Source organism: Onychomys torridus, chromosome 6, assembly GCF_903995425.1.
Source record: "Onychomys torridus chromosome 6, mOncTor1.1, whole genome shotgun sequence".
Lineage (NCBI taxonomy): Eukaryota > Metazoa > Chordata > Mammalia > Rodentia > Cricetidae > Onychomys > Onychomys torridus.
The window spans coordinates 129,469,261-129,613,439 of NC_050448.1; the positions used below are offsets into that span (position 1 = coordinate 129,469,261).

The window sequence follows — 144,179 nt, forward strand, 5'->3', positions numbered from 1 at the left end:
GTTTCCCAGTATTCATCTGTATTCATGACATTGTAATTCTTCATTTCACTTGCTTTGTGGTATGTTTCTGCTACATGCAAAATAGCTTAAGAGAAAGTAATTTTAAGAAATAATAAAACATTTTTTTTTTTTAAAAAACAGGGTTTCTCTGTGTAGTTTTGGTACCTGTCCTGGATCTCGCTTTTTAGACCAGGCTGGCCTCAAACTCACAGGCTGGCCTCAAACTCACAGAGATCTGCCTGGCTCTGGCTCTGCCTCCCGAGTGCTGGGATTAAAGGCATGCATCACTACCATCACCCAGAAATAATAAAACTTTTTATTTCAATATCTAAATAACAATAAAATGAATTGATTAGTTTGCTGAAGGTTTTGCAGCAAAAGCTTTAAATGATGAAAAATTCCTAGAGGTCTAGGGGGTGACTTGTATCTGAGGAATGGCCTTGAGTATATCTGCTGTTTCACCTTACTGCTGGACCACTTTCCTCTCTACTGCCCATTCCCATTCTGCCTCTCATGTCTCCTCCTTTTTGATTCATGTTCTCCCAATCTGCTCACTTACAGAGCTGCCACAAACCCAAATAATCTGGTTTTAGAAATTTGTACATAAAATAATGCATTGCAAATGTTAATTAAAATGCAATTAATGGTAAAGTTCAAACATACTGATACTCTCTTTCAAAGACAGAGAAATAGGGAATATATAAGTAATCAAATAAGATAGTATATATAATACAAAATAGTGCAAATTTGCTTCTTAAAAAATCTGTATATCATTTGAATTATGGCTTCTTTAATATAGTTGGCTATTAATGTTGGAACACCAAACCAAGCTTAATGAAGTCAATATATATATTACCAATAAATACTGTAAAATATCCACATATTAAAAAACCATGGGAACACTGGAAAGATGCTAAGCTGTTAAGAGTGCTTCTTGCAGGGGCTGGAGAGATGGTTAAGAGGTTAAGAGCACTGACTGCTCTTCCAGAGGTCCTGAGTTCAATTCCCAGCAACCACATGTTGGCTCACAACCACCTATAATGAGAACTCATGCCCTCTTCTGGCATGCAGGGACACATGCAAGCAGAGACTGTGTACATAATAAATAAAACTTTTTTTTTTTAAAGAGTGCTTCTTGCTATTCCAGAGGACCTGTGTTAGATTCTTAGCACCTACAACACCTACTAACTCCAGTTCAAAGGGAACCCATTCCCTCTTTTGGCCTCTGCAGAGGCCAAATACATGTGGCACATACTCATACAGAAACAAGCACATACACATAAACAAAGAACTACAGCATAAACAGTCTGTGAATATTTTAACTACTAAATAAATGGTTTGGTTCAGTGTGCACCAGAGTTCCAGGCACTTAGCTGTTCAAGGAAACAAAAGTCTACAGGGCTGATCTGTAAATTATGACGTTATGAGCAAGTCACCCACTGAGGTGGAACTGTAAAATGAGATGTTGAGGAAGAGAGAAACTCTTTCCAGTGAAGAAATAAATGACTGTTTTCTTTTGCTCTTTTACAAAACAATGACCTTTGGGTAAATTCTGATGTGTTGGTGAAAGCCACATGCCTGTGAGGACACTGTTATATAAAGGATGTCATTTGAGTGTGTACATTCTTCTTGTCGTTTCCTCAGTATTGTACTCATATATCATGTGGTTGTATTAATATTAAAATAATAATAATTCTTTACATTTGTTGTGTGTATATGCACACAGGCATGTAAACCATTGTGTGTATGTGGATGTCAGAGGACAACTGGAGGGAATTGATTCTCTCATTCACCACATGGGTTCCAGGAACTGAACTCAGGTTGTCAGGGTTGGCAGCAAGTGCCTTTACCTAATGAACCATCTTGATGGTTCCCTGGGAATACACAAGGGAGGCAGATCAGTGCTGTCTCTCTGTTGCCTTTATGTAAAAGGGGCAGCCATAATGAAAAGCAGAAAGAGGAACAAGCCAGAAAACAGAACACAGACTCCTGAGCATGAGAAGCAGTCTGTCAACAACCCTTTCCAGTATCACTCACAGCGTTATAAGGTGTTTATTTTCACCTTTAGGACTATACAGACTGTCTAGTGACTGTCAAAGACTTGTTTTTAGTTCCCAGCATTGGTTTAATGGACTTCAGAATCTTTAGTGTTAGAATTTGGAGATACCTGGCTAAGATGTGATTGAGTCATAGAGCATTATGTTAGAATAGAATGTAAATGTTTAAAAGTAGCTTTTCAGACCTAAAAAGGTTATTTTTAAAGCTAAAATATTTCTGTCAATATTCTGAACTGTAATTTGTAATGTGGAGAAGTACAAACTTAACCTGACTTCACAATGAAGACTATTGTACAAAACTTTTCTTTCTCCTGGTGTTGGTGGCATACACCTTTAATCCCAGCACTCAAGAGGCATAGGCAGGAGGATCTCTGAGTCCAAGGTCAGTGCATTCCAGAAGTGCATTCCAGGACAGCCAGGACTACATAGAGAAGCACTGTCTTGAAAAACAAAACAAGACAAAAAAAAAAAAAAGTAAATAAAATAAAAACCAAAAATCTTTTCTTTCAAGGGTTGTCACTTTTAAAGTTATTCTAATGACTATTCTCCATCTCGAATGCAAAGGTAAAAATTCTGAAGTTAATGTCCTGTAATTTTCAATTAAAATCTAAAACTAAGCTACTGAGCTGCAGTTAGTGTATAAGCTGTGAGCTCTTATTCCTCGGTCCTCTCTGGAAGGTCTGCAGCCCTGGGGAAGTCCTCTTCGTACTTCTTCTTGAGATTACTCAGATATGTCCGTAGTCTGTCTGGTTCTAGCTGAGAGTTTCGGGCGGCCTGGACAAGCCTTGTGGCAAGATGGTACACAACTCTCCACCTATCCATCTCAGGGGAACTCCTTTGACTTTGCTGTTATTCAAACATACGGAATTAAACCATAAATGTGCATTTAATTCATATTTTGGTACTATCCTGTCTCCTTTCATAGAAATAGGAACTCAAGGTCTCTCTCTCTCTCTTACACACACACACACACACACACACATACACACACACACACACACACACACACTCTTAAGTGCTATCCTGGAGAATTAAGTTTCTCATGAACGTTTACTACTTTATGAAAGACTCGTCTCTTTGCAAATAATATTTAAAGAAAAAAAATCTTGTTAAATCAGTCAAATTCATAAACAAAATACTGAATAACAGAAAGTCCAGCAAGGAGACAGGTGTGCAAACACACTTTATGTTCCAAGGCACTGGGACAGCAGCACTGCTCACCACTGTGCAGCAGCCTTGACTTTAAATGTTACCCAGGGAGAAGGAGTCATCAGAAAACCACCTGCCCAAATGATACAAAAACTGTTGCAGCCTAACAGAAAATATTGCCAGAGAAGTAAAATACATTTAAAAATGAACATAAATTGAGATATGAAATTATGACTGATTTTAACAAATGATACTTAGGGATATCCAAAAGTAATACTTAAAATGTATCATCTTCCAACAGGACTAGAAGACGGACTTGGGAATGGAGGTAGAATTTATTACACTTCTAATTTACATATTTGACCCAGGTACATAAATCAACATTTTCAACACTAACTACTTGGGAAATCCTAGTAACTTTCCCAAAAGTAGTATCTCCTCAACTCTTTTTCCATGGCAGACTCTATTTTCCCCTCTTTCACTACAGTAAAGTGAGTATGATTCTATAAGATAGAATAAGATTATCATATGTTTAATCATCTATTTGGTATCTAATTAATTACTCTCATTTATATAAAAGTTACTGGGCAGGGTTGGGGATTTAGCTCAGTGGTAGAGCGCTTGCCTAGCAAGCGCAAGGCCCTGGGTTCAATCCTCAGCTCCACATTAAAAAAAATAAAAAATAAATAAAAAAGTTACTGGGCATTTGTTCCAGGCTACAAAGCTTGTGTGTGGGTGTCTACTAGGCCTACAACCATGTCCACACTTGATGTGATAATGGGACTCCAGCAGCTTACAGTCTTCCAGGCCTGTCTACAGCAATTGATTGTGGCAGTTATGGAAAGTTGTTTTAAACAAAATCTCAATCATTCGATTTTATCAATGAACACTCAGGAGCCAGATGCTGGGGTGAAAGCCTACTAGCTCAGAGAGGCACAGAGAAGCACCCAGCTGACTTTCCTCCTCCACTGTCATCCCAGAAGCCTCTCCTCTCTCCTACCATCTCAAACAAGTCTCCCCCAACTCAATGTCCCTCCCTTCTCCTTCCTGTATCTGCCCTCCTGACTCCCTCTTACTCTCTCTGTTTTTTTCTTAATAAACTTACATTCACATTCTCTTCACCTAATGTTGTCCCTCCTTCTGCATGCTAAACTATGCTCACACATACACATCTGCTTACATGCACAACATGCAGAGGCTGGAGTCAGAGTATGTGAAAACACTGAGATTGAAAATGTAGCACTCATGGCATCACTACAGTACAAGAAGAGGGTCACGGGGGTGTATCCAGACCTTGGGTCTGGGCAAGGGCTTACTTGAGTGGCTACGTCTACAACAAAGTATGCCATACAGTAAGAAAATGTAGATTTAACTGTCTTGTCTTTTTTTTTTTTTTTTTTTTTTACCAGAATTTGCCTTGTGATTTGTGTTGTGATCTCTCTGGCATCCAAGACAATCGATGGTGGAAGTGAGGAGGCCTCTGCAGCTTTTAAACCTAAAATTACAGAAAACAGACTTTAAATCATTTCTATCTAGTCTCAGCTGTGTGCTCCTCCATCTAGCAGACCAAAATTCCTCCATGACTGCCTTACACAAATCCCAAGTGCCAACTATACTCTCTCCTCTCCCCTGGGCCCGCTTCATGCGGATACCATTCCATAGGCTTCCTGTTTGCCAATGGTTTACTGTCTCTATGGTTTTAAAAGCAACGGGAGCAGCCCACATGCTCACTGAGAAATTACTGATTGCTAGGCTTACAAAAACAGCGACTGACCTATGACAATTCACTGAATCCTGATGACTACATATACATGACAAATTATCCCTATTTTGCCCAATTTCCTAGATAATGGAATTGAGACTAATAAGGATTAGAAGCTAGGAAGTTGTCTAGTTCATTTCCCACTTTAAAAAGTAAAGCCGTTTTTGTTTTTCCTCACAGGGGTCATACCTATAGAGAAAAGCCATTTTTGGAGATTTCAGTACACGGGTAAGTTGAAAACCTCCAGGACCTGAAAATGTGCATGCTACACAATGATTTACCTGGAAAGTAGTTGACAAGGGTTTGAGAATACCATGGTTTGGCATATTCCATTTTAAGATTTTTAGAATGAATTATAAAATACCCTGAAACTGAAAACAAAACGACTGTGGCAATGAGTGTGTAGGAAGTACAATATTTTCAGTTATATAATTTGTAAATATAAACTGTTATACTGGTGCTGAAGAGATGGCTCACTGGCTAAGAACACTGGCTGTTCTTCCAGAGGACTGCAGTTCAATTCCTAGTACCAACATCATGGTTTACAACCACCTATATCTCCAGTTCCAGAGGATCCAACACTCTCTTCTGTCGCCCTTGTGCACCAGCCACATGGTGGTGCTCACACATACATGCAGGCAAAACACTCATATACATAAAATAAAAATAAACTAATCTTTTAAAAAAATTATACTTTCTAACAAGCTAATACTTATAGGCCTTTCAGGTATTATTGTTGATATAAATACAAATCAAGGAACTTAAACTTACATAATCTGAGCTTGACAAAGACACTGGAGTCTTAGAAATCATATAAACACTGGGAAGAATGAGCGACAGCCAAATAAAGGGGAGAGAAGGTTTGTCTTAAGAGACATGGACTGTTTTGATGTCTACATGTAAATTCTATATGCAGTACCATAGTTTTTTTCTTCTGTGAGGCCCCTGGAAAGTTTGTAAGTATACAAAATTGCATCTTTATTTCTTGAGGTATTCTTTACATGCTGAACTTCAAAATGCATGTTTTCTACATTAAGATACAGGGCATCTATGGAGCATAGTTCCAGGAAATGGGTTGTGAAGAGTGTAAATGCCTAGAACATATAACAGACAGTAAGAATTAGTACTTCTAAATTATCTAGAAAATTCAATTTTAACTATTTAAACATAACACATTAGCTTACCTTTCCAACTAGCTTTGCAAAGACACAGGAATGAAACCAGCATCTTGGAGGCAAACATGATTAGTTCATGGGTTTGAAGTTTATATCCAATCAAAGGTCAACTTTGTACATGCACAGTATATTGTGTGAAAGAGAACAAGTTCCAAAGTAAAGAGATGAAGTTTACCAGAGATAAAGCTACTAAGGCAGGTGGTCACTTACTAGGGAGGTACCACAGCTCTCCTGCCCACATACTTATCATTTTACAACTGAGTCCCCTTCTATAGGGAGTATTAGGATATGGTATTGATCAGTCATAGGAAGTATTTGAATTCTCAAAGATTTTTACTTTCTGTTTGTTTTTTCTTGTTTTCTTTCTTGGTGCCAGGGATTAAATCCAAGGAGAAACTCCTTGAAGCTTTCAGTTTTAATAAAGAAAAGAGAGATCTGAATAACTGGTTATGTTTTAAGATATCACACATGAGAAACTGATAGAGGATTGGTTAAAATTTAAATATTAACATTCCCAAAATTCCAGCACTTGAGAAGCTGAAGCAGGAGGGCTGCTGGGAGTTTGGGTCACAAAGAGAATAACAGGCCATGTAGTAGGGTTGCATAACAAGATTCTGTCTCAAAAGAAAGAAAATTAAATATTTGGCTGGCAAAATTTCTCAACCAAAGATAATAGCAAAGAATGAAAAGATTTGATGTGTGATTAAACATGGAAATCCTCCACAATCTATGACCAATGTGGTGTGGATACTGCTGGGGTGTGTCCTGCACAGGTTAACTGCTGGCATCTGAGCCTCCATGTGGCAATACAGAGAGATAGGGAACTTTTAAGAGGAGGGATCAGTGAGAGGAGGAGTTATTCTGGTCTTGTGGAGCAAGTCTCAGGGGAGGGCACCGATATAAAAGAGCAAGACTGTCGGCTAATTGGCCTCTGCATGGCTTGGAGGTTAACGGCTGTGTTTGAAAACAACGTGCTTAGAAATATGAATCAAGGGATGCAGATGTCACTCTGTGGTATAGTATTCAGGTACTATGTGCCAGGTCCTGGGTTAGATATCACACACACACACACACACACACACACACACACACACACACACTCTCTCTCTCTCTCTCTCTCACACACACACACACACACACACACACACACACACACACACACACACACACACACCAGACCATCACCACCACCAAGAACAAACTCTATTTATAAACTCTATTAGGTAATTCAACATAAAAATGGGTTTTTCAGGGCCTATAGACTGCAAACATTCTGCTAGACATCAAGAATTGGTTCTAGGTGAAATACTAAACTGTAAGCACCTTAAAAATAAGAAGGAATACAAGCTTCTAAGTTTCTACTAGAAAGGGTATTTTAAAGTGTCATTGGAGATAACTGTTGTTTTAAACAAAATCTCAATCATTCGATTTTATCAATAAACACTCAGGAGCCAGATGCTGGGGTTAAAACCTACTAGCTCAGAGAGGCACAGAGAAGCACCCAGCTGACCTTCCTCCTCCACTGTCATCCCAGAAGCCTCTCCTCTCTCCTACCATCTCAAACAAGTCTCCCTCAACTCAATGTCCCTCCCTTCTCCTTCCTGTATCTGCCCTCCTGACTCCCTCTTACTCTCTCTGTTTTTTCCTTAATAATCTTATGTTCCTTCATATCAACTGGTTGCTTGCTCTGCCTTTTGACCTATGATTGACTTTATTTAATCCTGTTTACAATATTCAAGCAGAAAACTCTTGGATTAAAGGTGTAATCTAGGCCTGAGCCACACCATAACTAGAAACAAGTTTTTCCAATAAATAATGAGATCTTAGTGTTCATGGTGTAAGCAAATATCCTGTAACAGACAACTACTCTTAGATATTAATATCACAGAAATGGGTACTGTATCTGTCACTGGAGAGCTTCTCTCCAGGTTCCACCAAGCCCCCACGGTCCCACAACCCACATATAAAATAATCATACAGACACTTATATTATTTAAACTGCTTGGCCATTAGCTCAGGCCTACAATTGGCTAGCTCTTACTCTTAAATTAACCCATTTCTGTTAGTCTATACTTTGCCATGTGGCTTGTGGCTTACCGTTGTCTTTACATGTTGCTTCTCCTGGCAGCGGCTGGCAGTGTCTCTTCAGCCTCCCTGTTCCCAGCCTTCTCCTCCTTCCTTGTCCGCCTACCCTATCCTTCTTGCCAGGCTACTGGCCAATCAGTACTTTATTTTAACCAATCAGAGCAACACATTTGACATACAGAACATCCCACAGCATGTATCAGTTAGGGGTCTTGAAAGAATAAGACCCACAGGGTCCATGTATGTGTGTGTGCTTATGCACATGTACTCATTACAAAGACTTGGTTCATGATCACAGAAGCTAACAAGTTCTGTAACCAACAGTTGGTAAGCTAAAGACTCAGGGGGGCTATGAGGCAATTCTAGCTAAATGTCATCAGGCTTCAATTCAGAAATGGCATGCTAGAGTCTGAGGACGGCAAGAAACATATCTTATAGACTAACAGCAGCTGGAAGAGAGTTAGTTCCTCTAATGCTTGGGGGAGTCAGCCTCTGTGATCTGTTCAGGCCCTAACCTTACTGGAGTATCATGTGTATCATGTGTATCATGTATACACAACAGTAATTATTTCTACTTTTAGTATAAATAAAAATGCAGTGTGCATTTTCTATCCAAAATTGTTTAAAAAGCTATTTGTGGGTGCTGATAAGATCCAGTCATATTACATATATGGGACACACCATTTGGAATGAACAGGGAAGTATACCTTTATGCTCAGCAGATGCTCACAGACAGCGTAAGAAATTCCAATGCCTTCTTCTGTATTAGTGCCTCTACCAAGCTCATCAATTAATATGAGTGACTTGTCATTAGCATTATGCAGAATATATGCTATCTGGAAGACATAATTTTAATACTATTCATTGTAACCAAGCCGATGCCAATCTCGTAGAAAGCAAGTGAAATTGGACTTTTTATTAAGAGTCCAATGTATTTTAATAGAGAAATCCTGCTGAAGAGAAAATAACACATTGCTTTTCTTTCAGAAAAATCTCATGACTAGTAATTCCACCCAAATAACTCATACATAAAGACAGACATCTACATATGTATGAGACAACAACAGTATTATCTACAATACAGAGAAGCAAAGCAGTGAACTAAATGCTGAAATAAAACATAAAGATGGCCATTTCCTTCTCCACAAATGACCAACCACCATCATAAAATGTTGAAAACCAATTCAAAACTTATTTACTTCAAAACTTACTTGTATTTGCTAAAAACAGAACAAGATATTGAGAACAATACACTGATTTAACAACAAACAAGACTTAAATTGATAGAAATCTTCCTCCCTGGAGAATATCAATCTCTTTCTAAAAATACAGAATTCCACCTAATCATATTATAGCATAATAGCTTTTTATGGAACAAGGGTTCCATTCAAAAGACATACTTCCTGGTGGATAGTGGTGCACAGATGTAATGCTAGTACTTGGAAAGACAGAGTCAGGTGGATCTCTGTGAATTGGTGGCCAGCCTGGGAGGGTTATATATAGTAAAACCCTTTCTCAAATAATAAATTAAAAATAAAATAAAAGACAGACCTTCATGTATGTAGAATATTGCTAGAATCCCCACAAGTATCATATACACACTAAGCAATTGTATGTTTATTTGCCCCATTTTATATACACATGCAGAAAGGAAATCTAATTGCATATTGACCCATACATCCTGCCTAAATGCAGATGTCCTCAGAATTCTGTTTATTTCTCTTAGTCTCAAACAGAGCTGGTGTTTGCCAGACCAGAAACAGAAAAGTGCACACTGGTGATAAATGAGCACTCTCATTCTCCTTGTTTATAAAGACAAAGACAATGCATTTTAAAGCCTTCTAACACAATTATCTCTAATTTTAAATTTCAGCCAAAGTAGAACAACCAGTTCTATGTAAAGCAGCCACTACTTTCTGAAAAGTCAGATATTCCACACAGAAACATTTAAGGCCATGTTAGCCTTCCAAAGCTGCACTTCCTGTGAAACACTGGCTTCCATTCCACAAAGACACACTAGGAAGCTGTCTTTGACTGCCCTCTGGCTCTCAGGAACTAAAGTGCACCAGCAACTCTGGATGCCAGGACACTTAATATGCTTTCAACACAAGGGGAGTTTTGTTTGTTACCTCTTTCATTTCTTTCATAAATGTTGATGAATTTGTTTCAATATCATCATCAGTACTGATTCTTGTGAAAATCTGCTCAGCAATCCTAAAGGAGGCATATTCTGCTGGAACATAAGAACCTGTGAAATAAAAAGAGTACTGAAGTATTTTAGAAAACCAGATCCTAACAACAACATGCTTCTCAGCTCTAGGGTGGGACTGTGTGGTGCACAGAGTGACGAGGAGGTGGAGTTACAGAGCATGGCATTGGCTCTCCTGCTTTCTGCATAAGGTAGCGCTTAAACTACCCCTTCTCATAGGGGAGATGGGCCTGCCATACAAAGTTATTTGCAAACCCAAATAAGATAGATAGTGTTTGATCTGATACTTAACTCCATTGGAAAGAGATCACTTTAAACTTCTTAAATGACTAGGTTATATAGTTAACTGATAACATTCAAAAGAGAAACCTCGAAGGCATGCATGTGAAGCTCATAAATGAAATCTGAAGGACATGTGGATGAGGGTCAAATTGATGAAAATCACTGAAAATACAAATAATGTCTGTCTCTACAAACATGAAGAAATGTGTGCAAAGCAGGACAATAAAACATAACCAAAAAGTGAGTTATGTCACCCATCTTTCTGCATTATGAGACATGAAAGTCATTCTAACATCTTAAGATAAAATAAGAATGTAGAATAGGAAACGTATCTCACAGAGCCCCGTGTAGATAAAAATGATGTAATGGAAGGAAGGAAAGCAAGTGAGATCACCACGGGATCTGGGTAAGAGAAGGGTGGAGAGCAGGGCCTGGCTGAGGAATGAGACCACAGGGGAAAGGAGCAATCGTCAGGTGACTGGTCCACACTACAAGTGCTAACAGCACCAGCAGCCCACTCTCTTCACACTAGGCATCTTCTATGCTTACCACTGACTGGCCAAGTGGCCCACTGAGATAGGTGTGGCTTTCCTCATTTTAGCAAAGAGAACATGGGAGTCAGGGTCACAAAGCTCTGACAATGTAGCTCTTCCATACTGCCATATTTTAAAATTAGCTTAAAAGCAGAGACTAGGAGCTGGAGAGAGAGATCAGTAGGAGCACGTGTATGGAAACCTGGGTTTATATGCCTTGACCCACGTGACAAGCTGGGAAACCTAGTGCCTGTAACTCCAACACTAGGGAGCAAAGACAAGTAGATCCTGGAAGCTCACTGGCTGGCCAGCCAAGTCCAAACAGAGAATTTCTGGTTCAGTGAGAGGCCTTATTTCGAGACAAAAAAGGTTGAGCATGATAGAGGATGACATCCAACATCCATCCTCTAGCTTTCCTATGTGGTTGTGTGCACCTACACACACACATGCATGGAACACACACACACACACACACACACACACACACACACACACACATGCATAGAGCACACACACACACACAAACATACACACATGCACAGAATACACACAAACACACACATGCATGGAGCACACACACATACATGCATGGAATATACACACAAACACACACACATGCATGGAGCCCACACATACACACACAGAGCAGGGACTATAAAACTAGAGCAGGCTCTAACAGTTTATACTCATATAATAAATAGTGCTGAAAGTAAATAATGAGGTGACAGAGCTAGAACGTGACTCAGAAGTATGTGGCACAAAACAAAATACAAACTATTCCTCCAAGATGTAGGCGCAACTTGCTATGTTTCTGTTGTCTATAAAAGGTACTAGCTTAGGGAAGGACCTGGGTGTGAATCAGGACACTGTCTCTCAGAGGCCAAGACCCTAGACAAATAACCCTCAGTGTTTTATTTATTCACCTACAATATGGAGGCAACAATAATACTTGTTAGACTTTGATGAGTATCAATCAGATAAGGAAGCTATACTTTATAATAAACACAGGGCAGAAGAAAGTGCCCAGCATAGTGAACTCAAGATTAACCACTGGGATAAGTTTGGTAGCCTACAGCCAAGAACTGATCCTGGATGACTGTAGCCAACATTTGCATCCTGACCTTCATTATTCAGACAATGAGCAAATATTCATTAAAGACCTACTCTGTGTCCAACTTCCACTGCTTGGGTGCAGGCCACACCAGACAGAAGAACAGGTGAGTGACCTGCCTGCCAGCTGAACTGCCTAACCCCTAGATTCTGTTCCCAAAAGATCCATTGCCCATGCCTTCCCACCTCATCACCCTCTCCAATGCCAGCGCCCCCTCCAACTCTGGAGGACTTCCACTGCACAGGTGCAGGCCACATCAGTCAGAAGAACAGAGACCCCCTGCTGCAGCAACAGTCAAGCCAACCACCAGAAGGTCAGTCCCCAACTTGGAGAGAGAGTCCCTACTAGATCAGAGGCCATGCCATTGGCCAGAAATCCAGGCTACAAAGACCAGAAGACCAAAGAGCAAACACCAAGAAACAAAACACCTATCCAACAAAGATGAACTTAGAAATCAGCACCTAGACCTATAATAATCTCAAACCCAGATGCCTAAATGGCAGTGTAAGAATATAATCAACAACAGCCAGGGCAATATGACAACACCAGAGCCCAGCTATCCTCCAACAGCAAGACCTGAATATTCCAACGCAGCTGAAGCACAAGAAAATGACCTTAAAAACAAATCAAATTAAATGGAGAGAAACTTAAAACAATTTCACTAAAATCAAGACAAGACAAGGTTGTTCACTCTTCCCATATCTATCCAATATTGTATTTAAAGTTCTAGCTCAAGCTATAACACAACTAAAGAAGATCAAGGAGATACAAATGGGAAAGGAAGAAGTCAAAGAATCACTATTTGCATATGATATCATAGTATATATAAAAGACCCCAAATTTCTCCCAGAGAACTCCTACTGCTGATAAACACTCTCAGCAAAGTGGCTAGATACAAAATTAACTAAAAAAAAATCAGCAGCTCTCTTATATAGAAATGACAAATGGTCTGAAAAAGAAATCAGGGAAACACTACCCTTTACAATAGCCACAAATAATATAAAATATCTTGGGGTAACTCTAACTAAGCAAGTAAAAGACCTGTATGATAAAAACTTCAAGTCTTTGAAAAAGAAAATTGAAGAAGATATCAGAACATGGAAAGATCTCCCATGCTCATGGATCAGTTGGATTAAAATAGAAAAAATGGCCACCCTACCAAAAGTAATCTACAGATTCAACACAATCTCCAATAAAATTCCAGCACAATTATTTACAGACCTTGAAAGAACAATGCTAAACTTCATATAAAAAAAAAAAGCTCCCCAAAAAACCCAAGAACCCAGAATAGCTAAAATAATCTTATACAACCAAAGAACTTCTGGGGATATCACCATCCATGATTTCAAGCTGTACTACAGAGCAGTAGTAATAAAGACCAGCTGGTATTGACATAAAAATAGTCACAATGATCAGTAGAATTGAATCAATGACCAAGACATAAATCCACACACCTATGGACACTTGATTTTTGATAAGGAAGCCAGAAATATACAATGGAGAAAAGAAAGCAAATCAACAAATGGTACTACTGATCTCACTGCATGTCAGCATGTAGAAGACTACAAGTTGATCCATATGTGTCACCATGCACAAAACTTAAGTCCAAATGGATCAAAGACCTCAATATAAAACCAGATACACTGAACCTGACAGAAAAGAGGAATATCCTCAATGCAGTGGCACAGGAGACAGAATAGAACACCAGTAATGCACATACTAAGATCAACAGTTAATAAATGGAACCTCAGAGGCAGGCAGGCAGAGCAGGCTGGGGCCACAGAGGCAGGCAGGCCAAGTGGCAGGGTGGCGGCCACAGTTGTAATAAAAACCAGAAACTGAGCTACCACCCGCTGAGGAGTACATGAAAGCAAGCTCCTAATCAAGAGCTTGGAACAGGGATGCCTTTAATCCCAACACCCAGGGAAGGAGCCATCTCTGTGGGATGAGACCAGAACGGATCTACACACTGTCTGAGGCCAACCCAGGGGCCCAGCTGCCGATCCTGTGAAACCCAACCACTTGGAGGTGTTGCTGAGACTACCCTACTCAGCTGAAATCCATCCGGGAGAGGAATCAGAAACCTACAGTTTGCAGCCTGAGGAAACAAGAACAGTTTAGAAGTTGACAAATGAGCAAAATGTGACCTGATAGCACAAAAGAAGGCACTGCCCAGCCAACGAACCAGATTACCAGAATCGTAAGTATATATTTCACTCACTGAGAACAGGTAAGCTCCCATCACCAGACCGGCAGATCAGATCTCTAACTCCTAGGCCCTACCCATTGGAGTCCCAGGGACCAGACAGCTACCTTCCCCTACTCTCCACCCCCCAAAAAACAAACAAACAAACAAACAAACCAACCAAACAAACAAACAAAACTAACAACCCCTATGAACCTAACAACCACTGAAACCATAAGCACACCCTACACCAACTGGGAACAACTGCCCCCAGAGACAGAATCCACTAACACTGATTTGACTAAGCTGATCCAGAAGAAACAGAGCCCAACAGCACCAATTTAACAAAGAAATCCTAGTGAACCAAGACTAACAATTAGAACAAGAGAGGCACCTTCAGACACAGACACTTCCTGCACCGAACAGAGGAAGAGATGAGTAGATGCCAGTGCAAAAACACAGGCAACAACATGAAGACCTATATGACAACATCACAACCTAGTGATTATACACCTACAAGACCTGAACATACCAAGGCAGAAGAAACAGAAGAAATCAACCCTAAAAATGACTTTAAGAAGATGATAGAGGCCCTTAAAGAGGAAATGAAAAACTCCCTTAAAGAGGAAATAAAAAATTCTCTTAAAGAGAAAATGAAAAACTCCATTAAAGACGAAATAAAAAATTGCCTTAAAGAGGAAATGAAAAACTCCATTAAAGAGGAAGTGAAAAATTCCCTTAGAGAGGAAATAAAAAATTCCCTTAAAGAGGAAATGAAAAACTCCATTAAAGAGGAAATGAAAAACTCCCTTAGAGAGGAAATAAAAAATTCTATTAAAGAGGAGATAAAAAACTCTATTAAAGAGGAAGTGAGAAACTCCATTAGAGAGGAAGTGAAAAATTCCATTAGAAAGGAAATAAAAAATTCCCTTAAAGAAATGGAAGGAAAAAACAAACAAAAAATTGGAAGAAATCAAAGAAAGCCAAGAAAAAGTAATCAAAGAGATGAAGGAAACAATCAAGATCTGAAAAATGAAATTAAGACAATAAAGAAAACATAAACTGAGGGAATGCTGGAAATAGAAATCTTGACTAAGCAAACAGGAACTACAGAAACAAGCATAACCAACCGAATGCAAGAGATGGGATAGAGAATCTCGGACAATGCAGACACAATAGAGAAAATAGATGTATCAGTCAAAGAAAACACTAAAGACAAAAAAGTCGTAACACCAAACATCCAAGAACTTTGGGACACCATGAGAAGACCAAACCTAAGAATAATAGGGATAGAAGAAGGGGAAGAATACCAACTCAAAGGCACAGAAAACATATTCAACAAAATCATAGAAGAAAACTTTCCTAACCTAAAGAAAGAAATACCAATGGAGATACAAGAAGCTTACAGAACACCAAATAAGCTGGATCAAAAAAGTCCCTGCCAGCGGGTGGTGGCACACACCTTTAATCCCAGCTTCGGGAGGCAGAGGCAGGTGGATCTCTGTGAGTTCAAGGCCAGCCTGGACTACCAAGTGAGTTCCAGGAAAGGCGCAAAACTACACAGAGAAACCCTGTCTCGAAAAACCAAAAAAAAAAAAAAAAAAAAAAAAAGGTCCCCTCGCCACATAATAATCAAAACACTAAACATACAGAACAAAGAAAAAATATTAAGAGCCACAAAGGAAAAAGACCAAGTAACATATAAAGGTAAACCCATCAGAATAACACCAGACTTCTCAATAGAGACTGTGAAAGCTAGAAGGTCCTGGACAAATGTTATGCAGACACTAAGAGACCACAGATGCCAACCCAGACAATTATACCCAGCAAAACTCTCAATCACCATAGATGGAGTAAATTATTCCTAAATATTCCATGATAAATCCAGATTTAAACAATACATGTCTACAAACCCAGCTCTACAGAAAGCACTAGAAGGAAAAATCCAACCTAAAGAAGCTAAACATACCTATGAAAACACAGGCAATAGATAATACCACACCAACAAACACCAAAGAAGGACAACACAACACAACCACAAAAATAACAGGAACTAACAATCACTGGTCATTAATATTCATCAATATCAATGGTCTCAACTCACCTATAAAAAGACACAGACTAACAGAATGGATAAGAAAACAGGATCCATCCTTCTGCTGCATACAAGAAACACACATTAACTTCAAAGACAGACACTACCTCAGAGTAAAGGGCAGGGAAAAGGCTTTCCAAGCAAATGGACCTAAGAAACAAGCTGGTGTAGCTATCCTAATATCTAATAAAATAGACTTCAAACTAAAATCAATCGAAAGAGATCAGGATGGACATTACATATTTATCACAGGAAAAATACACCAAGATGAAGTCTCGATCCTGAACATTTATGCCCCAAATACAAAGGCACCCACATTCATAAAAGAAACATTACTAAAGCTTAAAATGCACATCAAACCCCACACATTAGTAGTGGGAGATTTCAACACACAACTCTCACCAAAAGACAGATCTACCAGACTGAAACTCAACAAAGAAATAAAGGACCTAACAGATGTTATGAATCAAATGGACTTAATAGATATCTACAGAACATTCCATCCTAACAAAAAGAATATACCTTCTTCTCAGCAACCCATGAAACCATCTCAAAAATTGACCACATGCTTGGTCACAAAACAAATCTCAACAGATGCAAAAACATTGGAATAACCTCCTGTATCTTTTTTTTTTTTTTTTTTTTTTTTTCCGGAGCTTAGGACCGATCCCAGGGCCTTGTGCTTGCTAGGCAAGTGCTCTACCACTGAGCTAAATTCCCAACCGCCCTCCTGTATCTTATTGGACCACCATGCCTTAAAGTTAGACTTCAACAACAACAAAAATTACAGAAAGCCTACAATCTCATGGAAACTGAAACATCAATGGGTCAAGGAAGAAATAAAGAAAGAAACTAAAGATTTCCTAGAATTCAATGAAAATGAAAGTACAACATACCCAAACTTATGGGACACTATGAAAGCAGTACTAAGAGGAAAATTCATGGCTCTGAATGCACACATAAAGAAGATAGAGAAATCTCATACCAATGAATTAATAGCACAACTGAAAGTGCTAGAATAAAAAGAAACAAACTCATCCAGGAGAAATAGATGCCAGGAAATAATCAAATTGAGGACTGAAATCAACGAAATAGAAACCAAGAGAATAATACAAAAGAAAAAATCAATGAAACAAAGAGTTGGTTCTTTGAAAAAAATGAACAAGATAGACAAATTCCTAGCCAAATTAACCAAAAGGCAAAGAGAGAGCACCCAAATTAACAAAATCAGAAATGAAAAGGGAGACATAACAACAGACAACGAGGAAATCCAGAGTCATTAGGTCATACTTCAAAAACCTGTACTCCACAAAATTGGAAAATCTGGAAGAAATGGACAATTTTCTGGATAGATACCACATACCAAAGTTAAATCAAGACCAGAGTAACCATTTAAACAGACCAATAACTAAAGAAATAGAAACAGTCATAAAAAGTCTCCCAACCAAAAAAAGCCCAGGACCAGATGGTTTCAGTGCAGAATTCTACCAGACTTTTAAAGAAGTACTAATACCAATATTCTTCAAATTGTTCCACACAATAAAAACAGAAGGAACACTACCAAACTCTTTCTATGAAGCTACAATTACCCTGATACCCAAACCAAACAAAGATGCAACAAAGAATTACAGACCAATCTCCCTCATGAACATTGATGCAAAAATACTCAACAAAATATTGGCAAACCAAATCCAAAAATACATAAAAAATATTATCCAACATGACCAAGTAGGTTTCATCCCAGGGATGCAAGGAAGATTCAACATACAAAAATCTGTCAATGTAATACACCATATAAACAAACTCAAAGGAAAAAGCCACATGATCATCTCATTAGGTGCTGAAAAAGCCTTTGACAAAATCCAACACCCTTTCATGACAAAGGTCTTGAAGTGATCAGGAATACAAGGAACATTCCTAAACATAATAAAGGCAATTTACAGCAAGCCAACAGCCACTATCAAATTAAACGGAGAGAAATTCAAACCAATACTACTAAAATCAGGAACAAGACAAGGCTGTCCACTCTCCCCATATTTATTCAATATAGTACTAGAAGTCCTAGCTAGAGCAATAAGACAACAAAAAGAGATCAAAGGGATACAAATTGGAAAGGAAGAAGTCAAACTTTCACTATTTGCAGATGATATGATAGTATACATAAGTGACCCCAAAAATTCTACCAGGGAACTCCTACAGCTGATAAACTCCTTCAGTAAAGTGGCAGGATACAAGATCAACTCAAAAAATCAGTAGCCCTCCTATACACAAATGATAAAAGGGCTGAGAAAGAAATCAGAGAAACATCACCCTTTACAATAGCCACAAATAATATAAAATACCTTGGGATAACACTAACTAAACAAGTGAAGGACCATTTTGATAAGAACTTTAAATCTCTAAAGAAAGAAATTGAAGAAGATATCAGAAAATGGAAGGATATCCCATGCTCATGGATAGGTAAGATTAACATAGTAAAAATGGCAATTTTACCAAAAGCAATCTACTGATTCAGTGCAATCCCCATCAAAATCCCAACACAATTCTTTACAGACTTGGAAAGAAAAATACTCAACTTCATATGGAAAAACAAAAGACCCAGGAAAGCTAAAAGAATCCTGTATGATAAAGCAACCTCTGGAGGCATCATCATCCCTGACCTCAAGCTCTACTATAGAGCTATAGTAATAAAAACAGCCTGGTACTAGTATAAAAACTGACATACGGACCAGTGGAATTGAACTGAAGACCCTGACATTAATCCACACACATATGAACACCTGATTTTTGACAAAGAAGCCAAAACTATACAATGGAAAAAAGAAAGTATCTTCAACAAATGGTGCTGGCAGAACTGGATGTCAATATGTAAAAGATTACAAATAGATCCCTATCTGTCACCTGTGGTGATATTTTATTTGTACTGAAATGTGATTTTATTTGTATACTAATAAAGTTGCCTTGGGGTCAGAGCAAGCCATAGCAGAAGCTGGGCGGTGGTGGTGCACGCCTTTAATCCCAGCACTTGGGAGGCAGAGCTAGGTAGGATCTGTGTTCAAGGATACAGCCAGCATGGCGACACATGCCTTTAATCTCAATACCAACCATAGAAGACCTGGAAGTCTGTACAGACAGGCAGTGACAGAGGAGGTCATGTGGCTGGGTTTACAACCAATGAGAAGGCAGAACAGAAAGTCTATATAAAAGACAGGACACAGAAGTAGGCCTCTTGCAGAGAGGAAAGACAGAGCAGCAGTGAAGGGTAAGGTTTTCAGCTCTCAGCTATTGCTCTGACCTCTTGGCTTTTAACTCTGCAAATGGCTCTGTGTTTCTTATTTAACAAGGTGGTTACACCTATAGTCACCATGCACAAAACTCAAGTCCAAGTGGATCAAAGACCTCAACATAAATCCTGTTACACTAAACTTAATAGAAGAGAAAGTAGGAAGTACTCTTGAACGCACTGGCACCAGAGATCACTTCCTAAATATAACACCAACAGCACAAACACTGAGCACAACAATTAATAAATGGGACCTCTTGAAACTGAGAAGCTTTTGCAGGGCAAAAGATATGGTCAATAAGACAAAAAGACAGCCTACAGAATGGGAAAAGATCTTCACCAACCCCACATCTGACACAGGACTGATCTCTACAGTATATAAAGAACTCAAGAAATTAGACAACAAAATACTGAACAATCCAATTATAAAATGGGCTAAAGAGCTAAACAGAGAATTCACAAAACAAGAATCACAAATGGCTGAAAGACATTTAAAGAAATGCTCACCATCCTTAATCATCAGAGAAATGCAAATCAAAATGACTCTGAGATACCACCTTATACCTGTCAGAATGGCTATGTTCAAAAACACTAATGACAGCCAATGTTGGAGAGGATGTGGAGCAAAGGGAACACTCCTCCAGTGTTGGTGGGAATGCAAACTTGTACAACCACTGTGGAAATCAGTATGGAGTTTCTCAGAAAATTGGGAATCGAACTACCTCAAGACCCAGCCATACCACTCTTGGGCATATGCCCAAGGAATGCTCAACCATACCACAAAGATACATGCTCAACTATGTTCATAGCAGCATTATTTGTAATAGCCAGAACCTGGAAACAACCTGTATGCCCATCAACTGAAGAATGTATTAAGAAAATGTGGTACATATACACAATGGAGTTCTACTCAGCAGAGAAAAACAATGACAGCATGAAATTTGCAGGCAAATGGATAGAACTAGAAAAAAATCATCCTGAGTGAGGTAACCCAAACCCAGAAGGACAAACATGGTATGTACTCACTCATAAGTGGGTTCTAGATAGAAAGCAAAGAACAATCAGACTGCAACCCACAGAACCATAAAGCTATATATGGAGGACCCTAGGATGACTATTGCTTATAATAAGATTTGGTTTTACTCAATTACTGAGCAACCCTCAATGAGACATTACACTATTAAGGTAAGACTTTATACTGTATCAAGCTGATAATAGAAAAATTAATTAATTAATTAATCTAAAAAAATAAAGAAAAGAAAAATTTGAATTATTAAAAAACAAACAAACAAACATATTTTGCTAAAGCAAAAAGGGGAAACCAGGGGTTCATCATTCCTCTCCACATTCTATTCTTTCCCTTGTATTATATATTTTAAATTTTTTATCGGTGGATTCTGCTGGAGTATCCACTACAGACAAGCACTGGAGGGTTCCTGTTGCAAATCACCCTCTGGAGTGATGGAAGGATCTTTCTACTAACACTTGGAGGGGAACCAATCTGGTGTTGGTGTTGGCCAGGAGTTCTGCTTATGTCTTTCCTTAGGACAATGAAATCCCTCATTGGGTTTCTGAGCACTGAGTGCGCCCAGTGGCTACAGCTGAAGCCCAACATGGCAGAAACCTATTGGGCCTTCGTGAAAAACTCTCCCCTTCCACTGCCAATGGGGATTGAAAGCCCAATAGGGCCAGCTTTGGCAAGCATTAACATAAGCCTAGGAACTGCAGCCATGCGCCTGGATTCTCCAGCAGGTAATGTATGGTAACTGCTTTTTCAAGTATGTTTGAGAACATGTCACCCAGACACCTTGGAGATTAAGGATAACACTGAAGATCATTGACCTCCATTTATTAACAGTAGCATGCCGGCTAAGCATTTTCATTCTCACAATCCTATTCAAACTGAAGTAGTACCTACTTCTCAGGAGTGGCTCTGTGCAACAGTTTTTGGCCTCCTGAAATTCACTTAGCCCCCTTTGAAGATACCTTAAAATTTGTGAGTCTGAATGTAGCCATTATGAGACCATTAGTTCTGCTCCTTGTGAGCTGCCTGTTTTTCCTTTATGGTTCTTAGTCGTTCTTTTGCAGAGCTGCCAGCTTAAGTCATGCTGGGATCAAGAATAATGGGCCTCAGCAGTTCATGTTCCTGGAGTTGTGTCCATGCCAATGGATACCCACACACTCCAGAAGAGAATTTGACATCACTGCTGCCGTTGTTGCTGTTATAACAGTGATGACCACCGCTACTACTGTTTCTGGGATTGCCATTTCATAATTGGTTACTACAGCTAGCACAGTGGAGACTCTGGCAGCAAAAATAGCTACCACAGTTAATTAATTTTTCATTCTATTGGGCATGACAAATTTAAATCAATAGTTATATACATTTCGATTGGCTTTCAAAGTTATAAACTTACAAACTCAAGTTCCATTTGCTCTCGGGATACCATCTTACAAGGACTCCAATTTGCAGTAAGGCTCGTTAAGGAAGGGAATGGCTCAGTTGCCTTTAGCCTACTGGCTATGGGTGGGTTAAGACTTCTGTTGGTCTTTTCTGTGTCGAACACACAGATTGCAAGCCCAGCGCCACCTAGAGATTTTTGGCAACAGTTAACTCTGCAGCTCTCACACAATTGAGCCTATATGATAATGAGTATTCAGAGAAGGGTAATGCCTGGGGGGTGCTCAACAACCTAAGACAGACGCCTATGTGGCCTAGACAGGTGTCTCCATGACGGGTAAGGTGACCTGCTGACGTCCCACGCAACCTAAGTCAGAAGCTCATTTTTTCATTTTTTAGTAAAAGAGGGGCCTGTAGGTCCCTGCCCCCCCCCCCCCCCCCCGTCTTGGGTAACTGTCACATTGCTTGCAGATCTTGACCTTTATATCCTCCCTATGCTAATTCCCTGCGAGATTCCACCCTCCTGAATGCTTAAGGGAAGCTCCTTGTCTGTGTATCCAGCATATTGGGCGTTAACAGCTTAGATGCAAGATTGTAAAACATCAGAAGTGGGGTTGGGGATTTAGCTCAGTGGTAGACCAAGCGCAAGGCCCGAGGTTTGATCCTCAGCTCAAAAAAAAAAAAAAAATCAGAAGCAGCAAACTTCTTTCCTCTGGGGTTCTCCCATTGTGCTTTAAAAGCCTGTATTTAAGACCTCCTCCCTCCTTGAATAAACGGCACTTGGCATTCAAAAAAAAAAAAAAAAGAAGAGGAGGGGGCGGGTCAAGATCATGATGGGGAAACTCACAGAGACAGCTGACCAGTGCTAGCTGGAGCTCACTGACTCTGGACTGACAGCTCAGGAACCTGCATGGGACAGAACTAGGCCCGCTGAATGTGGGTGACAGTTGTGTGGCTTGATCTATTTGTGGGGTCCCTAGCAGCAGGACCAGGACTTATCCCACGTGCATGAACTGACTTTTTGGAGCCCATTCCCTGTGGTGGGATACCTTGCTCAGCCTTGATACAATGGGGAGGGGCTAGGCTCTCCTTCAACTTGGTATGCCAGACTTTGTTGACTACCATGGGAGGCCTTACCCACTCTGAGGAGTGGATGGGGAGAGAGTGGGAGGGAGGTGAGGAGGCAGGAGAAGGGGAGGGAGGGGGAACTGGGGTTGGTATGTAAAATGAAAATAAATAAATAAATAAATAAATATATTAAAAAAATAATAAATGGAACCTCATGAAACTGAAAAGATTCTGCAAGGCAAAAACAAAACAAAACAAAACAAAACCCACTATCAATAGGACAAAATGGCAGTCTATAGAATGGGAAAAGATTTTTACCAACCGCCTATCTGACAGAGGGCTAATATCAAAAATATATAAAGAACTCAAGAAACTAGACATCAACAAATTAAATAATCCAATTAAAAATGGAGTACATGGGTTAGAGAGATAACTCAGAGGTTAAGAGCACTGGCTGTTATTCCATAGGTCCTGAGTTCAATTCCCAACAACCACATGGTGGCTCACAACCATCTACAATGAAATATTGTGCCCTCTTCTGGTGCAGGCAGAACAGTGTATACATAATAGATAAATAAATCTTTAAAAATAAAACAAAAACGAAAAGACAAAAAACTATTGTTAAAAAAATGGGGATACAGATATAAACGCAATTACCAACAGAGGAAACTCAAATGGCCAAGAAGTACTTAAAGCAATATTCAACATCCTTAGTCATCAGGGAAATGGAAATCAAAATGACTCTGAGATTCTATCTTATACCTGTCAGAATGGCTAAGATCAAAACACAAGTGACAGTTCATGCTGGTGAGGGTGTGGAGCAAGGGGAACACTCCTCCACTGTTGGTGGGAGTGAAAACTTATACAGCCACTGTGGAAATCACTATGGCAGTTCCTCAGAATATTGGGAATCAATCTACCTCAAGACCCAGCTATACCACTCTTGGGCATATACCCAAAGGAAGCTCTATCCTGTCACAAGGACACTTGCTCAACTATGTTCACAGAAGCTTTATTTATAATAGTCAGAAACTGGAAACAACCTAAATGCCCCTCAACTGAAGAATGGACAAAGATACTATAGTACATTTACACAATGGAGTATTACTCAACTGTTAAAAACAAAGACATCATGAAATTTCAGGCAAATGAATGGAACTTGAAAAAAGTCATCCTGAATGAGATAACCCAGACCCAGAAAGACAAACATGGTGTGTACTCACTTATAAGTGGATACTAGATGTAAAGTAAAAGATAGTCATGCTACAGTCCACAGACCCAGAGAGGCTAAGTAACAAGAAGGGCTTACGGAGGAACGCAAGGTTCTCCCTGATAAGGGAAAATAGAATAGATTTCATGAGTGGACTGGGGTTGGGAAGGGTTGGAAACAGGAGGGACTAAGTGGTAGGGGAGAAAATACTGGGAGAAACAACTGGAATTGGGGGATGTTTTGGGGGTGAGGTGGAAACCTAGTGCAATGGAAACTCCATGAACTCTATGAGAGTATCCCTAGCAAAGACTCCTAGTAATGGGTGACGTGGAGCCTGAACTGGCCATCTTCTGCAACCAGGCAAGGCCTCAAGTGGAGGAAATGGGATACCAATCCAGCCACAAAACCTAGACCTAAAGTTTGTTCTGTCTGCAGAGTGTTCTGGGACTGGAGCCTAGCAGAATCCTAAAACCAGAGAGATTTCACCCAGCAGATGGAAGCAGATGTAGAGTCCCACAGCCAAGCATTAGCGGTGCTCAGGGAGTCCTGCAGAGGAGGGGGAAGAAGGATCAGAGGAACTAGAGGGGTCAGAGACACCATGAAAACATGGCCCACAGAATCAACTGACCGGAACTCGTCGGGACTCACAGAGGTCAGGGAGCCTATAGGGGTCTGACCTAGGTCCTCTGTATATATGTTATATATATGTTACAGTTGAGTAGCTTGGTGTTCTTGAGGGACTCCTAACAGTGGGAATCACTGACCCTTTCCCTCCTACTAGGTTGCCTCATCCAGCTTTGATGTGAAGGTATGTAACTGGTCTTACTGTAGCATGTTGTGCTGTTTGGTTGGTGTCCCTGGGAGGCCTGCTCTTTTCTGAGAAGGACAGTGGCTTTGGGATGGAGAGGGGCGGGCTGGGGGGAGGGAAAAGAGGAAAAACTGCAGTTGGGATGTAATATGTGAGAGAAGAATAAAAATACCTACTATGTGTTCAGGTGGAAAAAACAAATATAGGAGAAATGGGCCTTTCTCAGACAAAAACAAAAAACAAAACAAAACCTCACTTATCTATTAAAAACAACTCTTATGAAGGAGTAAAGTTCCATTTAAGCCAAAGGGCCATGTAGAGAATACAGCACACACTATTAGCTAGCATATATTTATATTATCCATTCTCTCAACCTCTACTATAAGGGTTCTCACAATCTCCCACCGACATGGCTACTGGAGCTCCTGGCCAACACCCTGCCTCTGCTCTGGCTCTCAACTATAGCTAATAAGGTGGCATTCTTAATCCAGGTCTACCCATTGTGTCTCTGCCTCAATGTCTCCAACAGCTCCTAATGTGCTGGGTAAGCAAGGCAAAGGGCTAGGAAGCCTCTGCTGTCTGCAGTTCTTAGGGCGCACCATACTGCTTCCCATCTGTGCTTTTGTACAGGCACTGACCTCTGCCTGGAGAGTCTTCTTTCTCATCTGTAGCATTATCTCAGTCTTTACAACACTTCTCAGGAGTAACTACCATTAATATAACCATTTGCAAATGAGAAAAAGAAGACTTAAGAGTGACATAATTTGTGTGAGATTTCATTGTCTCCACACTAGCTCACATGCCTTTAAGCTTCAGTTTACTTTGCACTCAGGCCTAATGAAACACACACATATATATACTTAGACATATCTCAAGTTCAAGATGGACAGTGATGAAAAATAAAATAATTGCCCTCAGACAGTTGAACAATTAGTGTTAAGAAGACAACATCATTCTGTGATACATACAAGAACCAAATCAGGACTAGTGCATACAAATCATGCAAAGCCATGTTTAAATTCAGTGCAGTGAATCTTCTCTCTCTCTCTCTCTCTCTCTCTCTCTCTCTCTCTCTCTCTCTCTCTCTCTCTTTTAAGACAGGGTCTCTTATAGCCCCAGTGGGATTCAAGCTAAATCTGTAGGTGAGGGTGCCATGACCTTCTTATTCCCCTGCCTCTCACCTCCCCAGTGTTGGCTTCTGATGTCTGGAGGTCAGTTCTCAGGAAAGCCAGTTACCAGACATAGGAGTTATGCTAGGCCTGCACATGAAGACATATGTAACAGTGCTGGAGCAGTGGCAGATATTTATACACATGGACAGACAGAAAGATAGACTCTACCTACATATCTCTATCTATCTATCTATCTATCTATCTATCTATCTATCTATTCACCCTAATTGTTGTGGGTACCACTCAAGTTAAGGGTAAAGTTTCTATGCCCAATGCTGTTAATGTTTGGAAAATGTCCCTTGGTCACTGAAGACATCAGCTTATCCTAGTCAGGATTTGGTGTCTTGGTTACCAGTTTATAGAAGAAAGAGTTTATAGTTCCAGAGGGTGAGTCTATGACCATCATGGTGCTGGAGTAGGAGCTGATACCTTATGTCAAACCCTTAAGTTGGTGGCAAAGAGAGAACTAACTGAAAGGCATAGGCTTCTGAAACCTCAAAGTCCACCCACAGTGAGACACCTCCTGCAACAAAGTCACATTTCCTAATTCTTCCTAAATGGCTCCACCAACTGGAGACCACACATTCAAATATACATATGAGCCTAGGGCTGGAGAGATGGCTCAGCTGCTAAAGGATAGCTTCTGCAACCAAACAGATGAACCTATGGGGTTCATTCTTGCTCAAACCACCATAATCGGCAACTGTAACGTAAAAGTAACTTACCAATCTGGGCCATGATCTGACAAAGTGCAATCTGTTTTAAATACGTGGATTTTCCACTCATATTAGGTCCAGTTATGATCAGAACATTACTCCCTTCTGTAATATATGTATTGTTTGCAACAGGTTTCTCTGCAGATATTTTTTCAAGAATGGGATGCCATCCTTGTTTGATTGCTAAAGTGTCAGTAAACTCTGGTCGAACTGAAGAAAAAAATAAGTGTTTTAAAAGCTGAGTATATTTACATTTACATATCTTATGGTACGTACATATGGGCTGACCTTAGTAATTTCATGAAGCCAATTTGAGACAATAAGTTACTATATTACCCCAAACACACTCTTAAATCTTTCATTGTAATGGGTATTCTCATTATTTCAATTTGCACCCAGAGAACTCTAGAATGTAGTTCCTTTTCACTACCCTGGGTTCCTAAACAGCTATAAAAGTTTCACATTTGTAAAGATAAAAAGAACCACGTGGCCATTGGTAATATCTTCAAAATAACCAGTGACTCCTACAGTGAAAGGTTACCTAGTACACCCTACACAGTGCTTCTCTAGCAGACTTAATGTCCAGTCTGAAGTTAACTAAATGGAAAAGCCAAACACAAGGAATTTTCTTTCCTACACCCTTTGAAAAATATGCCTAAAAATCAATTTTTGGAAATGGAGAAAACCAAGTACTAAGTATCTGTTGGTTCACAGAAAGATCTCTACAGACACCATCTCAAGGGGGAACTAAAATACTGCACACTGAGAAATGGTCTGCATGGATAAACTTCAAAACATTCATCACAAATTAAGGTTGGTCCAGAAAAGTTAAAGGTATTTAAAAAACTACTACAATTTTGGAATTTAGATATGATATTTCTCAAACTAAAATAGAGCAAAACATTGCTTAATAATTAATAAAACTACTATTAGAATAGCAAATCCTCGGCTGGGGACATGGCTCAGTTGGTAGAGTGCTTGCTTACCATGCACCACATCTAGCATTCCATGCCAGCACGGCATAAATTGGACATTGTGTTGTGTTTGTAAGGCAGAGCAGATCTGAGGGTAAAGGTCATCTGTACTTAGTAACTCAAGTTTGTGATCAGTCTGGAATACATGAGATATGGTTCCCACAAGGACCATCCCCCCCACAAAAAAATAACACAATAGTGGATTCTAAGGTAAAGTTTTGATCCTAAAGAAGATCTGAAAGAGTAAATATTTCAGTCTATAAGACAGCAGTGAAAAGTTCACATTGATTATTGTTACAGTCATTTGTTATTGTTATCATCTAGTATTATTTATTAATATTTAAGTTTAGAAACTTAGAAATATAAAACAATTTTTATAAAATACTTCCCACAAAAACTAATGTAATGGTGCTGAAGAGATGGCTCAGTGACTAAGTATTATTTTTACATGAGATTAGGTTCAGTTCTCAGCACCCACATGGTGGCTCACAACCATCTGAAACTCCAGTTGCAGGGGATCTGATCCTCTCTTCTTGGCTCCAAAGACATTGCACAGAAGTGGTGCCTACACATACATTCAGGCACTTACATATACACATAAAACAAAAATTATCTTTAAAAATTAATTAATCAATCAATGTAACAAATCAGAAATGTTGTTGCTAATTTTAATTACAAATGTTAATTTTAATGTTATTATATCTGTAGTTATTCAACCATAATTACCACACACTAGTCCTAGATATTTACATGCTGGTGTGATACTGACTGACAGATTGTGTAAGGAACTTCAGGGGCTAGCTCTCCTGAAGTGGTGGTGTGACACTGGAAAGGACTACATTTGTGTGGAGACCTCTGTACAGACTTGGGATATGAACGTTCGCAGCACAGGTCCTGTCTTATAGTGCACATGTGAGCCCCACAGCCGAGAGAACTCACAGCACGGAGATGCTCTGTCTGTTAGTATCCAGTGCACCGCTTCTAATGAGTATTCAGATTAGAACTTTTGGATCATGGCCATTTCACCAAGGAGACAGCTTGGCAGTCTTTCTTATTTGGGAAATCTTTAAAAATTCCTTCAGTTTTGTTCTTTTTGACTTGACAATTTTTAATGAATATTATTTGAACTTAACTTTGTAAAAAATGTTTTGAAGATTTTTATTGTAATTATGTGTTTGTGTGTTTGTGTGTCTGTGTCTGGGTGTGTGCACGTGATCACAGTACCTGAGGTGGCCAGAAGGTGTCAGCCATGGAGGTAGAGTTAGAAGTGGTGGTTGGTGCTGGGAATCAAGCTCAGGTGCTCTGTAACAGCAGTACACACTCAGTCACTGAGCCATCTATCCAGCCCCTAGAAAGTTTTAAGGTTCATTTCACTATCTCCATTCTGTGTGTTAGTTAGGGTCATAGACAAGAAACTATTTCAAGTAAAAAGAGTAAAATATTCACAACTCTTATATGAAATTGAGTAAGATACAAGTTTCAGTATGCCACATGTTCTTCTTTCCAAAGGAAGTGACTCACCATAGTCAGAAAGGGTACAGGCATGAGCAAAAGACAGCAGCATATCCAGCATCGACACAGTGTCAGAGAGCTTGTACAAGCAGTGAATGTACTCATAAATCTCACTCAGCAGCTTGCACACTATCCTGAAAGCACATGTTGGACAAGACATGATGATGCTTTTCAAAAGAAGATACACAGGTTTTAATTGCATGAGAAAAATAATATTCACAGTTGAGTTGTACACTACACAGAAAGTCTATTGTTTGGTTGGCTCATTTTAGAAAAAAATGAGGCTATTGATGCCTCAGCTTAAGGTCACATCTACCAGGTGAAAAATAATCATCTTCTTCTATAGTTTATGTTCATTGTTGAATTGATAGCCTCATTGAATATAAGCAAAATAGACATTTTCAATAAAATGTTACATTAGAGAAAGCATAAAATATTGTATATAGATCTAATCAAGCGCTCATATACAAAAACATAGACATACATATAGACATATACACAGAGACATAAAAAAGAAACACACAGAAAGACACAAACACATGGGGGGCAGAAACCCAGATACACAAAGAAACATAAATACATACACACAAATACAAACATATATACAGATGCATAAATCATGTTCAAATCATGTCAGTATTTAGGTTTTCATGAGCAGGGTTATAATGTAACACATTCCAGGGATTTTTTTCCCCTTTCGAGGATGAATGTGTACCCAAAATTTACATTATATTAATAGTATCTGAGGTCCAGGACTTGAAACTGTTTTTGAAAGCTTACCCTTTCCCCTCTGTCTCAGCCTTCCAACTCCAAATGCCCTGTCTCTCCCAACTCCAAGGCCACTGTTCCACAAGAAACTGAAAAGAGCTGGCCCCATTATGATACTGTCTTAGAAATACCAGAGTGTGAGAAGCCAAGGCTCTCAGACCACAGGAAAGGAATAAGCTAACTTAAGCCCAAGCAAAGCCCATAGTTGGTGAGCTCTCCACCATGGTGCCGTGCATAGGCAGAAGCACTGGGAGTACAGCTAAGTCTTCCATCAGATGTCCCTTCACCTCTCCATGAGGCTCATTCTCAACATGCGGCAGACTTTCTTTTCTATCATTTAAAACTGAACTGTCTGTAATCAGTCAAAGGGTCAATTAATTAAATCTACTATAGTTCCTCAAATTAAACCAATTTAATTCAGTATTAAAATACTTCAAATGCTCTTACATGTAAGTCATGTGATAGATTTCTCGCAAAGACTCCTGGCATCTTTCATTCATTTTAATTAAATCTGCTGATGTAAAGCTATATGAGTTTTTCACTTTAGAAATCTGCAGGAAGTTAAAAGCAAATGTCAAGATATGTGAGATAAAACATACAGTTCATAGGACAGAAAGATAGGTTTTTGGGTTAAGCACTTTAATTTCTCAGATAAAATATCACAAAGAAAGTTCTAAATAATATCTGTGAAAAATAAAAGCAAGATTACATCAAGGATAAAGCAAGGTATTTTTACGCAATCTCTCCAGCATAACTGGTTGTTAAGTTCTGCAATGGCCCTGCAGAAAGGTCAGAAGACTCCATCTCAGCAGCAGGTAACATGCATGAGAGACTCTGTGGCCCTCCTTCTGTCTCTGACTCCCCTTAGTCCTTGTCCTCTACCCGAACGTCAGTCTCTAGTTCCAACAACCACCTTATCTAGTCCTCACTGCCATAAGACGGAGTTCATATGGACTGTTTGTGTACACATATATCTGTCTATGAACATAAACACAATGTTGTGGAAGGCAAGATAAACCAAGGACTCCGAGGAAGAAGGGCAGAGTTGAGGCAGAAGTCAGCCAGACACCCAAGGACCAAGATGCCAGAGAACTGGTAAGCCACAGGCCATGTGGCGATACACAGAATAATAGAAATGGGTTCATTTAAATGCAAGAGCTAGCTAGTAATAAGCCTGAGCCATTGGCCAAACATTTATAATTAATACAAGTCTTTGTGTGGTAATTTAGGAAGCAACATCCAGGTATAATCGGGTAGATAGGACAGAAAGCTCCACCTCCGCCTACAGACATATGTACATATAAACACATCTGAACACTAAATTGTTTGTTTTTTTACTCCTGGGAAGCATAAAAAACCAAAACATTAAAAAAGATGATACTTCTCCAAAATGGCTATAGTAGAGGAGTGGATATGTGCACAGGAAAGGGTACTACACAGTTCACAGGACTAAAACACTACATTAAACAAACATATTTCCTTCTGCAGAAATTCTCAGATCTCTAGTAGGAAAATGCACCTGGAAAACTATGTGAAATAAAGGTAGGTGAAGTGGTTCAGCAGGTGAAGAGCTATGGCCAAGCCTGGAGACCTGAGTTCAATCCCTGGGACCTTCATGGTGGAAGGAGAGGACTGATTCCCCCAAGATGTCCTCTGACCTCCAAGTGTACACACACAAAAAACAATGAAGTTGCCGGGCAGTGGTAGCGCACGCCTGTAATCCCAGCACTCAGGAGGCAGGGGCAGGCGGATCTCTGTGAGTTGGAGGCCAGCCTGAGCTACAAAGAGAGTTCCAGGAAAGGCGCAAAGCTACACAGAGAAACCCTGTCTCAAACAAACAAACAAACAAACAAACAATGAAGTTTTAAAAAGTCAAACAAAAGGTAGTATTTTTCTAAATTCTTTTGTCAAAAACACCTTTTAGACTTTGTTTCTTAATTTGCCTTTCGCCTCCTTTGGCTGTCCCTTCACGCCTGTCTACTGTGCTTGGTGAGGCTGGTCATCAAGCACTATAGAGAAGCCATGCACCCAAGCAGAAACTCAAGAGTGCTGCAAAGTCTACCCATGCAGTCCCATAAAACCAGGAACCTTGATAAACTCTGGGGGAAGCTGGTCACTCGAGAGCGCGGCACAGTCTGTAGTCATCTGGATGAAAAAGCCCCGAGAAGAGCTGAAGCTGGTCCGTAATGGAAGACTGTACTTCTCCGCTAGCTGTGATATCATTCCTAGGGACCAGGAACAGGAAAAACAACAAGCATTTCCTGGTGGAAATTTCTATGTAGTTGTAGGCTTTTTACTTATTATTTTGTACGCAAACAAGCAGCTCTTTTTAGGTTTTGTAAACAGTTAAAAAAAAAATTAGCCAGGCAGTGGTGGCACATGCCTTTAATCCCAGCACTCAGGAGGCAGAGCCAGGCCGATCTCTGTGAGTTCGAGGCCATCCTGGTCTACAGATCGAGATCCAGGATGGGCACCAAAACTACACAGAGAAATTCTGTCTTACAAAACAAAACAAAATTTAATGTCCAAAAGATATGGCTAAGTATCCTTTAAAAAGATATTCTCTGGCTGGGCATGGTGGCACACACCTTTACCCCAGTACCTGGGAGGCACAGCCAGGCAGATATCTGTGAGTTCCAGACCAGCCAGGGCTGTTACACAGAGAAACTTTGTCTTAAAACCCACCTGCCCCTAAAAGAAGATAGTCTCTGGTGTGTATTTTAAAGTAAAATATATTTTAAAATTTAAAACAAGAACAAGAATTGCATTTTTCTCTGAAAATTAGGAACATTAGAGTTCTGATGTGTTATTCATTCAACTTTTTAGTAAAACAGAAGTTACATAAATTGCTGCAACTTCAATTTTACCTGGGTATCCCCAGAAGGAAAGAGAGCAGATAATTTGAAAAGATTCTAATCTCTCTGTCAGCCCCACAAACTACAGAGTCCTAAGTCTGTCTCCATTTGAGCACTTGATCTTGAACATTCCTGTAAAACACCAACACATGTTCCTAGACTAGGTCCTCCTGGCTTTCCTGCTTTCTCAGTGGTCTCACCATTTGGGGCTGGAAATTTCACTTAGCACTTGAGGCTACATTTACATTTACTGTGCCATGTCTGCTTACTAATTAGTAACTTTGTTAATTAGTAACAATTCTTCCTTTAACTTTGAATCTTAGTTAGGATTCCTTTTGCAATGATAAAACACCATGACCAAAATCAAGGTCACAGCCCATTACTGAGGGAAGTCAGGGCAGGAACCTAGAGGTGGGAACTGTGCAGAGCCCATGGAGGTCTTGCTGGCTTGCTCAGTTTGTTTTCTTAGAGCACCTGGGCCGCCTGCTATCCACAGCAAGCTGGACCCTCCCACGTCAATCACCAGCCGAGACAAGGGGTAAGGACATTTTGTTCAGTTCATGTCCCCCTTCCCAGTGGCTCTGGCCTGTGTGGAGCTGACATAAACCAGCCAGCACACTTGGTTCTTGTCTCACACTGGCTTCTACCGTCTCTCTCTATCATTTCCAGATACAGGTCAATGCTCACAGGCTATAGGAGCCCAGTGAGCACGGCGAATGATCGGTAGCCCTCTCAGACCCTAAACCTCTGATGACATGGGTGCCACTCCCTGATGAGGCATTTCCGTGTTAACACTCTCCATCCTTCAGAGAACTGCCCGTGTGCATGGGTCACTCTGACACTTCAACATCATTCTTCTTCTTCTGCTTTCTTTTGAGACGGGGTCTTATTATGTAGACGACCAGGCTGGCCTCCAACTCTTAAAGATCTGTTTCCTCTGCCTCTTGAGCTCTGGGATTAAAGGTGTGCACACCAAGCCTGGTGACATCATTGTTTTTTAAAGGAAGGCTTCTTAAAGAGCTGTGTGTGTGTGTGTGTGTGTGTGTGTGTGTGTATACATACATACATACATATATATATATATATATATATATATATATATATAGAGAGAGAGAGAGAGAGAGAGATTTTATATAGAGAGATCACAGAGAAAGACAGAGCTAGTTTCTACCACCCATAAAAAAGCACAAGATAAAATATTATATTAGTGAAAGCCATGTAAACATGCTGGAATAATTACCTGCTATGTCATCCACTATCTCTGTATAAGTCCTCCTAGCTATGTCTAGGAATTCACTGATGTTCGAGCGCACTGCATAGCACTTCTGAGTCCGCATGTTCAGGCAGCCTTTCATGTACCTTGCATCATCGTTTATCACAGTTTTAATCTTTTCAAGTATTAGTCCAAACCTAGCATTAGAACAAAACAAAAGCAAGTAATAAACAAACAGCTACTTCCACAGTAGCTATTTAAAGAGAGCAAACCTTTTTTAAGGGTTATTTTACAATAATTAATGTTTATATTTATGTAGGTTAGGGCTATCACTGACTCGACTTAAAACCATTTTGCAGTCAAGATTATTGAAAAATAGTATGAGACCAACAAATAAAACTCTAAAATTTGCTGATGGGAACATCTCCCAGATCACACACCAGCACTATGGCTGGGAGTACAACCTGACCCCCAAAGAAATGACATAAATTCAGACTGCATGTTCCTTCATTCTGTATGCATGTAGGCCACATAGCAAGAGCTGCATGAGGCACAGGGATTGAATAAACATGGCCCCCTCAGGAAGGGAGATGTGACTGAGCATTTGATGTGGGACACCGGAACAGAAGCCTGTCACCACTAATTACCAAGCACAGTAATTACTACACAAGATGTAGTCTTGGTGATATTAATTTTCCTAACTTTCCAGCTATTCTGTTCTTGAATGTCATATTTAACTAAGCTGCTTTGATTATCAAGTTCAGCTTGTGGCACTACATAGGATGCAAATCCTTACCCAACAAGGCAACTATTGAGCCTGATAACTGTTTGGTCAAGAACCAAGGTGCTATTACTAATAATTTAACAATATTAATTGGTTTTTAGAATTTGTTCTACATGCCTATCTGTTGAGATTCTTTTTTCCTTTATTAGGCCTTCCATGATTTAACAAAAAAGGATGTTTTTTTGATACTGGCAAGTGTCCCCATGGAGAATGGCCAAAAAGTAAACACTGGCCTACAAATAGCCACTGTGTTGTTAACCTATTATTGTACTTGCAGGATTAATATGTAATTGATACTTAATGGATACTTTGAAGAAACCTGAGTAATTATTTTTGAGACAGGGTCTCACTATGCAGCCCCAGTCTGCCTGGAACTTGTGATGTAGACGAGGCTGGCCTGGAACTCACAGAGATCTGCCTGCCTTTGCTTCCTGAGTGCTGGGATTAAACTCATGTACCACCACACCCAAATCAAGTAATTTTTCTATAGAAGACATAATTGTTAAAATCAGTTATGAGCTGGAAGAAAAGTATAATCTCTCAACAGGAGACAGAACCTCTTGTCTTCCAAGGAGCCGTAGTAAGCTCTTAGCAAAGGTGTGCTACAGTTCTTCAAGGAGCCCTGTTAAAACAAAGTCAGCAGTTAGCAAGCTGTGGCACTATTCAACACATTCCATCTAACACTTGATCAGACCTCATCTTTACTCTCATGAGAAGATCTCAGGCATGTATGAAGTTGCAACCAGACTGCATCTTTCCAGGTGAAAAGCACCATTTCAAGGTGATGGCTTCTTGATTTTGTCTCCTAAATAACACCTACCTTCTTATAGCAGCAGGCATTTAAACAGCCACTGCTATACAACTGAAGTTACCCCACAGATAACTTCAATATTGGATTTATATATTTATAAATAAAGCAATTTCTCCTTTCCCATACAGCAAGAATGGGATTAAGAATTTTCTTTTGCTTAACGGGAACTGTAAATGGTCACCAACTGAACAGGGGAAACAGGAAGAATAAACCAGTTACTTTCACTGGCCATTTCAATTTGGGGAGAGATGATGGCTATAATTTGAGTTACTTCTGAATGAAGAAATAGTATGTTATGCTAGTAAAACTAAAGAGTCCACAGGAGCATTAAAACATTCAGTCACTCATAATTCAATTTCCTTTCCAAAGATTATATACTCTAAATATTGTACATTTGCTGTCTTCATCTGAAATTTAAAAATTATATAATTGTATGTTCCCTTTGCCCCCAGTACAACATCATGAACATCAGAAACTTTTCATAGCAATGTTTATTTAGATTTGTGTGTATGTGTGTGGACATGTGCACATGACAGCACATGTATGGAGGTCAGAAGACAACACACAGGAGTTAGTTCTTGCCTTCCACCATGTGAGTCTTAGGAACCAAAGTAGGTTGTCAGCCCTAGTAGCAAGTATTTAACTCACTGAGCCATCTTGCCAGCCCAATAGAAATTTCTTAAATTTCCAATATTCCACCTTTGAATTCTAATTACTAGAGTTCCTTTAATTACTGTAGCTCTTTTTCAAACACTTTCTCACTAATGTGAATGCGCTACAATGGACAATGTCTTTTCAACAGATTCCTAGGACTAGCATTATAATATCAAAAGGTGAATGCTACAGCACCACCTCCCACCCCCGTGGGTAGTTCAGTGTGCTTAGCGTGTGCAAGTCAAGTCCCCTGTTTCAATCCCTAGCACATCCTCCCAAAATAAAATGCACACTATTAGTGTCTCCTTTAAAATAAGTGTAGTTTGCCTTCTAACTAGCTGTTTGAGAAGTTGTCTGTCTCACTAATTTCTCCTTTCTACAAAATTATATCATAAAGCTGAGAAACTTTTCCACTTTAAACAAATAGTACTTGTCAAACTGGACAGCTGCATGTAGAAGAATACAAATTGATGCATATTCATTACCTAGCGCAAAACTAAACTCCAAATGGATCAAGGACTTCAACATAAGGCCAAATAAACTGAATCTGTTAGAAGAAAAAGTAAGGAATAGTCTTAAACTTGAACTCACTGGCACAGGACAGGACTTTCTGAACAAAACACAAATAGCACAATCACTAAGACCAACAATTAATATTAATTAATTAGCTAGTTAATTAATGGGACCTCATGAAACCGAAAAGCTTCTGTACATCAAAGAACACCATGATTTGAACAAAATGGCAGCCTACAGAACTGGAAAAGATTTTTGCAACTACACATTTGATAGAATATCCAAAATATATAAAAAACTCAAAAAACCTGGGCATCAAAAAACAAATAACCTGGGGCTGGAGAGATGACTCAGGGGTTAAGAGCACTGACTTCTCTTCCAGAGGTCCTGAGTTCAATTCCCAGCCCCCCCATGGTGGCTCACAACCATCTGTAATGAGATCTGGCACCCTCTTCTGTGCACATAATAAATAAATCTTTAAAAAAAATAACCTAACTAAAAAATGAGGTACAGAACTAAACAGAGAGTTCTCAAAAGATGAATCACAAATGGCTTAGATACATTTAAAGAAACATTCACTATCCTTAGTCATCAGGGAAACTCAAAACTACTTTGAGATTTCATCTTACAGCAGTCAGAATGGCCAAGATCAATAAAACAAATGGCAGCGCATGCTAGTAAAGATGTGGAATAAGGGGAACACATATCCATTACACAACCACTGTGGAAATCAATTCCATGAAGTTCCTCCAGAAGCTGGGACTAGATCTCCCTCAAAATCCAGCTGTATCGCTCTTGGGCATACAACTAAAAGACTCTACATCCTACTCAGAGATACCTGTTCATCCATTTTCTTTACTGTTCTATTCATAGTAGCTAAAAATTGGAAACAGCCTAGATGTCCATCAAATGATGGATGGATAATAAAAATGTGGTGTATTTACACATGGAATATTACTCAGCTATTAAGGAAAATGAAATAGGCAGGCAAATGGATGAATCTGGGAAAAAATTATCCTGAGTGAGGTAACTGAGACTCAGAAAGACAAATATTGTATGTTTTCTCTTCTATGTGGATGTTAGCTTTCAAGCTATCAATATGTACACAACAATCCAAATAGCCACAGAAGTTAGGTACTTAGGCACCTAGGAAGAGGTAGGTAGGAGGAGAGGCTTTCCCAAGGAAAGGGAAATAAAATGTACTACTAGAGAGAGAAAGGGAACTAGAATAGGAGGGTTAGCTAGGAAGGGATAGTAAAGAAAGGAAAAGGAGGGACAACTGACACTAGAGGCCATCTGAAGAGCCACATAGAAATTTACTACTGTAGACACTTCCCAAAACATATGCATACATGAAAGGAAACTAAAGGGAGTCACTCAATTAGGGAAAGTGCCCCAACTAGATATCTTATAGATATCTTATGCCACGAAGTAAAACTTCCAGTGTCAGGAATGTGTTAAATCTTGTTGAGCTGTTGGCCAATCTCCATGGAAACCCCCAAACATTACAGCCTGTTTCCAAGGCTATTGGTTGCTCTCCACAACCTGATGGTATGCCCTACTACTGAAGACAACACTTACATTTGTCATTGAACATGGAGAAGTTGAGCTGGTGCCTAACTAGAGGTTTGACCCCTACTGAGTAACATTCATGGTACTGGAAGGTACTCTACCTGCTACCAGGGAAGAAAGGTAGTCATCTGTATCTCCCACCTACAATCCCTGTGACCTATAACAGTGACCTGACTACAAGATATACTGGTGCAATGGTACCTCAAATGTTGTGGGAGTAACCAAGCACTTCTGACTGTATGTAAGGTCTACTCGATGAGATGAAACCCATACCTGACACTGATAAAGTGGACAAGAACCTGCCCTAGAGAGGTCACAGGCCTAGGAGGAGACATAATGCTATTGTTCTGCTGAAGGAACAGCAATAAAATGATTTGTAATGACATACTGTTTTACCCATAGATCAGTGTCTCACTTAGCTCTCATCAGAGAAACTTCCTTTTGCAGATGAGAACTGACACAAAGGCCCACAACTGGACAATGTGCAGAGTGGGAAGAGCCTTCGAGGTACTCAGTCCTAAATGGGTGTCTTCATCAAAGCCCTCCCTTCAAGGCTCATGAATCTTTGCAGAAGAGGAGATAAAAAGATTGTAAGAGCCAGAGGTGATGGATGCCTCAAAGAAACAGGGTCTTCCAGACACAACAGGACTGATGCACATATGAACTCACAGACTATGGTAACATGCACAAGGACTGCACATGTTCAAGCTAGATGGGTGCTAGCATTGAGAAGAGAAAGTGGGCATGAGCCATCTACAATGGATACCCATGAGCAAAGGGAAAATCAGTTTTCTCCACTCGAGTGTCACTGGGTGTATTAACCTCAGGGTAGGCGCCGTACACACTCATGAGAAGTTGGCCAACAGAAAACTAACTCAGTATTTTATAGACTTTTTGTCACACTTGCTTTGTTTGGGCATCTTTTTGTCTTAGCTGGTCTTTTGCTTGTTTGTTTTGATTTTCATTTTTGCGGGGATTTTATATGTGTTTCTTATTTGTTGTTCCTGTTTTGTTTTTTATCTGCTTGCTTTTTGTTTTTTGTTTTTTGGTTTTTTTGTTTTTTGGTTTTTTTTGGTTTTTCAAGATGGTTTCTCTGGCTATCTTTTTTTGGTTTTGGGGTTTTGGGTTTTGGGTTTTTTTGTTGTTGTTCTTGTTTTTTGTTTGTTTGTTTGTTTTTCGAGGGTTTCTCTGTAGCTTTGGAGGCCGTCCTGGAACTCACTTTGTAGACCAGGCTGGCCTCGAACTCACAGAGATCCATCCACCTGCCTCTGCCTCACAAGTGCTAGGATTACAGGCATGCGCCACCACCGCCCAGCTGTTTTTTAATTTTATAATTAATTTAATTTTACATATCAGCCACAGACTCCCCTGTCCTCCCTCCTCCTGCCTCCCCTGCACTCCCCCCATTCCCACCTCTTCCAAGGCAAGGACTCCCCTGGGGATTCAGCTCAGCCTGGTAGATTCAGTCCAGGCAGGTCAGTCTCCTCTTTCCTTCACCTAGGCTGAGCAAAGTGTCCCAGCATAAGCCCTAGGTTCCAAAAAGCCAGCTTGTGCACTAAGAACAGGTCCCAGTCCTATTGCCTGAGGGCCTCCCAAACAGTTCAAGCTAATCAACTGTCTCACTTATCCAGAGGGCCTAGTCCAGTTCCATGGAGGCTCCTTAGCTATTGGTGAACAGTTCATGTTTCCACTAGTTTGGCTATTTATCCCTGTGCTTTTTCCACTCATGGTCTCAATATCTCTTGCTCATATAATCCCTCCTCTCTCTTGCCATTTGGACTCCAGGAGCTCCACCTGGGGCCTGGCCGTGGATCTCTGCATCTGCTTCCATCAGTCCTTGGATGAGAGTTCTCTGGCTTTCTTTGGCTGCCCTGGAACTCACTCTGTAGCCCAGGCTGGCCTCAAACTCAGAGATTGCCTGCCTCTGCCTTCCCAGTGCTGGGATTAAAGGCGTGCACCACCATGCCTGGCTCTGCTTGGGTTTTTTGTTTGTTTGTTTGTTTTTTTAAAGAGAGAAAAAGAACATAAAGTTAGGTGTGGGGGAGGATGGGGAGACCTGGGAAGAACTAAAAAAGGGGAAAACTTGATCAAAATATATTGTATGAATTTTTTTTCAATAAATAAAAAAATTTTAAAAAAGAGTTTAAAGACATTGATGAATCGTTATGGGCAGAACCCTTTTAGAAAACTATAAATAAAATTATTAATATTAAAACAACTGAAAAATGAATATGGGATATATGTATATATAGTATTATACAAATGTTAAGTATTCTGAATTTGGTAAATATATTGTGATTATGCAAGAGAACACCCTTGCTCATAGGAAAGACATGATTTAGTACTTAGATACTATAACATTTCAAATGGATCAGTAAGAGTGTGGGCAATAATGTGTATTTATGTTTATATGTTCTACATATGTAAAGAGAAAAAATACACTGTTCTCACAACTTCTAAGTTTACTTTTTTCTAGAGAAAATGTCTAAAAATAATGCACAAAACATATAAAGTTATATGAATTACCTTTAAAGGATCCACAAGTTCCAAAGTATGCTTCAGGTAGATCAAATTTGTTATTTTTGATTCAGCTGCATTAACCTATCAAGATAAAAGACAAATGGGAACAGCCTACATTTCAATACAGTGATGGGTTTTCCTCGTGAACAGTCAACTCCTATGAATAATATACCATTGCAATGGGTTTACAGTGTGGTCAGTAACTTCTAACCACCCTGCCAGCTTGGCTGATCTACACAGCTATGGGATATTATTGGTAGGAGTTGACAGAAACAGCCAGATGCCTGGACAGTCACCCAAGGTTTCTCTGCAACGCTGGGGCATCATCTTCAGCCTATAGGCTTAGCGTATCTGACAGACTCATTTGTAAAGTAGGTGTACACAAGGCCTACAGCTTGACCTCACATTTGGTGCAAGTATTCCATGTACCAGACAAACTTGAATTCCACCAGTGTCCTTTCATGATTCAGGATTTTAAATTTTGGAAATTGTTGGTGTTTTTGGAATTCGGCTGCCTATTTTTTTCAGCTTGTGGATGGCTTCATCTCAATGTCCCATTTTTTTTTTCCACATCCCATTCTTCTTGGTTTGTGGGTGGTTTCATCTTGGCACCTCATTCTTTTTTGTATCCCATTCTTCTCGGCTTGTGGGTGGCTTCATCTCCTTTATTAAATGCCAGTCTACCATTGAGAGGTTAGACTTCATCAGTCTAGTTACTCTTTCAAGAATAACTGTTCTAGCTACTGTTCCACTGCATACCAGAAGCCATAGGTCCATTGCCTTCAGCTGCCTTTGAAGAAAGGGGCACAGTACCTTTTCTGGATTGCAAAGCCACTTCAGCAATCACGCCATACTGTCCTGGCCTCAGAGGACACCTGTTGCCAAAGCTGCAACCACACTTGTCTTGGCAAGGATCAGTAGTCCTTTGTTTGTGTCCTCTTTGTCCATTATGGATAGCATACTGTCAGCAGTCAATGCGAGGGCACTTTGTTGCCCAGTGGCTAACTTTTGCCACAATGGAAGTTAACTCCATATGAATTTTCTTCAGTGTCCATATCTTTTCCGAAGTAGATTGGTACTGCCAGGAGCTGACATGTCTCATAATCATAAAAAAAGAAAAAATTCTAAGTTATTAAAACATTTTAAATGTCATATTCTGTAGATCTCTGAAGTGTTTGAAGATGACCTGTCTATCTAAAATATATATCTGCTTGACCTTTAAACATGCTTAACATGACCACAAGTTCGATTATAATGTCTAACTACTAACTATCATTTCTTTATATCCTAATAGTTGGTAATAATAACATTGAAAGATTAGCAAATTGCATTATATTGTTAAATGAATTGCAGAGGTACAATATCCTGAACAAGATTATAAATATACATACAGCATTTTCTAACAATATCAATCTCAATATATATAATTTGTATACAATATATAGGAATCCAGTCCAATGTAAAGTATTTTAAACTAGTAATTGTCTTTTAAAAGTAGATTCAATAATCTACCTTTTTATCTATATCATACCTATATCCTCTCTTTTATCTTTTTAGAGTAAATTCAATAATCTACCCTTTATTTTATCATTTTTTATTTTTTAGAGTAGATTCAATAATCTACCTCTTATCTATATCCTCTTTTTTTTCAAACAAGAACCTTAAATCTAATTTCCTTTGCTTAGCCCTTTTCCTGACCATTAACAACAACAACTTGTAACCAACCCTCCTAAACAATGACAACTATTCCAAACCCGAAACCCAATAAAAGACCAAAAACCACCCGCCCCACCCCATCTCTTGGGAATATGGATGTCGTGTTCTTAAAATTGTTTTCTGTTGTTTGTGTGTGAAGGCATCTTTAGGGGATCCTGAAAAGAAACATTTGGGGTTAATTGTCAAGTTCCGGGAGAGGTAGCTGTATCATTTGTTGTCTAGTCTCTGCATAATGCCAAAGTGCAGGGCTTATCTCAAGTCCTTGTTCGAGTAGGCAGTGAAGCTGGATCATCTCGACTAGCTGTATCAAAATTGTTCTGAGCAGTTTGTGGTCCAAAGCTGATTTTTAGGTGATGTTTGTCAGCTTAGTGGTATTATTATTGTCCATGTGGAATCATTGTTATGGGGCCCCATCAATCAGGTTATCTGGAACATGGAATACTCACACTGAATGTGAGGTCGAGCTGTATGCCTTGTGTACATCCTACTTCACAAATGAGTCTGTCAGATACACTAAGCCTGTAGGCCGAAGATGATGCCCCAATGTACAGAGGAACCTCGAGTGACTGTCCAAGCAGCTGGTTGTTTCTGTCAACTCACATTTTTTTGGAAGCCACTTGTTTGCACTTCCTGTTTTACTAGGTAATATTATTTCCTTCTTGGGTCTCTGAGGGAGCTGATTAGATTAGATAGTTATAATAACAATTTTCCTTGTTAAGAAATTCAAAAAAGAGCTAGGTGATGGTTGCACATGCCTTTAATCCCAGCACTAGGAAGGCAGAGGCAGATGGATCTCTGTGAGTTCGAGCCCAGCCTGGACTACAGAGTGAGTTCCAGGGAAGGCACAAAGCTACACAGAGAAACCTTGTCTTGAAAAAAACCAAAAAAAAAAAAAAAAAAGAAATCCTAAACAGAAACTCACCAAGAGGTGTTAAGTGTATAAATTTGAAAGATATCATAAGCTAGTTTTCTGTTGGTAATACAAGTTAGAATAGAAAGTTAATTAGGTACATTTTGGACTCATCAAAATAAAATAGATAATAAAATATTTTCTCTAAATTTGTCAATGCAAATGGACTAGACATTGTTGATGTATTTATTTACTGCTTATATATATTGTATATAGTTACTGTACTTATTGTATATAGTTTTTCTTATATTAGTTATAGCTTTTTTATTATTTTTTATTTTTATTAGACAAAAAAGGGGAATTGTGTTGATATTTTATTTGTATGTTAATAAATAAAGTTTACCTGGAAATCTGAGGAAATAGCAAGCCATTAATACAAAAGTCAGGCAGTGGTAGCACACGCCCTTAATCCAATCACTTTGCAGGCAGGGTCTCTGTGTCTTCAAGGACACACTAGGGAACAGCCAAGTGTGGTGACATATGCCTTTAATCCTAGTACCAACCATACAGACCTGGAGGCCTGTACAGACAGGCAGTGACAAGGAAGTGAGGTAGCTGGGTTAAGAGCCAATGAGAGGACAGAACAAGGCAATAAAGGCGCAGGTAAACAGGAAGTGGCTCACTTTTTTGGAGGCTACAGAGCTGGTGAGGTAAGATGGTTGGTGGCTATCACTATTTCCCTGATCACTAAGGCTTTCACCCCTATATTTGGCTCCACGTTCTTTATTTTAATAAGACTGCTTAGAAATTCATCCACATTTTGCTGTGGATATCGCTCTGTGTAAATAAAGTTCTGATTGGCCAGTGGCCAGGCAGGAAGTATAGGTGGGACAAGAGAGAAGAGAATTCTGGGAAGTAGAAGGTTGGAGGGAGAGACCCCACCAGCCGCCACCATGAGAAGCAGCATGTAAAGACACTGGTAAGCCACAAGCCACGTGGCAAAGTATAGACTAACAAAAATGGGTTAATTTAAGATAGAAAAAGTAGATAACAAGAAGCCTGCCACAGCCATACAGTTTGTAAACAATGTAAGTTTCTGTGTGCTTTCTTGGTTGGGTCTGAGCAACTGTGGGACTGGCGGGTAAGAGAGATTTGTCCTGACTGGGCCAGGCAGGAAAACTCTTAACTACAACATTTTATATTACTCAGACAGATATAGGTTCTCAATTGCAAAGGCAGCCTTTTACACAGACAGCTAAATCTGGGCTTCAGAGCAGATTCAAAGCAGGCTGGTTGCCCCTAGAGACAAATATACAAAGTCATTTTTCCAGGTGTTGTTTTGCTTATTCAAGGTCAGAGCTTATAGCAACTTCAGACATAACTTTCTCAGTAATTGACTTGTTGCATGTAGTCCTAGCCTAAGTAGATGCCATACAGGATCAGGGTTCAACCAACTGTTTACTTACTGTCTGGGATCCCTTCATCAACTTAGAGCCATGTGCATGAGTCAATGTGACATTACTAGCTTAAGAGAAACTACGTGATTTATCTTGTGTTATGGGAATGGGTAGAGCCCTGAAAATGTAACTTTTAATTGTCCAGAGTTTGGCCATGAGAGAGCAGCAGCAGCAGTATGGAGAGAGACAGCTGTGTAAAGCTATATGAGAGCTGCTGAAGAATGTGAATAAAGCGTGTGTGTGTGTGTGTGTGTGTGTGTGTGTGTGTGTGTGTGTGTGTGATGCTAAATGAGGGATATAGCTGGATGGGTGAAGAGAAAATGTAACACAGAATTGTGCAAAGTTGGGCAGTGAAGAAATGTGAGAGTAAGATGAGAGGGTGAATGAATGAAAGAGTAAAGAGTGAATAAATTATGTAATAATATGTGAAGGAATATAACAGAGTAGAGAGAAAAAATGTGTAGATGTAACTGTACCAAAGAGATTTGTAACTGTGTGGAGACAAGGAAGATGAAGCTGTATAGAAAACAGATATAGAAAAGAAATGTATATAAAAGATAGATGTATAGACATGTAAAAACAGATGTAACTGTGTATAGAGATGAATGACCATATGTATGTATGTATAGAATATAGCAGTGTGGAGATATGTAGCAATATGGAGACAGAAAGAGTCAGAGACCATTTTTAAGATGAAGTAAAAGGGAAAGCTAACATCAGAAAGCATGTGTGTTTTCTTATTTTACTAGTCAGATATATAGAAACTTACTTCTAAATACCCTCAGATAGAAAAAGTCTAGCCCTTGCTGCCTTCGAGGATTTTCTCGCATTACCTTGGAGGTGGCCTTGGAGCAGAACACTAGTTAAAAACATGAAATAAAGCAGCTAGTATCCCAAGAAGAGCTATGGAGGTGATAATCCCTTGCAGAACAGGGAAGAGAGGATTCAAGTCACCATTTCAGGTCTGAGAGCATATCACTAAAGATGCCACAGGAACAGGATAATAAGGGGGACAGAGTGAACAACTCTATGCCAATAAGTTTATAAAGTCCTTGAGATACACAAAAGTTCATTCAATTTGAATTACACCACATCTATTTAAGGAAATTTTAAAGTTTCCTAAAGAGTATAGGTTCTGATGGCCATTACTGTGAGAGCTCCCAAATACATAAGGTAGGAAGACTAAGGCACCACACAAATGCTACCAGACACCGAGGAGGGACAGTTCCAGGGCCAAACTCCAGAACCAGCCAGACTGGATTACAAAGGTTTCCCTCATTTGAGGACCCCAGCTATGTCATACATGCCTGTCAGCAGCAGACATTCCCATCTCCTGTGCTTCCACTACAAAAGCACTCTGCTCTCTAGGACACTGCATTAAGCTCCAAGGAATTTACACAAGTCATCACACTCATTTAATTAAATATTCTTCAGTTTACCCTGAATTATATTTGTAGAAAGAAATATAAGTATATATTTATATATACAAAGACAATTATATATATAAAGAATATAGATATTCTTTAGAACTAACATAATTTTGTTTTTGTTATATTGTAGGTAAATAGGATAGGTTATAATTTTGTTGAAAAGTATATAAATGATATATTTAAGTAAATATTTGATTAAATATGGTAATTCTTCAACTACCTAAGATGCTTTTTTACTGCACTGTAATATAAAGCAAAATATTTTAAAATTGCCCCCTAAGGCATAAAAGTATTCTGTGTATCAGTGAGGATTACTTACCCAGAACATTTCTTTATTTTCCAATCACTATCCATCAAGACAAGCTGTATCTCACAACAATAACATAGAACATGGTACTCAGTAACACATACCGTGTCTTGCTTTGGGATTTGAACTAAAACAGAAAGCAGCTGCTCCGTATCCAGGAATCTTGATATGACTGAAACAGAAAGTGCGCATTTGAACTTCATGGAGTAATCAAGGAAAGGATGTTCTGGGGTTATTCACAGGAGCACAGACAATATAAGACAACAGGGAAGTCTGTGGTGACTTAAGCACGGCCAAACACCAGTCAATTGTTTATATACTATATAATCATGGGGCAAGGAAAAGAACCATGATCTTGTGATGGCCACCTCCCCTGACAAGACAGTGTTAACTCATGTGTCTGATCAGAGCTAGCCTGCTTCAGGCCCAAGATGGATCATGAGCTAGCTGATTATGGCCATGTGTTATCTGAGTAGCACATGTAACCCCCTATCCCAAATGAACAAATAATTCCCCATTTGGCAAATGGGGCATGCACTAAGGCCTCTGGATGCATAACTTGTTCAGCTCTCAATATGAAAAAAAAAATGAACAGTCCCAATTGTTGTGTGATATTTTGTTTGTGTTCTGACAAATAAGCTTGCTTGGAATCAGCGGGCAGAACTAGCCACTAATTATAAATAGCCCTTTTGGTCAGAGGAACTGGAGAAGTAGGGACTTGTGGCTGCTCCTTGCTTCTCTGATCTTTCAGGATTTTGCCCCTGATATCTGACTCCTGATTTTTTATTGATAAAATTAATTAGATTTACGAATCATCCAGTAGAAATTACCTCAGTCAGGCTTCCTACAATCCCTGCCACATGCTCCACAAAACCCACTGGTCAGCAAGCACAGCAGTACTCCTCCCCAAGAGATCCTCTGACTCTTGAAAGTTCCTACTTTTTCTTAGTAAACAGAGTTTTCTACTTCCTCCCTGTCTGTGTTTCCTTATTCTTGAGAGAGAGGCAATAAATTCTGAAGTCAATGGCTCACAGTGTTTTTAGAAGCTGTTAAATTTCTGGGACCCCAGTTCTTTGGTTAAACCTGCTAAGGGCCTAGAAGGGATTTGTTCCTCTCCAAGAACCCACTGCTCTGCCTCAATACATAAGGCTGAGAACAATTGAGAAAACTCCCTGATGTCAATCTCTGGCTTTCACACACATGCATACATTATATGAGCACACATGTGACATGCATTTACACAAACATGCATACCATACACATACACAAACACACAAAAGTAAATAACTTCAAGTTCTGGGCTGGGAATATATATTTAATTCACTGCTCACCCAGCTCACAAAGCACTGGATTCAACCCTTAGCTTTGTAATATTTTTTTAAGACTCAATAGAGGCTGGTTGGTGGTGGCACGCACCTTTAATCCCAGCACTCAGGAGGCAGAACCAGGTGGATCTCTGTGAGTTCGAGACCAGCCTGGTCTACAGAGCCAGATCCAGGATAGGCACCAAAACTACACAGAGAAACCCTGTCTTGGGGGGGGGGGGGGGGGGGGGGAAGACTCAATATGCATTAGAAAGATGTTCACTATCAAACTGTGATCTAATTTGAACCCATTAAATTTAACAATAAGTTTGTTAGTGATAATGTTAGCATATAAAGATTTATATGCAAGTGACTTTATGTGCAAGGATGTGCATCAAAGAGAAACCAAGAAGAATGAGACAAGGAAAAGAAAGCAGCAAAAGTATACCTTCAGCTGAATATGGTAGCACATGCTTGCCCATAACACAGGCACTCTGCAGACTTGCAAATCTGAAACCAGTCTGAATTACAGAGCAGATCTTGTCTCAAAGAGAAAGAAGGGGCTGTAACTCCAGTTCCAAGGACTTCAATACCTCTGAGGGGAACTACATGTATGTGGTGCACATAAATTCATGCTGGTACACACACACACACACACACACACACACACACACACACACACACACTAAAAATACATCTTTAAGAAAGGAGAGAAGGGAAGAGAAAAGGGAAAGGAAAAGGGAGGAAGAGAAGAAGAAGGGAAGGGGAGGAAGAGCGGGATAGAGGAACACAGGAGGGAGAGAAACAATATCAGGAAAAAGCCTGGAGGAGGTTCAAGTGATCCTGCAAAGGAGTGCTGGAGTTCATTTACACTACATCAGTGTGGGAGAGCTGGGCGATCACAGCATCCAGCCATTAAAGGGCTCTGCTCGCCAAGGGCAGCCTCCAGAAGAGCCTAGAGCTAACACCAGAAGCCAAAGCATGCAGCAATGTAAAAGGATCCAAGAGGCTCAAAGAGCAACTCACACCTGCAAGGCTGCCTGAGACACAAGCGTCTCAGGTGGGAAACGATGAGGACAGGACACTGAGTTTTCCACGAAGTTTGTTAAGACCAAAAGGAAAAACATGGTGAGAGCCAGAGAAGGTGAAGCCCAAGGAGAGTTCAAGTCCCCACAGAAGTTCATAAACACAGAAAGAAAAACTCAGGAGACAAGCCAGTTGGACTGATGTGTAGCCAGATGAAGGGTTTAGAGATAGACAGAAGCAGCTTAAATAAACTGACTGTACCTTAATTTATAAAATTAATGAAGCTAGACATAGTGATGTATGCCTATAATCCTAACATTTGGGAGACTGAGGCAGGAAGGTTTTAAGACGAACCTGGGTTACACTTCAATAAATAAATAGTAATAAACTGTTTACCCGACTGGAGTCCAAAGAAGAGCTCCTCGTCCTGAAGCAACTCCTGGACACAGTCCAGCCTCATGTTGATAGTTTCCACATCAACCAGGGGCTCCAGTATGTTAGAGCGCAGCCTTCTGCTCCCTCCCGCAGTCTTAGTATAATTTAAAACACCAAAGAGAGTGTGATTATTCCTTCCAAAAGACAAATTGTAAATATCATTAAGGAGAAAAAGAAAAATCCAAGAAAATTTCCTTTTAACTTTGTTATTAAATAATCCTATAATCTATATCAGTAGTTCACAAACTTTATTATACCGACAAATTACATGGGAATCCTAATTCAATAAATCTGAGTTAAGGCCTAAAACGTACATTCTGTTTTATGCTTGTTTATTCATTAGACAGGGTCTCCAGTAACACAGGCTGTCCTTCAACTTGTTACATACCACAACATGACCCTGAACTCAAGATCCTCCTAATTCTATCTCCTAAGTGGTGGTATTAGAGATAAAGTGTGCAACCATGCCTGGTTTCAAAGTCGACTTGCTAGATCCCAAATACGACATCACTGAACCACATTTTGATTAATAAGGATCAACAGTATCTCCTATGCCAAGCCTGAACACACAAGGCAGACATGGTTCCTAACTCCATGGCTTTGCTGGAGGAAGTATGTCACTGTAGGGGTGGGCTTTGAGGTCTCCTATGCTTGAGCTATACCCAGTGTCACAGTTTACTTCCTGTTACCTACAGATCAAGATGTAAGGTTCTAAGCTCCTTCTCCAGCACCATGTCTGCCTGCATGCCACCATGTCCTACCATGATAATGGACTGAACCTCTGAAACTAAGCCACCCCAATTAAATGTTTCCTGTATAAGAATTGCTGTTTGAAAAACAAAACAAAACAAAACAAAACAAACAAACAAAAAAGCCCTATTAGCCGGGCGGTGGTAGCACATGCCCTTAATCCCAGCACTCTGGAAGCCGAGGCAGATCTTTGTGAGTTCAAGCCCAATCTGGTCTACAGAGCAAGATCTAGGAAAGGCACAAAGATACACAGAGAAACCCTGTCTTAAAAAACCAAGAGTTGCTATTGTCATGGTGTCTCTTCACAGCAATAAAAACCCCAACCAAGATAGTGATTGATGGCCAATAATTTTATCAACCTACTTATATGACGAAGGACAAAACAAAGAGTGGAGAGAGATAGACAATAATCTTAATCATATAAAAAATGATCTTGGTCTGGCATGATGACTCAGTGGGTACCTGCCACCAAGACTGATGACCTGAGTTTGATCCCTGGAGCCCACATGGAACAAGGAGAAAACCAACTCTTACAAGTTGTCCTCTGACTTCTACACACATGTTAAAGAATGTAAGTTTGTGTGTGTGTGTGTGTGTGTGTGTGTGTGTGTGTGTGTGTAAAACAAAACATTTAAATAATTACCAGAGTTGGTCATTGACTTTCTTTGATAACGTAAGAAGGAGTAATAGAAAAGTAACTGCAGAGCAATTTCAGTGGACATGCTAGTGGTGTCAAGTGGCAGCTAAATGTAAACATACCTGTATCTCCTCCAGACTAGTGACCATGAGCATCTATCCATGTACTTACTGGTGTCCACACAAAAACACAACTCTTACCTCATGGGGGAGAAGAGATGGTTTATTCTGGAGCCAAATGGGAGTGACCATGGCCCAGGAATGCAGATTTAGGTTACCCTAAATTCTATGTTCCAACATGGATGCAGTTTTATAAATTTTTTATTGTAACAGAACAAAGGTCCTAAATTGAGGCACTTTGTAACACACTGGTGATACACAGTAGGGGAAAGAGCAAAGCAGAGATATCTCAGCTACAGGCCTGAGATGCTATCTGATGACTCTTGGCCTTCTGGTTGATAGAAAATAGTTTTGATAATACATTTCACAATGTTTTTATCTGTTCATCACAGGGTGCTAAGAACGGTAGAGGTGAGTAAGGCATGCCTGTTAAAGGCTAAAGGTAGTTCAAAATAAACTGTAATCAGGCTCTGCACAGGCAATAGTCCAGCTTCTTCACTACTACTGTAGCCTAATCAGTTATTCAGCCTTGCGGAAGTCACAGTGGAAGGCACAGCGTCATCCCAGGAACTCTGCTCACACTGAGCATCTGTTTATCTACTTTGTTTACGGTCCTTCACCAATCTTGGCAACTGAAGGGTTGTTTTTTATTGTTTAGTTCACTCAATTCTTTTGAAAACATGATTTTGTGATTAATCTGGGTTCAGCAACAATAGGGCAATGATTTAAAATGTTTATTTACTATTTCTCCACCAATAACTTAATTAAAGCTTTCAAGCAGCCATTCACAGAAATCGCTGACATTTTATAAGAACCACTCAGATTGCCTTACCTGTAGTCCTGGTTATTGATGAGCAACTCAAGGTTCTGGGCTGACGATGAATCTATCATGGCTGTCTGTTCACTACCTTGGAAATAAATCTTCAGCGATTTTGCTGCATAAACTGAATTTTGAATGAATTCAACATATTTTAACAAGGCTGCAGCAGCTGCAAGGCAGTAATACCTGTGAGTGACCACAGTACAGAAGTGTAAACTCAGGGTAAATAAACACCTGCTGCTGCAGAAAGAGACATTTAATTCACCTTGATATTAGGATAATTAAAAACATTTAGACATCATTTCTTAAATCCAGAGAATAAGATATTGAGAATGCTAATTTTGGAAACCAAGTAAATAATATTATAAAACTGACTGAACACTGGACACTGGACAAACACTGTTTGTTTTTGAAATGGTCTTTCCCTAGCTTAGGACTGCCTGGAATCCACTGGAGTCCACTACAGTCTCTGAGCACCATCCTTCCAAGCGCTGACACTTGAACCACCACACTCAGCTATGAAAAGCAGTTTTTCAAGTCTGTCACTTACAGGATAGTATACTTCATCAAACTGTATATTAGAAGACAACATGCAGCTGGGCAGAGTGGTGCATGTCTTTACCCCAGCATTCAAGAGGCAGAGGCCAATGTGGTCTACACAGCAAGCTCCAGGCCAGCCAGGGACACACAGTGAGATGGGGGGAGGGGAAGAAAAGGAGTGAGAGGGAGGGAGAATAATAGTAGTTTGTTTCTTTTCTTTCTTGCTTTTTTTTTTTTTTTTTTCCAAGACAAGGTTTCTCTTTGCAGCCCTGGCTGTCCTAGAACTCACTCTGTAGACCAGGCTGGTCTTGAACTCAGAGATTCCCCTGCCTCTGCCTCTCGAGTGCTGGGATGAAAGGAGCGTGCCACCACTGTCACTTTGTAGTTTGTTTCTTAAGACAGTCTCACTTTGTAGGGCTGACTAGCCAGGAACTTACTAGGTAGCTCTAACTGGCCTTGAACTTGCAGCAATCCTCCTGACTCAGCCCCCTAGAATGCTAAGGTCACAAACATGGGCCACCATGCCTGGTTAACTCAAATTTCTAGCATCCTATAGCTAATCAAGATTTTCACAGGCTGGGGATTTAGCTCAGTGGTAGAGCATTTGCCTAGCAAGCACAAGGCCCTGGGTTCAATCCTCAGCTCCAAAAGAAAAAAAGAAAAGATTTTCACTATGAGGTTAATGAACAGCTACTATCAGAACAATAAATGACAATTCAATTCATTTGGAGAAAATCTAAATTAAATAATAAATATACAGCTTGTACAAAAGTTTATTTCATTAATAACTGGATGTGTATTGTGGGCCAGGTCCTTTTCTAGGTGGTAGATAGTAATACAGCCAGAACAGGACAGAGAAGAGATCTCCCATGTGAGGAACCAGCACTCAGAGAGCTGCTGTAACTCACCTGGATTGAACTTCCATTAGGACAGAGCTGAACTCGGCTATGCATAACTGTTCAATGTACTCTAAGCCCTTTGTTTCATTGAAGTATTTCCTTTGGACTGTAGTGAAATTAACGTTCTGAAAAGAGATTTTAATTTTCAAATAAATCATTAAATGTTATGCTGTTGTTCAATATTGATCTCTTACCTAAAGCTAGTGGATCATATCTATAATCCCAAAACTGGAGAAGCTGAGGCAGGAGGATTTTCATGAGTTCAAAGTAGAGTAACATCTTGTCTTAAAAACAAAACAACCTCCACAAAAATAATTCTGATTTCTTAAACACTTTATAGTATATAAATAGGTATCTTAATATTGTAGAAAGTTATTTTTATTGTTTCCAGTATTTAAATAAATTTTTCTCATATATAAAATGAAAATAGAAGCCGAGAGTAATGGCACCCATCTTTAATCCCAGTACTTGGGAGGCAGAGGCAGGTGGATCTCCATAAAGTGGAGGCCAGCCTGGTCTACAGAGTAAATTCCAGGACAGCTAGAACTATATAGTGAGATGCTATCTTGAAGGGGGGGGGGCGGAGGGAGGGAGGAAGGGAGGGAAGAAGGGAGGAAGAAAGAAAAGAAGAAAGGAAGAAGAGAAAAAGAAAATGGCTGTCCATCTTTCTATGTGAATGACAGTACAACATGTAATTCTCAATTAGAAATTACTTTCATCAACTTAACCGAATATATTAAGGAAAATAATAAAACAATAAACATGAGAGTCTCTGGCACCTAGGACTTGTATTCCACAAAAACATCACACAATTTTTTTAGGTCCTCTGTAAGTTAAAATAACTGAAAAAAGGCACACCCTTAGATCTAGGTGGTGCAATGATGGAAATATGTCCATTCCACCATCAAATTTACATGGGGAAAATTATTCAAAAGTGAGATAGTAGCTCCTGGGTATCTTATTGTTTATTTTTGTTTCTTGAGACTAGATGTCCTTGTTCAGTTTGAAGGGAGCAGCCAAAAGCAGCTTGACCTAAGAACTACCATTTTGACTTCATACTCCATTTTACCTGTAAGGTGAAATAAAAGCTCAGGTTCCCGAGCCCCAGGGGAGCTGAGAACTTTCCAATGGCTGAGTCAACCTCCTCCCTAAACCATAGAAATAGTCCTTATGCATCTTTAGTTCTCTAGAAATAGTATCTCTAACAAAGAACAAACGAATCTGGTTGGCTGGATTGGAAAGGCTTGCATTGTATATTGGTTGACAATGATGGAACACCCAAGGAAGCCCCTAATCTCTAAATCCTGATTGGTGAAAATCATAACTGTAACTTGTCAACAAATGTTTGTGATTTTTGTGCTTATAACCCCACTTCTGCCCCTGCTCAGGGCTGTCAGGAGAAACAATGCTCCTGGGTCTCTGTCTTGCAGCCCTGCCCGATTACCCATTCATATGGTGAATTATTAAAGTCTTCAGAACCCTTAAGTGTTGTCTCTCTCTTTCCTCATGGTGCATACCAAGCTAGGTGTAACATGAGGGTGGCCTGGGTACCATGTCCAGTGATAGTGGCTCTTTTTATTTAATGAAACGGAGAGGAAAGTGAAAATAAAGTTGTGAACTAAGAGTTTACCTACTTTGAAAAAAATGATAAAGCCAGGCGATCCCAGCACTGAGGTGAAGGCAGAGGATCAAGAGTTCAAGGTCAGCCTTGACTACACAGAAAGTTCAAGGCCAGCCTGCAGTAGTACATGAGATCCTAGCTCAAAGAAGCTCCTCTCCCCAGAAAGTAATGAACAAGAAAGAATGGACTAATGGACTCTGGAGTATGTTTTGTTAAGGCTACAGGAACCTTCAGCAGGCAGAAACACACACGCTGGGACTTTTCTAAGTATCTATTTAATCTTCATAACAACTCTACAACACAAGTCTTTTTATTCCAATTTCTGTAAGTAAAATTCTGAAAAGTCAAGTCACTGTTCACATATCATCCAGTTTAGAGCTAGACTTTTTGCATTTTGAGGCTCATGCTCCCTCCACTTCATACTGCTTCTGACTTAAGAAGCTTTCTGTATGGTCAGTGGGTTATAATAGGAACAATAACACAATGATTTTTCTCTCTTGTAATACTTCTGATAGAAAATTACAACATGTCCACACGGTTGGGCTTGCCCTGCGGACCGCCTAATTATTTCCGGTTCAAAATAGCCATTTCCAGGTCAGAACATCTTGTGTGGCTAGGACTCCGTGGCTTTACATGGTTGTGTAAAGCGCACACGGCAATGTAATCTACACGCATGCGTGGAGTAGCCACATGCGGTCCTGTACGCATGCGCGGCCCACTCTTTAAAAAGCTGGCGCCATTTTGCACAGGTCTCTCTTCTCTCTTCTCTCTTCCCTCTTCTTCTCCTCTCTTCTTCTTGTCTCACAGGCCTGTCATATTCTCTATTCTCTTTAATAGAAACTCTTCTGTGGTCTTGTCATGTTCGAGATGTGTTCCTCTCGGGGTAAGAGTGCCGCCTAAATAACTAACAACTTCTGTCTGAAATATTTTTGTGACTTGCTCCTTTACTCCATTCAGGATTTTGTTAGTATATAACCATTAACTGCTTAAGCTCCTGCTTTTATGTCCCAGTGAGAATGGACTGTTCCTTACAATTTTTTTCAAAATTTTGTTTGCTTGTTTTTGAGACAGGGTCCCTCTACATAGCCCTAGATGTCATAGAACACTGTGTAGACCAGGTTGGCCCAGAACTAACAGAGATCCACCTGTCTCTGCCACCATGCCTGGCCTCTACCTTGCAACTGTAAGCTGAAGTAGCTTTTAGCTCCCTCTCCTAGGCAGTTTTTTGGAAAGTGTTAAACCACAGCTGCAGACATCAAACTAGAACAGCTCTTAACTACCTGATACATTTTTCTGTTTTGCTTAAAGAACACGGGTGCCAAATCAAGGGTATTCTCAATAACTTTTATGAATTTTAGTAATATATTAGACTATAATTTGACTTCCTTAGGATCTTAAATATATAGCTAGTCAAACAATTGCGTCTTATAATATGAAGTGGATTCTAAATAATTCTAAATACATTTTGAATGTTACCAGAATGAAAATCTCTTACCTTGAAGTTTTCTGTGACCAGAGTAAACAATTTGGTTGAATTTCCCACAACACAAGCAGTATTTGACATTATTATTTCCAAAGGTGATAAAACTTTGAGTTTAGTGATCACCTGAAATTGTTAAAATAATCATTTTCTAAATTTAAACAAAGAACAGCTTCCAAAGTAGTTATATATTATTCTAAGAAGTAAATTACTAAGATGTGCAGATAAAATCCAACAGTTCTAATTCAATGTTTCAGTTAAAATGTATTTAAAATGCTGATGTATTAAACATCTCTACCTAAATACAAATATAAAATATCAGAAACATAGGCCATATTTCACTCACTGGTTTTACCAGTCTAAACTCAAAATTAATCTGAGTTTATCAAATACTTATTTCCAATACAAATTTTTTAAATTAATGTGTTTGGTTGTTTTTTTTACGTCTGTGTACCTATAATCACTTCAAATTTCTAAGCTGTAAAAAAACCTACCTTTGCGTATGTTGTGTTGTCTGCAAACTGTGACAATACAATCTGTGGGCTTTTTAAATCAATGCTTGCCATTCCTATCTCACCCCTGGCCAGCCCTCTTCCTTCCACCACGGCGACAATGACGGATGGGGCGTGTGCAGACACTGCAGAAGATGTGGCTGATAACAGTTTGAAAATCAAGAACACACATGAATGTTAGTAGTTTATAATCCCTTCATATAAGACCTCAAAGCCAGCTGGGTGGTGGCGCACGCCTTTAATCCCAGCAATCAGGAGGCAGTGGCAGGTGGATCTCTGTGAGTTTGAGGCCAGCCTAGTCTACAGAGTGAGTTCCAGGAAAAGTGCAAAGCTACACAGAGAAACCCTGTCTTGAAAAACCAAAGGAAAAAAAAAAGAAAAAAAAAAACACAAAAAACCTCAAAGCCTTAAGTCTATTATATCTTTTATTTATTCTTGGATAATTTCATACATGAACAGATGTATATTGATCACTGATCACACCCACTCCCAACCCTGCTCTTCTCTCAGTCCATGAACACTCCCACTCCAACACGTCTCCTTCCATCTTTTTTTCTACTGAGTACTAGTGCTGCCTGCAGGAATGGTGACTGGTCTGTGGCCGTGACCTTGCACAGGTCTTGTGCAGGTACCAAATCCAGTTACTACAGCCAAAAGAGGAACCTTTGCTTGCTTCTTTGTTTTAGATTTTCAAGACAGAGTTTCTCTGTGTAGCCCAGGCTGTACTAGAGTCACCTGCCTCTGCCTCCCACATGCTGGGATTAAAGACATATACCACCACCACCCAGTGAACATTTATTTACAAAAAGCAAACAAACAAAACAAAAACTCCATTACCAAACAAATAACATTATTAAAGCTCAAAGTATTCTGTCAGGCTGGGCATGGTGGTGCACACCTTTAATCCCAATATTCCTGAGTATGATCTCTGTGAGGTCAAGGCCAGCCTGGTCTACAAATCAAGTTCCAGGCTAGCCAGGAATGTTACACAGAAAAACCCTGTCTCTAAAAACAAAACAAAGAAAAGTATGTCAAAACTTAACTTCACATTAAGGATTTTTTTGTTTGCCTTAATTTTGAGACAGGATGTATATCCCTAGCTACCTAGAACTTGCTAAGGAGAACAAACTGGCCTCCAACTTGAGGCAATCCTCCTGCCTCTGCCTCTCAAAAAATGCTGAGATTACAGGCCTATACTACCAACTGGTGTCTACCAGCTTGTGAGGTTTTTGGAAACTCAGAGGTAGCTGGCTACCCTTATATCTGGCTACAGTTTTCTGATTTCTGGGCTGAGCTCCCATGTCAAGCCTTAATTTACACATAGAAGATAAGCTTATACATTGGACTATTTTTAATTTTACTGGAATAAAGTCATTAAGGGAATTTTTAATTTGGGGTTAAAATACATATTGTTCACCTTATTCTATAAGTGTTGCGGAACAATCCTTCTATACACTGTGTAAATATATGTTCTATGATTGGTTTAATAAATAAGCTGACTGGCCAAAAGCTAAACAGGATAAAGTTAGGCAGGAAAGCCAAACTGAGAATGAAGTGATGAGGAAGGGCGGAATCAGAGGAGTCACCAGCTAGATAGAGAATGAGTTGGACACACAAAATGGGATAGAGGTAAAAGCCATAAGCCTTGGGGCAGCACTCATATTAATAGAAATGGGTTAAGTTGTAAGAGCTGGTTAGTAACAAGCCTGAGCTATTGGCCAAGCATTTATAATTTATATTAAGTCTCCAAGTCAGTTATTTGGGAATCAGCTGCTGGTTATTGGAAGCAGATAGTTGGACAGGAAACTCTGCTACATATAAGTCTAAAATTATTTTATAAGTAACCATAAAGCAGAAAGTATAATATAGTAACTGTCCTGTCTTACTCAAGAGCTGGCTACAAGCCACAAATGAAAGTGTATACACATACATGTACTGTGTAACTACCAGTGTATAGCTCCAAGCACCAACATTCACTAAGTGTGTATCATATGTCAAAGGCATCTTAAATTATTTACTTCATTTAATTGTTATAAAACTCTACCAAAGAGTTACTATTTACTCAATTTATTTAAGGGATACTGAGTGGTAGAGTGAATGCCTACTGTGTGTCAGAACTTGGATTTGATCCCCAACACTAGTAAGTATATGAGTGAATGAATGAATGAATAAATAGCATGTGTAAGTTTCAAGTGTAAAAGAAAGACTTCTTTGTTCAATGTACAGACAGATGTTTAGGATGGCTGAAATGCAGAAGGGAAGTGAGAAGATGCTGTGAGATACTGGATGTATTTGCTAGAGAGAGAGATGTGAAGCAGCCCTCGTGATGATGCCCACATACTTACACTTGATCTGAGAGCAACAGAGAAGCAAAATTACTAGATAGATCCTATGGGCCTCACTGTATCCTCAGCATTCATATGCTGAAGTTCTAATCCTCAGCAACTAAGAAGGTGACCTTATTTACCTATATCTGAAAACCATGTTTGCCCTTTACAGAAGTTATTAATATTAAGTGGGCCACTTAAGTAGCCTTAGGCCATTATAAATGGCATACAAATGTGAGAACATTAGGACACAGAGATACTGTGGGAAGAGACCAAAAAAAAAAAAAAATAGCCAAGAGTAAGACAAGTAGAGAGGCCTCAGATAAGAAAATAAATGTTTAAGGCAATCAACTTGTACTTGTTATAGAAGACCCAGCAAAATGAATGCAGTACATGAACACAAAATGGATCAACAAAATACATATATAATGTAGTTTCTAAAAGAAAGTACAGTAAGCATAACAACTGTAAGTCTTGTGGTTGGCTGTGAGATGATCCCTAGTCATGAGCTGAAGGAAGTAGCCTAGAGGACTATGTCCACATTCCCCTCACCCAGAAAAAATGGGTAATGGATGTTTGTCTTTGTTTAGGGGTTTGGTTACAAATTGTTATTGGTCATAGTCAATCTCTCTCTAAAATAAGAAAAAGGGATAAGATATAGAAATGATGAAAAAAAGGTAGATTATTGAATCTATTTTAATCCAAAAAAACCGCTGTTGATCTCAAAATACACTGTTATGGATTTTGGCTTATTAATACAAATTTAAGGTCAATTTTGTTATACTGTATATATATATATATATATATATATATATATATATATATATATATATATATATATATACACATTCTTTTTTAAGGTATTATGTTTATGCAACTCATTTAAAATTGTAATGTATAAATTAGAAATACAGATTAATAATTAGTCATCTATAATAATCAAACTTATAGTCATGTTAATTAAGTTTTCTAGGTATACACAGATATATTTCAATTAGGTAGTTAATCTTCAAGCACTTCAAAGACCTACAGAATATGATATTTAAAATGTTTTTAAAACTTTGACTTTTCTGTACAATGAGACATGTCTGCTCCTGACAGCACTAATTTACTTTAAAGAGAAAGATGGGCATCAAAGACACTCCATATGGAGTTTACTTTCTTTACAGCAAAAGTTAGCCATTTGGGCAAAAAACTGTTCTTGCCTTGACTGCTTGACAATATGTTATATAAACTAGACATGCAGGACCCATAGGAAGATGACCACTGAACTTTATAAGGCAAGCTGGTCCTTCAGGTTCCTGCTTCACAGAAGAAACTACCAGACATTCTAAAGAACAGAGGGAGAAGCAACTGACGAACTTTGCCAGAATGAGTAGAACAGTTCTTAAAATTTCCTGCTTCACTGAAAGCTATGCCAGAGACTCTAGGCCTATAGGCTGAAGACAGATGCCCTAATGTTACAGAGGAACTTTGGATGACTGTCCAGGTAGCCAGATGTCTTTGTCATTTCTAGAATTACAGAAGTTGCTTGCAATGCACTTCCTGTTTACTCAGGTAATATTATATTCTTCTGGGATCTTTGATGGAGTTGAACACTAGATATAGTTTTCCTTAGTCATGATAAAAGATAAATTAGATATAAAACTTTAGACTCACAAAAATAGGATAGATGACAGAATATTTTCTTTAATTTTGCCAAATACAAATAGACTAGATATTGTAACTGTAATTCTTGCTTGATAACTGTTTTTTATATATAATTTTACTACGTTAAAGTTAAAACCTTCCTTTTTGATTAGACAGAAAAGGAGAAATGTTATAGGATATCTTTCTGTATGCTGTGAATATGTGTGGCTCCCAGTGGATAATAAATAAAGCTGTTTTGGCCTATGGCAAGAAAGCTTACAGCCAGGTGGGAAATCCAAGCAGAGATACAGAGAAAAGGGTGGAGTTGGGAGAGATGCCAGCTGCTGCCAAAGGAGCAACAAGATGCCCTCAGACTGGTAACGACACGGTCATGTGGCAACATATAGACTTATAGAAATGGGTTAATTTAAGATGAAAGAGCTAGCTAGCAAGAAGCTAAAGCTAGGTTGGGGATTTAGCTTAGTGGTAGAGCGCTTGCCTAGCAAGCGCAAGGCCCTAGGTTTGATCCTCAGCTCAAAAAAAAAAAAAAGAGTGAATAAGAAGCTAAAGCTATAGGCCACACAGTTAGTAATTAATATAAGACTCTTAGTAATTATTTTATAAGTGCTGTGGGACCGCTGGTGGGAGAGATTTATAAGAGCTGTGGGAGACTGCTGAGCAAGGCAGGACCTGAGAAATTTCCATCTACAGCTGGAAAAGTGTTTGCTATCTAAACATTTTTAAAGGTATAATGACAACACTGGGCAATATGAATCATCACCTCTATTATAATTGTGATGGGGCTACCATCGTATATGCAGTATGTCGCCACTGAAATGCCATTATGTATCATTATGTGCTTCAAAAATAATGCAGCATCTTAAAATACATGCACATATGTTACATAGCTGTTCTTTCTGATGAAGCGTTCCTTCCTGGAGGCTCCATTTCTTCTTAGGTAGCATAAGCAGGAACACTTTCTTCAGGAGGAGACTAGGGCAGCTACCTTCAGGTGGGGCAGAAGCTCTAGGAACATGGCTCTCACCCCATACCTGGGGGAACTGTTCAGTGAAGTCCCTGTTCTGAGTCACCCACTTTCCTACCCCCAAAATCTCAGTGGGTGAGATCTCAAGCTAGAGTTGGGTGGATCTTTTCTTTGGTCTGCTTTTGATGCCTTATCTAGGGTGGACAGATGCTTGTTCTTATCTTCCCAGGAAGAATCAGGCAACATTTACACACCCTGTAGCCAAGATATGGTCTTATATATGCCTTAGAGAATTGGTGCACACCAAACATCCACTCACTGATCCTTCAACAAAACTGAGTACATTTAGATAAAAATTAAAATTTCAGGGCTAGAGAGATGGCTCAGCGGTTAAGAGCATCTGGCTGCTCTTCCAGAGGTCCTGAGTTCAATTCCCGGCAACCACATGGTGGCTCACAACCATCTGTAATAAGATCTGGCGCCCTCTTCTGGTCTGCAGGCATACATGCAGACAGAACACTGTATACATAATAAATAAATAAATAAATAAATAAATAAATAAATAAATAAAATCTTTTTAAAAAATTAAAATTTCAGTATTAGGAAAAAACACTCAAGAGTACTATTAGGATCAAAGTTTTCACTTAAATATCACATGAAAGAGATTTTTTTCCTTTGTCAAAATAAGTTCAGATAATGCAAGGCTACACTTATTAACCAACAATAGGAGGCACCTAGCCATGTCAGCCTACCCTGAGATGCACATGGGTCAATGACAATGTATCTCCCAGTTCTCCATATCAGTGATGGATGAAGTGCAAATGAGCTAACCACCCAATTTATAATTTACAAAAGAACATCAGGGATAATCTTTCACCAATTTTACCTGAATATCCTACTTGAGGTGTCCAGCTTTTATAGCCTGATCTCTGGGGATTTCCAGCAGATAACGGAGTTCTAAATATTTGTGGATAATTGGCATCTCGTGTAGAAGATGAGCTCGTCGTACCAATAGGAAAATTGGATGCAACTGTGTGTTTTGCATAAGATCTTTTGTTTCCAAATGATGAACCTAAATTTAAAAAATTATGAATAATTCTTAATGATAAGCATTAAGGAATTACATATTAATCCTAAAACTTACATCATATCTATTTTCTGTAAATTCAATCTGATAATTTAAAAATTATAATAATTATTGACAATTGCGCTCATGACTTTATTAGTTTGTATTATCATAATAGTAGGTTCCCTAATATTTTCATACACATATGTATTGTATTTTGATAATCTCCAACCTCCATTATTATCCTCTCTTGTGCCCTGCTACTCTTACCGACCCTTCCTCTTCCCAGCTAGTCTCTTTTGATCACTGACAATTTTTGTTTGTTTGTTGTTTGTAAGCAAATCTCACTATGTATCTCAGGCTGCAGCTGAATTCACCCTATAGCCCAGAGTTGCCTCCAACGTATGGTCCTCCTGCCTCAGCCTCGTGAGTGCTAGAAGTATAGGCATGTGCCACCACACCTGGCTTGATAATCATGTACACACACTGATACAATGCTGGGGGTGTAGCTCAATGGATACAGTGCTTGCCTGGTGTGCATGAGGTCCTGGGTTCCATCCCCAGCACCACATAGCACTTGAGAGATGTAGGAAAGCAGTTCAGAAGTTCAAGGTTATCCTCACCTACAGAGTGAGCTGAGACCAGCCTGAGACACATGGGATTTTGCTTCAAAAAATAAATTCATTGATTAAGGGGATATTCTGATACGGCTCTTGCCTCTACGAGTTCACTGAGACTACTCTTGCTAAAATCAGGTTTCCTTTCAGCCAGCAGGTGTAGTTTATACTATAATTAAGTGTCTTTTCCTTCATTAACCTCCTCATCTGAAAGTCTCTTCCTATGCAAACCATGTGAGACAGTCAGCTTCAGGTTCACTTGGCTTCAGTATTTTTTCAGACAGTTGCTTACCAACATGTTACCTACTTTACAGCCATGTCATAACATTTCACGCAGTGTACATAAACAGCCTAGCACAATGTCTGGTAACACAGAAGCTCCAAAGAAACAAACAAGCAAATGAAAAAACAGAGCTCTCCCATCCCTGATTTCTATACCACGTGTCTTTGTTCTCCTCACACTACCTGCAGTTTCCTGTACCAAGTTTCTCTGCCTTCCTCTTGATTGTCGGCCTAAAGAGTTCACTACTGAATCAATATTTATTTACTCCAGGCATCTCATTCCCAGCAACCACATGGTAGCTCACAACCATCTGTAATGAGATCTGGCTCCCTCTTCTGGCCTGAAGGGATACATGCAAGCAGAACACTGTATACATAATAAATAAATAAATAAATCTTGCCGGGCAGTGGTGGCGCACTTAATCCCAGCACTCAGGAGGCAGAGCCAGGCGGATCTCTGTGAGTTCGAAGCCAGCCTGGGCTACCAAGTGAGTTCCAGGAAAGGCACAAAGCTACACAGAGAAACCCTGTCTCGAAAACCCAAAAATAAATAAATAAATAAATAAACAAATAAATAAATAAATAAATAATTTCAGGTGATGTGACTGGCGGGGGGGTGGAATGGGATAGGGATGGGGGTGAGGGTGGTGGTGGTGCACGCCTTTAATCCCAGCACTTGGGAGGCAGAGGCAGGCAGATCTCTGAGTTCCAGGACAGCCAGGGCTACAGAATAAACCCTGTCTTGAAAAACAAAACAAAACAAAACAAAAGAAGCCTCAAAACAGCAACAAAAACAAAATAAACTCTGAGTTTGAGGCAGGCCTGGTCTACATAGCCAGTTCCAGGACAGATAGGGTTATATACGGAGACCTTATCTTAAAGAAAAATTCAAGTTAGAAGCTAGCGGTACAGCTCAGTGGTTAAGAACACTTATGTGCAGCCTTGAGGACTTGAGTTCAGATCCCAACTTGTTACAATCCAACAATCTGGGCACAAGGCTTGCCCTCCACCAGCCTAGCTGATGAAGTCGACTTCCAGGTTCAAGGAGAGTCTGCCTCAAAGGGATAGGACAGAGAGCAGTGGAAGCGGACTCCTGGGGGCTTCATCTGGTAGGAAACGGTACACACTCCTAAAAATTATTCAAGATCCTGCACCAGCCAGGTGTGATGCTCACGTCTCTGACTTCAGTGCTGGTGTTTGAGGAGGAGGAGGAGCACAACTTCAAGGGCCTGAACTGAGCTACATAGGGAGTTTGAGACCAGGCTCCTGGGCTACACACAGAGAACTCACACACACATAAAGTCTAGCAACTTCCTGGATATAAACTTTTATATGTCTTCCAAGAATATCTAAATGACAAAGGGTGAACACATTGTCTCTCTACCAGTGTTCTCTTTATTACCAGCCATTTTGAACTTTTATTCATTCACTTTACTTAACTCTTGAAAATCTATAAATATGTCAAATAGTCCTCTTTTTACAGGCTCTTAATCTGCAGCCCAGTCTGGCCTCAAAATCCTCATGCCTTAGCCTCTTAAATAGAAAACAGGAAGATTACAGACATGCCCCCACCATATCCAGCTAAATCATTATCTTTAAAAAAATGTTTTTGGGGCTTGGAAGACAGCTGAGAGGGTAAGGCGCAAGCAGGGGGACCAGAGTTCTGACTCCCAGGACGTACACAGACACCAGATGGCAATGTGACCCATCATGACTCGAGTTCCTGGAGGACCAAGATGGGGTTCAAGTAGCAACCTGGCTAGCTAGATTAGCCATACTGAGACCCTGCCTCAGTGAGTAAGGTGAAAAGTAACAAAGGAAGACTCCTAATATCAACCTGGGCCTTTTATGCTCACACACAAAAGCCCCCACACATTTGAACATGCATGCACACATACACACACACACACACACCACACAGACACATGCAAAATAAATAAACGTGTCTTGTGGCTCAGTTCTGTTCCAGTCCCACTTCAGAATTGTCAGATAGTTAATCATCATGATTTATGGAATCATGTCTCTGTAATTCTTAAGCCTGTTTCTCTTAACCACTTTTAACGTAAAATTAAACATAGAAGACTTCAGCAAGTATTTCTTCACTCACAAAACCAATCCTCTCTTTATCCTTCATACGAGTTTAACTCACCCTTAAGGACCTTTCTTCCACCCCTTTAAATGTATGGGTGTATGCCTGTGTACCACAAAGGCCAGAAGAGGACATCAGATCCTCCGGCATCAAAGTTACAGACAGTTGTGAGCCCCCGTGCGTGCTGGGAATTGAACACTGGACCTCTGAAAGAGCAGCTAGTTCCCTTAACCGATGAGTCATCTCTCCAGCCCCAGGACCAATTTTAACAGTTGAGCATCTGAATTAGATGAGACGTTCACTTTAACCTATCATCATCACATTTTAGAACTTAAACACTAAAACCCGTCAGCCAAAGCTCAGCTCTCCTTTATTAGAAAAGGTATGCACAATCTCCCATTCTCCATATACTTTAAGAAGTAGGGGGCCAGCGAGATGACCCAATGGGTAGAAGCATTCTCCACCTAGCCTGACTCCCAGGGCCCAATTGGTGGAGGTAGAGAGCTGTCTCCAGAATGTTGTCCTTTGACCTCCACACCTGAGCCTTGCATGCCGACCCACTCACATACTCAGAGGGTTTTGGGTGAAAAGGTGAAAAACATTTTTTGAGGAAACTGAAGGTCAGGAATGGCAGTTCATTGTATAATACAGCACTCAAGAGGCTAAGGCAGGAGATTGCTGAAGAACTTCAGGCCAGGTTTTTCTACTAGTGAATGTAAGTGAAGCCTGGGCCATGGAGAACTGCCTTAAACAAACAAGAGGAGGTTGAGGCTCCTTGGAAATACTGGTTTAGAGGAGCTAAGCCACACCTTTTTTTTTTTTTTTTTTTTTTTTGGTTTTTCGAGACGGTTTCTCTGTAGCTTTGGAGGCTGTCCTGGAACTCACTTGGTAGACCAGGCTGGCCTCAAACTCATAGAGATCCACCTGCCTCTGCCTCCCAAGTGCTGGGATTAAAGGCCTGCGTCACCACCACCCGGCAAGCCACACTTCTTAAAGCCGCCACGCTTTGTTTGGTCTGCAATTGTGAGACCAGCTCATTCTGGAGCCCGGGCTAGCCTTGAACCGTGATCGCCAGTGTTGAGGTTAAAGGTACTGACCACCGCCCCTACACCCCCGGTAGTGAAGACTTGCACTGTCTATCAAACTCCCCCTCAGCGTGCATCCTCTAGGATGGTACCCGAGGCCCCGGCCGCCGTGGGAGCCTGGCGCCGCCCGCCGTGGTACCCGAGGCCCCGGCCCGCCGTGGTACCCGAGGCCCCGGCCCGCCGTGGTACCCGAGGCCCCGCCCGCCGTGGTACCCGAGGCCCCGCCCGCCGTGGGAGCCTGGCGCCGCCCGCCGTGGTACCCGAGGCCCCGCCGTGGTACCCAAGGCACCGCCCGCCGTGGTACCCGAGGCCCCGCCCGCCGTGGTACCCGAGGCCCCGCCGTGGTACCCAAGGCCCCGCCCGCCGTGGTACCCGAGGCCCCGCCCGCCGTGGTACCCGAGGCCCCGCCCGCCGTGGTACCCGAGGCCCCGCCGTGGGAGCCTTGCCTGGCGCGGGCCGCACGGGGCTACTGCTGCTGCTGCTGCTGCTCCTGTCGGCCACGGCGCCTTCCGTGCTGGGCCGGGACGCGGAGGCCTGGGCCGAGCGGTGTCCGCGCGGGGTCCCGCGTGGGGAACTCGAGGCTGAGGAGGCCTCCTGCCTCAGCATCCCTCAGGCCTCTGCGACACGCGAGGATCTGCGCGCGGCTTCAAGCACCGCAAGGTCACGCCGCGGAAAGGCGGGAGAACAGGCGCAGGCGCGGAGCAGCCACAGCGCAGGCGCGGAGCAGCCACAGCGCAGGGCACGGCGCAGGCGCAGGGCACGGCGCAGGCGCAGGCCGTTGTCACCTTTGCCTGCCTGTCTCAGCACACATAAGCCTCCACAATTCAAGGCCCACCAATGACAACTTGGGCTATCAATTGTCACAACAGCTCATTCTCTTATTACAAAATTTATGTTTTTAATAATTTCCACACTAGCCAAGCACTTTGAGGGGACCTTGCTCAGGACTGAACCCAGGGTCTTGCATAATAAACGCATGCCTCAGTTACATCCCCAAATACACTTACCCCTTATTTTTAGTTCATTACCCTGTGCCTAGTACCCAGTGTCTAAGAATGAAGGTGTATTGTACACATGGCACAGTGAGATCACATGGACAGTTACAGCCAGCGGTTACCAATTGTAGTTTCACACCGAGTAGGGGAAAAAGTTTTAACTACAGCTTTGCACTTAACCTTTGGAAAAACTTTAGTCCTTAAATACAGCAACTTCCAGGTGGCAGGCCCGAGGATAAATGCTCTCCAGTTAAAAGGACATATGCAGTGTAGTGGTTTAAGAATCCCACTACCCCCCGCTAACACACACACACACACACACAAGGGTTGGGGATTTAGCTCAGTGGTAGAGCGCTTGTGCAAGGCCCTGGGTTCGATCCTCATCTTAAAAAAAAAAAAAAAAAAATCCCCCCCCCCCCACTGTCCTATATTTGAATTCTTAGGGGGCTTGTTGAGTAGGTACAGCCTTGGAAGTGTGTCACTGGGGTGAGCTTTGAGGTTTCAAATGCTCAAGTCAGTTTCACCCTCTTGCAGTCCACATGTTAGAACTCAGCTACTTCTCCAGCAACATCTGCCTGCAGGCCCCTATTAAATGCTTTCCAAGAGTTGTGGCCAGTCATGTCACAATAGAAAGGGGACAGGTAGAGTGTACCAGGTATACTCATGGTCTGTGACTGAAATACTAAGTAACTCCTCTTGGGACATTGGAGTGCACATTTGACAGGCTACTTGCTGGGAATGCAGGTGGATCCTAGCACTTGTTTGGGGATGGTGTGGAGTTCTAGCACAAAATAGGACTATTTTAGAAATGGGAGGGGATTAGTTTGTTTCCTTCCTTTTGTGTGTAAAGGGGCAGAGGTTCAACCCAGAAGTAGATACATACACCCAATCTGTGACCACTCCACACCAATCAGTTCAAAACCCAGTATCATGTCAAATGTCCAGGGTCTCTTAAGATTTAACGTATCAGACGGGCTCATCAGGTCCAAGAAACAATTCCACCTAAACCCACGAAGCAAACCAATTCATTAAGAATGATGGGGGAGGCAAAAAAACAAAACAACTTTTAGGGCTGGGGGTGACTCAGCTACATGCCTGCAAAATCCAACAGTAGACCCTGGAGTTCCCTGAAAAATTTGCCAACAGCCCCACCCATGCATCCTCCTTCTTACCAGTTGTTCATGACTTATAGCCTTGGAAATAATCTCCACAAAGGGAATGTTTCAGTTCTAAAGAAATAGCTACATACACCATAGCCACTCAATTAATTTGTGCGTCTTTTATTTAAATCTTGAGTTTTACTCTATCAGTTAACAAAAATCATTTGCAATCACAATTGTTACAGGTCAACAGGACATGGAGGCACCAATTAAATACCAATTAAATATTAGCTCTTTCATTTGCTGTTATGGAGATATCAGAAATTCTAAATACAACATGTTTACTTTACAATACATATAATTATATACTTTATCATTAGCATGTGATATACAAAATATTAACAGTCACTTCTAGGTTTGATAAACACTTCACCAATCTCTGACTCTAGCTCACTAGTTCAGGCTGGACATTCACCCTCTGAAGCACTTCTTCGGGCATGCAAAAGACAGGACTAACAGGTTTAATCTGTTCTTCTCCCAGGAGTGACAATCCAGCAATGCCAAATAAGGTATGAAAAGGATCCACCTGTGGGAAGTGTATAAACAGTTAAGAGATAAAAAAGAATGAAGTTTATTCAATTTTTGTATACAGCTTTAACGAATTTTCTGAAAGGCTCCAGTGCTTTCAACATGTAGGACCTCACAAACAGTACTTCTATATAAGCTCCAGCCTCAGACTCTCAAAGCAGCCTTTGGACCATTACTTATGAAGAACTATTTCTACAGCCCAAACAAAGGCCCAGAACCATAAATCAACCAACAGTGAAAAACTGCAAACCACAGAATTGTACTTGCCATGTCTCCTGGCCTGTCTGCAAAGCCTCCTGTCTCTTCATCTTGACATGCTAAGATGAAGCTGCGCAGCTTTTCTCTGTCAATCCAGTGAAGCCTCCCAATTATCTTTAGGGAGGCCAAAACCCACCAGGAATAGCACACATCCGGTAACTAGAAGGGAAACCAGTCAGACGGTTGGCATTGTATCACTGCTCGACTACTTCCCACATATTGGCACGCACACTTCAGGACTAGGTCGAAAACACACATTGATTTAACTTTAATATCCTACTCAGTTTTCAGCTGAGGTCATTAGTATATTCATGAAACTAGAGACACGATTTTCTAGGCAGACCATTTTCAACTAGTGCTGTCCAGCTGGACACACATCTGCTGAGAATTAACCCTGCAGATCCTTCAGCTTGCATTTTACTGAGCTAATAGGCACATGAAGATATACTAGTTTCTGTCTCAGCCCAAGTTCAATTACTAGCATAAATTGAAGCCTTGCTTAGAAACTACCTGTGGGCACACCTCCCTGCCCATCACTCACACAAGCACATGAAACTAGCACATACAGCTTCTCCCTGCCCCCACACATGGCAAGCTCCACTTGCTACAGGTTAACTAACTAGAGTAAGTCCTGTTAATAAATGCAAATGCCAGTTTATTTCCATGGGAAGTATTTGTCTATATGTACCAACATTTTCCATAAGCAAACAAATTACATGGCTACAAGATGAAATGCTCTGCAAAAGTAATTATCATTTACTCAGATTTCAGTGTCTGCAGCAGCTTTGGGAAAGCTGACACACTTCAAATTAACTTTTTTTTTTTTTTTTTTGCTGTGCCTGTATGCTAACTTAATAGCCTACTTACTCTGTGGCTACCATGCATGTTACCTGAGCAGCCTAGATTCAATGTTCAGTGTTCACTATGGCCCTTACCACTTTTATTAACAGGGTCTTTCTATGTAGCCCCTGCTATCCTGGGGCTCTCAAAGTAGACCAGACTGGCTTCATTCAAACTCAAAAGTATCTCCTGCCTGTGCCTCCTGGGGTCAATGAGAACCAAGTTCTATTTTCACTTCGGCCTCTCTCCTTAAGGAGTATTGAAACTACAAACAAGAAAAGCTCAGTTTTAAGTACACAGCACCACCCACTCAAGGAGCCACCACAGACAATACCTTCTCAGGTCTTCCATTGAGTCCGCCTGAGGGCAACTGTCGTTCACAAAGCCACCAACCAAGTAAATCAGAGTTCACTTGATGCAACTGACTAGTTATCGCCAGGAATCCTGTGCAACAATAGATCTAAAAATTACAGACATAAAGTACACAGGTATAATTTAATAGTAAGTTACAAACACTACCAAAATTATTCTAGCTCCATCCATCTTGTATCAGGTTACATTAGGATTCAATGTCACAGTGAAATACAATGCTTGGAATTTCTTTATGGCCAATTAATTTATAACTTATACAATGTTCTCTGGACAAAAATATGTCCTAACTGGGTCAGGTTAGAATGTTCTCACTGTTACAGTTTAAGTCACACGTGGAGGTTCATGTCTGCTATACCAACAGCCTACAACTGACAAAGTACATAATGCAGACCCCATAGAGATAGGAATGCATTACTTATAAGGACTCAAGCTGTGTACACAGCACACACCCCAAACCACTTTCCTTACGTAACAAGGTATGGCCATTTACAACAATTATTGTAAGACATTTTTTGTCTTTTAATATTGGTTATCTCCTCTAAATGTTAATAGCAAACTTGCCTGCCCGGCATGAGATTCAGAGCCCGGTCTGCACCCAAATCCACCATCAAAGTTCATACAGGACAAGACGAATTCAATTGCCTTTTCCACATTAATAGCATCAAGCTTGCCCTACAAAAAGAAATAAAACCTATTACAAATGCCCAGAGCAGTCACAAATGCTTAATTAGGTCCCTCGACACAACACTTAAAGCTTACCAAGAGAGCCAAAGTTGCCACTGCACAAAATGAGAATCGGGTATCAATTTCTCCTAAAAGACAGAGCCAAGGCAGTCATGTAAATGCTACAAGTTTCTGAAGAACAAACCAGACCCATGCCCATTCAATTCCCCAAAGCCCAGGCTAGCTTACGTTTACCTGGAGGCTTTCTCCCCCAAAAGCTAAGGAAACCAGCTAGAAAAATAGAAAGCAACAGCCCTTCTAAGTAGCTTAGAGGGCCCCAAAGGGAAGGAACCTACAAGACTATTTATTATATGCCAATGAACTCGTTACTAATATAAAAGGTTCACATCCCACAAAGCAGCTGGTCTCAGGCCTGCATTTTTTCCACCCCAAAACAAATCATCTACATTAATCAAATGAATTTTTTCTATCTCCCAACTCAGATATTTACTAATTTCATAAACTTTTAAAGACTTCTTCTTTTCAGGGAGTTCAGCCCTTCCAAGCTACCAAATATTGGGGACAAAACTGGCACCTACCTTATCTTTTAGAGTGTGGTGTGCTGACAAACCAGCACGGCATGCTGGGACTTCCAGCAGGCCATTTACTCCAGTTAGACCAACTGCTTAGTGGGACCTGAAAAGATGGACAACTTGAAATCTTATCATTACTACCAAGACAAAAGATGTTCTGAGTAGGAGTAGCTGACTAAACCAGTCTTACCCCACATGTCTCCAGCAAATGACCCATCTTCTTTCTGTAGACTCTGAACATATGCCACAACTTTATCCACGTCGATGACATTAATGCTGTCATACAAAGTAAGAATCTGAAAGACAAGCGAGTATCACAGACTTGTTCTGTAAGTCCTCAATAAAGCCCCATGTTTACTATAAACTCTTCAAATGCACAGGCATTTAACCCAGAGTTAAAATTAGTCATTCCAAACCCTTAATCACAATGTTTTACAACATAAACCATTAATAATCTAAGAAACTCAAGCATACAGAGGGAGGATTTTACCATCCTCTGTCTCTTCACTAAAACCAAATTTCAACTGGAGTCAGTCTCAGTTACAGTGAAATTTATCCTCCAAGGTCTCAGTTATCACTTGAGAATTTGCATCATGTTAGCATTCAGCTAATACATGCCAGGACATCATTGACCTTGTAGGAAGGACTTCACACAAAGGACAGAAGTAACTTTGACAGTAAGCTACAGATCTCTTCTGCCTCCCAGTAAATTATGATCCCCAAACCTTAAGGAAAGAGAGCGTCTACCTGGACAGCACTCAGAGTGTAGAGAAGGTGTGGATCGTGTCCAATGCTAGCACTTATTCCCCCACACTCATGCTGGCATGACTTGATAAACACCAGTACTTCTTCTCTGTTCATTCGATCAAGCTGTCCCATGAGGTCCATCACCGTCAAGCCCCAATAGATGCCGCTCATTCTCAAGTATTCAGACATACAGTATTCCTAGGAAAAGTTTCTGAAATTTGTCAATCTGAACTCCTAAAAAGACCATTTCATATATAACCAACCTCAATTTTAAGACAATTGGTACCAACTTTAACTGAGGCTTTAGAGTCTCCCAAGTGCCAACAGCAGGTGAATTAAGCAAAATCCAGCAGTATCCCTACTCTTTTTTTTTTTTACCAGACACCAGTGTGTAATTTCCAAATGAAGTCTATGAATATGGAAAGAATAACACTGCTGAAGATGGAAACCTACATGGATCCCAGAACCATCTGTTGCAGCTATAAAGCATTATTTTACAAGCATTCAGATGAGGGTCTCAGTGCTACCTGGCAAGCCAAACCCAGAGCTTAAAAGGGTAGGTATACAGTTGACAGGGAATCCACTGGACATTTAGGCCTATAATCCCCTAAAATGTGTGCCTAACTAAAAAGTTATGGAAATTGCCAAGTGTTTACTAATAATACCACATGTTCTGTAAGACCCACATATACAGCTGCAGTATAGAAAATACTTTTACACAAGTGATTCCTCTTAGAGAGGGTCTCTCCACTTAGCATGGGATTTTTTCCAACTCAAATAATCCTGCTCAGGCTCTTGATGCTGAGATCACAGGGGTGTGGTAACTTTTGCTTAGGTAAATCCTTTTCAAGGTCTCAGCGTAATTCTAGAGCTAAGGTGTTATTACACATCAGCATAATTCAGATAATACATGCCAACACATCATTGACCTTAAAGGTTATACCCAGCCAAAAAGCACAAACCCTTCCTGCCTGCAAATCCTAGCCTACTTCAGAAATGCCTCTTTATGTATCTTTATGATGCCACCAAGTATCAACCTCTAGCCCACAAGGAACACCTATCATATTGGACTTCAAAGGTGAACATGTCAGCCCTCTGCAATTAGTTTAAGAAACAGGCCGAATACTACTGCAGCTGTTAGTCTTGGAAACTCAGAAAATCATACGCACATAATCATCTTTCTTTGCACCATAGGAGGCAATATAATCGGCATGTTTGTCCAGTAACAGGGTGTCAGGTGCATCTGACTTGATGGTAACATCCTTCTGCGGTGTGCCCTTGCAGTGAAAAAGCAGAGATTTCATGGTTATTTACTTACTTACACGGTCTGCCCCTCAACATACATGTTCAACATGCGCGTAATTGGGGGGGCAATGCTTTCATCACCCTGAAAACGTGACATCCCGACTCAAGTATGTAACCGGCATCTTTCAAGTCTCAGAGTAATTCTAGAGCTAAAGTGGTTAATAATCAGCTTTAGATTCAGAATACATGCCAGCTCATCATTGACCTGAAATGGCCGTCACACTTTGAAGTATGCCTACGAGGCGCAACGCAGCACCTCCTGCACTTCCCAAATGCATGGTATCAGCTCCAAGTAGGTCAAACCAACTACCAAAACTTATTTTTTGATTCAGTCTCTGCTATGAAGCCCTGCTTGACCTGAACTCCCTACATAGACCAAGCTGGCCTTGAAATCAAGAGATCCGCCTGCTTCTGCCTCCGGTGTGGGCCAAGACTGGCTCTCTTCCATCCCAGCTAAAATGCGTAACTTTGAAACAGTATCATTTTCAAGAATCTGTATGTTCCAAATTATTATTTACAAAAAAACAATTCAAAATTACAGGTAACCGGGAGGAGGAAAAAACAAAACAAAAAACAGGCACGCCCAAGTCCCTGTGCAGAGGAAGAAACCAGGCCGCCCAATCGTGAGAGGCTCGCCCGGGGTGAAAGCGGATAAAACGGGCGGCCTCGAGAACTGCGGAAAACGCTGAGCAATCGCTCAGGAGCCCGAGGCAGGGCGCTGCGGGAGCTCTAGGCCAGCTCAAGCAGAAAGCATCAGCCTCGCAGGCCCGCCCGCCCGCCTCCCGTGCTAGCGAGCCCGCCCGCCCGCTCAGCCGCGACCCGCTCTCACCATGTCCGACCGCCGAAAGGCAGAGGCGCGCTAGAGCACCGGGAGTCAAGGGCCCCGCGCCTGCGCACACGCGCCCGCCCGCCCACGCCCGGCACGCTCAGCCCGAAGGACCCCGCGGTCACCATTTAGCCGGTCACACTCCTGCCTGAAGGACTCCAAGGTCACGATGTAGCCGGCCACGCTTCTGCCTGAAGGACCCCGTGGCTAGGCTTGTCGCTTGGCTTGCAAAGTGCATTCCTAACATCCTCGGAGCCCTGGACTCTGTTTCAGCCCCTGTGTATGTAAACTGGGATTAGTGGTGCAGACCTGTAATCCTAGCACTGGGGAAGTGAAGGCAGGAGGAGCAGTAGTTCAAATCCTCAGATGTGTAGGCATTTGGAGGCCAACCCGGGCTAAATTCCCTACTCCCTCCGTCCCCCCCCAAAAAAAGATAAATTATAGTACATCTGTTACCCAGTTATTCAAAAAGAACAAAAAGTGCCACATATATTGTTAAGGAAAGATGCTTAAAAGATACCTTGTAAAAATGCATGCTTAGCACAGGCTAGCCCCTGGGTTTGATCCCTGAAACTACAAAAATAAGGCTCTGTAATGGTAAGTTAATATGGTTTAACCTCTTCATTTTGAAAGATCCCAGACCCCTGGGATACTTCCATCTGCGAGAGGGCTCCCCCAGAAACCAAGATTCCAAACCAGCAGATGCAACACACATGAGGAATGTATTCAGCACTGGCGCAAGCGGGCTCTCTGTCCTGGTCAGTCAGAGAGCCCTGAGCAGTGGTTACAAGCATTTTTAAAGGCAGAAACTACAAAATTAGCAAAGATACCAGGTGCCCCGGGTTTGGCCCAGTTTAAAAATCATCATATATTTCAGCAATCATTTTGTTACGCGGGAAATTTTGTAACATTCATCATAAACTGGTTGGCTCAGGGGAGGTCTAGGGGGAGCAGTTACTCTGGAGGGGAGTTCGCATAGTTATAGGCTTATGATTGGCTGACATTTGACCTAGTTTGCGGGACTCGCCAGATGGTCCTTATCTTGGGTCCCCTTTGAGGAATTTTTAAACAGGGACTTATTAATATTTTAACCTATAATTGCAGACCTTGTCCCAAGGCCGACGGCTGGCCTCTGAAACTTTTTACTTATTTCCAGGGAGAGGATGGGTCAGTGTCTAACGCAAGCAAGTTTACAGAAGCAAAGTCAGCAATTTGCAATTGTAAAATGTATCTCTAATTTTTTTTTCTCAATTTTAACCTCTTCTTCCTTTTTAAGGTCCTGGGAATTGAACTCACAGCTTTGAAAAAGCTAGCATGTGATCTGCCACTGATCCATCTCCCCAGCCCATTTTGCTCCCTCAAAGAACTGTAGAGCAACAATATTAATGTATAAGTTCATCTATCCCTCCAAAGCTGAGATGTCAGATACAGCCAAGTGAGGAATTGAATGTGGCCAGTCTAAACTGGAAAATGCTGTAATTGTAAAATACAAATTGTGTGACCTGCTGCTTATTTTAAAGTGTGTTGACTGCCTTCTAAATATCTATGTTCTACCCATATACAAAAGCTACCCCTAGCCTTAATCAGACAAGCCTTTCTGTTCAGTGAACAATGATGAATGTTGGGGCAGGCACCCAAACATCTTTCGTTACAAAGACTCTTGACAACCCAGAGTTCTCAGGAGAATATGATGGCTGAGGACTGAGCTCTAACCAAGACATTTATACTCCTCTAAACACCATAGAAGAGGGAGCAGAAAGAGTATTAGAGAAGATAGGATGGATGAGATGCCATCTTCTGAGCCAGACAGCCCTACAGTCTTGAGCTCAGAGCAACTGTGTTTGTCTGCACTGGGCTTGCACACAACTGGCTGGGTCAACCGTCAGTCATAGATGGGTGGGACTCCAGGGCCCTGCCCCTCCCTGCTGATCTATTGGGTACAGGCACATAGTGGGAAAGAGGGAGTCCTTGTCAGTTGTGTACACACTGGTAAGCCTACCAGGCATCAGTGAATTGCTCCAAACCCATGGTCACACAACTCTGTGGGCCACAAAAAGCAAACAAACAAACAAACAAACAAACAAACAAAAACACATGAATGTGAGAACCAGGTTGTAAGGAGGAGGGGGAGGCTGATGTGTGGGAAAGGACGGAGAGAGCATGGTCAGATCGAATTATATACATGTATGAAATGGTCAAAGAACCATTGCTGGCTAAGAAAATATTTTGGATATATTGAGTTAAAATATATTTTCAAATTAATTTTATCTATTTTCACTTTTTTAAATGTGACTTAGAAAATTTAAAACAATCTATAGGGTTCACATTATATTGTTATTGTTTAATGGATGTCTACTTTGTTATGCCCAGAAATGCACCTGCCGCTTTGTAAATGACATGGTGGAAGATGCCTATGATCATGCCATGTGGAGGCTGAGACAGAAGGAACACAAATTCAATGCTGGCCTGGGCTGCTTGGTCAGTTTGAGGCCAGCTTGGGCTACATAGTGTGGCTTCACCCCAAAACAAAGGACAAACAATTTCTGTTATCAACACTATTTTTTACAGATTTATTTTTATTTGGGAATGGAGAGATGGCTCAGAGGTTAAGAGCACTGACTGCTCTTCCAGAGGTCCTGAGTTCAATTCCCAGCACCCACATGGTGGCTCACCACGATCTGTAATGAGATCTGGTGCCCTCTTCTGGCCTGCAGGCATACATGCAGACAGAATCTTTTTTAAAGATTTTTTTAGTACTGGGTTCCCTGCATGCGTGTGTGTCTGGTGCCTGAAAAGGACAGAATAGCATGTAGGGTCCTTAAGACCTGGAATCACACAGTCGCCAGCTGCCATGTGGTTGCTAGGACCTGGACCCAGCTCCTCTGGAGCTCTGAACCACTGAACCACATCTCCAGGCTCCAGTAATAACAGTTTTTTGATCAATGTTTATGTTGTGAGCTGCTGGAACTATAAACATAGCTCACTAGCATTTAGTATACAGGCTGGCCTAGTCAGTCTTTACATGTGACTATCATTTCATCTATGATGCCATCAGCTGTAAGACACAGTTGAACTGCAAAGATGAGAAATGTGAAGAGTAGCCAGCATCTATTATTTACCCAGGCTTCTGGGATGTTACTATGAAAAAGTGTGTTTTTCCAAATCAGTGAAATTCAATAAATATAGAAAGATTCTTGAAGCAGTACATTGAAAATTCTACTCTCAGGGGCTGGGGGTGGATAGCTCAGGAGAGGAACACTTACTTGGCCTGTGTGGGTATTGAGAGCTGCTGGTAGCAATAGTTCATGGGAGTACACAGCAGTGACAACTAGAGTTCAGAAGGCCAACCTATCAGAACTAAGGGTTCTGTTAGAGGAAATCATCATACAAGGCATTATGGAATTACTGCCTTTTGAATGAACTGGCTGTCTCTTGTGTCCCAAGTGCTGAGATTAAAGACATGGGCCACCAGCACTTGGCTTCCATTAATACTTTTAAAGATGAATTTAGGAATATAAAGATATTTTAAAAGTATAGTTCTGTCCCAGTGCTTGGAAGGTAGGAAGATAGGGGTTCAGAGTTATCCTGGACTACATAGCAAATTGGAGGTAATGTCCTACATGAGACACTGTCTCAAAAATGAAAACAAAAGTCTGTCCTTTATAAGTAATAAAAAAGACTTTGGAAATTAGCGGACTTAGAGTATTTTTATTTTTAGATTTTATTTATTTTTTTCTTTATGTGTATCAGTGTTTACCTGAATGTACATCTGTGCCCACAGAGACCAGAAGAGGGTGTTGATTCCCCTGGGACTAGACAACTGTGAACCACCATGTTGGTGCTGGGAATTGAACTGAGGTTCTCTGGAAGAGGAGCCATTGCTCTTAACTGCTCAGTTATCTCTCCTACAAATAGTTTTTGACTTATTCATTTTGTGGTTATAGGTATCATGCTTTTGAAAATGATATCTGTTTAGTCTGGGAGGGCATGTACTTTGCTACCCTAGACAGACTCACCATCAAGAGCACTGCTGCAGATCAGTACCAAGAGGCCTACCTAGGCCAATTGTCCTTTCCTGGCTTTCTGGAAGAGCTTCAAAAGGCAAAGACCCTTCCCCTCACCACTGCTCAGGCTCAGATGTGGCCCATAAATTAACCCTCATTAGGAGGAGCAATGATTAGGACTGTGTTTATGGCCCATTTGATGATCAGTTACAGAAATCAGTTCTCTGTTAGGTGTGAGATACCTAGTAGATTTGATTAGTTTGTATTTGTGTATCTGTGAGTCCTAATAAATCAACAATGTTATGTACACTGAGAAGAACAGCCTCACAGGAATTGAAATCTTAGAAGTTGACTTTTATCTGAGACAGGTTGTAGATCTGAAATTCATGTGCCTTGACTTCCCATTGCACACTGATGAAGTGTTTCCCCACTTTACAACAGATTAATGGACTTTACTAGTCTATCTCACAATGGGGATCTCTGTTCCGGCTGATTTGTAGAGGGAAATAAGCAGGTCTATTAAAGAAAGTCCCCAAACTTGCAGAATTATAAACACTAATTTCTAAGCCAGATGTGCCTATACCTGCATCCTGTCCTAGTTCATGGGAGGGCCACAATGCTTGAGGGCTGCCTGGGCTATAGTGAGACTGTCTCAGAAAAACAGCTTATCTTTTAAAGAAGCTACATTTTAAAGGGGAAAATGTTCTTATAGAAATTGCTAGCTCAGAGACATCTTTTAAAAATCCAAACGTCAGGCCAAGTGTGATGGCACACACCTGAATTGTGGCACTCAGGGGGTGTGCTGGTGGATCTCTGAGCTAGAGGCTAGTCTGGCCTACAGAATTAGTTCCAGGCCATTCAGGGTTACATAGTGAGACTGTCTCAAAATGTAAAAAACAACTACAACAAAAACCCCAAACAATTTGCTAAACGTTTTATGGTTTTTACTGGTGTTTTTACACAAATCATGTTATAAATAGCATGCTGTGTCTGTTCATAACTCAGATCTTTAAGTCTAACCCCCACTGTGATTGTTTGTGGGAGAGAGAGAATCTTTGAGAGCTAATTTTCATGAGGGTGGAGCCCTAACAAGTGGGGTGAGTGCACTTACCAGAGGCCAGCCCCTACCTGGTCCTTTCTGCTGTAAGAAGACACAAGAGACAGTAGCCTAAAGCCTGGATGAGGGTGTTCACCAGAAGCCAGCCATACTGGCAGCCTGATCTTGGAATTACAGCTCTCAGCAGTGAGGGAAGTATCTTTCTGTTATTGATAAGCCATACACTTCATTATTGGTGAAATTATTAAGGCCATTCCACATAGCTAAAAGGGAGGTTTATTTTGTGGGGTAACTTACAAATGAAGGGATAGGTTGTAGGGTCTGGCAAAGGTATGGCGCAGTCTGGCGGTGTTCTCTGGAGAACTCTGCTCGGTCTACCTCCTGCGTCCAGCATCCCAGAACCAAGAGAGAGCCCTCCTCTCAATCCCTGGGTCTTGGGATTCCTCCTCCGCCCCGCCTTGTGGGCGTGACCATTACCGAAGCCTCAATGGGGGTTGGAACTTCCAGGCCAATGCTGGGATGGCTATCCACTACACTTCATATTTTGTTATGACAGCTCACGCTAAGGTGTGTATGTGTGTGTGTGTGTGTGTGTGTGTGTGTGTGTGTGTAGCTGCTACATAGAATTAGCCCTTCCAGCATATTATTAAAGCTGACGGTATGGTCGTGGGAACTGTTGTCAAGTATTAGTTTAAGATGTATTAAACTCATTTATGCTGTAGAATATGTGTTTAATGATGCAATGGTGTGTTACATTCTTCTATGTTGCATTTATTTAACTCTGTAAAGCTGTGTTACTTTGCCTGCCTGAAACACCTGATTGGTCTAATAAAGAACGGAATGGCCAATAACTAGGCAGGAAAAACAGGTGGGGCTGGCAGACAGAGTAAGTAGGAGGAAAAATCTAGGGAAGAGGGTGGAGTGAGAAAAGGGGACAGAGAGGAGCACACCAGGGGCCAGCTGCCCAGTCAGACACAGAGTAAGAAGGAAAGAAAGATATATAGAATCAAGAAAGGTAAAAAGCCCAGAGGCAAAACATAGTAAATAGATATGGGATAAATTAAGTTAGAAAAGCTGGTTGGAAACAAGCCAAGCTAAGGCCAGGCACTCTTTTTTTTTTTTCTTTTGAGCTGAGGATAGAACCCAGGGCCTTGTGCTTGATAGGCAAGCACTCTACCACTGAGCAAAACCCCCAACCCCAAGGCCAGGCATTCTTAAGTAAAATTAAGTTGTAGTGGGTAGCTGTTAAAGCATCACCCCTAAAGAGGGAACAGGTAACTGCTCTACCTGCCTATGACCTTGAAGTACATGACCCTGGGATGTGGCCTCACAGACCCTTAAGACCTGGGCTGCACATAGGCATTGCTCTCTCCCTCATGCTTTTGGATGCTGAGGTGGACCAGGTGGGAGAACAGTGTGGACCATAGCTCCGCTTTCCAGGACCCTACGATAAATCTCCTGTGCTGTAGTGAGTTTTTGCCTCCTAATAAAGTCCTTGCCATTTAAGCAGACTCTGGATTTCTCACTTTACCTGGTGCCCAATGTGGTGTGTATTTATTTAAAACTGGGTGGTGGGCCCAAGAGTAAAAAACCAACCATAGGGAACACCGGAATTTGTAGCTTTGTTGGGCAAAGTGCAGGTAGCCTGAGGCCCCAGAATGTGTGACATAGTACATTTTTGTCTTAGTTGTTTCTCTGTTGCTGTGATAAAATACCTTGATAAAACAATAGGAGGAAGCATTTGTTTGGCCATGGTTTAGGTTGGTTGTTGGTCAGAAAACAGGGTGATATCAAAGAACAGAAGAATCAGGAAACAGCTCAAATTTTTGCAACACTTAATACCTAATTTGCAAATTGTGGGCATTCTTTCAAGTTTGTGGTCTTTAATGGTGAGATCTAACAAAACAACACACAGACACGTACACAGCATGTTTTATTTCCTTTTTAAAGTCCTGTATGTGAAACACAACTGTGTACAGCAACTCAAAGGGTTTATACAAACCCTAAGAGTCATAGAAAAATAATTTGTTAGCTTTATTGAGTTATTTTAAACAAGACATATGAAATGTCAGTTCAGCATTAAGATCTTCCAGAAATTTCTTACAGTTTTTGAATGAGAGAAAATGAATATAAAATTTTTACTCTTTTGTGCAAAACAAAGTAAATATATTCAAAATTATAAAATTAACATTTTAGTACATACATGCTGTTAAGTCTTTGGAGTCTTATAGGTCTAAATCTACCACATTTTCAACGTATATTTTAGAATCTTCACTGAGTTTTCTTAATAAGCCTCCTTTCCTGTCACTTGAGTGAGGCTTAAAACTCCAGTGTATTTCTCCAACTGTGGTTAATTTAAGTGACCACCGAGCAAATTAACATAATCCAGGGGTAGGGGTACTAAGGACAACTCATTGTTCCAATAAACCAAATTTATCTGGAAAAGGTCACCGTGGAGTTGAACAGAGGTACACTCCACCACTGGAATACACTGCACAGATCTGTGTTACTTATCTCTTATTTTATTTCCTTGGAAAGACGATAAAGATGATAAAGCCCTTTTTTCCACTCATAAGCATAAACAGTGCTTTGAGCTTTAGTTACAGAGGATGAAGCAGCTTTTCAATTGGAATTTCCTTTAATTTTTATACTTTCCAATGTGCTCACGGGCTATGATCAGCCTCTGAATTTGTGCAGTACCTTCATAAATCTGAAAGAAAAACATAACTTGGTTTAAACACCTGGATTCACTTGCTGTCTCAAACAACAGTCTAAGCTCTAGAGTAGCACCAAACTGAAATGTTATTTTATGAAAACAGTTTAGTCATAAAATTTTCATTTACAAAATTAGGAGGCAGGCTTAAAACATCAAAGAAAATGATATTTACATTTCAAAATGTTTGGGAAATCTAGGTTTAGTGATACCAGAGTATTTATTACCTAACTTTTCTAAGGTATTTCAGCTATGTCCTCTAGTCATTCTCTGCTCTTACTATTAAACATGATTTTCCCCCAATGCTGCCTAAGAACTATTAAAGAAATCAAGATATTGGAAGCTTTGTGCTTTAATCGCTGGCAATCCATCCTTATTCCCTGTCTAAGCTTCTAATCTCAGCCATTGTTAATTCACTCTTGGGAAGTAGCGGGAGGTCAAGGGGTTGATAATAATCAGTGTTTATAATAGTTACAGGCTCTGGGAAAGGTGAAATAGCTCTACAAAGACGGGAGACTTCCAGCTCCAGTGTTCACTTCTCCTGGCTTTAAATAAACCCAGTGAGGCAGACCACTGTGAGGACAAAATTCGGAATGAATTGTTTTTGCTTTATTATGCCAGTGTTTTGCCTACGTGCATGGCTGTGCACCACATGCATGCCTGGTACATGTGGAGGCCAGAAGAGCCTTGGGTTCCCTGGAACTGCTGTTTCGGAAGGTTCATGAGCTGCCATGTGGGCGCTTGGCATCAAACCCAGGCCCCTGCTGGAGCAGTGAGTAATCTTAACTGCTGAGCTGCCTCTCCAGCCCTCTATTTTGCAGTGTTGACAGTGTTATAATTCTTGAGCACTTCTTTTCCTAGGGCTAGGGACACAAGGCTTTTCTGTCTTATGAAAATTAGGGGACGAACATCCAGAAAAGACAAACATGGAAAGAAAACACAAAAAATTGGATAATCCCAATTAAAAACAAAACAAACAAAAAGCTGAATTAAAATAACAACAACAACAACTCGACCAGTTGCCCATGTGTTCTGCTTCTGCCTTTCCAACAAGTAGCTGTCAAGTCATTTGCTGGGGGTGTCGGACAAGGCGGGGGCCAAGAAGCATGGGCTCTACCTAGCCCACAATGGAGAACATGCACATTCCCTAATATTCTGATTCCAGCTTAACTTCAGAGTCAAATATCAGTTCTCAAGGACATGTTCTCTTTTGACTATAAGCACAGTTTCAATTAATTAAAAAAAAAAGTGTTAGGCAACATTTAAGAAAAAGTAATTTTAGAAGGCATGTATACTTTTCAGAGGACAAGAAAAGCATATTACAGTTGGTTAACATTTGAAGACTCAAAGATGGCAGAGTTAGGCAGGTGATACATGTCTGTGCCCTTTACTCGCTCCTTCCCTCTTAGCTGTGCTTAGTAAAAAAATATTCTTTTTATGTGTTGATTAGCTACAACATCTGACTCACACCAATCTATAGTTACTGTTTATTTAAAATGTTTTACATGTACTGTGTAGGTGCATGCACGCTGTGACATTTATGTGGACTCACAGGACAACTCTCAGGAGTCATTCTCTTCTTACCATGTGGATTCTAGGAATCCAACTCAGGCTGTCAGGTTCGGTGGCAAGGGAGCCACCTTTTACCCTCTGAGCCATTATGATGGTCCAACTGCCACCATTACCAGGGTCTTAAATCTACTGTTGTCATTTATGAATATTCTGTCCGCCCCAGAAACAAGATTAGAGCCTACCTGATAGATCTTGGCATCCCTCATCAGCTTTTCCACAGGGTATTCTGTGTTGAATCCATAGCCTCCAAAAATCTGCACGGCATCAGCAGCTAACTGATTGGCAATATCTCCAGCAAAAGCCTTTGCAATGGAGGCATAGTATGTATTCCGGCGGCCAGAGTCAACCTCCCAAGCTGCTCTCTGGTAACTGAGTCTAGCGAGTTCGACTTTCATCGCCATTTCTGCGAGCAGAAATGAAACTCCTTGGTGCTAGATTTAAAGGGGAAAAACAGTTAAGGGAATCCATTGGCAATATTCGTAATTTTTTTCTTAACACTTCTTTACTTTTTATTTTTCACTAATTTCGGACTTCCAGGAAATTTATAGATAGCTTCCCCTAATGGTAAGACCACAGTGCAATAATTAAGGCAATCTGCATGAACCTGCAAAACTACAATAGACTCTAGCCAAACTGGCCAGTTTCCCACCAAATCCTGTTATCTGTCTAAGGATCACACATTGCTTCTATTTATTTATTTATTAATTTATTTATTCACTCACTCACTCATTTATTCATTCATTCATTTATTTATTTATCTTTTGGATTCTTTTTTGTTTTGTTTTTTTGAGACAGGGTCTCTCTGTGTAGCTTTGCGCCTTTCCTGGAACTCGCTTGGTAGACCAGGCTGGCCTCGAACTCCCAGAGATCTGCCTGGCTCTGCCTCCCGAGTGCTGGGATTAAAGGCGTGTGCCACCACCGTCCGGCTATCTTTTGGATTATTGAGACAGAGTTTTTCTGTGTACCCCCTGGCTGTCCTGGAACTCAATCTGTAAATCAGGCTGGCCTCAAACTCAAGAGATTCACCTGCCTCTGCCTCCAAGTGTTGGGATTACAGGTGCGCACCGTTGCACCTTGCCTCTTTTCCATTTTTTAAAACAGATTTATTTATTTATTGTACTTGGTTTTTGCCTACATATATGTCTATATGAGGGTGTCAGATCCCCTGAAACCGGAGTTACAGACAGTTGTGAATTGCCATGTGGGTGCTGGGAATTGAATCCAGGTCCTTTGGAAGCTCAGCCAGTGCTCTTAACCACTGAGCCATCTCTCCAGACCCCTCTTTTCTATTTTTAAGACAGTCTTGCTATACAGCTGACACTGATCTTGAACTCACTTAAGACCCACCTTGCTGTAGTTACTACCTCAGAGAACCTCCAAGACTATTTAATTTCTGTCTTAACCTCTGATTTTTTTGTTTGTTTGTTTGTTTGTTTGTTTTGTTTTTCAAGACAAGGTTTCTCTGTAGCTTTGGAGCCTGTCCTGGACTAGCTCTGTAGACCAGACTGGCCTCGAACTCACAGAGATCCACCTGCCTCTGCTTCCCGAGTGCTGGGATTACAGGCATGCGCCACCACCACCCGGCCATCCTCTGACTTTTGTCCTTTCCAAGAATATTGATTTTTTTTTTTTTTTTTTTTTGTAAATTGCTCCTTGGTTTGGTTTATCTAATATTTTCTCATTATTAGAATAAGGTTTTGAGTACAGATGCACAAGCATTCTTGTGCTTCAAGTACCTGCAAAGATTCAGACATGGTGAGGGAATGAATGAACGAATATGGGATTGAATCTAGAGCTTTAGATCAGACAAGGCTCACTAAGTGGCCCAGGTTGACCTTGTACAGCTTGGCCCAGGCGGGCCTCACACAGTGATCCTCAGCCTCTGGAGTAGCTGGGACTTCATGTATGCTCTGTCAAGCTCTGCCCTGCTGCAGCTTTTAAAAGGAAGTTGTTAGAGATAGAGAACAATGGCACACAATGCTTCCTGTCCTTGTCATGATCAATAGGAGACAAAAACTGACACCTCCCAGAAGAGACGGTAAGTCTGTATCATGACTGACTTAGCAACAGGCATTGCGGAGGAAGGACATTTACCACATGTCATTACATGAAGTTTTCAAACAGTATGATGACCAGGCTAGAGATCAGTCAAGGAAATAATAAGGAAAATATTTGCTATATCCCTGGATGATAGAATTACAGATATTTTAGTATTTGGCTTCATGTCATTATAATACGATATTTTGCAATAAAACAGGACATGTGCCTTAAATAGCAGACTGAAAAGAGTCTTGCAGGCATTTGGGAGTGTTAAGATCATTGGAAACTGGGTTTATGTAGTGAATAAAGTGGTATTTGAAGTTTTAGAGATTATAAAAAACATAAATTCTACAACAATAGAGTCAACATGAATCAGACTCAGATCATCAACAACAGACACTCAGCCCTTTGTTTCATACCTTAAGCCTGGCTACACTGCTTGTGAAAGAGTGTGCCAAGTTGCCAGAGACGGCTAGGGTGATTAGGTTGTCCAGGAGGCTTACCTGGCCAGAGTGTGGGACTCCTAGAGAGTGTCTCTGATGGTACTGCATGCACACGGTGCACTAGCTACATGGAGGCAAAGCACAACACATAAAATAAAAATAAATCTTTGAGATTAACCCCAAGCGTGGAGTGGTGGTGCTGTTTATGTGTTTTAGACTTAGTTTTGTTTGTGCATGTGTGCTGTGTGCGTGTGTGCGGCATACAAGTGTGTGCACACATGCATAAAGGTTCTTGAAGAGGAACTCCTGGAACTGGACTTATAGACTGATGTGAGCCAGCGGCTGTGGGTGCTGGGAACAGAACTCTGATCCTCTGTAAGAGCAACAAGCACTCTGAATTCCATCTCTCTAGCCCCTGCCTTCCTGTCTCTGTCTGTCTGAATTGTGCCCATTCCATTGAGCCAACGACTCTTTCAAGGATTTTGTTTGACAAGGTCTTGCTAAGTAACTCAGAGCAATCCTCCCACTCTAGCCTCTTAAATGCTGGGATTGTAGTGTGTGTCACTATGCACATCTTGTTGTTTTTTAATTAATTAATTAGTTAATTAATTAATCAGTTATTGAACAGGGTCATGTTATGTAGTTCAAGCTGCCTAAAATGCTTACTGAGTTTTAGTAAGCACCACCACTCCAAGCTTGGGGTTAATCTCAAAGATTTATTTTTATTTTATGTGTTGTGCTTTGCCTCCATGTAGCTAGTGCACCATGTGCATGCAGTACCATCAGAGACCAGAGAGGGCAGTAGAGCAATGAAATTGGAGACAGATGGTTGTGAGCCGCCTTGTGGGCAGAGCTCAGGTCCTCTGCAAGAGCAGCACATGCTCTTAACCACTGAGTCACCTCTCCAGCTCATGTTTCTCAAGTTTTGTCTTTGTTTTCCCCCATAAAGAGTCTTTGGGTGTAGCCCTTGTTCTGGAACTCACTATGTAGAACAGGCTGGCCTCAAACTCACAGAGATCCTCCTGCCTCAGTCTCTTGAATACTGGTCGAAGGAAGGCACCATTATGCCTGGATAGAATTTTGAATAGACAGAATACCCATCAACTGAAAATTCCAAAAGTACAAAAGGATATACAGTGAACATTTCCCTTCTTTCTTCTTTCATTCCTACCTACAGCCCACCCCCCATGCCTTCCCAGGAGGTAAACAACGGTCTCGGTATGTGTTTCATCTTTCCAGAGGTCATTTACATGCACAAATAGAAATGTCTCCCATGCTTTTACACACATGCTAACCCACGAGGCGGACGAGGTTGATGGCTTTTCGTTTTGCTTTTCTCATCAGTGAATTGTACACAGCTGTATCCGTGTATAAAGAATTGTCTTAGCCTTTGTGGCCGCACAGGCGCCATCTCTTGACTGTGAATGATCAGTACTTTGGTTATTTCTGCACAATGCTGAGATGAAGGGTAAGTACGATGATTCAGATCATAGCTTGGGGTTACCTTTTTTATGTGGCCCAAAGCAGAGGCTTTTACTGATGGTTGAACATGATTCACAAAGGTTGCTTCCCTGCAGCATGCTCAACCCATGTAGCCTCTCTCCTTCTGAGTTTGGTAACTCCATCTTATAGGTTTCATTTGGGGACTTAATGTGGCTCTGTATTCTTTGTATTTGTTCTAGGAGAGTAACTGATCTCCAAAGTAAATGTTCCTGAGGGTAGAAACTGCCAAGCTTCTTTTTCATACAGAGGACAGGATCTGTAAATAAGTGACTATTTGGCTTCAAGTCTTGGTCCCGTCACTTATCAGTTGGGCCTAAAGTTGCCATGTCATAAATGAGAACTGCAGTGCTTACTCCACAGCACTGGGGTGAAAGTGGTCCATGAGGCACACTCAGAAGTGCCCGCAGCAGAGAGCACCCGAGAGTTCCCTGTGGCACACTCAGTGCCCGCAGCAGAGAGAGCACCCGAGAGTTCCCTGTGGCACACTCAGAAGTGCCCACAGCAGAGAGCACCTGAGAGTTCCCTGTGGCACACTCAGTGACCACAGCAGAGAGCACCCGAGAGATCCCTGTGGCACACTCAGTGACCGCTTGTCAAAGGGGGCTGAAGCAAACGGTTCCTACACAGAAACTCACGGGTCAGCTACAGTGAGACAGAAAGGGCGCAATGGCTTACATATGATGTCAGGTGGCGTAAAGGTCACAGTGAAGGACAGACATAGGAGGTGCTTTTCTGAAAGCAATGAGGAAGTGAGTAGAATTTGAAAGACATGAAAGAGCATATGAAAGGTAGAGAGAACACAAAACGTATGTGGTGGCTGATACTGATATTCAACCTGCTGCCTGAATTTTGAGAATGAAATGTTGAGGAAGAGGGAAAGAGAAGAGGGACAGGAACTGACCCTAGGTTTGGAGATCACCTACAAATGTTAAGGAGCCATCTTTAAATCTTAGCACGAAGCTCAGTGCAGAAGTCAAGGCTAGAGAGTGAACACTCAGAGAAGCTCAAAGCCCGGTCCGATGAAACCGACAGGAAGCCATCTTTCTCCATTCCCTGCTAAGAACACATACTCTTATAGCGATAGCGATGAAACCACAGAACCTTCTTCCCGACAAGACAGATTATTTTCCTCTTTAAAAGTAATTTCTAAATATTTAGGGAAAATGAGTATATTCAAACTTCAGCAAAGCAAACACAGCATTACGACTGCCTCCTCAAGAGCCAGGCAGACGGCTGTCAGTCAAATGCCTGCCACACAAGCATGAAGACCCAGTTCAGGGCCCCAGAACCCGTGTGTGAAAGCTGGGTGCAGAGGCGCGTGCCAGGAATCCTAGCACAGGAGAGGCAGCGGTGGGCAGATCCCTTGAGCTTACCTAACCTAACTGGGGAGCCCCCAGGCCAGTGAGAGACATTGTCTCAACAAAACAAAACAAAAAAGCTAACAGGAGGACACCCAAGGTTGTGTGCAAATATATGCATTCACCCATGCGCGCGCGCGCGCACACACACACACACACACACACACACACACACACACACACAGAGAACAAAAGATTACCTCTACTAGCAGCTTTCCAAATGTTTTCCTCTCCAGGGCATACTTTGTGGCTTCGTCCAGGGCTCTCTGGGCTAGCCCGACAGCACCAGCTGCTACCTAGGATATTAACACTGAGTGATACAAAAGTCCACATTGTCATCAAGACACACAGCTTATCACTACCTGTCTAAGATTTTCAGTAAAGGACGCAGACAGTGGTGTCACTGTAGTGGGGGGAAGAGAACTTGGTTTATTTATTTTTTAATTAAAGTTAATGGCAGGGGCTGGGAATGCAGCTAAGTGTCAGAGTGCATGCTTAGCTTTTAATGGGCCCTGAGTTTATTCCCACTGCCATGCAATAAATAAGTAAATAAATTAAACAGGCCAAGTGTGAGGCCGGGGCTCACAGCCTAGAGAAAAGTCATTTCTGTTTAACCAGAGCCTTCCATAAACATTCTAAGTGAGCAGCAGAACACTCAGTGATCCACAATCAACAAGAATGATCAAGTTAGGAGTGAGCTCGAGAAAGCTACCAGGCCACAGTTTAGCACCTGTTACATTAGCTTCTCTACTGAGCAGCAAAAGAAGTTGAAATATACATAGTACAAGTAACAATCTCTCCACCATTACTTAAAGACATGTGATGTTAAAATAAATCCACTCATTGAAAACCACAAACAAAAGATTCTACAAAGATGATCAACTTACTGTAGGTCTGGTTCTATCAAAAGCCCCCATTGCAATCTTGAAACCAGCTCCTTCAGCAATTAAAACATTTTCCTTAGGCACTCTGACATCTTCAAAGGCAATTCCTCTGGTGTCGGAGCATCGCTGGCCCATGTTTAATTCCTAGCAATAACATCACATTAGAAACACTCAGGAGTTACAGTGCTGTTACTGTCAATCATTCCTTTGTGCCTTTTGCAGTTTCCTAAAGCAGGGGCCACAACGCAGGGCCTGTAGTGCCTGTTCCATGAGCTGAGCTTCCACAGAATACAAGCACACCCATCTCTGCTCATCTGTGGCTATGCTGAGACTACATCAGTAGAGCTGAGCTATGCAAGAAATCCCACACCTGCAAAGCCTAACGTGTCTAATCTGGATCTTTCTAAAATTTGCGCCAGCCTCTGATCAAAAACAGTATTTAACAAAATGAAAACAGTTCTAGCCTAAAGCTACACATAGCACCTACCCCTGTACATGTCTGAATGCCACCTTCCTTTGCTCTGCCTGATGAATTATTTTGCAGACATAATCTTAGAGCCTGTAATCATTAGCAAAGTGATCTACTGAACAAAGCATGGACTTTGCTTTCCTATTTTTGGGGGTCATTTATTTACTATTTATGCTGTGGGGGTGCAGAGCCTGGCATAGTGTGTGCTTCTCTCCTTCTATCATGTGAGATCTGGAATAGAATTCAGGCCAGCAGCCTTGACGAGAAGTACCTTCACTCACTGAGCCACCTTGCTGGTCCTCCTTCAACTTTGTCCCTCTTTACTCCCCCTGCCCATGGGGAGTTTCAGTGGATCCTGGAAACTGTGTATGGTAGTAGTCTTTTACGTGCAATGCTTTTTATATAATTATAAGAAAACCCAGTTTATAAATTAGCAACAGTAAAATGTTAGAAACATAGAAAAAGCTCAGGTGTGGTGGTGTACAACTTTAATGCCAGTGCTCAGAAGGCAGAGGCAGGTGGATCTCTGTGAGTCTGAGGCCAGCCTGGTCTAGACTGAGTCCAGGACAGCCAGAACTACACAGAGACTTTGTTTCAAAAAACAAAAAACCTAAAAACACAAAAAACCAAAATGCTCCTTACAGTCATCTCAAAGCACACAATTTCTGAGACAAAAAAAAAAAAAATTGACAATGTGAATCCCACAGATTTGTTTAAAAGAACATTTTAGGAACTAAGTAGCTAATAGTAAAAGTATCTACACTCCTAACTAGAAAGCAAGTCCCCATGTGTGAAGATTTTTATCAGTATCTAGCATACAGAATGCATTCAGTAGCAAATATTGATTCAGTTAGAGTTTTCTTAAGTGAGAATGGATTAGAAATAACGAGACAACATCAATTGTCATACCAGTTTGCCACTGGTAAAGTACAAGTTCTGAGGTCCATTCCACCTAACTGAGATGGGTCAGACTTGGCCTCTAATCCCAGCATTCCAGAGGCAGCCATCTACCTGGATCTCTGTGTGATCAAGGATACAGCCAGGCATGTTGATACACACCTTTAATCCCAGGGAGTGACGGCAGAAAGATATGTAAGGCATGCAGACCAGAAACTAGAAGCTTTTAGCTGATAAAGCTTTTAGGCTTTGGAGCAGCAGTTCAGCTGAGATTCATTTGGATAAGGACTGGGAGGCTTCCAGTCTGAGGAAACAGGATCAGCTGAGGAACTGGCAAGGTGAGGAAGCTGTGGCTTGTTCTGTTTCTTTGATCTCCCAGCATTCACCCCAATAACTGGCCTCAGGTTTGATTTATTAATAAGACCATATAAGATTCATGCTACACCAACTTAGAGTATTTCCATTAAAGGAATCAAATAAGAATTTCGACAGTTACAGTTGAAATTGCACTTACGGATGCAATTGTTAAGAAACATGCTGTTTACCTTTTTTCCAATATGTATTCCTGGGGTGTCAGCTTCCACGATGAATCCAGTAAAGGCTTTATTAGCAGGTGCTTTAGGATCTGGATCAGAACGTGCCAATAAAAAATACCTAAGGCACACAAACCCACGATGACGGCAATAATAATAATGACTAACACATGTTGACTACTATCTCAGCCCACCCCCAACCACCCCCAGCATTACTACCCCACCTGACAGCAAAGGAAATGAACTTGCACAGATACCAACTCGACTAGACTTTTCAACCATCTGTTTCTCAGCTAATATGGTCTTGTCTTTAGGGTGAACATGAGCTGTTAGTGAAAATTCCTCAGCGAAGGCAATAGGAAAGTGAAGCTGTATGTGTGCTAGTCGGAATGCTCTTCTCTGAGCCAGTCTTCTGTTTCACAGGACAAGTGATCTGTAAAAGGGACAGGCACGACTCCTGCTGCTGTGAGGAATGGCCCCTGCATGCAGGGAAACCAGTATCCATGCTGTACCTGAATTACTAGGGATATTTACAGGTTTCTCCATAGAAAGATTGTGGTGATATTTTATTTGTATGTTAATAAATACAGTTTGCCTGGAGATCAGAGGTCATAGCCAGCCACAAACAAAAGCCCGGCAGTGGTAGCGCACGCCCTTAATCCAATCACATGGCAGGCAGAGTCTCTGTGTGTTCAAGGACACAGCCAAGCGTGGTGACACTCGCCTTTAATCCCAGTACCAACCATAGAGACCTGGAGGTCTGTATAGGCAGTGACGAGGAAGTGAGGTAGCTGGGCTAAGAGCCACTGAGAAGGCAGAACAGCAAGGCAATAAAGGCACAGGTTAGACAGGAAGAAGCGAGTTCTCTCTGGGGAAGCCATGGTTGCGTGGTGAACTAAGGTTAGCTGGTGGCTCTCTGATCTCTACAGCTTTTGCCCCTGTATTTGCTTCTGTTTCTTATTTAATAAGACTGTTTAGAAATTCGTCTATAAAAGATTTCTCCCCAAAAGATTTAGAAATACAGCGTAAGGAAAAAAGAAAATAAGTTCTTTTTTTGAATCCTCACATCCAAACTAGATTTTCAAATATCTTGCTACAGCTTTTTTTTTTGTGGTTATTTTATTTATTTATTTATTTATTTGTTTGTTTATTTATTTATTTATTTATTTATTTATTTAGAGCCTTTACAAAAGGACAAAAAGCCATACAGCTTAAGTCCAAGCTGAGCCTTGGTGTTAGTCCTACCACTGAAAGAGAGAGTGAGTGAGTGTTTTATTCTTCCTTAAGCAATGAAATGTTATGCTAAAACTCCAATAATTTATCAGTTTATCACTGAGTATGGTTTTATTTGGTAATAGGAAAAGACAAAATTATTTTCTAATTTCATGACTCAGCGACCTTGTCTTTCCCAGGAAGAATTATAGTCGGTTCTTAAGATTGTGATTATTTAATTGCATTATTATATTTCTCTTGGCTCCTTTATCTCTTTATTACTTGCTGGTGTAAGGATACTAAATGACGCTATTTTTAGCTGACCCTGAGTCAGGATACTGAATGTATACTGGACTCGTTTTGGATACTGTGAAGGACTAGTAATATTTAGAATAAACAGTTTCCCAGGTTCCTATCCCAGCCCTGTTGCCTATGCATGATAAGGCTTCATTTTGAGAGCTGCACAGTCCACCAAGGTGGGATGCTTTTCTGCATTGCACATCACATAAATATACTGATGCAGAACCTTTTCAGAGGCAGCTGTGCTGGGTCAGACCTGTAATCCTAGCATTTGGGAGTCTTGAGGCAGGAGGATCACCATGAGCTTGAGTTCAGACTATGCTCCATTGTGATTTCTAGACCAGACTGAGCTACAGAGTGAAAATGTATCACAATCAATACAAAAACAATTTTTGTCCAAACAGGAATATTACTACCCTAATCTCCTATGGTAGTTTGAATGAGACTGGTTGCCATAGTCTTATATATCTGAATGCTTGGTCACCAGGGAGTGGAACTGTTTGAGAAGTATTAGGAGGTGTGGCTTTATTGGAGAAGGTGTGGCCCTGTTGGAGGAAGTACACTGCAGGCTTTGAGGTTTCCAAAACCTATTCCAGATCCAGTCTCTCTCTCTCTCTCTGACTGCTGCCTTCCGGTCAGGATGTAAAGCTCTCTGCTACTGCTCCACCATCATGCTTGTCTGCTCCCCACCATGAGGGTAATGCACTAATCTAAAACCGTAAGCAAGCCTCTGATTAAATGCTTTCTTTTATAAGAGCTGCCTTGGTTATGGTGTCTCTTCACAGCAACAGAGTGGTAACTAAGACATCCCCTAAGACCCTCTTAAGAAGTCTTCTGCCATATAGTAATGGGTAAAAACCCTCCTTTCTAAGACAATGCATATGGTCCCTATTATTGAAAAGACTGTCCTTATAATGAGCTAGAGTTTATATTTTTCTAACTTTCAATTCATTAATTCTTAACTGTCTTCCTGAAGTAACCATGCAAGCCTACTTCATCTGATCTTAGTCAAATGGTCAAGAAGGTATCTATCTATCTATCTATCTATCTATCTATCTATCTATCTATCTGTCTGTCTGTCTGTCTGTTAATCTTCCATTTATCTACCTTTGAGCCTATACTGGCCTTGAACTTTTGATATTCCCACCTGCCTCCCAAGTGCTGGCTCAAGGCAAGTGCTACTATACACAGCTCTGTTCTTCTTTCTATGAAATATTATTTCAAACTTTAAATTCTAAGCGTATTCCAAACTAACCCAGACAATGTTTCAAGCATGTTTCAGCAGCTTCCCCAATGTAACAGCATCTGATATCCTTTCTGTCGAGACTTGTCTTAACTGTGCTCACTCCTGGCTGGTGCTCCAAGTGCTCCCTCAGTCTGCAATCACTCCACCACTCAAGTGCATCTCTGGCCCCTCAGCTGCCAAACCCAGTTAGAGCTGTTTATTAAACTTTCTTCTTTAACAAATGACCAAGTACCTTTCTTAACATTCTATATTTATGTAAACGATGTTTGATGTTTAATGGAACTTTATGTTATTGTTTTTGGACCTATACATTTGGAAGTTTTAAGTGTTACTAACATCAAATAGTGCCCACTTTTGTGCATATATTGAAGTCTTTGTCTTACTATTTTGACAGGGTCTCATGTAGGCTGATATTGGGAACCTAAAATTGAATGACTGCACCTTGACCTTTCTTGCTTGGATGATCTGGCATAACTACTCCCTTGACTTACAATACAACCGTTACTGACTTACAGAACAATCGTTCCCGGGAAAAAAACCACAAAATATACTTTTAGATTAACTATTGATTGATCGGTTGATCAAGCATGAGACCAAAGAGACCTCTCCCTGACCCTTTTCTAACAATTTTTCATCTCCCTCCCTTCCCCTCATATCCACCAGTACATAAGCTTGTTCCCCTTGCAATAAACGAGACCTTGACGTGACTCAGATTGACTCTGTCTTTCTTTATGCACCTGGTCTCCTTTCTCTCTCACCCCCATTGGTCTTTCAGGAGGTGCCTCCTTGGTTCTACCTAATAACCTGGCCTGCAGGACGGGTCAGGCTGACTTGAACTTACTATGTAGCTAAGCCAACCTTGAACTTCCTGATCCTTTTACCTTTGTTCCACGTGCTAGAAATACAGGTGCACACCACCAGGAATGGTCTGGTTTTTATTTTTGTATGATGCTGAGGGTTGAACCCAGGGCTTTGTGCAAGCAACTCTAACCTCTGAGTTACATCCCAAGCCTCATGACTCAAGTGATTTTTTATTTTTGGTTTTTTGGGAGAAGGTTTCTTTCTCTGTGTACTAGCCCTGGTTGTACTAAAACTCACTTTGTAGACTAGGCTGGCCTTGATCACACAGAGATCTGCCTGCCTCTACCTCCTGAGTGCTAGGATTAACGGTGTGTGCCACTACTCCCGGCCAGACTCAAGTTTTAAGAATGCCTCTGTTGGGGATGGGCACCATAGCACAGTGCTTGCCTGGCGTGCACAAAGCTTTAGGATCAACGAGAACCACAAATCTACTGAGAACCAGAACAACATCCTATGAACAGCTTCTGTTTTCCTGGGAGTTTTAGGGTCCTGGGGAAGTGCCAGCGTAGGAGATGGGGTGGTGGAGCTAGAACCCAGCTGATCGACTCAGTACGATTAGCTATTTTTACTACACTTTACACATGAGGCTTTGTAAGTTAATCTGGAAGAAATAGCTTAAAATAGTTACTGAGTCACTGAGTTATTTATAACGTTATATGGACCTTCCAGTGTCAATCTGTGACTTGCTTTAACTGAGATGCTTAGAAATGAGAAGAAAGGGAGACTTGGAAGACACAGTAACCAGAAACTGTACCAGTTCGCCTTCCCGCCATTGGTTATCCACATCTTCTGGCCATTGATGACATACTCATCGCCCTTCTTTTCTGCTCTGGTCTTAATACCGGCCACATCAGAGCCTGCTGACGGCTCTGTAACACAGTAGGCCTAGAACATACCGACATAAGGAAAGAAACGTTAATGGTTACATTATGAACATCTGGTAACAGTATTATTTTGTTTGTTTTGTGGTGCTAGGATAGAACCCTAGTTCTCAAGTGTGCTAAGCAAGTGTTCTACAGTGAGCTATATTCTATCCCCTGCATTTTATCTCTGAAGGTAGTATTATCAATGTCTAAAATTGCAAGATATTTGATTACACTGTGTAAAGATATGTCACTGATTGGTTTAATAAAAAGCTGAACAGCCAATAGCTAGGCAGGAGGTATAGGCAAGACTTCTGAGAGAGATGGGGGTGGGGTGGGCATTGAGAGGCCTGAGAGAAATGCCAGAGGACATGAGAGGAAACAGGAGGTACAGGATGGAAGAGGGGTAAAAAGCCAAGAGTCAAAACTTAGATTAATATAAATGGGTTAATTTAAGTTGTAAGAGCTACCTAAAATAAGTCTCTGTGTTGTTATTTGGAAGCTGGCTGGTGGGAAAGACTCATTACAGTTCTTAGAAAACCAAATAAATTGCTCAAATGTTAAAATATTTAATATGTAAATAAAATTGGGCCTAGGATACCTATGAATTATAGGAAATATTAAAATATTTGGTGTATCCAAACAAATTCATTAAATTCAACTTAATGTAAACTGATTTATTTGAATATCATTGAGTATGTACTATGTAGTAGTCTATAAAATCAGAGAGGAAAAAGGCAGCCTGCCCTTGAGATTTTACAGGGTACCAGGGTAACCCCGCTAAGTGTGGCATTAAACACCAGGACTTGGGAAACCAGCTTCCCTGAGGTGATGCTTAAGCCACATCTCAAATGGAAAGGATATTCTGTAGGAAGAGGAAAAAGGAGAATATGTACTCTCAGTGAGGTAACTGCATGAGATGAGGATTAAACAGGACAGGGCTGGGGACAGACCCTAGTGTACACGAGGTCCTGGGTTCAATCCCAGGCACCACACAGACTGGGCATCCCGTAAATGGATGGGAAGGAGGAACAGGAGTCCAAAGCTGACCATACTCACACACATCATCGGCTGCTCAGTCATCCTCCCCAAGTACTTCTTCTTTTGTTGATCATTTCCAGCAAGAATCACAGGCATTTGCTATCAAGGAAAAGTAACATTAAAAGAGCAAGATAATTACTGAGTTGTTTAGCTTCAGGAACACAATGCAGCAAATGAGAAAGAACTGCCTGCCTCCCAGACAGAGTAAATTCAAAGACTTAGCATTTGTCTGAACTAAAGCTAACAAACAAGAAGACATGTCTACCAGTCTAAGCTCCTCGAGTTACAGGCAGGCTCATTGGTAATGGACAAAAACTGACAACAAGTAAGGTGCTCGGTAATTGCAGCACAGCAAGTGGGCAGCAACCCAACAGGACAGCTTCTGAGCCGCCTCAGGCCTTTACCCTTGCCCAAGATTTTCCATGGAAGCTGTAGCTAAAACGTACAGTTTCCTCACCAGGACACACAAAACTCCAGTGCTAGAGACAAAAGAACCACCATCAAGCTGTGCAATCACATCTCCAAGCCAGGGTAGCAAATCTTCCTTACAGTTTTTACAGAGCTTAACCTAACTTCACGGTTAGTGTCTCATTAACAGCGCAGGCAAACAATTAACATTTTCTTAAATTACAGTTTGACTTCTGTGTGTCTGCACATGCCACAGCCCATTTCTGGAGGCCAGATGACAAACTTGGGAGAGTTGTCTCCTTCCACCACGTGGGTTCCAGTAGTGGGGCTCAGGCCGTCAGGAAACTTTACTGGGTCATCTCACAAGGCCCATTGTAAATTATTTTCTCAGTAACTTACCCCCAAAGAATTTGCTTCAATAGCGGTTTGCACTCCTGTACACCCATATGCCAACTCTTCGGTAATTAAACAGGCATCGAAAGTTCCCAGTCCAAGACCACCTGTGGCATCACAGCATATGTAGAGCATTATAATAGGAAGAACAAGTCAATAAACTCAAAACCAGCTAGACCCGGGAAAATGCCTGTGCTGTCTAAGGAAAGTCTCCCCAAAGCTGGAAAATACTATGTCATCTAAGAGGAAAACAAAGGCAGAAAGCCACCGACCAGCAACAAACATTTTAGAGGATGACAGAACAACTGTTTTTTTAATTTTAGGACTAAAAACGTTAAGGAAGCTTACCACAATTCTCGGGAATGTGTGCATTGATCAAGCCAAGCTCCCAGGCTCTTTTAATGAGGGGGAATGGGTACTAAAAAGAACAACAACACAGTCACACCATAGCTACTGGTAATGTGAGCTCATCATAGCTCAAGGCTTTTCTCCCTGCGAGGCCACACCCACCTCGCCTGTCCTGTCATATTCTGCAGCGACTGGGATGATTTCCTCTCGGGCAAACTTCCGAGCAGTTCCTTGAAATTCTTTCTGCTGTTCAGTCAACTCTAAAGGAAAATTATTTTGGGAACATCAAGGGGAAATCAAGTTGGAGAAATAAGCCCCATGAAATTAGTATGTGGAGATTTATATTTATCACAAGACATGCTTCTGACCTCAGGAAGGAGCCTAAAGAAACAAGGCATACTCGATTAGCATACAGTAATAAAACTTGTTTCAAAGAATTATAGCAGAACATGAACACCATAATTTAAATTTCACTCTTCTTTTAAACTCCAACAAATTTAAGAATATAAGTTCCCACAAATAAACTGGTAAAAATTATGAGAAATTTCTCCAAAATAGTAACACACACACACATAAAACCCTCTGCATTACTAACAGTCAACATTCAAACAATCCATTTACACAAAATAAAACTAGTTACCGTAAAATTAATGGGATGACTACGTTGTCTGGACCCTAGGGGTAAATGTAGATTGCCAACTGCATTTTTTGTTTTGTTTTTTTCAAGACAGGTTTTCTTTGTGTAGCTTTGGAGCCTACCTGGAACTGGCTTTGTAGACCAGGCTGGTCTTGAACTCACACAGATCCGCCTGCCTCTGCCTCCTGAGTGCTGGGATTCAAGGGGTGTTTCAATGAGGGTGCATCAATGTGGAAATTGAGGCTGGAGTGTGGCTCATTGGCGGAGCACTTGCCTATCCTTTGGGAGGTCTTGGATTCCATCCCCCACGCTGGAGGGGGTGTTAAAGGTGGTACTGGGCATCTCAGGAAGTAATCCTGGATTCCATCCCCCCACACTAGAGGGGGTGTTAAAGGTGGTACTGGGCATTTCAGGAAATAGTCCTGAAAGAGCAAAATCGCACAAAAATGAGCCAGGTGGGGTGGCAAATATCTTTATACCCAGCACTGAAGCAGCAGAGGCAGGAGGACCTCTGCGAGTTCAAGGCCAGCCTGGTTTATACAGTGAGTTTCAGGACAAAGAGAGAGGTACAGAGAGCCTATCTAAATACAAAAAAAAAAAAAAAAAAAGGAATATTTATGACTACAGTTATCATTTCTATGGTGACATGAGAGGTAAAATGTAAAAGACAGAACAGTCTCACTGTTAGAGACTTAAGGCATGGATGAACACTGTATACTTCAGTCAGTAATTTATACAGCCAGACACCATGTCAGCACTCAGGAGGCAGAGGCAGGCAGATCTTGGTGAGTTCCAGGCCAGCCTGGTCTACAGAGCGAGATCTAGGAAAGGCACAAAACTACACAGAGAAACCCTGTCTCGAAAAACAAAACAAAACTAACCAAACAAAAAGTAATGTCTTCCTTTAAAATGACTGCATGCTGTTTTTATGGTTTATTGTTACTAATTAAAAAAAAAAAAAAAAGAGCAGGAGACTAAGGCAGAGAGGAGGTGACTCCCTCTCACAGTGGCGCAGGAGAGGAGCCTGGAGCTTTGTCTCAGTGTTTTCTGAGTTTGGAGACAATTCCTGTCTAGGTTAGGATAGGGAGGTCTAGCATTTTATTATTAGCTGGCAAACTGCTTTCACATTCGTGGTAATCTTCAAAGCTCTCCTATTACAGACATGGGATCTACTTTAGTCATCGGAACCAGACTGAGTGGCCCCATGCGTTACCTGCAATTCTGTCAGTGCCACACAGACCCCCTCCTGAAGACCTCACTCTCCTTCACCCTCTGGTACGCAGCAGGCTGCCACAGCCTCTTGCCAGTGCTAACTGATAGGCAGGAATTTGTATGTAAGAAACTGAGAGCAGAGAGCAGAGCAAAGGCTACCATCTTCAAATGCCCACTGATCCAATCTGCTGTCCTTACACCATTTGAAAATGCTTTAATTCCAGTTTAAAATTTTATTTATTATTCAAGTATGCTTGAATAAAACCTATAACCCTAGAAAGCTATCTGGAGGAAAGGTAAATTTGAAGCAAAAGACCTTTAGGGGTGAAGAACACCAAAAATAGGCTATATTTCACATTTTCGACCAGAGTCTCGCTTCTTTTTTCTCCAGCACCACATTGCTTCCTGGTCTTAGGACTGAGAGTATCATATAATACCATCAAACTGTAGCTCAGATAAACTAGGCCATTTTTTTTTTAAAGCTTGTTACAACAACATCCAGCATTGAATCCAGCAAGTTTTTTGAGAAGTATTTGTCTAGCCAGGTATGGCTGCTCAAACCTATAATCTCAGTTCTAGGGAGGGAGGGGCAGCAGATCTTTGCCAGTTCCAGGCCTGCCTATCTATCTATCTACATAGAGAGTCCCAAACCAGCCAGATCTGTATAGTGAGACTCTGTCTCCAAAGAAAAAGAAAACATCTGTTACATTTAATTTGTAAGTTGAAGACAATTCATATTTATGAGTAGATATTCATTTATTTGGGCTATCCATTTGGACAAAAGAGGAAGAATACTGTACTCATAGCCTGTCTACACTGTTGGATGTACAGGAGTGTATGAAAGAACATGATACAGTACAACCGTGAGCCATCTGTGGGCGGTGACTGGCTCTATCCATTGACAGACATCATTTTTCCAAACATACATGTTCAAGTCAAAGAACAAAACATAAAACATACCAAAACTAAACCCTAATCCCGGCTCCTGCTTGAGAGACGATTTCGTGTGTTGGGCTCGCCACTCAAAACGAGAAAGACTTCTTAGGACCTGGAAAAGATATGTATATTACAAATAAATCTGACAAATTAAGTTTCAATCAAATGAAAGAAGGATGGACAGACCACTGAGGTGGCTCAGTGGGTAAAAGTACCTACCGTATAAACATGACTTGAGTTGACCCCCAGAACCCACATGGTGGGAGAAACCTGACCCCCATGATCGTCCTCTAACCTGCTTTGTGTACTCTGAGAGTTCTGCACAGACCATATCAACGCACAAGTAAATTATCTAGACTGACCATCCAAAATGAGCACAGCATCTATTGGGTCATATTCAAGAGCTATGTTTTATAGTCAGTACTACTTTATAATTCAGAAGTCAATGACAAGCTAGATGGACACCTATCCATAAAGGAAATGTTTTTAATTGTTTTATTTTCATTTATGTATGTGACTACATATATGTTGGGATAGCCAAAAGGGCCGGAGGAGGGCGTGGAATCCCCCGGAGCTGTAGTTATAGACAGTTGTGAGCACCCAACATCAGGGCTGGGAAGTAAGCTTGGGTCTTCGGCAAGAGTAGCAAATACTGAACAATAAAATCAAACAAGGAAACAAACTGTAATCGTGTGTGTGTGTGTGTGTGTGTGTGTGTGTGTGTGTGTGTGTAGAAGTAGCTTAGTAGAAACAGAATAAAGGTTAAGAAGTTAGTGTTGCAACAGAGTCCAAGTTTCCCAAATGCCCATCTTGGAACAATTGCATAACTTGTATTCACACCTGGAACACAAATCCTAGATGATAAATGGATGTTATTAAAACAAAATAACCAGGATTGAAGGTAGCAGTGCTTGGAAGGCAGAGGTAAAGGTATGAGCTCTGTACCAGCCTGGAGGGCAGAGTGAGACCCGATATAAATGAGCAATAAATATGTTCTGAAATTCTAGTCATAATATTGTGTTTAATATTCCTGGCTCTCTGCCAAGAACAACTGGAATTCCACGTATGGAACAATAGTAACTTTAGTCCTCAGATCTCCAACAGCACAACTAAATAACGAATATCTTAGAAATTTAAATCTTGTTTTACAGTGGTGGGGAACAACAGATAAAGAAATAACGCATTTTCTGATTAGTTATGGGGTTGGACTTTACTTCATCTGTCCTTGGAGGTACAAGAAGCCTTTTTTTAGCTCTGTTGTCAGAATTAAAACCTCCAATTCTGCTTTCGGAGCCTTTTAACTTGTATCAGGATAGCCAGGGGAAAAAGGCATGGCAATCAATACTACAATAAAATCAATGTAAATTCTAAAACTACATCTTTTGGGGTCAAAGGCAATTTTAATTCAGTTCTACGTGGCATAAATGAAAGTCCTGTACGGATACATCGATAATATTTAAGATATTAAAGTAGTGAATAAAACAGACTTCAGAAGACAAAATGCTGGAGTGTACAGGCTTTATGGAGTTTCTTCTCCCTTTTGTTTTTTGAAAGAGTGCCTGCACATTACAAAACGGTAGGCGTACTAAACCTATTCCGCGAGCGGCAGCCACTTCCCTTTGCTTCGGTCAGGATTAGTTCTGTGCCGTGCACACTCAGGATCAGCCTGTTTGGATTGTAAATAATACCTGTTCACACCCGAAGCTGCAAACAAACTGCACAGTGTTTGATGCCTTCCTGGTGGGACTGTAGTGAGCGTTTTCTGGAAGTACTCCCCTCCGCCAGAACGTGGTTCTGACACCGGGTTCCCACAGAGTTCCGAGGGTGGGTAAGAGGGGAGAACTATTTGGAGCTCTCCGACCGAGAGCGGAGCAAGTGCACAGGACCACGCCTGCCGGGGTCAGCGGCCCGAGGTCAGGTCGATGCCCGCAGGCTCCCGCCCTTCCTCTGGCGCGCAGGACCGACCCTCAGATCCCACCCCGCACCCGGCTCACCCCGCAGCCTCTACGGAATGCCGCTGCCATGATGCCTCCTCGCTCCGCTGGCTCCGACCCCCGCAGGGCGATGCGCGCGGCGGCCAGGGGTCCCGCCCACGGGGCGTGGCGTGGAGGGCGGGGCGGGGCCTAAGGGGCGGTCCTTAACCGGAGAGCGGGGCGGGCGGATCAAAGTCGGAGACCCGGGGTCGTGGAGCGCCTCCACTCCCGCAGAGGGGACCTCGCTTTGAGCGGACCGAGGTCAGCGGGGAGACTCTAGGGGCGTGTTCTGCCCCAGCAGCAGGCGTCGGGGGCTTGGGCATGGCTGAAGACCCAGGGGGTGTTAGCCGAGAGTCTGGGGTCTGGTCCACCGCCAGAAGAGGGAGGGGCCTAGAGTGCTCGCGCGCCTGCGCCCTGCCCGCGACCTTGCCGGAGCCTCCTGCACCGCGCGTGATGGGAGAAGGCCGTCCGCCTCCAGACACCCGAGCTCTCAGGTCGCGCCCTCCCCGAGGGCTGGACCCGAATCTAGGCCAGAGGGCGCAGGCGGATGTTTATTGCTGTCGGCTGTGACCTTTACTCGGAGGATCAGATCCGATCAAACCCGTGTACTTTGTGGCTTCAGTGTATTCTGTAGCTTCAAACGCTGGACTAGAGCGAAAGGATGCCCGTGCTTCTGAAAAAATTTTTTTTTTTTCGAGCTGAGGATCGAACCCAGGGCCTTGTGCTTGCTAGGCAAGCGCTCGACCACTGAGCTAAATCCCGAACCCCATGAAATTTTAAATAAGAATTTAATTGCTTGCGTAGCCCAGGTAAGCCCAATACCAAGGAGGCCATGAAGGAAGATTACCGCCAGTTTGAGGTCAGCCAGTAGCAAGACCTAACTCCTAAACAAATCAAAGCAAAACAGCTCCAGTGACTTCTTTTCCGAACATTTTCAAGGTTACTTATTATCCATCCATGGGGAAGTGGAAAGCGTCCTTGGAAACGCAAGCTGAGCCTATCTAAAATTTCCCCTGCCAGTGAACATTGGGAGTCAACATTTTGTTCACGAGTTCAGCATAAAGTCGTATTGTCTTCCAGTTAGACCTCGTGTCTGAGGTAGTAGCTGGGGTCTTATGGAGGTGAGGGATTATAGAACTTCTCAGTATTGGGTACCTCAGCTGCCAAATCTTAAGAAAAGTATTCTGTCAGAGTCATCTTGCTCTCTGCTTCAAACAAATAAGTGGGAGACCGAAACTTATTTTGAGCCACTAATGAACAACAAAAATTCTCAGCTTCTCTCTGCCTTGCCTATAGTATTATCACACACAACAAAGCCTGGAAACGGTATGTGGATTCCATTGTGAGATAAATGGTCAGAACCATAAGATTAATCTTGCCGGGTGGTGGTGGCGCATGCCTTTAATCCCAGCACTCGGGAGGCAGAGGCAAGCGGATCTCTGTGAGTTCAAGGTCAGCCTGGTCTACGGATTGAGATCCAGGAAAGGCGCAAAGTTTACACAAAGAAACCCTGTCTCAAAAAAAAAAAACAAAAAACAAACAAACAAAAAATCTAATCAATCTCTTCTCAACAATGCTATTAAAAAAAAAAAAACCCATTATATGTACATCTGTGTGTTTCTGAGCACATTGAGGCCAAAAGAGGATATCAGATTTCCTGGAACTGGAGTTACTGATGCAAGCCACTGGACATGTGTGCTGGGATCCAAATTTAGGTCCTCTGCAAGAGCAGTACATGCTCTTAATTTTGCTGAGCCATCTCTTCAGCCCCCTTTTGTTTTCCTTTAAGAGGCCAAGCCACTTGCCTGAAACATTCCTTGTGTTGTGTATTCATGTTGTGTCTCTGGATCTTGAATTCTCTTTAAGTGGCAAGATACTATATAGACTTGCGCACTTCCTGGGTCATTCATATACTTGACATTAGGAAGCATTTAATGTCACATTTGTCTCCTGATGATAAGTTTAGTTATTTGACAAAAGTGGTGACATGTCAGTTCATTCTGTGGCAAAGATTTAGTTTCCCCTTGGCTAGTCAGAAGTAACTAATAGGTTTTCTACCCCAAGATAATAGGTTTCTATGCCAACACAATGAGCCAGATCAAGCCGAATTTAAAAAGTATAACAACAGGTATATTGAGCAAAGCAACTCCCAGGCGGGTCCACTGGTCTCAGAGAACAAGGCCAGAGAAGTGGAGTAAAGCAGGGAGTTTTTATAGATTGTAGGTGAGGGGTCATGGTGTGTCTGCCACAAGCTGGGATTTTGCCCAAGTATGGTCACTGCTGTTTGTGCAGCAAAAGTCATACCCAGAAGTCACTGGCTCTGCCTTGATCACTAGATTAGCTATTTGGCTCAAATCCCTGGAACCAATACCTAGTGACATTTTAAAAAATTTTCTTCCTTTTTATTTTAAAAAAGAAACAAAACAAAACTATGACACCCCCCCCCCTTAGATATGAGGAATATACTTTCCTTTTTAGCTGGGCCCTTGAGATATTGGATATAGGTGGGGTCTAATAACTATTGTCATTTCAAAATGGCATATAACTATCTCAGTAGTTTTAATTATTATTAATTATTTATCAGTAATGATAATTATTATAAATATTCATTGGACTCTGACTCTCTGACAGACACTGTTCTGAATTATATGCATGAGTTGGGTGTTCTTTTGTTTGTGTGTGTGTACATGTTTGAATTTGTATATCCACATGCATGTGTGTGTGTGTGTGTGTGTGTGTGCAGATGTGTGGCGGTGAGAGGCTGATGGCAGTGCCTTTCTCAGTCTCTCACTGAACCCGGAGCTTGCTGATTTGGCTAAGCTGGCTTCAGTCTCCATCTCCACAGAGCTGGGATTCCGAGTGTGTGCTGCCATGCTGAGCTTTCAAGCTTTCATGTTCGTGCTGGGCTCACACTCAGTCCTCATGCTTATACAGCCCAATAGGCCAAGTAACCTTACTGACGAGTCCGCAGAGTGCTCTTATCAGCCCGTATTGTATTAATCATTTTTGTTGCTCTGATAAACACCACGACCAAAAGTGACTCATGAAAGAAGGAGTTCACACTGACTTACAGTTCCAGAGAAACATCCACACTGGCAGAGGAGGCATGGGCACAGGAGCAGGAAGCCCAGGGATCACATCTCAACTGCACACAGAAAGCTGAGAGTGGACTGGAAGGGGGGTGAGGCTGAAACTCTCAAAGCCCGTTCCCAGTGACATGCTTTGTCCACTAAGGCTCCATAGCCTAAAGTTTCCATGACCTTCCCTAACAGTGCCACCAGCTGGGGGCCAAGAGCTCAAATGAATGAGCCTGTGGGGGACATTTCTTATCCAAACCACCATGCATATTACAGATGAAGAAACTAATGTCCAAAGCTGTGGCACCGTTTGTTGATGGCTGTGGTAGGAAACAACAGTGCTGCATTTCAGACCTAGACAGCATGACTTCAGGGAGCTTCTCAATGTCACTCCATCCCCTGCACCTATCCCTGGATGTGACAAAAAAAAAAAATCCTCTACCTGCTCACATTATTTTCAGTTTTGATACATCAACTGACACCATCAAATGGAAAATGCTTTGAGGTGAGCACCTTCACTTTTTGTCAAGAGAGACAACCTAGAACACATCCAGCACATGCAGAGCTTATTCTGTGGCTAACATGGTTGCAAGGTCCCTTCAGCTGCCTTGTGATTCCCTGGAACACCTCTTCTTGAATTTTCAAATGTGTCCTTTGTTATTCTCATGATGTATCTTAATTCCTGATTTCTAAATAGTGGCTACAGAAGTGGCTTTTATTTTAAGTTTGTGGGAGAAAAAGGGATCTAGACTCATTGCAATGGAATTCAGCTATGCTAGTACCCTAATCATGCTGGTACCCTAACCAGGCTGGGACCCTAACCAGGCTGGGACCCTAACCACGCTGGTACCCTAATCATGCTGGGACCCTAACCACGCTGGGACCCTAACCACGCTGGGACCCTAACCATGCTTGTGCTCTAACCTTGGTTTTCTAGCCTTCAGAATTGTGAAAATTAATGTTTGCTGTTTTGTTTGCTACCTCATCTATGGTAATTATCTATAAAAGGAAATCATCAATCTAAGGAAATAGAAAGGCAATTGAGACGATAATGCCCGATTGATGAGCCTCTTGGTTTCATTTATCAGGATACTCAATACTGCCAGCTAGCCCTTCTTCTAAAATTGACCGCTTCACTGGCTTTCTTGTTAGTATTCTCTTCCTGTTGTCCAACCTGTGCTTTCCAATGTTCCCAGTCTCCTTCCTTCACTCTTCCATCTCTAGGTTACCTATTGAATTTCTGTGGAGGGGCTTGGGACTCAGCTGTGCTAGAATGATGATTGTCTAGCATGCCTGGGCCCTGGCACTGTGCAAAGCAGGTATGATGGTTTGTGCCTGTGGTTCCATACTCAGGAGGTGGAGGGAGGAGAACCAGGAATTCCAGAGAGAATTCAAGGCCATTCTGCTCTCCATGAGACCATCTCCAAACAAACCAGGCTAAGCAAACAAAAAGCACAAATAAATCTTGGTGGGATCCAATGCACACCATGTCCCTACATTGGGTCTTCTCAGAGTGGTGAGTTGTGCTCAGGTGGCTTAGGGGGATTGTGTTTGGGAGACACACCTCGAAGAAGCCAGGGTGTAGCTAGAATTTTCCTGCCTGGCCCACAGTCAGGACAAATCTCTCTCACCCACCAGGCCCACAGATGCTCAGACCCAACCAAGTAAACACACAGAAACTTATATTGCTTACAAACTATATGGCCGTGGCAGGCTTCTTGCTATCTACTTCTATCTTAAATTAACCCATTTCTATTAATCCATACTTTGCCACATGGTTTGTGGCTTGCCGGTACTTTACATCTTGCATGTCATGGCGATGGCTGGCTGGTCTCTCCCCACCCACCCTTCCACTTCCCACCATTCTCCTCCTCCTTGTCCCACCTACCCTATCCATGAGGTTGAAGACTAGCAGTTATAGTTACAACTTAGTATATGTGTGTGTGTGTGTATATATATATAAAATCTTAGATAGAATATATTAAGTATTAGACTCAGGTTCTTTAGGATAGGACACCTTTTGGAATGATCTTTGTAACATGCCACCTACCCACGCTCTAGACTTCCCTGGATTTTAGTATGTGTTTTTTGCTTGATATTGTTGCGTTTTTTGTAATTCCAACTTATCTAGGTCATTATCCCTCATTACTCCTGGACAATATTTCATAACCATTTCTTTGTATATAGTCTTGTATTAGGTTAGAACCTTCTTATTTAGACAAAAGGGGGAGATGTATTGGGTAGCCATCCCAGCCTTGGCCTGGAAGTTCCAACCCCCATTGAGGCTTTGATAATGGTCACGCCCACAAGGTGGGGCAGAGGGAGGAAGTGGAAGACCTAGGATCGAGAGGAGAGACTTCTCTTGGTTCTGGGACCCTGGACGCTGGAGACAGACCAAGCAGAGCGAGCAGAGTTCTCCAGAGAACACCGCCAGACTGCGCCATACCTTTCCCAGACCCTGCAATCTATCCCTTCATTTGTAAGTTACCCCACAAAGTAAACCTCCCTTTTAACTACATGGAGTGGTCTTAATAATTTCACCAATACCAGGGAGATAGTAGTGGGCCGAGACTTGGTCTCTAACACTGGTGCCACTCTGCCAGCCAGCTCTGGGAAAGCTCTGCCACTGGGGGAGGGGGGGAGTGTCGTTCCAGTTGCCTATAGATCAAGCGCTGGGTGATGTGTGAGGCCATTCCCAATAGCCAAGGGGATTTCACATGAAGGGTAATATAGTGGAGACCATCACGACCCAGTACTCTCTTTTTTTTTTCCTGAGATAGGGTCTCACTATGTAGTCCTGGCTGTTGTGGAACTCACAGCGATCCCCCTGCCTCTGCCTCCCAAGTGCTGAAATTAAAGGGGTGGGCCAATGTGTGTGTGTGTGTGTGTGTGTGTGTGTGTGTGTGTGTGTGTGTATGTGTGTTTGGGGGACGTGGCTTAAAGAGAGAATCTGGGCAGAGCAACCTAGTCTAGCCTACAGATAATGAGCCTTGCTTCTGCTTCTTATAGATGTCCTATGTAGCTGTCTGGAATTCATGATTGTCTGTACCAGACTTTTTCTTGTAGGCCACTAACCAGCTCCCAAATCCTGATACAGAGCCTTATCATTAGTTTTGAATGCTCAGCCTTAGCTTATCTCTTTCCTGGCTTGTTCTTTTAAATTAACCTGTTTCTCTTTATCTACCTTTTGTCCCGAGGCTTTTTACTTTTCTTTCTGTATATCTTACTTTCACTGCTTGGTGTGTCTGTCTGTCTGTCAGTGGCTGCCTGGCTTCTGGCCCCAGGCATCTCCCTTGTCTCTCCTCCTCCTCCTTTTTCTCTCGTTTCTCCCATTCTTTTTGAGCCTAGATTTTTTCCTCCTATTTATTCTCTACCTGCCAACTCTGCCTATCCCTCTCCTGCCTTGCTATTGGCCATTCAGCTCTTTATTAGACCAATCAGGTGCTATAGGCAGGCAAGGTGAAACAAATGCAACACATCTTACATAATTAAACACACATCCTTACATCATTAAACAAATACAGCCTAAACAAATGTAACATCCTTACACAGTTAAATGCTCTGCCGCATAAGCAAATGTAACAAATGTACATGTTCATGTGTACACATGTGCACATGTGAGTGCTGGTACACATTTATGCATGTGCAGATGCAGATGAGGGGTAGAGGTCAATGTCAGATGACTTTCTTTCTTTTCTTTCTTTTTTTTTTTTCAGAGCTGAGGACCAAACCCAGGGCCTTGCGCTTGCTAGGCAAGCACCCTACCACTGAGATAAATCCCCAACCCCAGATGACTTTCTTTATCCTTCTCCACATTAGTTTTTGAGACAAGGTCCCTCACTGAACCTGGAATTCGCAGGCTTGGCTAGACTGGCTGCCAGTGAGGCCCAGGGATCGTCATGTCCAGTGTCCCTAGGATTGAGATTGCACATGTGTACTGCCATGCCCAGCTCTTTAACTTGGGGTGCCAGGGGTCAAACTCCAGTCCTCATGGGTGTGGGGCAAGCACTTTACTGACTGATCCGTCTCCCCAGCCTTATTGACTTAATTGTTTTTAGGGTTTTTATACTGATTTTAAGTGTGCGTCTTTGCGTGTGTATTCCTCATCCCTGAAGAAGCTGTGAGAGTGCATCCAGTCTTCTGGAACTGGAGTTACGGAGGGCTGTGAGCCACCATGTGTGTGCTGGGGCTGAACTCAGCTCCTGTGCAAGAACAACATGTGCTCTTAACACCGACCACCTCCTCAGCCTCCGCCTCAGCCTTGTTTAATTTTTTGTGGATGACAGAAAGGGACCCCGACATCTTGGTTGCAGGTGACTTTTCAGTCTCCTCATATTTCTCTCCTGGGTCCTGTTCTTGTACCCCGGCAGCTGGCCATACTCTGGCCTTTCTGTGCATATTATCCAGCCTCTCCAACTTCCATCTGATTATTATCATTTAAGAGGCAGTTCAAATACCACTTTTGGAGAAATTCTTGAAGCTGCTTGCCAAATTAAGTAATTTTCTCTTCTGTGATTACTGTACAAACCACTTACAACAAAATACTAATACAGGGCTAGAGCACTCTATGGCCTCACCACCGTACAGCCTTAGCCACCATGAAGCATAATACAACACAGTAAAACACAGACCCACAGGAATATTCCAGTCTTTTACTTATAACTGTCCAAGCACATCACAGCAATTCCACCAATGACCCTTATCTAGTTATTCAAGATGAGTTTAATCTGTTCCTACTTAATTAATTTGTTCATTTATGGCAATGGGGATTGGACCCTGGGCCTTGTGTTTGCTAGATCATTGCCCTATACATTGCCAACCTTTTGCTATTTCTGTTTTTTTTTTTTTTTTTTTTTTTTTGAGATGGTCTTACTGTGTAGCCCTGGCTGTCCTGGAACTCACTCTGTAGACCAGGCTAGCCTTGAGCTCACACGGCAATCCACCTGCCTCTGCCTCCTGAGCGCGGGATTAAAGGTGTGCTGAAATCACCATGCCTGGCCCTCTTATCAGCTTCATTTAGGTTAGGGCCTCCTTAGCCCAGGCTGGTTTTGAACTTGAGGTCTCCTGCCTTGCCCTCTTCATATCTGCGAGTCTGGGATTGTAGACCTGCTCCTACCAGGCAGTGTCCCGCCATCACAGGTGCGGTTTCTGGTCACCTGACTCTCATCCTCCCCCTCTGTTACACTACCTTCCTCTCTTCTATTAACCTTTTTCCTTTCTCCCTTTCTTTCTTTTGAGCCATGGTCTTTTTCTATAGCCCAGGCTGGCCTACAACTGGTGGTGGTCCGCCTTCTTCAGCTTCCCAAGGGTTGAGCCCCCCTTCCTTCAAAAGCACTGACTCTATCTGTTAAAGATTTGTTGTAAGAAATGTGCTCGCCCAATTTTGGAAGCCAATTCTCTTGCCAGCTTGAGACCTAGGAGAGTCCCTGTGAGGTGCCAAAGGATGACAGTCCAGGTCAGAGGCTGGAAGAATTCTCTTCACACTCATGGTTGGATGAGGCCCACCTGCATTGGGAAGGGCAGTAGACTTCACCCACTATACCAATTAAATATTCATCTCACCCAGAAACACCCGCATCAGCCAGGAATGGTGGTGCGTGCCTGTAGTCAGCATTCAGACCAGCTGCGGCTACATTGTGGGTTTGAGACACCCTTGATCGTAGAGGAGACTTTGTTTCAGAACCTGCCATACTCTGAATAATATGTAGCCACATGTCTAGGAACTCCATGGCCCTGTCAGCTGGACACATGGAACATGTGGTGTTTATATGAGATCAAGCGCGCGCATGCACGCACACACACGCACACACACACACACACACACACACATACACAGTGAGGTTGCAGGAGCTTAACACCTGTGCTCTGTGTTGGGCTCTTTCCAACGCTGTCTCCACAGGTCTGCTGAACCCATTTAATTTAGTATGATAAAATACATGTAACAAAATAAGGATATTTTAAACATTCTGAAAAGATTGATTTACGTTTCTTTTATGTGTTTCAATGTTTTGCTTGAATATATATATGTACACCACATGCATGCCTGTGCCTGTGGATGCCAGAAGAGGGCATCAGATACCCTTGGAGTTAAAGACAGTTGTGGACTGCCATGTGGGTGCTGGGAACCAAACCTAGGTCCTTTGGAGGAGTAGCCAGTGTTCTTAACCACTGAGTTATCTCTCCCACCCAATAACTAACTTACAGAGAGACACAAATTGGCTCCAGAACCCAAGAAGTTAAAGGAATATTACCTTTGAGTAACAGAAGCTCAGTTTCTTGACATGTGAATACGTGATATTTTATGTAGCATGTTCAAGAACTGCAGTTCTCCCGAGTTTGGAGTACGACTGGTTGTCATTAAGAAGACGCCTCAGCCCGACACAAGGAACTACAGGTAACCTTATAAAGCAGGGAGCCAGAGAGGTAGCCCTCCCCAGGGTCAGCCCTGATAACACACATACAAGTAATGTTAGGTGGACAAAACAGTGATATTTAGGAATATATACGTATATACAAATAGATACATGCATTCTATAATAATTGATTAGAGAAAGAGGCCATGAATTTGAAGGTGAGTGAGCAAGGGGTGTCCCAGAGGGTTTAGAGGGAGAAAAGGAAAAGGAGAGGTGTGGTTAAAACACAATCTTGCTTAGCGGTGGTGGCACACACCTTTAATCCCAGCACTTGGGAGGCAGAGGCAGGTGGATCTCTGTGAGTTGGAGGCCAGCCTGGTCTACAGAGTGAGATCCAGGAAAGGCACAAAGCTACACAGAGAAACCCTGTCTCGAGAAACCCTGTCTCGAAAAAACAACCAACCAACCAACCAACCAACCAACCAACCAGACAGACAGACAGACAGACAGACAGACAAACAAACAAACAACCCAACAACCAAACACCCCACAATCTCAAAATGAACTTGAAATAAAAAGTGCAGTTAATAGAATGGCCACCAGATGGCAGCAGAGGCAGCACTTGCTATTTTGTAATGGGACAGCTGTGAGGAAGGAATCTATACATTCTCTCTGAATTCTTGTCTGAATTTCCTTACTTCAGCACGATACAAAAAACAAAAAGAGTGGAGGAGTTACTTCTCAAATATACATAACTGAGCTGTTTAAATTTTAATGTGTTGAGTGATTATTGACTGTTCGTTAGGAGCAGCTGTAAAGAGGGACGGCTGAGATGACTCGTGTGCTTAAAGAACGCGGTCTCCTGAAGACGCAAGACAAATAAGAACTGAAATGCTGATACAGTGTCTTATACGCGGAGTCGCAGAGTCGTTTGGGGCTGAAGTGGAGGTGACTACTTGGTGATAAGTCCCTTTCCCAGGACTGCTGCGCAGGGTTTGTGTGCGTGCGCTTTCGAATGCAAGTACTTGTCCTCCCGTGAGCTCAGCTTCTCAGCATTTGTGCGTGTTTTGTTTTTAACCTCTGTGGGTCAATGTGTGTGTGAGCACTGTCGTGCAATGCAGAGAGGTGACGCCCTCTGCCTTATGCAACCACATGTAACAAGCAGCAGCGACGCAAGGCAGAGTGTGCTGGGTAACGATGGTGGGCCTGCCAAAGGCCCAGAGGGAAACCGTGCAGGACGCAGCACTGCTCACCCCAAAGGAAGGTGCCAGATCCGGCACGGGGCGCTTCAGAGGTCTTGAGCGGGTTTTGCTGGTGTAGTGGAAGCCAACAACACAAAAAGTTGAAGGAGAAGACGTGTGTGTGTGTGTGTGTGTGTGTGTGTGTGTGTGTGTTGTGTTCCTGTGTGTGTGTGTGTGTGTGTTCCTGTGTGTGTATGTGTGTTTGTGTGTGTTCGTGTGTGTGTGTGTGTGTGTGTGTGTGTGGTGTGTTCCTGTGTGTGTGTGTGTGTGGTGTGTTCCTGTGTGTGTGTGTGTGTGTGTGTGTGGTGTGTTCCTGTGTGTGTATATGTGTGGTGTGTTCCTGTGTGTGTGTGTGTGTGGTGTGTTCCTGTGTGTGTGTGTGTGTGTGTGTGTGTGTGTGTGTGTGTGTGTGTGTGTGTGTATGTGTGGTGTGTTCCTGTGTGTGTGTGTGGTGTGTTCCTGTGTGTGTGTATGTGGTGTGTGCGTGTGTGTGTGTGTGTGTGTGTGTATGTGTGGTGTGTTCCTGTGTGTGTGTGTGGTGTGTTCCTCAAGCACTGTCCTGGAACTTGCTGGGTCAGCTAGAATCTCACCAGCTGCCCCTCTACTTCTGTTTTCTGTTTTTTTCTTTTTTCTTTTTTAACATAGAGTCTGGGAATTGAACTCAAATCCTTTTCTAGTTGAGGGGAAGATGGGGGGGGGGGACAGGAAGATGGACAGAGAGAAAGAGAGAGAGAGGAAAATGGAGAGAGAGAGAGAGACACAGAGAGAGACACACACAGAGACAGAGAGAGAGGGAGACAGAGAGAGTGAGAGAGAGAGACAGAGAGAGAGAGAGAGAGAGAGAGAGAGAGAGAGAGAGAGAGAGAGAAAGAGAGAGAGGCAATTTGCATTTCCGTTCCCTAACTACTAATTTCATGGGAAAAGAGTAAATGGATCTCGTTTGTAGAAACTTCCAAACAGACTCCAGGGAAACCGCACAGCAGGTCAGAGAACGGGAGGCCTTGTTTGTGTCCGCAGGAGAACACCTCAGTTATTTCTGGGTACCCACATCACAGAAGCGTGCAACACCGAGTCCGCATCCTCCTCTGACCCGGACACCTGGCAGGTGGCCGTCTTGCTGTGCACACTGGCCACTTCTTGTTTTGTTTTTATCACAATCAGTTTATTGGCTGCTTGAGAGCCTACAAAACGAAAAGCCTGAGCAGAGGCTGGTGTCATTTCAGCCGTCCTCCAGCTTGGACTTGGTGGCCAGTGTTAATCATTTAAAAAGACAGAATGTGGTAGGCGCACAACGCCCTCCACAGCGGAAGGAGGGCGTTTCTATTGTGTGGCCTCCAGGAGTTTGAGCATCTTTAGTGGATGCTCTGAAGGGAGGTGCTGTGGGCATGGGGCACAGGCTGGGCTGCACTTCCCCCATGCGGCTGACGCCTTTGAGACTCTAGAAGGATTCCGTGGAAGTGATCCTAACCAAGTTTACCGATTGAAGGGCACCTACAGAGGAGAGGATCCCTATATTCCAGCAGCCGGGCAGAAAAGAGGCAAACGGGGCAACACATGGGATTCCAGAGAAACCCATAGAGGAACACCACAGGACAAGCCATTGCACTGCTGCCACCTAGAGGAACCTCGGAGGATTACAACTACACCAGACAAAACTGCCTCTATTCCCCGACACCTACCCACTTACCCTCTCTCTGGCTTTGAGAAACACTGACTAGGGAATTAGGGGCATGGGCCCAGGAAAGAAAAAGAAGCATATTGAACTCCTTCTGTTGTACCTGTGTCACTTAATCCCCAGAGACCACCAAGGAGCCAGTTTCTGATGCAAGCACACAAGGGTCTCTTTATTGTCAGGTTCGAACCTGGGCCACCAACCTATGCTCTGATGTAGTGAATGGAGGGAAATGTGGCAGCTCAGGTCTCAGGGGCTGGGGAGTTTTAAAGGAAAAAAAAAATCACAAGCCAGGAATTACATACCTTGGCAGTTTTGGGGATTGGGTAGAAGGGATACTGGGCAAGGTGATTTTTTGAAACTATTGGTTTAGACTTTTGGTGTGGAACCATATTTGAAACTATTGGATTAGACTTTCGGTGGGGAGCCACAACCTGCTGGCATGATTATTTGGATACCTTCAAGGGCTGTAACCGTAGACTGTCTGCAGGAGCATTCTGTTCTGTATCCATTAGAGTTGTCATGACACATTCCTGAGGTCCTTCCTGGAACTGAGGTGGTCTGAGGTGATGGCCCTTTCCTAAGATGGAGCCTGTAAAGTCAAGTCTAGGCCTTCACACTTGTTACTTGCTCTTAGTTCTATGATGGCAGTGGGTAGCTCCTTCCTTGTCTTTTTAACCTATCCATTTAAAATTGCTTATGTAGAGCTGACTCTTTGGAACTTACTCCCTGTGGTGGGATGCCTGGCTCAGCCTTGATGCAGGGGGAGAAAGCTTGGTCCTGCTTCAACTTGATACGTCATGCTTTGTTGACTCCCACAGGAGGTCTTACCCTTTCTGAGGAGTGAATGGTGGGGGTAGAAAGGAGGTGGGGGGAGGGAATGGGAGAGAAAGGAGGGGAAACTGTGGTTGGTATGTAAAATAAATAAACAAACAAGCAAACAAATAAATAAATTACTTATGTGTATTTTTAATCATGTGTAAAAAGCAGAGGGACCCAGAGTTTGCTGTGAGACTGTCTCCAGGGAATGTCAGAGGCCACACCCATAAGGTCTCATCAACATGCAGAAACATGAGCTGAACAAGGGTAGCAACAACTGATGTGTCACAGTGGACAGGGAAAGCCCATGAGGCCTCAGCCCTACACAAAGAACTGCAGGCAACTAAGGAATCTGAGAGCCAGAGAAACAGTCCTCTGGGGAGAGAACACCAATTGGTTACCCAATACCAAGTGGTCAGTGCTGAGAACACATTCTATAGACTGAGTAGGTTATATTTAGGAACTTGAATTTGAAAAGGAACAAGGAGAGGTATATGGGAGGGTTCAGAAGGAGGAAAGGGAAGGGAGAGGAAATGTAATTATATTATCTCAAAATGAAGAAAAATAAAATAATTTTTGTATTTTAAATTATTTCTATATGACTGTGTATAGTTTGTGCACATGAGTGCAGTGCCCTCAGAGGCCAGAAGAGGGCACTGAACCCCCTAGAGTGGGGAGTTAGAGGCCTGATGTGGGTGAGAGCACCAATCTCTGCAGAAGCCATCACTGCATGCCCATCATCACTGCAGCCCCCATGGCCACATTTTAATGGTGTATTTTAAAATGGATTTTATGTTCCCATGAACTTCTTTTTGATCATCTTTGTTTCTTTGAGACAAGGTCTCACTTGGTAGCCCAGGCTGAGCTACTTTACAGTCACATCACACTCCAAGTAGTCACCCTGCCCCAGCCTTCTGAGTGCTGGATCATATTTATTTATCTTTGCTGATACTGTGCTTGTGGGGTGGTCTTTTTTTCTTGGTTAACTTTTTGAGACAGAGTCTCCCCATGTAGCTCATCTGGCCTGGAACTCCCTGTAGATCAGGCTGGCCTTGAACTCAGAAACCTGCCTGCTTTTTCCCAGGAGTGCTAGGATTCAAGTTGTGTGCTCATGGCAGCCCTCCCTGTTTTGTATGGAGAGGTTTGGACAGACTTCCTTAGTTGCTCAGCTGTAGGTGGGTAACTTCTGTTTGCTTTTTCTTGTTCCCTCAGCCTCCAGGAGGAAGGGGGAAGTTTTCCATTTCCTGATATTTTAATATGTGGCTTTGTTTGTTTGTTTTGAGACCAGATGTCACACTGTGCCCCATACTGACCCAGAACTCACTGTCCAGCCTGTTGGTTAAATTGGCACTGCTTGTGGCATGGGAGATTTTTCTATTCATTTAGTGTGCAGTAGTGGTTTCAATATGGCATATCTTTGCATACAGATCACTGTACCTTGTTGTTGGTCTGAGATATTTTCTAATCTTCACACATGGGTGCCTTTTTCCTTCAGATAAAGTTATCTAGAATTTTCTTTTGTCCATTGAGTCCACTGGTGTTTTGTTTTGGTTTTCTTTATTTTAGAGAGTTCATCAGTAGCTCTGTTGGCCTGGAACTGGCTATGTAGACCATACTAGCGACTCACAGAAATCCTCCTGCTTCTAGGCCTAGAATTAAAGAGATCCTCCCCCACACCTGAGTGCTGGGATTAAAGGCATGTGCCATCACACCTGACAGTTGCTATCACACATGTGTTTCCTTTTCCATACTACCCACTTAGCCCCCAATAGAGCAATCTCTTCCTCTCTCCCCTCCTGGCTCCTTTGGGGTAAGAGAGGTAATGGACGAAGTAATGGGTGGAGGGAGAGCCTGGCTCTTGTGTCTGATGCTAAGTAAGCCTGCTTTCCACTTCCTCTCCCTGTTCTAATTCCATTACCTATTTCTTCCTTCCTGCAAAACCCAGTTTATTGCTGGAGGTAACCAACTCTGGGCATTTAATGGTCTAGCTTTTAAAGGGTGTGGTATACACCCACTCTCTGGAGAGGGCCTGCTCACTGGTGTGCACTATCATCCTTCTCTTACATACCCCCTTGCTTTGTGTCTGAGTTAAATCTATATTAAAACCCTTTTAAAATTAACTTCAACTTTGCTTCCAAAAGCAAACCAAAGTCATGACATGACCCTGGTGTGAATGCTATTAATATGTTTCAGCTAATTCAAGCTTTGCTTCATTTGCTATTCAAATAATTAAGTTAGGTGGGAGGGAGATACCTTATTTTTAGGTTTGGCTGAACTCTAATATTTAAAATTTGAACTCTCTTTTCTACTTGTCATTGGCATAAATTAAAAAAGTCATAATATTTAAGAGTTTTGCTTGAAATGCAGCTTGTTGAATAAAGTGATTTGAATCTAGACCTTGTAATCAGATTCTATCCAGTGGTCAATGGAACAGAGGTAGAACTACAGTGCACGGCTGTAGTTCCTGGGGTACTGTGGTGTGGACATGACAGTGCACGCTGTAGTTCCTGGGGTACTGTGGTGTGGGCATGACAGTGCACGGCTGTAGTTCCTGGGGTACTGTGGTGTGGACACAACAGTGCACCGCTGTAGTTCCTGGGGTACTGTGGTGTGGACATGACAGTGCACGCTGTAGTTCCTGGGGTACTGTGGTGTGGGCATGACAGTGCACGGCTGTAGCCCCAGCATTTGGCAGGTTTGGGTGAAAGGCCATGTTCCAGGTTCATTCCCATTGCTGTGATAAAACACCCCAGCAAAAAGCTAGGCGGGGGAGAAAGGGCTGATTTCACTTCCAGGTCACAGCCCACCATCCTGGGGAGTTCACAAAGGCAAAGGCTTGAGACGTTGGTCCCATGACACCCACAGTGAGGTGAGAGGAGCGTCCCATTCGAGAGCTGGTTGCTAGCTGGTTTTCTTCACTTGACACAAGTCAGGACTTAGCCTGTGAAATGGTGCTACCCATGTTCAGGGTGGGGCTTTTGTGCTTCCCCTGTGAATCCATCTAAGAAAATCCCTTGCAGGCATGCCCATAGGCCAAACTACTCCAGTCGGGGCCTCACTGAGACTATCTTCTCAGGTAATTGTAGGTTGTGTAAATTGACAGTTAGAACTAACCAGTCCAACATGTCTGTGTAGGACGTATTTTCTCTCTCACTGAACCTGGAGCTCACTGACTTAGCTGACTGGTCGCCGAGCTCCGTGGAGCCTCTGCTTCCCCTGTGCCATGCTCATAGGTGCCAGCTGCTTGTGCTTGGCTTTTCACATGGGTGCTGGGATCCAATCCCAGGTCCTCCTGCCTGAGCACCAAGCACTTCACGTGTTAGTTCAGACTGGTCTGCAGTTCACTGTGCAGCACAGGCTTTTCTCAAATACACGGCAATCCTCCTGCCCCACCCCCTGAAAGAAGTGAAAAATAGTAACGGTCATTTTCAAAACAATAGTGATTTGAGTCAGTCTGGGATGAACAGACTATACTGATCCCTGCTCATGCCTGCTCATCCAGCTGCACCAACCCAAACTTAGAGTAGAAAATTGTTAACAGCCAAAGTTGCCTAACAGCCTGCAGCCATATCAAGGTTACGTGCCTGGTAAGCTTCAAAATAAACAGGCCTAAAGCACAGAGAAAAAGCTACACCCAGTCTTTGTTGGAAAGCAGACAAACTGGAAAACCATTAGTAGCAGAGAGGAAGGTAACAACCTGTAAATTCACATCCTTCTGATTACTCAGCCCAGGAAGAGAGGAAAGGACCTGCATTTGGGCTTACACAGACAGCTCTCTGCTCAGTCAGTGCCCCTGCTGTCTCTGCTGACACCCTACTTTGCAAAACCTGTGAAATAAGCAGCTTCTCCCTAGCTACTGTCTCCACTGCTCTTATTATGGAGTGGGGGGTCTTCACCCCCACACTCTTTTGTGTGTGTGTGTGTGTGTGTGTGTGTGTGTGTGTGTGTGTGTGTGTGTGGTTTGAGACAGGGTTTCTCTGTGTAGCCCTAGCTGTCCTGGAACTCATAGACCAGGCTGTCTTCAAACTCACTGACCTCGGCCTCTCAAGAGCGGGGATTAAAGGCATGGTCCACCGCCACCCAGCCCTGTTCCCTCCCACACTCCTGAATGCTGGAATTATGGGCATGAGCCAGCACTCATGCTATGCACTAATTTCATTTTCTGTCAGTCTCTTGAAATCCCGTGGCTTGTTAACTGAGAGTCTTTTAGTACATCACACACAGGAACAGTCAGTGTTCGCGCTCCCTTTCTCAACCTGTGCGTGGCTGAATGAAATCAAGTGGGTCATTACACTGCCATCTTGACTTTGACGATGTAAAGGCACTTCTTGGCTGCTCCTGTCCCTGTTTCCACAGGTACAATCATTTCTGTCCTGATCAGGTGTTCTTCCTCAAACACAGCACACAACGCCATCTTCTGCTTTAAAAAGAAAGTGGGAGTTTCTGGACGCTCCCCCAACATCTTTCTGTGTTTGTAGAAGGACTGCATCTGTATCCACCTGTGTTGCTTGGGAACGAGATCATGATGACTGAAAGCCCCACTGTGCTTACAGAAGGTTGGGGTCAAGAATCTAAGGGGAGTGGGAGAGGTTTAGGCGGGAAAGAGCCCAGAAGGCAAACGATAGCAAGAGACCTCACATCAGGGCTGATGCAAGCCCTTGTCCTCTAGGGGGCGCTGTAACCCCTTGTCCTCTAGGGGGTGTTGTATTCTCTTGTCCTCTAGGGGGTGCTGTCCCCCCTCATCCTCTAGGAGGCACAGTAATTCTAAGAAACTCAGTAATTGTTGGGGCTCTTATTGTGGAAGACGTTGAAATCAGAATTGTATACTAACAGACAAGTTGTGATCAGAATTCAGATTTCCTGATGTGAATGAAATGTTTGTGGTTTCAGTCTGAAACTAATGAATGGTTAATTCCTTATTAACCTTTTGCTCAGTGGCTCCTCACTCATTGGCTCTTGTGCATCATTACTTTGAGGAAGGCACAATCCACCTAGAGAGTGGGGCTCTTTTCTTACTTTCTATCTCAAAGCCTATTTTCCCAAGATGAACTTGAGGCTACGTGTAGCCGAGGTCATGGATGTGGCCCAACATAAAATTGTAAACTTACTTTAGACATTGTGGGTTTGATTTCCTCTTTTCCTTTCCTCCTCTCTCCCTCCTTCCATCTCTCCCCCTCCCTCCCCCCTCCTTCCTCCCTCCCTCCTCTCCTCCCTTCCTCCTTCCTCCCCTTTTTAAAATTGTAACTCAATTGTATTTGCACTAATATGCAGTTATTCACACTCACGCTTTCTTGTTTATGTTAGTCTAATTCACAAAGGGCATTTCTCTTGAAAATCTGGTTTTCTGATTTTCTTGAAATATCAGTGTCCTCGTAATCTGAACTGAAGTACTAGAAGCCATGAGCAGTCATCACGTCTCCACAAATCTCTTTCCATCATCTAAAATTAAAGACAGGAAGTGCCGTCTAATCCACAGACCAGTGGTCAGGATGGAAGGACATATAGCATATGTTGAAAATACTATTCTAATGCAGGCAACAATTATAATAATTCATGCCTAATGATAAAATGTGAGCACACTGGGTAGACTCAGAATATCCAGAGAGCCTAAATATTCACATAACCTGAGGCTGTTTTGGAGACAGGGTCTTGCTGTGGAGCCCAGGTGCTTGTAAAGCTCCTGCTTCAGTCTCCTCAGTGCTGGGACTATAGGGAAGTGCCACGATGCCCAGCGCCAAGTGCCTTAGTCAAGTGAGAAGCAGTGTTTGGGGGAGAAAGAAATGTGGCTGAATCTCATTGTGGAATGCTTTTAAGAAGGGAACTATTTTGGCCGGGCAGTGGTGCGCACGCCTTTAATCCCAGCACTCAGGAGGCAGAGCTAGGTGGATCTCTGTGAGTTCGAGGCTAGCCTGGGCTACAAAGTGAATTCCAGGACAGGCACCAAAACTACTCGGAGAAACCCAGTCTCGAAAAACCAAGAGAGAGAGAGAGAGAGAGAGAGAGAGAGAGAGAGAGAGAGAGAAGGGAACTATTTTGTTTATTAAAGTAAAATTGAAGATCCAGGCATGACAAACAGGCTTGTAACCCACAAAACTCAGAGGTGGGGAAGGAGGGTGGTTAGTTGAGGTCAGCCAAGACTACCTGTGAGACCCTGTCTCCTAAGCAAAAAAGCCAAACAACAAAGCTATAAAACAAAATCAGCCAACCAACCAAAACATAGGGGACTGAGGTGCAGCTCCAGACCAGAATGTGAACACCACATGCCTGAGGGCCTGAGCAGAGATGGAATCAAACAGAGCTGACAGCCATTGTTTACTGTGTGTGCTGTTGACAATGCTTATTTTTTGAGAATCTCATGTGAGTGCTAACTTGCATCACTCACCCCCTCCTCCACCTAGCTTCTCTCAAGTCCGCCAACTCATGGCCTCTTGCTTTGTCACTGTTAAATACACACCTATGCATACATCTGTAAAGATAGCCTTCTGAGTTAGTGCTGCTCACCTGTGTTCGGGCTGACTGGAGCTCTGCACCTGGGGGTGGGGCCTTGTGAGTGTCCCCCTTTCCCGTTGCCTTGTCCACTGGTGTGAAGAACCATACTGTTGAGATTGGTGCGGCTTCCCTATCATAGACAGAAGACACAATATACAGTCCTGGTCTCTGCCTCTTGCCATCTTTCTACCCCCTCTTCCACAATGTTCTCCGAGTCTTGGGTGTAAGGGCTGTGCCGTAGGTATATCAGGTGAGGTGGACACCACACGGTCAGTTGTTCTTAGCGGTCTGGCCCTTTGTGGCTTCCTGTCACAGTCTCCTCCTGCTGCACAAAGAACCTTCTTTGATGAGAGCGAGAGTTACATGTATTAGGCAAAGCCACACATCTGGAGGCAGGCCTTTAGCATGCAGGTGGCACTGAGGCCTTGCATTTTATTTCCGGTGCACGCCTTTGTGAGAATCTGTCTGTGTATAAGTCAGGGTTCTCTAAAGAAACCGAACTGAAGATAGGACAGTTTGCTAGATATGGGGCTTATTAGATTGCCTGACAGGATGCAGTCCAGATAGCCCAGCATGGCTGTCTCATACCAGAGGGGCCAGGAATCTGGCAGTTCCTCACATCACCAGGCTGGATGCTCAGGAGTTCCAATCTGGCACTGAAGGGCCAAGGGTTTCTGGAGAACCTGGTCTTGGTCTGTGCTGGAATCCTGAAGTTGGTTCTAATACGAGTCTCAGCAAACAGACTGAGTGGACTTGCCAGGGAGGGTGAGGCCAAGCAGGCAATAAGCAAAGCTTCCTTCTTCCATGTCATTTTATCAGGGCTGCCAGCGGAAGGTGCTGTCTAGATTTAGGGCAGATCTTCCTGGTTCAAATAATCTGGTTAAGAAAATCACTCACAGGCCAGGTTTTAGTTGATTACAGATGCAGTCAAACTGACAAGCAAGATTAATTAGCAACCACAGTCTGTTATTAGTTTTTGTTTTCTCTTTGGACAAGGTCTCCTATGAAGTTCTGGCTGGCCCTGCCTCTGCCTCTCAAGTGCTGGGATTACAGATCTGAGTCACCATGCTTGATTTAAATATCTCAGAGAATCTTTGACATGACATTTGACAGGACCAGAAGGATTAAAAGACTCACTCAACCTCTCAGACCCGTGACATCACAAGGCCGGAACTTGTCACTGGTTTTTGACTCTGGCGTCCTTTCTGTATGCCACAGTAGAGCTGGGATGACCTTTGGCTATGGGGACTGAATTGTAACCACTGGATATTTAGAAAGTCAGATTGTGTTGTGAGCTGTACTTAGGAGCATGGAAAGAAAAATGTGCATTGGGAATGTGTTTGCAGGTGTTAAGCCACCACCTCTACAGTGTAGATTTGAACTTACAGCCATCCTCCTGCCTCTGCCTCCCAAGTGCTTGGATCTATCTCAGACATCCGCTGCTAGGCCCGCTTTACCATTCTTTAAAACCCTGGCTCCTTTATGTTTGCAGATCAACCCTAAATTAGCTTTTTGTGTTGTCTGGGGGCAGTAGCACGATACCCGCTTGCCCTCATCAGCACCTTTGAGCAGCACTCAAAAGGGGGACAGCTCCAGAAGCAGGAAACTCTCAAGGGGTGCTCCAAACCAGAGGGGCAAAGAACGGGCCCCAGGGTCGAAGTTTCTATACAAGGTCAAGAAATCGCCGCAGTCCTCCAACACAGAGAGCTGTCTTTGCTCTTTCCTGGCAGCCCCAGAGAGCCATGCTGAGTGAGCCCTCAAACTGAAGAGCTGTGCAAGGTCACCTGTCAGGGTCTGGTGACAGGTTATTTGTGGGCGTTCACTTCTCTCTCCCTGCGGGTCCTTCAGCCTCCCAGCCCTTCCATCTGGAGGGCTAGAAGCAGCTGAGACCTCCATCGTCCAGGTTCCAGTTGAGCTGGCTGTCTCGCAGAAGTACCTCGCAGGTTGCTTTTAGGTGATGGACAGATCCTGTCTCAGTTGGCTGAGGACCAGGGTGCCCTTGGGAGGAAGGAATGCCAGGCTGGGGCTTGCTTCACCAGCTTCCTGCTGTCCCGCAGAATGGAATGTCTCTGTTGTCCCCAGACCCAGCTGGACAAGGGTGCCTTTCCGGGGCTCGCGGCACCCACGGGACAGAGGGCTCGGCGCGTGGGGAGGAGGGCGCGTGGGGAGGGCAGACGCGCAATCGAGGGAGGTGGGCGCTGGGCTGGCGGACCCGGCACTGCGCCCTCCAGCAGAGGCGCCGCACAGCAGAGTGGGCCACCGCGGCCACCGCAGCGTGTGCGGGGGGCTGGCAGCGGGCAGTGGAGGGGCGGCTGCGCCCGCGCAGCACAGCCGAGCGGAGCCGAGCGCGCAGCCTGGCCGCCGCCGCCTGGCACATGCCATCGCCGCCACAAAGAGCTCCCTGAACCCGGGCGGCCCTAGCTCCAGGGGCTGCGCCTCGCAGGAGGCTCTGCGCTACGGGCCGTGGGGAAGGGACCAGACTGAGGATGGCCCGGAAGAGAAAGCCCCCCTGCATCCAGGGTGAGTCCCTTTCGTCCCCACGTCCACATCCACCTCTTTGGCTCGCAGGATCACAGCTGGGCTCAGCCAAGTGGCAGGTGGCAGCGGATAAGAGTTTGCCTTTTGCGGAGGTGGGGTGGGGAGGGGTGCCTCTGTAGGACATTGTCTTCCTTCGGTTTGGGGACTCTCGGGGAGGAGTTTGTCCCTGGTTTGGAACCTGGGGACACCTGGAGACTCTTGTTACCACACAACTTCCCTATACCGGGCTTGGGTATTGGGTATCTGTTGCTTCTTGCCTGGCCCCCCAAGCGACTTGACTTCTCTGGTTGCTGGGGTCAGTCTCTCTCTCCATCTCCAGCCCCCCAACCTCCATCTCTACCTTCATCTGTCTCTTTTCCCTTCTCTCCTCTTCTTCATCCCAGGGCGACAAGTTCTACATCTATTTTCTCAACCTTCCCATTCTTGGGAGGAGACGGTTGTCTGGCTCTCTCTCTCTCTCCACTCCACCCTATTGTCAAGGGGCTTTGCTTATAGCCCGGTCCTTGTGGGCTGCTGTCCAGGCGGGCAGGGACTCCAGCGGGTCATCCCCTGTTGCTTCTTTGGAAATAGGCTTCCAAAAACTTGGAAAGTTGAGGGGTGGAAAGGATGGCGGGAGGTTGTGGGAAGAGCTTGTTGCTGGGGTAACTAGAGGCACCTCTGCTCCCCCTGGGCGGAACCGGGGAAAGCTGCCTCCTGCCTGGCGCCCATCAGCCTTGGGGAACAGGTGCGCATAGCGGACTCAGCAGCGAGGTAGTGTGACTCACTTGCTGGCAGCGGCCAGCCCCTACGCGGCAGCACTGCGGACAGAGACAGAGGGAAGGCCGTGGCGGTGCACCCAGCAGGTGCACCCAGCAGCGTGAGGAGGGCTGCCTCTCCAGACCGGAGCAGAGGCTGGTGGCCAGGAAGAAGTGGCGGTGTTTGAAGTTGGAGTTCAAGCCAGTGGATTCCATAGCCTGTAAGACAGAGACTCCTTGTGCTTTGGGGTTATACAAAAGAGGATTGCTTCTGAGAAAAGAGCTGGGCTAGGATGGCATATATTGCATCAGCCCCACAGCAGAGCAAGGGCCTTTGGCTTGCTTCTTGCTTCCTTTCCCCTCAGCCTTGCTTCCAGAAGTTTAGCTCCTCTCCAAGGCATCACAACTTTGCTTAGGTGCTCTGTCTGGATGTCTGGATTGTGAAGATTCCAGTGATTTACTGGAAAGGGTTAAAAAGCATAATCCTAGATTCTCCTTAGACATCACCACAAAACACTGTGGGTGTTTAGCTGTTGAAACTATCACCTACTGACAACAATTGTCTTTGAATGACTTTCCTTAAAAATACTATGACTCCTGGACAGCAGGAGAGGCCTTAAACCCCACACCCCGTCATTGCTTAGCCTGAGTCTATAGAGGCCAGTGGTAAAGAAGGAGAGAATTTATCCATGCAAGACACTTTTTTCTCCTTGCCACAGAGCAAAGAATTTGTCTAACCTCCAATTGACAGGGTGCACGCGCCACACTTTATGAAACCATATGGCACCACGGAACGAAGGATGAGTTTCAGTACCGCTGATGTTGTGCTGCCTGGCAGGAAGGCAGTTCCTACCCACCCAGACACTGAAGACTGCAAATGGGCCGTGAAAGTGTAGATTCTCACTTTGCAGTACATGCTAGCTGAGGAAAGTCTTACACTCGGAATGAATCTTCTTAGCCAAGGCTCAGGAAGATGCAAATGAGGCCAAAGAATGACAGGGAGCTAACAGTAGCCATGTGTGGAAAGACATAGCCTCTCCCTTCTCCTCTCCACCCCTCCCTTCTCCTCTCCCTCCCCCGCCACTCCCCCTTCCCCTCTCTTCCTCACTTCTGAACACCAAGATGCTTTGGTTTTTGTCTGTCAAGAAGCAATAGCCCTTTCTAGAGTAAATCTGGTGTGACAATGAAATGATTGAAGAACAGGATTTTGTCACTTACATGTTAACAGTTGATCCAGAAACACAAATAATCAAACTTCCCAAGACACATGGACCCAAGAAATTTCAGCACAGTTTTTTAAAGACACGGTTTCCTCACATAACTTTTCTCAAGGGAAGGGTTGGCTCAAGCTCTCTTGCCTCCTGTTTCTCCCACTAATGCTGAACTTTTTTCTTTTTAAAGTTCAGATCATTTGCTATTTCTTAGAACAACAGACACCTTAAAAGTCCTTTGCATTTCTTGTCAGCGGACTTAGTTTGGCATGTCATACACAGCTGGACTCAAAGCTAGAATGCTGTCAGCCAAATACTTTCGTCAAAGTTATATCTGTCTGTCTATCCATCCATCTATCTTTCTGCTTTCTGAGACAAAGTCTTACTGTAGTTCAGGCTGGCTTGGAACTCACTATATAGCCAGTCTAGCCATGAACTCTTAGCAATCCTCCTGTTTCAGTCTTCCAGCTGTTGAGATAACAGACATGAACCATGCCAGGCTTCAGTTTTGCCTCTCAAGGGAAGACATGAACAAAAGCCCATGGCTGCAGGCTTGCCGAGCCGATGTTAGACCAACCGCATTACTCACATGGTAGAAATGGGAACTTCTAAGCTTTGGTGGGGGTGGGCAGGCCACTGGGCGCGCTTTCTTGGATAATAGCTATACCTTAGCAGTAACTATCCCACTGCTGTGCTGACACCTCTGCTTGCCTGCTCTGCCTGTGGGGGAAGTCATGCTGAAGCTTGTGATGGGTTGCTCACTGGGTTCTGGAGCAACAGAGATGCCCCATCTTCATGACTTCAAAACAGGGCAGAGGGAAATTCACATGGACAGAAGAGTCAGGCCATCAGCAGTCTCTCCCAGGAGAACACTGCACTCATTTTAAATCTCTCATCCAAGGAACAGCCTTTCAAAAAGGCAAATGGAATTTTCAGTGAATCCAGGATCAATGTCTTATAAACACAAGGCAGTTGAATTGGCTATGGTGATGTTAACCCTCTTCCACTGTAAGATCAATCAAGACCTCCATGTGCTTTGAACTCTGAATTGAGTACTTGGTTCCAAGTTGATGGCACCATTTGAGGAGCTTATGGAGCATTTAGGAGGTACAGCCTTGCTAGAGAATGTACTTCACTGGGGGCCAGGCTTTGAGAGTTTACAGCCTCTCCTCACTTCTAGTTTGTCCTCTCTGCTTCTTGGTTGCTGTTGAAGGTATGGGGTCTCAGCTTCCTATGCTGTCTGCTGACCTGCCTCGCCTTAAGCCCAGATAAACTCATTTTTCCCTAAGCTGCCTTTGGTCAGGCATCTTATCACAGTGACAAGAAGAAAGTAAGACAGTTTCCTTTGGAGTCACTGAGGTTCAAAGCTCAGGCCAAAGCTTGGGGTTATCTGTTTATCTAGCTCATATGGACTGCACTGGCTGTGTGCCAGGGCTTGTGTAAAATATTGGGGATACAGCCATGACCATGTTAAGCTTCAAGAGTCTGAGAGGGGGTCCTGGAAGGGGCAGGTAATTCATGAGCCAGAAAACTTCATATAGTGTTGGATACCACCACAAAGAAGTTAAGCAAAGCAGTGTACTTTAAAGTGACTGCGAGGTCACTTTTGGTTGTTGGGAGACAATACTTATATTGGGAAGGGAGTGATGAAGAATGATTTGTATGCCAAGAACTGGAACAGAGCCCTGTGTACTCTAAGGAAAGAATAGAGCAATAGTTGAGCAGGTTCATGGACAGACGGGAGGCCAGTGTGCCTGGAGGAAGTATGTGAGGTAGAGACATGTGGAGAGAGCCCAGATCTTTTTTATTATAAAGAAGAACAATATTTTAAGTGAAATGAGAAGCCATTGGATGTTCACTTAATGTTTCTGTCTACAATACAGTTCTAAAGATGCTAGGAAGCCAAGTGTAGTGCTGCAAACCTGTAATCCCATCACTGGGAGGCCCAGGAGGGATGTTATAGTGTCAGAGGGTATGCCCCATGTTTCCAGGTCCTTAGCTCTAATTCAAGGAAGCAAAGAAAAAAAAGGCATACACAGATTACAATGCAGAAAGGAAACTTAATTCAAAAGCAAGGTGATTACAGAATGAAATACACTGTCAAGAGTGACAGTGGGCACATGAGTGACAGTACTCAAGGACTCCAGGTCTTAGGAGGAGGGAGGTGTTGTTGCTAAGAAACACACCATGCACAGTTCTTTATTTTGATTGACAGATTTAACTTATACAATCTTTTCCATACTGCACATGTTCCTTTCCTTAGAGCATCTGGTTTTAATCATGTACAAGCCTGGTTACACACACACACACACACACACACACACACACACACACACACACAGACACACACACGCAGACACACACACACACACACACACACACACACACACACACACACACACACACATATTCTCACAGAAGTTCACTTAGAGGGTATGATTTCCCTTATTGTACATCCAGGCTGGGTAAGCCCCACTCCCATGATAACTGGAGTGTGACTGAATGGAAGCTACCCACATTTGATGGTGATTGAAGAAGGAGAAACAGCCCATTGTTTGGAGATGGGTGTCATGTAGCTCAGTGCGTAGGTGCTAGATTGTAACAGGCTGATGTGCACATTACTTCAGGAGGGATCTGTGTATATGGGTAGCACATGGAAGTGAGAGTTCTAGGCTGACAATTGCCCAAACCCAGGAGAGCTCAGGTCCTTTTTCAAGACAGGGTTTCTCTGTGTTGCCCAAGCTGTCCTGTAGACCAAGCTGGCCTTGAACTCACAGAGATCCACCTGCCTCTGCCTCCTGAGTGCTTGGATTAAAGGTGAGTATCACCACCACCTGGCAAGTTCAGGTTCTTAAACCATTCCCTAACCCTAACTCTGCCTCAGGAGAACTGCAATTAGTCTGAGGCCAGACTGATTTACGACGTGGGTTCCAGAATAATTTAGACTTCAAAGTGAGACTGTATTTCTAAGGTCTTATTAATAAAAACAATTTTCTAAAGGTCTTATAAATAAAAACAAACCTGGGAGCCAGATATTGGTGAACGCTGAAAGACCAGAGAAGCAGAACAAGCCACAGCTAACCTCACCTTGCCAATTCCTCAGCTGAACTTGTTTGCTCAGACTGGGAGCCTCTGTGTCCTCATCTGAATGTATCTCAGCTGAACTGCTGCTAAAAGCCTAAAAGCTTAACAAGATTCTAGTTCCTGGTCCTCACACCTTATATACCTTTTTGCTTCTTGCCATCATTTCCTGGGATTAGAGGCGTATATCACTATGCCTGGCTATTTCCAGTGTGGCTTTGAACTCACAGAGATCCACACAGATCTCTGCCTCCAGAATGCTAGGATTAAAGGTGTGTGTGCCACCATTTTCTAGCCTCTATGTCTGTCTAGTGACCCCAGATAAGTTTATTAGGGTGCACAATATATTGGGGAGTACAATATCACCACATGAGACCTTCTCTAAAATAAAAAGGAAAGGAAAAGAAAGGAAGGAAGTTTGATTCCAGGGAAGTGGGTGAGTTCCCTAACATCACCTCTCTAGGCAGAATCTCAAAAGACTTCACTTTGACCTCTTGCCTTTTCTTTTTCTTGTACAGAGAACTGAACCCTTGGTGTCATACATGCCAGGCAAGTGCTCTATACTATTGAGCAATCTTCCCAGCCCGCTTTGCTTGCTTTTGGTGTATTGAGACTGGGTCTGCCTACATAGGCCAGGCTGGCCTTTAGTTCACTCTATAGCTCAGTCTTGAATGGCAGTTTTCCCACTTCAGCTTCCCAAATGCTAGGATTATCTGTGTACTCAGACAGACTCCTCCTCCTCCTTCTTCCTTTTCTATTTTTTTTTTCCTGGTGGGGGTGGGTTGGTTTTCTCAAGACAGGGTCTTATTATGTATGCTGGCTATCCTAGAACTCACTATGTAGACCAGGCTGGACTTGAACTCATAGAGGTCCATCTGCTTCTGCCTCCTAAGTACTGGAATTAAAGGCTCAGACCTCACTTCTAAGAGTTTAATTCCCTTTAGAATGCCCCAAAAATAGCTACAGTATTTGCGGTTGAAATACGGTGTCTCGTTCTACCGAGAACAAGGACCAAGTCAACAATTTACTACTTTAAATTTCTTAAAAGTGTTGTGTGTGCGAGTATGCCATGGCATATGTGGAGGACGGAAGACAACTTATGGAAGTTGTTTTTTCCTTTCACCATATGGGCCACAGGCATATAACTTAGCAACGCAGACTTGGGCTGAGAGGCCTTTACTGGCCGAGCCATCCAGCAGGTCCCAAGGCAACATTTTAACAGGGAGGAAACGACTAGATTAGGCTTGCCTCCTGAGAGCAGCTCTCAAACTAAGTTAGGCTCAGGAAACTGTCATGGGAGAAAGGGTTCTGGAGGAGGGTCTGGAATGTGACTGTGCAGTGGAATTCGGAAGGCAGCTTACGTCTCCTAGGCAACGAAAGAAGCCCAAGAAAGGGGAGTAATGTTGGGAGAGAGGGCATGGAAAGCCACTTAGACACCAGACAATTCATGATTTTACTATGAGCCTCAGGAGCCTGGTGTGAGTGTGCTGCAAAAGAAATCCTGTCATTTAAGCATGAAGGGTGGGCTGATCATACAGCATTGCCACATAAAGGCACATAGACTTTTAAAAGAGCAAGTGACTTGTGCCTAGGTTGTACCTACAGATCACAGACCTCACATGTGAATAGCATGGGGTATGAATAACTACCATTATCATGGGGGGATCTGCTGGTTAGTGGGGAAATTTGGCCCTTGCACCTCAGAACTAACTGTGGAAATGCTACAAGGGGAGAGAGGGCCATCCTGGGTGCTTCTCTCCATTGTAAGCCTTTATGGTTAGAAGATATTTAGGGATGATATAAATAATGATTGATTATTTTAAAACCCTCACACATCTATCTACTTCTACCTTCATACTCTCTGCTTCTTTGTTAATGATTATTAATGAAAAATAAAGTTTGAAGTTCTAGCGCTTAATGCTAAGGAGATAAATATCTTCTCCCACTTTTTCTCTGACTTCAGAGTGGCTCTTTGGACACTTGTGAGGCTGATAGAATCTCAGGCATTACGCCACCAAGAGATGGGGCTGGCCCTTAGTGACACTGTAACACAATGCATTTGTGACATCATTTTATTTTCATAGTGGTGAGTGTCACAGTGTGTTTGTTCACAGTTGAGTTACTGAGGAACGGCACAGTAGGAGGTGAGTCAGAAGGTTATAGATGGACAACCTCGGTCTGCATGGGGTCTACTTAAGTTTATCACTTGAAAGTGTACATTCTGTACAAGTCAAGGAATACAGATATACACACATGTATATGGGCCTACATGTACACATGAAAAGTTATAGCCACACTTCACTATGTTTGTACCCATACATATATTGGTATCTGAATCAACCCTCAAGAGTTTTGATGTTATTTTGGTGTTTATATTTAAGTCATTTAAGCATTGCAATAGCAAGTCATTAGCACTTCAGTGTGTTAAGCTTACCAGCGGTGAATGCACCCTGTGAGTTCTTCCCTTATGGAGTCTGGGCTAAGTGAGGACACAGCCGAAGGTGGAGTTGTACACACTGCTGCTTCTGCCTCTTGTGTCTTCTGTCACACATTGTGCGCATTTTGGAGAAAAAAGCTTCTGTATTATGAAATCTCATGAGCACTCCCTGTAGAGGCCGTCATGGAAGGAACTGAGGTCTCCTCTTAAGAGCCAGCACCAGTGTGCCAAGTACAGAGTGTCCTGCTGTAGAAAGGGGTTCTCCACCTCTGCCAAGCTTTCTTACATCTGAGCCTCCACTAACTTCTGACTGAATTTCATAATTAACCTTGAGCTGGGACCACTCAAGCTATATTTTTGGATTCTAGAATCCTAGAAATGGTAAGAGGTAATAGATTACTTTTGTCTTAAGCCTCTGAATTTTGTGTTAATTTGTTACATAATAAATACATAATATGCATATAGCTACAGTTTATAAATTTCTCTCTTTTGGGAGCTAGGGAGCCCTCTTCCTCCACTGGCGTATAAATATTGGGGGAGGTATTATGTATGTGAAAGAAAATTAAGAAGGTCCTGCAATGTAGTGGTATTAATGTGCTTATTTGTACCATGTCTTTAAGAGTCCCTGGCATCTCATCTGCTACTTCTGGGTTCCAAAGAAAGAAAAGAAGGAAGTCTTTAATTCACAGTCTTCATTAGCACTCTGTTGGCTTTGAATCTTAGCTCTCTTTTCTAATTAGTGAATTTCGCCTAAATCTGAATTAAATCTGAAATCCAAGTTTCTTTTAGCAGCTGGTTTTTCCTCCTCCTTTGCTGGGGAATCTTGCTCCTGATCTTCAGTTTCTTCTAGTTTAGAAGCTTGCTTAGAAGTGCAAACAAGCTAAAAACCAGAGTAACAGAGAGAACTCACAAGGCCTACAGCCCCACACCACAGCCCCTTATAAACTACAGTAATAGAAAAACAAGGTTTACAGCCCCCAACACCACGGCCAACCTACAGATAATCACCTTACATCTCAAAACCTTCAATTCTTACCATAAAATGGACCAGGTTTGTGAAGTAATACATATGTTATAGTCTGACTTGGCCATTCCACAATATATCCATCTGTGAAAAAAATGCTATATATGTATATAATTTATTTGTTAATTAAAAAAGACTAGAAGAACCCCCTAAAATTTGTTAATAAAACCTCTCCAATCATATTTAGCCACATCTTTCTACGAAAGAAGCCCTTTCTTTCCCATCCCAGCTAGTCCTTTGATGTTTGACTAGGAAACCCAGAGAGCTGGGTATGGTGATACGTATCTATAATTCTACTATTTGGGAGACTGATGTAGAAGAATTCTGACAGTTGAGGCCAGCCTAGGATCTCTAGTGAGTTTAAAGCTAGCCTGGGCTACCATAATGACTTTTGAAAAGGAAAGAAACCAAGACAGAGGATAAAGAAAAGAAAAGGAAAGAAAAATGGCCATCTTTTCTACCCTTCTAAGATATTTGGGTAAGATATGTGTCTATTTTATTTCACTCACTTACAAATACTAGCTGGTCTTTTCTTCTGTGCTAGGCACCATTCTAATTATACTTCAAACGTTCCAGAGAACAACACAAAGAACTTTGTGAAGTTTGCAAGCCAGACAGGGAGGTCAGATCAGTAACAGACAGATTGTTGATTAACACTGAAGGTGTGGTGAGAGCAAACCAGTACAACCAGGATCACTGGTGATGACGATGCCAGACGGCAAGTGGGGGTGTCAGTAGGGTGGGTAGAGTCCACACAATGGAGGGCCCTCGAGAGAGAAGCCAGGTGTGATGTTTGGCTTTCATTGACAACCTAGACTCATCTGGGAAGGGAGTCTCAGTGAGGGCTGGCCTGTGGGGGATTGTCTTAATTAAGTAGCTCATGTATGGAGATTTGGCCCACTGGGCAGTGCCAGTCTGTAGGCAGGGGTTCTGAATGGTATGAGTGACAAAATCAAGCTGAGCACAGTAAGCAAGTGAGCAGGCACACATGCATTGTTCTTCCTCTGTTCTTGACTGTGGGTGTGCTAGGACAAGCTGCTTCAGCTCTCACACGTATTTATTCATTTCAAAAACTTGAAGGAGCCCTGTATGCAAATTCTGTTGTACACTGAATTGTGTTTTAGTGTTCATGTCTAAAGCCAAAATACTATTTTTAAAATTGATGTTCCATTAATATCTTATGAAACATTTATCATGTTGCCTTTCAAAAATGTTCAAATTATCTTAAATTTAGCTGATGACTTTACATATTTTGTACATATAAGTTAAAAAGTATAAAAATTATAGAATTTAAAAAAGAAGCTGCTTACTGGGCACACATACTTCAACAATTCCAGTGTTAATAGCATTCTTCACTGAATTGAGCCTATTTTTCTTTACCCTTGCTGTTCCCATTCTCTTTTTTTTCTTTTTCTGGAGCTGAGGACCGAACCCAGGGCTAGGCAATCGCTCTACCACTGAGCTAAATCCCCAACTCCCCTCCCATTCTCTTAATTCTTGTTTGCACAAGTATGCCATCACAGTCTTTTCCAAAGGCCATGACATTGACTCTCCAGACAACACCTTCAGTGAAAGCGCTTTGGTGGCTAAAGAAGGACCATTATGTTGCTAAAAATGCTGATGATAAATAGATGTGTCCAGGGCCATTGCGGCCCGGATATGATGGACTTGAAACCATCAAAAATTGCTTTCGTAACTCAGCCCTGTCTTTAACCACCAAGAAAGTTTATATATTATGTTTTCAAACTTTCTGGAAATTTTATTCAATAATGATCATGCTTTGCAGATACTAACTTGTTTTAGTAGTCTATAGAAACATCAGGAAGGTCAAATCTGTTCTACTTCTAATCTATTGTTCTCTTTTTTTTTATAACCTGGGTAAATTCTCACTATGATTCTGAGTTACTCTACCTTAGGCATGATAAAGAGACTAATTGGTAGATTATGTCAGCTTATGTGGGCTAAGACAGTTACCAAACTTGGCAGGAAGGATAAACCATGGTCAAGTTTTAGGCACCATCATGGTATAAGTGAACTCATAGAAGCAGTTACTTATTAAAGCAAAGTTTGGGGGAAGTATAATAGGTAATTGCTTAGATTCTGAAGTACTGGAGTACCTTTAAGATATTTGGACTTTTGCTGAGTCCAGACTTTCCCTCAGCTGGTGAGGATCAGCGAGATTCTGCCCTCCACAATGTGTTCCTACAAGTTGAAGCTGTGTATATGGAGTGGAGGATCTTGGTAACTGGTGCTGTTGACAGTGGGTCTCCTCCAGGAATCATCTGGAAGACCACTGGGAATGTGAAGGTGGTTAGATGTATTCTTGGGTTATGGTTAGTGAAACCCTCAGAAAAGATGCAATGTTTTCATTGCTGAAATGGGCTAACACCTCACTAGAGTCAGCCTTTGAGCTAGCTCCTCTCCCAACATGAGTCACCTGCTAGAGACTTTTGAGGGTGTGTCAAGTTTGAGGATGTTAGTTGCTATTTTACCAAAGTCTGCATTTTGAGGACCAGGCAGAGAAGTTTCCATGGAATGTCTAGCCAGCAATGGGCATTGTGACTGCATTCTGTTTCCCACTGTGGGTGGACAGACAGGAAACTCAGGACTTTATGAGTTCACCTCTTAGTACTGTCACCAATAACAAGCACTTGTGGATTCATTTTGGTTTCATAACCTGATTCTTTTCTTTCATTATCTCCTTTTAGATACATTGTTTAGCTAAATTATATGTATGCTTTGAAAGACTGTTATACTTAATTAAAACACCACAGAATAAAAGATCAATCAATATATATCTTTATAGTGATATTTTATTTGTATTGAAATGTGATTTTATTTGCATGTTAATAAAGTTGCCTTGGGGTCAGAACAAGCCATAGCAGAAGCTCGGCGATGGTGGTGCACACCTTTAATCCCAGCACTTGGGAGGCAGAGCTAGGCAGGATCTCTGTGTGTTCAAGGATACAGCCAGCATGGCAACACATGCCTTTAATCTCAATACCAACATAGAAGACCTGGAGGTCTGTATGACAGGCAGTGATGAGGAGGTCATGTGGCTGGGTTTACAACCAATGAGAAAGCAGAACAGAAAGTCTATAAAAAACACACACATACAGAAGTAGCTCGGGCGGAGAGGAAAGACAGAGCAGCAGTGAAGGGTAAGGTTTTCAGCTCTCAGCTATTGCTCTGACCTCTTGGCTTTTAACTCTGCAATTGGCTTTGTGTTTCTTATTTAACAAGACGGTTACATCTACATATTGTAGATGTGCCTTCAAGAATTCCTGTCTCTAATAACTATGAAGTAGATGCTTTTCTCATCTTTGATCAGTTCATAGCTCATTTAAGCATCATTGGAGATGTCTGTAGTTCTTGAAATAAAACTTATTACATCAGATTCAAGATCCTGAATGTGCTCAAATTGTAGAAATAGGCTTTTACTACCTGTTCATGAAATAGCTTTCAGCTGGATTGTCAACAGCTGGTTGGACTCTTTCAAATTCTAAAAATGTTTGTACTGCTTCATCAGGGAGACAGGCAAGCTCCAGCATCTCACACTTTCCTGTGTGCCATGTCTCTCACTTTTCCTTGGCCCCAGCTGGGTTCCACAGTAGAATTACTGTTGTAGGACACTTGCCCAGTGAATGGATTTGAATCAGATGCTTGGATGCATCCCATGGTACCAAGGAGAATAGACTAGGCAGTTGGAGATCTCAGTGTGCCTTGTTCCTCAGAAACCAGGGAGGGACAGCCACCTTGCAGGACTGTGCTTGAGGTCTTGAGTCTCTTCATGAGGACCATCCTGGTTTAAGTCCCTGTCTTTCTCCACAGGAGTTGATGGGGCGATGGCAGCCCCACTTTGCCTCTCCTCTCTCCTTTTGTTGACCATCTCCACGGTCCCTTTGAAAGCTGTAGCCTTCCTGTTGGCTTTGTGCTTCTTTCCTCTTTCTTCTCTTTCCCCTCCATTCCCAGCTTTTTGCTTCCTCTCTCTTTGGTGCTTCACTGTTTTCTCATGTCAAGTGGGAAGCATAGGATCATATTCATCAGCTACGGGAACCAGAACTGAATCTGAGAACACACTGCAAACAGGGTCCGTCAGCCTGCTTCCATGTGGGGTGCTGTGTCCACAATTTGCAGGTCATCTGAGGAGCCACAGTATTTCCATGACTGGAGCAGAGACCATGTTTGTCCTTGGGCTATTTTGCTTGAGTAACAGTTGCTGTCTGCATTTGAGTCTGAGATGTCAAATGTTTGAACTTTTTAGGATCAGACTTCTGTTTGTCGCTGATCTTCACACCCAAGTCATTGCATAGGGATGTCTTTTTTAAAGCTGCCTTCCCATCTGACTCTGCCCATGGACTGTGAGATAAGAGTGTGGAGCTGGTCTACATTGGGGGAAAACTAAACAGCTAACAGCTCTTTGTGGCTATATGTATTTCATAAATGACTTCAAGTCTTGTTTGCAACAAGATGACTTATAAACAAATAAACGTTGGATGAGACTAAATTCCCAGATATTAAATTAGTGCAAAAATTATAAACTTTAATTTACAGAGTTATTATCTAGACTTGGACATAGTACTGTTGGAACTCAATTCCTGTTTCTTTATTGTTTTGGAGGTTGCCATCTGATCATTGGCAACCTCCAATAATTTCCCATGGAGATGATTTTATAAACTGCATCTCATTCATCTGCTTGTGGAGGTTGAGAGTTTTTTAGTCCATTTCTCTGGCCCTATCCTCTTTCCTGGCCTTTGCTTATCTGATTAAGTCACTCACGTGACTGGCCTCAAGTCTTTACCTTTTTCTCTTGCTACTGCCACAGATTTTATTTGGTGTTCATCACTTCTAGAGTAATTAGAATCCCCTTCCACCACCTGATCTCACTGTATACTTAGATCTCTAGTCCTTTTCACCCTGCTGTGGACATGACACTCCTGAAAGTCAAAGCTGCTCATTTTATAACCCCCAAAGCCCAGAACAGGAAAGAAAGCCAGCATTGAACAGCAAATGCTGCAAGGTTTGGATCCGACCCGTCCTTTGCCTTCTCCCATTCCCCTGTGTTCACTTTAATTTTGACAATCAATTCCTTTATGCTTCTAATTCCCATGATGTTTGTTTTTATAATGCTGAAAATTCCCACTTATCCTTCAAGACTCAGTAAGAACATCACTCTCCCTGTATAACTTTCCCAAGGTCCAGTCTGTGCCTCCTGCCTTTAAGCTAAACAGTTTCTCTCCGCTTCCATAATTCCTTATACACACCTCAAGGCTCTTAGCTTCTCAGCCACACTTCTGGAAGGGAACCAAAGCCTGACTAGGAATCAGTCACTGGCTTAGTGTTCCAGGATGAGAGCTTGCTTCTATTTAGTCCCTCTGCCCCTCATTTCTGATGACACTGTCATTTGATGCCAGTCTGTGCTCTGAATCCTGAAGGAGTGGTGCCTATGCCCAAACTAGTCAGCTAGAAACTGCCAGCTTTCTATTTTATTTTAAAAATTAATGTTTTCTTTCACTTTCAAAAATTTCTTTGTTATAAAACTTAATATTTAGGAGTTTTGTGCAAGTCTGTTATATTAATTACTTCTCTATTGTTGTGATAAAACACCATGATGAAGGCAATTTATGGAAGGGAGAATTTATTTTGGGTTTATGGTAATAAAGGGATAAGAGTCCATCATGGCAGGGCAAGATGGAAGCAAACTTCAAGTAACAGGCATGCTGGCTGGAGCCACAGCTGAGCACTTACTGCCCACTGGGAATGGACAAGTTTTTTTGTAGCCTCAGAGCCCACCCCTAGTGAAAACACATCCTGCAGCAAACCATACCACCTGATGTTGCTAGATCTGAATGGCTCCCTTGAGGGAGGGTGTGAGAAGGTGGAGTCAGTGACACAGACACCAGGAGTCAGGTGAAAGGCAAACAGCAGACTCCTTTATTCAGCAATGGGGAAGGCCTTATATACCCTCCTCCCAGCACCCAGGCTGTGTCCTGATCTGGTGACATTGTGTGGTTGTCCCTCATTGGCTGGGAACAATCAGGACCTCTGACAGCGCCTGTGCTAGGCTCTCAGGCAGACTCTCCAAGATCAGGAACTCTGGACATGCCTGTTCCTTTGAGTGGTTGTCCCTCATTGGCTGGGACCCTTAACAGCACCTATTGCTAGGCCCTTAGGCAGACTCCAAGTTGGCTCATCTCTTGGTCTCATAAGCCTTAATCAGGCCTTATCTTTTTACAACCTGGTTTTTCTCAATCAGTTCTACAAACTGGGGACCAAGTGTCCAAACATATGAGCCCTATGGGAACCAATCTCTTTCAAACTACCACATACACTATAAATTCTCAGAGAGTTAGTCTACAGGTTAGATATACGACCATAGAACAAAATAAAGCAATGCTGAATCATCTCCATTTACTAGTGACGTTTAATTGTCTTTTGAGTATCACTCATTGTTCTTCCGACCTGTGTTCACTGACAGTGTATCATCTACTCCTGTCCTGGTGTTCTGATGGTGTATCATCTATTCCTGTCCTGGTGTTCACTGACTGTGTATCATCTGTGTCTCTCCTGGTGTTCTGATGGTGTATCATCTATTCCTGTCCTGGTGTTCATTGACAGTGTATCATCTACTCCTGTCCTGGTGTTCTGATGGTGTATCATCTATTCCTGTCCTGGTGTTCAGTGACTGTGTATCATCTGTCTCTATCTTGGTGATCACTGATGGTGTATCATTTATTCCTGTCCTGGTGTTCAGTGACTGTGTATCATCTGTCTCTATCTTGGTGATCACTGATGGTGTATCATCTATTGCTGTCCTGGTGTTCAGTGACTGTGTATCATCTGTCTCTATCTTGGTGTTCACTGATGGTGTATCTACATTTAAGTAGAAATCAAACTATCAGCTTTTTGAATTTAAGGACCATCAAACTTTCTCTTGGTGCCACATATGTAGAAAAGTGTTTAATGAAAATATAAATGTATTTTAAGATGAAGTTCTTTCAAAATTATGCACAGGAATGGGAGAGAACACCAGTGAGCTGATACTCATAGATATAGCTCAGATGTCTTCTCACTCTTCCATATAGAATATTCTAGGCCATTTCCAAATAGTCTATGACATGAATCTAGTTCTAGATAATTGAGGTTTATTTGCTTCTTCAAGATTTCAAATAAGAAACTGTTCAACTCACCAAAAGTGCCTTTAACGATCCATTTTTATTTGTGTTCATACGTAGCCTGCCACAAAAAAAGGCTTTAAAAATGTTCTATAAATTTGGCTCTATGATCTTCAGGGAATAATTAACTTATGGATCAGGAGTTTTGAAACGGGAAATTGGAGTGCTTAGAGCAGGGAGTTTTCTGATTTGTTTGGAAATGTAAAGCCTGGGTGGGGCTTGTGGAGAGAGCATGAGAGCATGTCTTTGCTCAAGTCTTTCTAAATGGTGAGCACTGTCAGTCTGCACTTGGTCTTTGAATTCCCTCTCTGCACCAGGAATCATCACATCTCATCATTGTAGAACCACTTCAGAACTTCTTGCCTCCTTTTCTCTCCCTCCTCTTGCAAGTTGTCCTCTGACCTCCCCATGTGCATTATGACGTGCACATGTATACATGCATACAAAATAATAAAAATACTTAAAAACATGTATGAATGCTAACCCATTAATATTTGAGAGATGGGAAATTTGAAGGATTTCTTTTTCCAACTTCATAGAATTTTGTTGTGTACTGTTGATTCACATCACTCGATGATTTTATTATAATTTGAATGTCATATTGTACTTGACATATTGATACTTTTATAAAAGGTTGACCTATGAATTACATATATTAAACCTGAGATTAGGCTTTACTTTTAGTCTTGACTATTTATTATAGGAGTTTAAACTATGACTATAGCTTACCTTATAGGAGTCAGATGATAAAATAGCAATGGGGGAATTCTTTTGACATTTCATTTGGACACACTAACAGCAGTTCGATCTGGCTCAGAAGTGTCTTGTGTTATATTTAAGTGTATTTTTATTTTCCTCCCTCAGAACTTCATTTTGGAAGTTTTCAAAAGACGATAGATGTATGGCTTTTTAACTTTTAAAAATGCATATGGTTTGGACTTCTAGCTAGGCACCTCTGACATTTTCTACTGCATAGTCTTTGTTACAGGAGATGCTCCTAAGCATGCTAGATGTTTAGCAGCCTCCCCAGCCTCAACTAGTTACATGCTAAACCCTCCTCAGTTGTGTTAAGAAGTAATAAATGGCTCCTGACATAGCCATTGTCTTCCAGAAAGCATGTTCCCACCCATACCTGCCTTCAGAACCACTGATTTAATGACAGAGAAGAGAGATGACTATCTGTGAAAGACCCTGGCCTTCCCCACGGTGTCCTATAAGACTTCAGTTGATTATAGCTGGGTATGGTGGCTTACACTTGTCCTCCTAAGGAGGCTAAGGCAGAGAATTGATGAAAGTTCAAGGTCAGCCTGGGCTATATAGTGAGGACCAGGTTAGCCAGAGCTACATAGGAAGATCTTGCCTCAAACAAACAAACAAACAAACAAACAAACAAACAAAATGGTTTATGGGGGGCAGGGCTAGCAATATGGCTGTTCTGAGTGAAGTACTTACTCTGCTACATAACATACAGACCTAAATTCAATCCCCAGAACTCACACAGACAACAACATAGCCAGCACATGTCTGCAATCCTAGCACTGGGGAGGAGGGGACCCTCTGAGGGTCATTGGGGCTTGCTGGTCAACCAGTCTAGTAGAATCAGTGAGCACTGATTTCAGTAAAGACCATGTCTCAAAGAAAGTAAGGTGGAAAACACTTAGGGTTAACCTCTCGTCTC

The 144,179-nt window shown here is 42.2% G+C and overlaps 4 protein-coding genes and 4 non-coding genes across 12 annotated transcripts in view; 2 read left to right on the forward strand and 6 right to left on the reverse strand.

The window, feature by feature from the left end:
• Positions 1-2,548: 2,548 nt before the first annotated feature.
• On the reverse strand, positions 2,549-68,125 carry Msh4 (mutS homolog 4). The gene is made up of 20 exons (XM_036190937.1): positions 67,907-68,125; positions 63,208-63,393; positions 57,363-57,520; positions 56,884-56,994; positions 53,777-53,892; positions 52,341-52,514; positions 49,964-50,136; positions 47,342-47,409; positions 41,484-41,558; positions 35,965-36,029; positions 34,651-34,820; positions 32,644-32,780; positions 31,003-31,106; positions 29,797-29,921; positions 27,311-27,511; positions 10,358-10,476; positions 8,936-9,064; positions 5,888-6,062; positions 4,613-4,701; positions 2,549-2,903 (listed from the first exon to the last, which is right to left on the reverse strand). The coding sequence occupies exons 1-20, from the start codon at positions 68,064-68,066 to the stop codon at positions 2,712-2,714; spliced, it is 2,727 nt and encodes a 908-aa protein (XP_036046830.1). The 5' UTR covers positions 68,067-68,125; the 3' UTR covers positions 2,549-2,711.
• A 1,590-nt stretch (positions 68,126-69,715) lies between these two features.
• Positions 69,716-75,822, reverse strand: Rabggtb (Rab geranylgeranyltransferase subunit beta). 2 transcript variants are annotated; one of them, XM_036191107.1, is made up of 9 exons: positions 75,751-75,822; positions 74,786-74,893; positions 73,617-73,814; positions 73,060-73,165; positions 72,373-72,425; positions 72,175-72,285; positions 71,576-71,701; positions 70,411-70,560; positions 69,716-70,141 (listed from the first exon to the last, which is right to left on the reverse strand). In XM_036191107.1, exons 1-9 carry the CDS (start codon positions 75,751-75,753, stop codon positions 70,001-70,003), a joined length of 996 nt encoding a protein of 331 aa, XP_036047000.1. In that variant the 5' UTR covers positions 75,754-75,822; the 3' UTR covers positions 69,716-70,000. The 2 variants fall into 2 exon arrangements, with proteins under 2 accessions (XP_036047000.1, XP_036046999.1); XM_036191106.1 differs by lacking the exon at positions 75,751-75,822 and having other exon boundaries at positions 74,786-74,935.
• Positions 73,431-73,503, reverse strand: LOC118586455. The gene has a single exon (XR_004945340.1). It is a non-coding gene; the product is annotated as a small nucleolar RNA SNORD45 (small nucleolar RNA).
• LOC118586454 lies at positions 74,465-74,546 on the reverse strand. Its single transcript, XR_004945339.1, has one exon. It is a non-coding gene; the product is annotated as a small nucleolar RNA SNORD45 (small nucleolar RNA).
• On the reverse strand, positions 75,048-75,127 carry LOC118586453. The gene has a single exon (XR_004945338.1). It is a non-coding gene; the product is annotated as a small nucleolar RNA SNORD45 (small nucleolar RNA).
• Positions 75,823-82,724: 6,902 nt separating the features above from the next.
• Positions 82,725-104,792, reverse strand: Acadm (acyl-CoA dehydrogenase medium chain). Its single transcript, XM_036191454.1, has 12 exons — positions 104,672-104,792; positions 102,702-102,789; positions 100,055-100,152; positions 99,893-99,962; positions 99,551-99,651; positions 98,762-98,842; positions 97,594-97,724; positions 93,233-93,341; positions 91,325-91,465; positions 90,638-90,733; positions 85,276-85,524; positions 82,725-83,518 (listed from the first exon to the last, which is right to left on the reverse strand). Exons 1-12 carry the CDS (start codon positions 104,699-104,701, stop codon positions 83,447-83,449), a joined length of 1,266 nt encoding a protein of 421 aa, XP_036047347.1. The 5' UTR covers positions 104,702-104,792; the 3' UTR covers positions 82,725-83,446.
• On the forward strand, positions 101,227-101,344 carry LOC118586458. The gene has a single exon (XR_004945343.1). It is a non-coding gene; the product is annotated as a small nucleolar RNA SNORA15 (small nucleolar RNA).
• Positions 104,793-126,514: 21,722 nt separating the features above from the next.
• The window catches only part of Slc44a5 (solute carrier family 44 member 5), a 348,525-nt gene continuing 330,860 nt past the window's right edge, over positions 126,515-144,179 (forward strand). For all 4 annotated transcript variants that reach the window (XM_036190641.1, XM_036190643.1, XM_036190639.1 and 1 more), the window contains exon 1: positions 126,515-126,821. In XM_036190641.1, coding sequence (XP_036046534.1) covers positions 126,788-126,821 — 34 coding nt within the window. In that variant the 5' untranslated portion in view covers positions 126,515-126,787. The remainder of the gene's footprint in view (positions 126,822-144,179) is intronic.

What these genes read in the sequence shown, in the direction of transcription:
- Rabggtb (XM_036191106.1), bottom strand. Translation starts at nt 74,920, where the DNA reads ATGAAATCTCTGCTTTTTCACTGCAAGGGCACACCGCAGAAGGATGTT. An exon ending in ACACTCTGAGTGCTGTCCAG is followed by an intron (nt 73,166 to 73,616) that starts GTAGACGCTCTC and finishes CTTGTCTTTCAG; the next exon opens with ATTCTTACTTTGTATGACAG. An exon ending in TGGCAACTTTGGCTCTCTTG is followed by an intron (nt 72,286 to 72,372) that starts GTAAGCTTTAAG and finishes TTCTTTTTGTAG; the next exon opens with GGCAAGCTTGATGCTATTAA.
- Msh4 (XM_036190937.1), bottom strand. Translation starts at nt 68,066, where the DNA reads ATGCTGAGGCAGGAGGCCTCCTCAGCCTCGAGTTCCCCACGCGGGACC. An exon ending in TCAGATCATGGCCCAGATTG is followed by an intron (nt 10,477 to 27,310) that starts GTAAGTTACTTT and finishes TTTATTTCACAG; the next exon opens with GTTCTTATGTTCCAGCAGAA. An exon ending in TTATGAAAGAAATGAAAGAG is followed by an intron (nt 9,065 to 10,357) that starts GTAACAAACAAA and finishes TATGTCTTCCAG; the next exon opens with ATAGCATATATTCTGCATAA.
- Acadm (XM_036191454.1), bottom strand. Translation starts at nt 104,701, where the DNA reads ATGGCAGCGGCATTCCGTAGAGGCTGCGGG. An exon ending in AATATGACAGGACAGGCGAG is followed by an intron (nt 99,963 to 100,054) that starts GTGGGTGTGGCC and finishes TGTTCTTTTTAG; the next exon opens with TACCCATTCCCCCTCATTAA. An exon ending in TTGGAAAGCTGCTAGTAGAG is followed by an intron (nt 85,525 to 90,637) that starts GTAATCTTTTGT and finishes CTTTAAATCTAG; the next exon opens with CACCAAGGAGTTTCATTTCT.